The sequence below is a fragment of the Lissotriton helveticus genome, chromosome 6, assembly GCF_964261635.1.
Source record: "Lissotriton helveticus chromosome 6, aLisHel1.1, whole genome shotgun sequence".
NCBI classification, from domain to species: domain Eukaryota; kingdom Metazoa; phylum Chordata; class Amphibia; order Caudata; family Salamandridae; genus Lissotriton; species Lissotriton helveticus.
In genome coordinates, this window is record NC_136067.1 from 2,015,600,906 (window position 1) to 2,015,745,084 (window position 144,179).

The following is a 144,179-nucleotide window of genomic DNA, read 5'->3' on the forward strand; positions in this document are numbered from 1 at the left end:
GTGATTGTATGACATTGTTCTACATTTTGTCCATCAACTGTGTTTTTTGCAATTTTCACCACAAGTGGGCTGGGTATGCTCAGACGTGAGTCCCAGGCTCTCCACATCACTAGAGTCAAGCTATCCAGGCTGAATGAAGGCTGATAGCCAGAAACCGGTCCTTGGATGCTTGATTCCGGTCTGGGAAAGACATGGCTTGGTAGTTCGTACTGGACTATTCCCATGAGGCACAGGGTCAGAGCTGATTTGCATATAGCCAGTGTCTAACCCAGGGTGGTGTGGAGTGCAAAAAAACGATGGATTTAGGCCAGATCCTTGTACTGGGGTGAATGTATGACATTGTTCTACATTCTGTCCATCAACTGTGTTTTTTGCAATTTTCACCCTGAGTGGGCTGGGTATGCTCAGACGTGAGTCCCAGGCACTCCACACCACTGGAGTCAAGCTATCCCGGCTGAATGAAGGCTGATAGCCAGAAACCGGTCCTTGGATGCTTGATTCCGGTCTGGGAAAGACATGGCTTGGAAGTTCGGACTGGACTGTTCCCATGAGGCACAGGGTCAGAGCTGATTTGCATATAGCCAGTGTCTAACCCAGGGTGGTGTGGAGTGCAAAAAAAACGATGGATTTAGGCCCAGATCCTTGTACCGGGGTGAATATATGACATTGTTCTACATTCTGTCCATCAACTGTGTTTTTTGCAATTTTCACCCCGAGTGGGCTGGGTATGCTCAGACGTGAGTCCCAGGCTCTCCACACCATTGGATTCAAGCTATCCAGGCTGAATGAAGGCTGATAGCCAGAAACCGGTCCTTGGATGCTTGATTCCGGTATGGGAAAGACATGGCTTGGTAGTTCGGACTGGACTGTTCCCATGAGGCATAGGGTCAGAGCTGATTTGCATATAGCCAGTGTCTAACCCAGGGTGGTGTTGAGTGCAAAAAAACGATGGATTTAGGCCCAGATTCTTGTACTGGGGTGAATGTATGACATTGTTCTACAGTCTGTCCATCAACTGTGTTTTTTGCAATTTTCACCCCGAGTGGGCTGGGTATGCTCAGACGTGAGTCCCAGGCTCTCCACACCACTGGAGTCAAGCTATCCAGGCTGAATGAAGGCTGATAGCCAGAAACCGGTCCTTGGATGCTTGATTCCGGTCTGGGAAAGACATGGCTTGGTAGTTCGGACTGGACTGTTCCCATGAGGCACAGGGTCAGAGCTGATTTGCATATAGCCAGTGTCTAACCCAGGGTGGTGTGGAGTGCAAAAAAACGATGGATTTAGGCCCAGATCCTTGTACTGGGGTGAATGTATGACATTGTTCTACATTCTGTCCATCAACTGTGTTTTTTGCAATTTTTACCCCAAGAGGGCTGGGTATGCTCAGACGTGAGTCCCAGGCTCTCCACACCACTGGAGTCAAGCTATCCAGGCTGAATGAAGGCTGATAGCCAGAAACTGGTTCTTGGATGCTTGATTCCGGTCTGGGAAAGACATGGCTTGGTAGTTCGGACTGGACTGTTCCCATGAGGCACAGGGTCAGAGCTGATTTGCATATAGCCAGTGTCTAACCCAGGGTGGTGTGGAGTGCAAAAAAACGACGGATTTAGGCCCAGATCCTTGTACTGGGGTGAATGTATGACATTGTTCTACATTCTGTCCACCAATTGTGTTTTTTGCAATTTTCACCCCGAGTGGGCTGGGTATGCTCAGACGTGAGTCCCAGGCTCTCCACACCACTGGATTCAAGCTATCCAGGCTGAATGAAGGCTGATAGCCAGAAACCGGTCCTTGGATGCTTGATTCCGGTCTGGGAAAGACATGGCTTGGTAGTTCGGACTGGACTGTTCCCATGAGGCACAGGGTCAGAGCTGAATTGCATATAGCCAGTGTCTAACCCAGGGTGAATGAAGGCTGATAGCCAGAAACCGGTCCTTGGATGCTTGATTCCGGTCTGGGAAAGACATGGCTTGGTAGTTCGTACTGGACTATTCCCATGAGGCACAGGGTCAGAGCTGATTTGCATATAGCCAGTGTCTAACCCAGGGTGGTGTGGAGTGCAAAAAAACTATGGATTTAGGCCAGATCCTTGTACTGGGGTGAATGTATGACATTGTTCTACATTCTGTCCATCAACTGTGTTTTTTGCAATTTTCACCCCGAGTGGGCTGGGTATGCTCAGACGTGAGTCCCAGGCACTCCACACCACTGGAGTCAAGCTATCCCGGCTGAATGAAGGCTGATAGCCAGAAACCGGTCCTTGGATGCTTGATTCCGGTCTGGGAAAGACATGGCTTGGTAGTTCGGACTGGACTGTTCCCATGAGGCACATGGTCAGAGCTGATTTGCATATAGCCAGTGTCTAACCCAGGGTGGTGTGGAGTGCAAAAAAAACGATGGATTTAGGCCCAGATCCTTGTACTGGGGTGAATGTATGACATTGTTCTACATTCTGTCCATCAACTGTGTTTTTTGCAATTTTCACCCCGAGTGGGCTGGGTATGCTCAAACGTGAGTCCCAGGCTCTCCACACCTTTGGATTCAAGCTATCCAGGCTGAATGAAGGCTGATAGCCAGAAACCGGTCCTTGGATGCTTGATTCCGGTATGGGAAAGACATGGCTTGGTAGTTCGGACTGGACTGTTCCCATGAGGCACAGGGTCAGAGCTGATTTGCATATAGCCAGTGTCTAACCCAGGGTGGTGTTGAGTGCAAAAAAACGATGGATTTAGGCCCAGATTCTTGTACTGGGGTGAATGTATGACATTGTTCTACATTCTGTCCATCAACTGTGTTTTTTGCAATTTTCACCCCGAGTGGGCTGGGTATGCTCAGACGTGAGTCCCAGGCTCTCCACACCACTGGAGTCAAGCTATCCAGGCTGAATGAAGGCTGATAGCCAGAAACCGGTCCTTGGATGCTTGATTCCGGTCTGGGAAAGACATGGCTTGGTAGTTCGGACTGGACTGTTCCCATGAGGCACAGGGTCAGAGCTGATTTGCATATAGCCAGTGTCTAACCCAGGGTGGTGTGGAGTGCAAAAAAACGATGGATTTAGGCCCAGATCCTTGTACTGGGGTGAATGTATGACATTGTTCTACATTCTGTCCATCAACTGTGTTTTTTGCCATTTTCACCCCAAGTGGGCTGGGTATGCTCATACGTGAGTCCCAGGCTCTCCACACCACTGGAGTCAAGCTATCCAGGCTGAATGAAGGCTGATAGCCAGAAACTGGTTCTTGGATGCTTGATTCTGGTCTGGGAAAGACATGGCTTGGTAGTTCGGACTGGACTGTTCCCATGAGGCACAGGGTCAGAGCTGATTTGCATATAGCCAGTGTCTAACCCAGGGTGGTGTGGAGTGCAAAAAAACGACGGATTTAGGCCCAGATCCTTGTACTGGGGTGAATGTATGACATTGTTCTACATTCTGTCCACCAATTGTGTTTTTTGCAATTTTCACCCCGAGTGGGCTGGGTATGCTCAGACGTGAGTCCCAGGCTCTCCACACCACTGGATTCAAGCTATCCAGGCTGAATGAAGGCTGATAGCCAGAAACCGGTCCTTGGATGCTTGATTCCGGTCTGGGAAAGACATGGCTTGGTAGTTCGGACTGGACTGTTCCCATGAGGCACAGGGTCAGAGCTGAATTGCATATAGCCAGTGTCTAACCCAGGGTGGTGTGGAGTGCAAAAAAACGATGGATTTAGGCCCAGATCCTTGCACTGGTGTGAATGTATGACATTGTTCTACATTCTTTCCATCAACTGTGTTTTTTGCAATTTTCACCCCGAGTGGGCGGTATGCTCAGACGTGAGTCCCAGGCTCCCCACACCACTGGAGTCAAGCTATCCAGGCTGAATGAAGGCTGATAGCCAGAAACCGGTCCTTGGATGCTTGTTTCCGGTCTGGGAAAGACATGGCTTGGTAGTTCGGACTGGACTGTTCCCATGAGGCACAGGGTCAGAGCTGATTTGCATATAGCCAGTGTCTAACCCTGGGTGGTGTGGAGTGCAAAAAAACGATGGATTTGGGCCCAGATCCTTGTACTGGGGTGAATGTATGACATTGTTCTACATTCTGTCCATCAACTATGTTTTTTGCAATTTTCACCCCGAGTGGGCTGGGTATGCTCAGACGTGAGTCCCAGGCTCTCCACACCACTGGAGTCAAGCTATCCAGGCTGAATGAAGGCTGATAGCCAGAAACTGGTCCTTGGATGCTTGATTCCGGTCTGGGAAAGACATGGCTTGGTAATTCGGACTGGACTGTTCCCATGAGGCACAGGGTCAGAGCTGATTTGCATATAGCCAGTGTCTAAACCAGGGTGGTGTGCAGTGCAAAAAAACGATGGATTTAGGCCCAGATCCTTGTACTGGGTAAAATGTATGACATTGTTTACATTCTGTCTATCAACTGTGTTTTTTGCAATTTTCACCCCGAGTGGGCTGGGTATGCTCAGACGTGAGTCCCAGGCTCTCCACACCACTGGAGTAAAGCTTTCCAGGCTGAATGAAGGCTGATAGCCAGAAACCGGTCCTTGGATGCTTGATTCCGGTCTGGGAAAGACATGGCTTGGTAGTTCGGACTGGACTGTTCCCATGAAGCACAGGGTCAGAGCTGATTTGCATATAGCCAGTGTCTAACCCAGGGTGGTGTGGAGTGCAAAAAAACGATGGATTTAGGCCCAGATCCTTGTACTGGGGTGAATGTATGACATTGTTCTACATTCTGTCCATCAACTGTGTTTTTTGCAATTTTCACCCCGAGTGGGCTTGGTATGCTCAGACGTGAGTCCCAGGCTCTCCACACCACTGGAGTCAAGCTACCAGGCTGATGAAGGCTGATAGCCAGAAACCGGTCCTTGGATGCTTGATTCCGGTCTGGGAAAGACATGGCTTGGTAGTTCTGACTGGACTGTTCCCATGAGGCACAGGGTCAGAGCTGATTTGCATATAGCCAGTGTATAACCCAGGGTGGTGTGGAGTGCAAAAAAACGATGGATTTAGACCCAGATCCTTGTACTGGGGTGAATGTATGACATTGTTCTACATTCTTTCCATCAACTGTGTTTTTTGCAATTTTCACCCCGAGTGGGCTGGGTATGCTCTGACGTGAGTCCCAGTCTCTCCACACCACTGGAGTCAAGCTATATAGGCTGAATGAAGGCTGATAGCCAGAAACCGGTCCTTGGATGCTTGATTCCGGTCTGGGAAAGACATGGCTTGGTAGTTCGGACTGGACTGTTCCCATGAGGCACAGGGTCAGACCTGATTTGCATATAGCCAGTGTCTAACCCAGGGTGGTGTGGAGTGCAAAAAACGATGGATTTAGGCCCAGATCCTTGTACTGGGGTGAATGTATGACATTGTTCAACATTCTGTCCATCAACTGTGTTTTTTGCAATTTTCACCCCGAGTGGGCTGGGTATGCTCAGACGTGAGTCCCAGGCTCTCCACACCACTGGATTCAAGCTATCCAGGCTGAATGAAGGCTGATAGCCAGAAACCGGTCCTTGGATGCTTGATTCCGGTATGGGAAAGACATGGCTTGGTAGTTCGGACTGGACTGTTCCCATGAGGCACAGGGTCAGAGCTGATTTGCATATAGCCAGTGTCTAACCCAGGGTGGTGTTGAGTGCAAAAAAACGATGGATTTAGGCCCAGATTCTTGTACTGGGGTGAATGTATGACATTGTTCTACAGTCTGTCCATCAACTGTGTTTTTTGCAATTTTCACCCCGACTGGGCTGGGTATGCTCAGACGTGAGTCCCAGGCTCTCCACACCACTGGAGTCAAGCTATCCAGGCTGAATGAAGGCTGATAGCCAGACACTGGTCCTTGGATGCTTGATTCCGGTCTGGGAAAGACATGGCTTGGTAGTTCGGACTGGACTGTTCCCATGAGGCACAGGGTCAGAGCTGATTTGCATATAGCCAGTGTCTAACCCAGGGTGGTGTGGAGTGCATAAAAACGATGGATTTAGGCCCAGATCCTTGTACTGGGGTGAATGTATGACATTGTTCTACATTCTGTCCATCAACTGTGTTTTTTGCAATTTTCCCCCCGAGTCGGCTGGGTATGCTAAGACGTCAGTCCCAGGCTCTCCACACCACTGGAGTCAAGCTATCCAGGCTGAATGAAGGCTGATAGCCAGAAACCGGTCCTTGGATGCTTGATTCCGGTCTGGGAAAGACATGGCTTCGTAGTTCGAACTGGACTGTTCCCATGAGGCACAGGGTCAGAGCTGATTTGCATATAGCCAGTGTCCAACCCAGGGTGGTATGGAGTGCAAAAAAACAATGGATTTAGGCCCAGATCCTTGTACTGGGGTGAATGTATGACATTGTTCTACATTCTGTCCATCAACTGTGTTTTTTGCAATTTTCACCCCGAGTGGGCTGGGTATGCTCAGACGTGAGTCTCAGGCTCTCCACACCACTGGATTCAAGCTATCCAGGCTGAATGAAGGCTGATAGCCAGAAACTGGTCCTTGGATGCTTGATTCCGGTCTGGGAAAGACATGGCTTGGTAGTTCGGACTGGACTGTTCCCATGAGGCACAGGGTCAGAGCTGATTTGCATATAGCCAGTGTCTAACCCAGGGTGGTGTGGAGTGCAAAAAAACGATGGATTTAGGCCCAAATCCTTGTACTGGGGTGAATGTATGACATTGTTCTACATTCTGTCCACCAATTGTGTTTTTTGCAATTTTCACCCTGAGTGGGGTGGGTATGCTCAGACGTGAGTCCCAGGCTCTCCACACCACTGGAGTCAAGCTATCCAGGCTGAATGAAGGCTGATAGCCAGAAACCGATCCTTGGATGCTTGATTCCGGTCTGGGAAAGACATGGCTTGGTAGTTCGTACTGGACTGTTCCCATGAGGCACAGGGTCAGAGCTGATTTGCATATAGCCAGTGTCTAACCCAGGGTGGTGTGGAGTGCAAAAAAACGATGGATTTAGGCCCAGATCCTTGTACTGGGGTGAATGTATGACATTGTTCTACATTCTGTCCATCAACTGTGTTTTTTGCAATTTTCACCCCGAGTGGGCTGGGTATGCTCAGACCTGAGTCCCAGGCTCTCCACACCACTGGAGTCAAGCTATCCAGGCTGAATGAAGGCTGATAGCCAGAAACCGGTCCTTGGATAATTGATTCAAGTCTGGGAAAGACATGGCTTGGCAGTTCGGACTGGACTGTTCCCATGAGGCACAGGGTCAGATCTGATTTGCATATAGCCAGTGTCTAACCCAGGGTGGTGCGGAGTGCAAAAAAAATGATGGATTTAGGCCCAGATCCCTGCACTGGTGTGAATGTATGACATTGTTCTACATTCTTTCCATCAACTGTGTTTTTTGCAATTTTCACCCCGAGTGGGCGGTATGCTCAGACGTGAGTCCCAGGCTCCCCACACCACTGGAGTCAAGCTATCCAGGCTGAATGAAGGCTGATAGCCAGAAACCGGTCCTTGGATGCTTGATTCCGGTCTGGGAAAGACATGGCTTGGTAGTTCGGACTGGACTGTTCCCATGAGGCACAGGGTCAGAGCTGAATTGCATATAGCCAGTGTCTAACCCAGGGTGAATGAAGGCTGATAGCCAGAAACCGGTCCTTGGATGCTTGATTAATGTCTGGGAAAGACATGGCTTGGTAGTTCGGACTGGACTGTTCCCATGAGGCACAGGGTCAGAGCTGATTTGCATATAGCCAGTGTCTAACCCAGGGTGGTGTGGAGTGCAAAAAAACGATGCATTTAGGCCCAGATCCTTGTACTGGGGTGAATGTATGACATTGTTCTACATTCTGTCCATCAACTGTGTTTTTTGCAATTTTCACCCCGAGTGGGCTGGGTATGCTCAGACGTGAGTCCCAGGCTCTCCACACCACTGGAGTCAAGCTATCCAGGCTGAATGAAGGCTGATAGCCAGAAACCGGTCCTTGGATGCTTGATTCCGGTCTGGGAAAGACATGGCTTGGTAGTTCGGACTGGACTGTTCCCATGAGGCACAGGGTCAGAACTGATTTGCATATAGCCAGTGTCTAACCCAGGGTGGTGTGGAGTGCAAAAAATGATGGATTTAGGCCCAGATCCTTGTACTGGGGTGAATGTATGACATTGTTCTACATTCTGTCCATCAACTGTGTTTTTTGCAATTGTCACCCCGAGTGGAATGGGTATGCTCAGACGTGAGTCCCAGGCTCTCCACACCACTGGAGTCAAGCTATCCAGGCTGAATGAAGGCTGATAGCCAGACACCGGTCCTTGGATGCTTGATTCCGGTCTGGGAAAGACTTGGCTTGGTAGTTCGGACTGGACTGTTCCCATGAGGCACAAGGTCAGAGCTGATTTGCATATAGCCAGTGTCTAACCCAGGGTGGTGTGGAGTGCAAAAAAACGATGGATTTGGGCCCAGATCCTTGTACTGGGGTGAATGTATGACATTGTTCTACATTCTGTCCATCAACTGTGTTTTTTGCAATTTTCACCCCGAGTGGGCTGGGTATGCTCAGACGTGAGTCCCAGGCTCTCCACACCACTGGAGTCAAGCTATCCAGGCTGAATGAAGGCTGATAGCCAGAAACCGGTCCTTGGATGCTTGATTCCGGTCTGGGAAAGACATGGCTTGGTAGTTCGGACTGGACTGTTCCCATGAGGCACAGGGTCAGAGCTGATTTGCATATAGCCAGTGTCTAACCCAGGGTGGTGTGGAGTGCAAAAAAACGATGGATTTAGGCCCAGATCCTTGTACTGGGGTGATTGTATGACATTGTTCTACATTTTGTCCATCAACTGTGTTTTTTGCAATTTTCACCACAAGTGGGCTGGGTATGCTCAGACGTGAGTCCCAGGCTCTCCACATCACTAGAGTCAAGCTATCCAGGCTGAATGAAGGCTGATAGCCAGAAACCGGTCCTTGGATGCTTGATTCCGGTCTGGGAAAGACATGGCTTGGTAGTTCGTACTGGACTATTCCCATGAGGCACAGGGTCAGAGCTGATTTGCATATAGCCAGTGTCTAACCCAGGGTGGTGTGGAGTGCAAAAAAACGATGGATTTAGGCCAGATCCTTGTACTGGGGTGAATGTATGACATTGTTCTACATTCTGTCCATCAACTGTGTTTTTTGCAATTTTCACCTTGAGTGGGCTGGGTATGCTCAGACGTGAGTCCCAGGCACTCCACACCACTGGAGTCAAGCTATCCCGGCTGAATGAAGGCTGATAGCCAGAAACCGGTCCTTGGATGCTTGATTCCGGTCTGGGAAAGACATGGCTTGGAAGTTCGGACTGGACTGTTCCCATGAGGCACAGGGTCAGAGCTGATTTGCATATAGCCAGTGTCTAACCCAGGGTGGTGTGGAGTGTAAAAAAAACGATGGATTTAGGCCCAGATCCTTGTACCGGGGTGAATATATGACATTGTTCTACATTCTGTCCATCAACTGTGTTTTTTGCAATTTTCACCCCGAGTGGGCTGGGTATGCTCAGACGTGAGTCCCAGGCTCTCCACACCATTGGATTCAAGCTATCCAGGCTGAATGAAGGCTGATAGCCAGAAACCGGTCCTTGGATGCTTGATTCCGGTATGGGAAAGACATGGCTTGGTAGTTCGGACTGGACTGTTCCCATGAGGCATAGGGTCAGAGCTGATTTGCATATAGCCAGTGTCTAACCCAGGGTGGTGTTGAGTGCAAAAAAACGATGGATTTAGGCCCAGATTCTTGTACTGGGGTGAATGTATGACATTGTTCTACAGTCTGTCCATCAACTGTGTTTTTTGCAATTTTCACCCCGAGTGGGCTGGGTATGCTCAGACGTGAGTCCCAGGCTCTCCACACCACTGGAGTCAAGCTATCCAGGCTGAATGAAGGCTGATAGCCAGAAACCGGTCCTTGGATGCTTGATTCCGGTCTGGGAAAGACATGGCTTGGTAGTTCGGACTGGACTGTTCCCATGAGGCACAGGGTCAGAGCTGATTTGCATATAGCCAGTGTCTAACCCAGGGTGGTGTGGAGTGCAAAAAAACGATGGATTTAGGCCCAGATCCTTGTACTGGGGTGAATGTATGACATTGTTCTACATTCTGTCCATCAACTGTGTTTTTTGCAATTTTTACCCCAAGAGGGCTGGGTATGCTCAGACGTGAGTCCCAGGCTCTCCACACCACTGGAGTCAAGCTATCCAGGCTGAATGAAGGCTGATAGCCAGAAACTGGTTCTTGGATGCTTGATTCCGGTCTGGGAAAGACATGGCTTGGTAGTTCGGACTGGACTGTTCCCATGAGGCACAGGGTCAGAGCTGATTTGCATATAGCCAGTGTCTAACCCAGGGTGGTGTGGAGTGCAAAAAAACGACGGATTTAGGCCCAGATCCTTGTACTGGGGTGAATGTATGACATTGTTCTACATTCTGTCCACCAATTGTGTTTTTTGCAATTTTCACCCCGAGTGGGCTGGGTATGCTCAGACGTGAGTCCCAGGCTCTCCACACCACTGGATTCAAGCTATCCAGGCTGAATGAAGGCTGATAGCCAGAAACCGGTCCTTGGATGCTTGATTCCGGTCTGGGAAAGACATGGCTTGGTAGTTCGGACTGGACTGTTCCCATGAGGCACAGGGTCAGAGCTGAATTGCATATAGCCAGTGTCTAACCCAGGGTGAATGAAGGCTGATAGCCAGAAACCGGTCCTTGGATGCTTGATTCCGGTCTGGGAAAGACATGGCTTGGTAGTTCGTACTGGACTATTCCCATGAGGCACAGGGTCAGAGCTGATTTGCATATAGCCAGTGTCTAACCCAGGGTGGTGTGGAGTGCAAAAAAACTATGGATTTAGGCCAGATCCTTGTACTGGGGTGAATGTATGACATTGTTCTACATTCTGTCCATCAACTGTGTTTTTTGCAATTTTCACCCCGAGTGGGCTGGGTATGCTCAGACGTGAGTCCCAGGCACTCCACACCACTGGAGTCAAGCTATCCCGGCTGAATGAAGGCTGATAGCCAGAAACCGGTCCTTGGATGCTTGATTCCGGTCTGGGAAAGACATGGCTTGGTAGTTCGGACTGGACTGTTCCCATGAGGCACATGGTCAGAGCTGATTTGCATATAGCCAGTGTCTAACCCAGGGTGGTGTGGAGTGCAAAAAAAACGATGGATTTAGGCCCAGATCCTTGTACTGGGGTGAATGTATGACATTGTTCTACATTCTGTCCATCAACTGTGTTTTTTGCAATTTTCACCCCGAGTGGGCTGGGTATGCTCAAACGTGAGTCCCAGGCTCTCCACACCTTTGGATTCAAGCTATCCAGGCTGAATGAAGGCTGATAGCCAGAAACCGGTCCTTGGATGCTTGATTCCGGTATGGGAAAGACATGGCTTGGTAGTTCGGACTGGACTGTTCCCATGAGGCACAGGGTCAGAGCTGATTTGCATATAGCCAGTGTCTAACCCAGGGTGGTGTTGAGTGCAAAAAAACGATGGATTTAGGCCCAGATTCTTGTACTGGGGTGAATGTATGACATTGTTCTACATTCTGTCCATCAACTGTGTTTTTTGCAATTTTCACCCCGAGTGGGCTGGGTATGCTCAGACGTGAGTCCCAGGCTCTCCACACCACTGGAGTCAAGCTATCCAGGCTGAATGAAGGCTGATAGCCAGAAACCGGTCCTTGGATGCTTGATTCCGGTCTGGGAAAGACATGGCTTGGTAGTTCGGACTGGACTGTTCCCATGAGGCACAGGGTCAGAGCTGATTTGCATATAGCCAGTGTCTAACCCAGGGTGGTGTGGAGTGCAAAAAAACGATGGATTTAGGCCCAGATCCTTGTACTGGGGTGAATGTATGACATTGTTCTACATTCTGTCCATCAACTGTGTTTTTTGCCATTTTCACCCCAAGTGGGCTGGGTATGCTCATACGTGAGTCCCAGGCTCTCCACACCACTGGAGTCAAGCTATCCAGGCTGAATGAAGGCTGATAGCCAGAAACTGGTTCTTGGATGCTTGATTCTGGTCTGGGAAAGACATGGCTTGGTAGTTCGGACTGGACTGTTCCCATGAGGCACAGGGTCAGAGCTGATTTGCATATAGCCAGTGTCTAACCCAGGGTGGTGTGGAGTGCAAAAAAACGACGGATTTAGGCCCAGATCCTTGTACTGGGGTGAATGTATGACATTGTTCTACATTCTGTCCACCAATTGTGTTTTTTGCAATTTTCACCCCGAGTGGGCTGGGTATGCTCAGACGTGAGTCCCAGGCTCTCCACACCACTGGATTCAAGCTATCCAGGCTGAATGAAGGCTGATAGCCAGAAACCGGTCCTTGGATGCTTGATTCCGGTCTGGGAAAGACATGGCTTGGTAGTTCGGACTGGACTGTTCCCATGAGGCACAGGGTCAGAGCTGAATTGCATATAGCCAGTGTCTAACCCAGGGTGGTGTGGAGTGCAAAAAAACGATGGATTTAGGCCCAGATCCTTGTACTGGGGTGAATGTATGACATTGTTCTACATTCTGTCCATCAACTGTGTTTTTTGCAATTTTCACCCCGAGTGGGCTGAGTATCCTCAGACGTGAGTCCCAGGCTCTCCACACCACTGGAGTCAAGCTATCCAGGCTGAATGAAGGCTGATAGCCAGAAACCGGTCCTTGGATAATTGATTCAAGTCTGGGAAAGACATGGCTTGGCAGTTCGGACTGGACTGTTCCCATGAGGCACAGGGTCAGATCTGATTTGCATATAGCCAGTGTCTAACCCAGGGTGGTGCGGAGTGCAAAAAAAATGATGGATTTAGGCCCAGATCCTTGCACTGGTGTGAATGTATGACATTGTTCTACATTCTTTCCATCAACTGTGTTTTTTGCAATTTTCACCCCGAGTGGGCGGTATGCTCAGACGTGAGTCCCAGGCTCCCCACACCACTGGAGTCAAGCTATCCAGGCTGAATGAAGGCTGATAGCCAGAAACCGGTCCTTGGATGCTTGTTTCCGGTCTGGGAAAGACATGGCTTGGTAGTTCGGACTGGACTGTTCCCATGAGGCACAGGGTCAGAGCTGATTTGCATATAGCCAGTGTCTAACCCTGGGTGGTGTGGAGTGCAAAAAAACGATGGATTTGGGCCCAGATCCTTGTACTGGGGTGAATGTATGACATTGTTCTACATTCTGTCCATCAACTATGTTTTTTGCAATTTTCACCCCGAGTGGGCTGGGTATGCTCAGACGTGAGTCCCAGGCTCTCCACACCACTGGAGTCAAGCGATCCAGGCTGAATGAAGGCTGATAGCCAGAAACTGGTCCTTGGATGCTTGATTCCGGTCTGGGAAAGACATGGCTTGGTAATTCGGACTGGACTGTTCCCATGAGGCACAGGGTCAGAGCTGATTTGCATATAGCCAGTGTCTAAACCAGGGTGGTGTGCAGTGCAAAAAAACGATGGATTTAGGCCCAGATCCTTGTACTGGGTAAAATGTATGACATTGTTTACATTCTGTCTATCAACTGTGTTTTTTGCAATTTTCACCCCGAGTGGGCTGGGTATGCTCAGACGTGAGTCCCAGGCTCTCCACACCACTGGAGTAAAGCTTTCCAGGCTGAATGAAGGCTGATAGCCAGAAACCGGTCCTTGGATGCTTGATTCCGGTCTGGGAAAGACATGGCTTGGTAGTTCGGACTGGACTGTTCCCATGAAGCACAGGGTCAGAGCTGATTTGCATATAGCCAGTGTCTAACCCAGGGTGGTGTGGAGTGCAAAAAAACGATGGATTTAGGCCCAGATCCTTGTACTGGGGTGAATGTATGACATTGTTCTACATTCTGTCCATCAACTGTGTTTTTTGCAATTTTCACCCCGAGTGGGCTTGGTATGCTCAGACGTGAGTCCCAGGCTCTCCACACCACTGGAGTCAAGCTACCAGGCTGATGAAGGCTGATAGCCAGAAACCGGTCCTTGGATGCTTGATTCCGGTCTGGGAAAGACATGGCTTGGTAGTTCTGACTGGACTGTTCCCATGAGGCACAGGGTCAGAGCTGATTTGCATATAGCCAGTGTATAACCCAGGGTGGTGTGGAGTGCAAAAAAACGATGGATTTAGACCCAGATCCTTGTACTGGGGTGAATGTATGACATTGTTCTACATTCTTTCCATCAACTGTGTTTTTTGCAATTTTCACCCCGAGTGGGCTGGGTATGCTCTGACGTGAGTCCCAGTCTCTCCACACCACTGGAGTCAAGCTATATAGGCTGAATGAAGGCTGATAGCCAGAAACCGGTCCTTGGATGCTTGATTCCGGTCTGGGAAAGACATGGCTTGGTAGTTCGGACTGGACTGTTCCCATGAGGCACAGGGTCAGACCTGATTTGCATATAGCCAGTGTCTAACCCAGGGTGGTGTGGAGTGCAAAAAACGATGGATTTAGGCCCAGATCCTTGTACTGGGGTGAATGTATGACATTGTTCAACATTCTGTCCATCAACTGTGTTTTTTGCAATTTTCACCCCGAGTGGGCTGGGTATGCTCAGACGTGAGTCCCAGGCTCTCCACACCACTGGATTCAAGCTATCCAGGCTGAATGAAGGCTGATAGCCAGAAACCGGTCCTTGGATGCTTGATTCCGGTATGGGAAAGACATGGCTTGGTAGTTCGGACTGGACTGTTCCCATGAGGCACAGGGTCAGAGCTGATTTGCATATAGCCAGTGTCTAACCCAGGGTGGTGTTGAGTGCAAAAAAACGATGGATTTAGGCCCAGATTCTTGTACTGGGGTGAATGTATGACATTGTTCTACAGTCTGTCCATCAACTGTGTTTTTTGCAATTTTCACCCCGACTGGGCTGGGTATGCTCAGACGTGAGTCCCAGGCTCTCCACACCACTGGAGTCAAGCTATCCAGGCTGAATGAAGGCTGATAGCCAGACACTGGTCCTTGGATGCTTGATTCCGGTCTGGGAAAGACATGGCTTGGTAGTTCGGACTGGACTGTTCCCATGAGGCACAGGGTCAGAGCTGATTTGCATATAGCCAGTGTCTAACCCAGGGTGGTGTGGAGTGCATAAAAACGATGGATTTAGGCCCAGATCCTTGTACTGGGGTGAATGTATGACATTGTTCTACATTCTGTCCATCAACTGTGTTTTTTGCAATTTTCCCCCCGAGTCGGCTGGGTATGCTAAGACGTCAGTCCCAGGCTCTCCACACCACTGGAGTCAAGCTATCCAGGCTGAATGAAGGCTGATAGCCAGAAACCGGTCCTTGGATGCTTGATTCCGGTCTGGGAAAGACATGGCTTCGTAGTTCGAACTGGACTGTTCCCATGAGGCACAGGGTCAGAGCTGATTTGCATATAGCCAGTGTCCAACCCAGGGTGGTATGGAGTGCAAAAAAACAATGGATTTAGGCCCAGATCCTTGTACTGGGGTGAATGTATGACATTGTTCTACATTCTGTCCATCAACTGTGTTTTTTGCAATTTTCACCCCGAGTGGGCTGGGTATGCTCAGACGTGAGTCTCAGGCTCTCCACACCACTGGATTCAAGCTATCCAGGCTGAATGAAGGCTGATAGCCAGAAACTGGTCCTTGGATGCTTGATTCCGGTCTGGGAAAGACATGGCTTGGTAGTTCGGACTGGACTGTTCCCATGAGGCACAGGGTCAGAGCTGATTTGCATATAGCCAGTGTCTAACCCAGGGTGGTGTGGAGTGCAAAAAAACGATGGATTTAGGCCCAAATCCTTGTACTGGGGTGAATGTATGACATTGTTCTACATTCTGTCCACCAATTGTGTTTTTTGCAATTTTCACCCTGAGTGGGGTGGGTATGCTCAGACGTGAGTCCCAGGCTCTCCACACCACTGGAGTCAAGCTATCCAGGCTGAATGAAGGCTGATAGCCAGAAACCGATCCTTGGATGCTTGATTCCGGTCTGGGAAAGACATGGCTTGGTAGTTCGTACTGGACTGTTCCCATGAGGCACAGGGTCAGAGCTGATTTGCATATAGCCAGTGTCTAACCCAGGGTGGTGTGGAGTGCAAAAAAACGATGGATTTAGGCCCAGATCCTTGTACTGGGGTGAATGTATGACATTGTTCTACATTCTGTCCATCAACTGTGTTTTTTGCAATTTTCACCCCGAGTGGGCTGGGTATGCTCAGACCTGAGTCCCAGGCTCTCCACACCACTGGAGTCAAGCTATCCAGGCTGAATGAAGGCTGATAGCCAGAAACCGGTCCTTGGATAATTGATTCAAGTCTGGGAAAGACATGGCTTGGCAGTTCGGACTGGACTGTTCCCATGAGGCACAGGGTCAGATCTGATTTGCATATAGCCAGTGTCTAACCCAGGGTGGTGCGGAGTGCAAAAAAAATGATGGATTTAGGCCCAGATCCCTGCACTGGTGTGAATGTATGACATTGTTCTACATTCTTTCCATCAACTGTGTTTTTTGCAATTTTCACCCCGAGTGGGCGGTATGCTCAGACGTGAGTCCCAGGCTCCCCACACCACTGGAGTCAAGCTATCCAGGCTGAATGAAGGCTGATAGCCAGAAACCGGTCCTTGGATGCTTGTTTCCGGTCTGGGAAAGACATGGCTTGGTAGTTCGGACTGGACTGTTCCCATGAGGCACAGGGTCAGAGCTGATTTGCATATAGCCAGTGTCTAACCCTGGGTGGTGTGGAGTGCAAAAAAACGATGGATTTGGGCCCAGATCCTTGTACTGGGGTGAATGTATGACATTGTTCTACATTCTGTCCATCAACTATGTTTTTTGCAATTTTCACCCTGAGTGGGCTGGGTATGCTCAGACGTGAGTCCCAGGCTCTCCACACCACTGGAGTCAAGCTATCCAGGCTGAATGAAGGCTGATAGCCAGAAACTGGTCCTTGGATGCTTGATTCCGGTCTGGGAAAGACATGGCTTGGTAATTCGGACTGGACTGTTCCCATGAGGCACAGGGTCAGAGCTGATTTGCATATAGCCAGTGTCTAAACCAGGGTGGTGTGCAGTGCAAAAAAACGATGGATTTAGGCCCAGATCCTTGTACTGGGTAAAATGTATGACATTGTTCTACATTCTGTCTATCAACTGTGTTTTTTGCAATTTTCACCCCGAGTGGGCTGGGTATGCTCAGACGTGAGTCCCAGGCTCTCCACACCACTGGAGTAAAGCTTTCCAGGCTGAATGAAGGCTGATAGCCAGAAACCGGTCCTTGGATGCTTGATTCCGGTCTGGGAAAGACATGGCTTGGTAGTTCGGACTGGACTGTTCCCATGAAGCACAGGGTCAGAGCTGATTTGCATATAGCCAGTGTCTAACCCAGGGTGGTGTGGAGTGCAAAAAAACGATGGATTTAGGCCCAGATCCTTGTACTGGGGTGAATGTATGACATTGTTCTACATTCTGTCCATCAACTGTGTTTTTTGCAATTTTCACCCCGAGTGGGCTGGGTATGCTCTGACGTGAGTCCCAGTCTCTCCACACCACTGGAGTCAAGCTATATAGGCTGAATGAAGGCTGATAGCCAGAAACCGGTCCTTGGATGCTTGATTCCGGTCTGGGAAAGACATGGCTTGGTAGTTCGGACTGGACTGTTCCCATGAGGCACAGGGTCAGACCTGATTTGCATATAGCCAGTGTCTAACCCAGGGTGGTGTGGAGTGCAAAAAACGATGGATTTAGGCCCAGATCCTTGTACTGGGGTGAATGTATGACATTGTTCAACATTCTGTCCATCAACTGTGTTTTTTGCAATTTTCACCCCGAGTGGGCTGGGTATGCTCAGACGTGAGTCCCAGGCTCTCCACACCACTGGATTCAAGCTATCCAGGCTGAATGAAGGCTGATAGCCAGAAACCGGTCCTTGGATGCTTGATTCCGGTATGGGAAAGACATGGCTTGGTAGTTCGGACTGGACTGTTCCCATGAGGCACAGGGTCAGAGCTGATTTGCATATAGCCAGTGTCTAACCCAGGGTGGTGTTGAGTGCAAAAAAACGATGGATTTAGGCCCAGATTCTTGTACTGGGGTGAATGTATGACATTGTTCTACAGTCTGTCCATCAACTGTGTTTTTTGCAATTTTCACCCCGACTGGGCTGGGTATGCTCAGACGTGAGTCCCAGGCTCTCCACACCACTGGAGTCAAGCTATCCAGGCTGAATGAAGGCTGATAGCCAGACACTGGTCCTTGGATGCTTGATTCCGGTCTGGGAAAGACATGGCTTGGTAGTTCGGACTGGACTGTTCCCATGAGGCACAGGGTCAGAGCTGATTTGCATATAGCCAGTGTCTAACCCAGGGTGGTGTGGAGTGCATAAAAACGATGGATTTAGGCCCAGATCCTTGTACTGGGGTGAATGTATGACATTGTTCTACATTCTGTCCATCAACTGTGTTTTTTGCAATTTTCCCCCCGAGTCGGCTGGGTATGCTAAGACGTCAGTCCCAGGCTCTCCACACCACTGGAGTCAAGCTATCCAGGCTGAATGAAGGCTGATAGCCAGAAACCGGTCCTTGGATGCTTGATTCCGGTCTGGGAAAGACATGGCTTCGTAGTTCGAACTGGACTGTTCCCATGAGGCACAGGGTCAGAGCTGATTTGCATATAGCCAGTGTCCAACCCAGGGTGGTATGGAGTGCAAAAAAACAATGGATTTAGGCCCAGATCCTTGTACTGGGGTGAATGTATGACATTGTTCTACATTCTGTCCATCAACTGTGTTTTTTGCAATTTTCACCCCGAGTGGGCTGGGTATGCTCAGACGTGAGTCTCAGGCTCTCCACACCACTGGATTCAAGCTATCCAGGCTGAATGAAGGCTGATAGCCAGAAACTGGTCCTTGGATGCTTGATTCCGGTCTGGGAAAGACATGGCTTGGTAGTTCGGACTGGACTGTTCCCATGAGGCACAGGGTCAGAGCTGATTTGCATATAGCCAGTGTCTAACCCAGGGTGGTGTGGAGTGCAAAAAAACGATGGATTTAGGCCCAAATCCTTGTACTGGGGTGAATGTATGACATTGTTCTACATTCTGTCCACCAATTGTGTTTTTTGCAATTTTCACCCTGAGTGGGGTGGGTATGCTCAGACGTGAGTCCCAGGCTCTCCACACCACTGGAGTCAAGCTATCCAGGCTGAATGAAGGCTGATAGCCAGAAACCGATCCTTGGATGCTTGATTCCGGTCTGGGAAAGACATGGCTTGGTAGTTCGTACTGGACTGTTCCCATGAGGCACAGGGTCAGAGCTGATTTGCATATAGCCAGTGTCTAACCCAGGGTGGTGTGGAGTGCAAAAAAACGATGGATTTAGGCCCAGATCCTTGTACTGGGGTGAATGTATGACATTGTTCTACATTCTGTCCATCAACTGTGTTTTTTGCAATTTTCACCCCGAGTGGGCTGGGTATGCTCAGACCTGAGTCCCAGGCTCTCCACACCACTGGAGTCAAGCTATCCAGGCTGAATGAAGGCTGATAGCCAGAAACCGGTCCTTGGATAATTGATTCAAGTCTGGGAAAGACATGGCTTGGCAGTTCGGACTGGACTGTTCCCATGAGGCACAGGGTCAGATCTGATTTGCATATAGCCAGTGTCTAACCCAGGGTGGTGCGGAGTGCAAAAAAAATGATGGATTTAGGCCCAGATCCCTGCACTGGTGTGAATGTATGACATTGTTCTACATTCTTTCCATCAACTGTGTTTTTTGCAATTTTCACCCCGAGTGGGCGGTATGCTCAGACGTGAGTCCCAGGCTCCCCACACCACTGGAGTCAAGCTATCCAGGCTGAATGAAGGCTGATAGCCAGAAACCGGTCCTTGGATGCTTGTTTCCGGTCTGGGAAAGACATGGCTTGGTAGTTCGGACTGGACTGTTCCCATGAGGCACAGGGTCAGAGCTGATTTGCATATAGCCAGTGTCTAACCCTGGGTGGTGTGGAGTGCAAAAAAACGATGGATTTGGGCCCAGATCCTTGTACTGGGGTGAATGTATGACATTGTTCTACATTCTGTCCATCAACTATGTTTTTTGCAATTTTCACCCTGAGTGGGCTGGGTATGCTCAGACGTGAGTCCCAGGCTCTCCACACCACTGGAGTCAAGCTATCCAGGCTGAATGAAGGCTGATAGCCAGAAACTGGTCCTTGGATGCTTGATTCCGGTCTGGGAAAGACATGGCTTGGTAATTCGGACTGGACTGTTCCCATGAGGCACAGGGTCAGAGCTGATTTGCATATAGCCAGTGTCTAAACCAGGGTGGTGTGCAGTGCAAAAAAACGATGGATTTAGGCCCAGATCCTTGTACTGGGTAAAATGTATGACATTGTTCTACATTCTGTCTATCAACTGTGTTTTTTGCAATTTTCACCCCGAGTGGGCTGGGTATGCTCAGACGTGAGTCCCAGGCTCTCCACACCACTGGAGTAAAGCTTTCCAGGCTGAATGAAGGCTGATAGCCAGAAACCGGTCCTTGGATGCTTGATTCCGGTCTGGGAAAGACATGGCTTGGTAGTTCGGACTGGACTGTTCCCATGAAGCACAGGGTCAGAGCTGATTTGCATATAGCCAGTGTCTAACCCAGGGTGGTGTGGAGTGCAAAAAAACGATGGATTTAGGCCCAGATCCTTGTACTGGGGTGAATGTATGACATTGTTCTACATTCTGTCCATCAACTGTGTTTTTTGCAATTTTCACCCCGAGTGGGCTTGGTATGCTCAGACGTGAGTCCCAGGCTCTCCACACCACTGGAGTCAAGCTACCAGGCTGATGAAGGCTGATAGCCAGAAACCGGTCCTTGGATGCTTGATTCCGGTCTGGGAAAGACATGGCTTGGTAGTTCTGACTGGACTGTTCCCATGAGGCACAGGGTCAGAGCTGATTTGCATATAGCCAGTGTATAACCCAGGGTGGTGTGGAGTGCAAAAAAACGATGGATTTAGACCCAGATCCTTGTACTGGGGTGAATGTATGACATTGTTCTACATTCTTTCCATCAACTGTGTTTTTTGCAATTTTCACCCCGAGTGGGCTGGGTATGCTCTGACGTGAGTCCCAGTCTCTCCACACCACTGGAGTCAAGCTATATAGGCTGAATGAAGGCTGATAGCCAGAAACCGGTCCTTGGATGCTTGATTCCGGTCTGGGGAAGACATGGCTTGGTAGTTCGGACTGGACTGTTCCCATGAGGCACAGGGTCAGAGCTGATTTGCATATAGCCAGTGTCTAACCCAGGGTGGTGTGGAGTGCAAAAAAACGATGGATTTAGGCCCAGATCCTTGTACTGGGGTGATTGTATGACATTGTTCTACATTCTGTCCATCAACTGTGTTTTTTGCAATTTTCACCACAAGTGGGCTGGGTATGCTCAGACGTGAGTCCCAGGCTCTCCACACCACTAGAGTCAAGCTATCCAGGCTGAATGAAGGCTGATAGCCAGAAACCGGTCCTTGGATGCTTGATTCCGGTCTGGGAAAGACATGGCTTGGTAGTTCGTACTGGACTATTCCCATGAGGCACAGGGTCAGAGCTGATTTGCATATAGCCAGTGTCTAACCCAGGGTGGTGTGGAGTGCAAAAAAACGATGGATTTAGGCCAGATCCTTGTACTGGGATGAATGTATGACATTGTTCTACATTCTGTCCATCAACTGTGTTTTTTGCAATTTTCACCCCGAGTGGGCTGGGTATGCTCAGACGTGAGTCCCAGGCACTCCACACCACTGGAGTCAAGCTATCCAGGCTGAATGAAGGCTGATAGCCAGAAACCGGTCCTTGGATGCTTGATTCCGGTCTGGGAAAGACATGGCTTGGTAGTTCGGACTGGACTGTTCCCATGAGGCACAGGGTCAGACCTGATTTGCATATAGCCAGTGTCTAACCCAGGGTGGTGTGGAGTGCAAAAAACGATGGATTTAGGCCCAGATCCTTGTACTGGGGTGAATGTATGACATTGTTCTACATTCTGTCCATCAACTGTGTTTTTTGCAATTTTCACCCCGAGTGGGCTGGGTATGCTCAGACGTGAGTCCCAGGCTCTCCACACCACTGGATTCAAGCTATCCAGGCTGAATGAAGGCTGATAGCCAGAAACCGGTCCTTGGATGCTTGATTCCGGTATGGGAAAGACATGGCTTGGTAGTTCGGACTGGACTGTTCCCATGAGGCACAGGGTCAGAGCTGATTTGCATATAGCCAGTGTCTAACCCAGGGTGGTGTTGAGTGCAAAAAAACGATGGATTTAGGCCCAGATTCTTGTACTGGGGTGAATGTATGACATTGTTCTACAGTCTGTCCATCAACTGTGTTTTTTGCAATTTTCACCCCGACTGGGCTGAGTATGCTCAGACGTGAGTCCCAGGCTCTCCACACCACTGGAGTCAAGCTATCCAGGCTGAATGAAGGCTGATAGCCAGACACTGGTCCTTGGATGCTTGATTCCGGTCTGGGAAAGACATGGCTTGGTAGTTCGGACTGGACTGTTCCCATGAGGCACAGGGTCAGAGCTGATTTGCATATAGCCAGTGTCTAACCCAGGGTGGTGTGGAGTGCATAAAAACGATGGATTTAGGCCCAGATCCTTGTACTGGGGTGAATGTATGACATTGTTCTACATTCTGTCCATCAACTGTGTTTTTTGCAATTTTCCCCCCGAGTCGGCTGGGTATGCTAAGACGTCAGTCCCAGGCTCTCCACACCACTGGAGTCAAGCTATCCAGGCTGAATGAAGGCTGATAGCCAGAAACCGGTCCTTGGATGCTTGATTCCGGTCTGGGAAAGACATGGCTTCGTAGTTCGAACTGGACTGTTCCCATGAGGCACAGGGTCAGAGCTGATTTGCATATAGCCAGTGTCCAACCCAGGGTGGTATGGAGTGCAAAAAAACAATGGATTTAGGCCCAGATCCTTGTACTGGGGTGAATGTATGACATTGTTCTACATTCTGTCCATCAACTGTGTTTTTTGCAATTTTCACCCCGAGTGGGCTGGGTATGCTCAGACGTGAGTCCCAGGCTCTCCACACCACTGGATTCAAGCTATCCAGGCTGAATGAAGGCTGATAGCCAGAAACTGGTCCTTGGATGCTTGATTCCGGTCTGGGAAAGACATGGCTTGGTAGTTCGGACTGGACTGTTCCCATGAGGCACAGGGTCAGAGCTGATTTGCATATAGCCAGTGTCTAACCCAGGGTGGTGTGGAGTGCAAAAAAACGATGGATTTAGGCCCAAATCCTTGTACTGGGGTGAATGTATGACATTGTTCTACATTCTGTCCATCAACTGTGTTTTTTGCAATTTTCCCCCCGAGTCGGCTGGGTATGCTAAGACGTCAGTCCCAGGCTCTCCACACCACTGGAGTCAAGCTATCCAGGCTGAATGAAGGCTGATAGCCAGAAACCGGTCCTTGGATGCTTGATTCCGGTCTGGGAAAGACATGGCTTCGTAGTTCGAACTGGACTGTTCCCATGAGGCACAGGGTCAGAGCTGATTTGCATATAGCCAGTGTCCAACCCAGGGTGGTATGGAGTGCAAAAAAACAATGGATTTAGGCCCAGATCCTTGTACTGGGGTGAATGTATGACATTGTTCTACATTCTGTCCATCAACTGTGTTTTTTGCAATTTTCACCCCGAGTGGGCTGGGTATGCTCAGACGTGAGTCCCAGGCTCTCCACACCACTGGATTCAAGCTATCCAGGCTGAATGAAGGCTGATAGCCAGAAACTGGTCCTTGGATGCTTGATTCCGGTCTGGGAAAGACATGGCTTGGTAGTTCGGACTGGACTGTTCCCATGAGGCACAGGGTCAGAGCTGATTTGCATATAGCCAGTGTCTAACCCAGGGTGGTGTGGAGTGCAAAAAAACGATGGATTTAGGCCCAAATCCTTGTACTGGGGTGAATGTATGACATTGTTCTACATTCTGTCCACCAATTGTGTTTTTTGCAATTTTCACCCTGAGTGGGGTGGGTATGCTCAGACGTGAGTCCCAGGCTCTCCACACCACTGGAGTCAAGCTATCCAGGCTGAATGAAGGCTGATAGCCAGAAACCGATCCTTGGATGCTTGATTCCGGTCTGGGAAAGACATGGCTTGGTAGTTCGTACTGGACTGTTCCCATGAGGCACAGGGTCAGAGCTGATTTGCATATAGCCAGTGTCTAACCCAGGGTGGTGTGGAGTGCAAAAAAACGATGGATTTAGGCCCAGATCCTTGTACTGGGGTGAATGTATGACATTGTTCTACATTCTGTCCATCAACTGTGTTTTTTGCAATTTTCACCCCGAGTGGGCTGGGTATGCTCAGACGTGAGTCCCAGGCTCTCCACACCACTGGAGTCAAGCTATTCAGGCGGAATGAAGGCTGATAGCCAGAAACCGGTCCTTGGATGCTTGATTAATGTCTGGGAAAGACATGGCTTGGTAGTTCGGACTGGACTGTTCCCATGAGGCACAGGGTCAGAGCTGATTTGCATATAGCCAGTGTCTAACCCAGGGTGGTGTGGAGTGCAAAAAAACTATGGATTTAGGCCCAGATCCTTGTACTGGGGTGAATGTATGACATTGTTCTACATTCTGTCCATCAACTGTGTTTTTTGCAATTTTCACCCCGAGTGGGCTGGGTATGCTCAGACGTGAGTCCCAGGCTCTCCACACCACTGGAGTCAAGCTATCCAGGCTGAATGAAGGCTGATAGTCAGAAACCGGTCCTTGGATGCTTGATTCCGGTCTGGGAAAGACATGGCTTGGTAGTTCGGACTGGACTGTTCCCATGAGGCACAGGGTCAGAGCTGATTTGCATATAGCCAGTGTCTAACCCAGGGTGGTGTGGAGTGCAAAAAATGATGGATTTAGGCCCAGATCCTTGTACTGGGGTGAATGTATGACATTGTTCTACATTCTGTCCATCAACTGTGTTTTTTGCAATTGTCACCCCGAGTGGAATGGGTATGCTCAGACGTGAGTCCCAGGCTCTCCACACCACTGGAGTCAAGCTATCCAGGCTGAATGAAGGCTGATAGCCAGACACCGGTCCTTGGATGCTTGATTCCGGTCTGGGAAAGACTTGGCTTGGTAGTTCGGACTGGACTGTTCCCATGAGGCACAGGGTCAGAGCTGATTTGCATATAGCCAGTGTCTAACCCAGGGTGGTGTGGAGTGCAAAAAAACGATGGATTTGGGCCCAGATCCTTGTACTGGGGTGAATGTATGACATTGTTCTACATTCTGTCCATCAACTGTGTTTTTTGCAATTTTCACCCCAAGTGGGCTGGGTATGCTCAGACGTGAGTCCCAGGCTCTCCACACCACTGGAGTCAAGCTATCCAGGCTGAATGAAGGCTGATAGCCAGAAACCGGTCCTTGGATGCTTGATTCCGGTCTGGGAAAGACATGGCTTGGTAGTTCGGACTGGACTGTTCCCATGAGGCACAGGGTCAGAGCTGATTTGCATATAGCCAGTGTCTAACCCAGGGTGGTGTGGAGTGCAAAAAAACGATGGATTTAGGCCCAGATCCTTGTACTGGGGTGATTGTATGACATTGTTCTACATTCTGTCCATCAACTGTGTTTTTTGCAATTTTCACCACAAGTGGGCTGGGTATGCTCAGACGTGAGTCCCAGGCTCTCCACACCACTAGAGTCAAGCTATCCAGGCTGAATGAAGGCTGATAGCCAGAAACCGGTCCTTGGATGCTTGATTCCGGTCTGGGAAAGACATGGCTTGGTAGTTCGTACTGGACTATTCCCATGAGGCACAGGGTCAGAGCTGATTTGCATATAGCCAGTGTCTAACCCAGGGTGGTGTGGAGTGCAAAAAAACGATGGATTTAGGCCAGATCCTTGTACTGGGGTGAATGTATGACATTGTTCTACATTCTGTCCATCAACTGTGTTTTTTGCAATTTTCACCCTGAGTGGGCTGGGTATGCTCAGACGTGAGTCCCAGGCACTCCACACCACTGGAGTCAAGCTATCCCGGCTGAATGAAGGCTGATAGCCAGAAACCGGTCCTTGGATGCTTGATTCCGGTCTGGGAAAGACATGGCTTGGTAGTTCGGACTGGACTGTTCCCATGAGGCACAGGGTCAGAGCTGAATTGCATATAGCCAGTGTCTAACCCAGGGTGGTGTGGAGTGCAAAAAAACGATGGATTTAGGCCCAGATCCTTGTACTGGGGTGAATGTATGACATTGTTCTACATTCTGTCCATCAACTGTGTTTTTTGCAATTTTCACCCCAAGAGGGCTGGGTATGCTCAGACGTGAGTCCCAGGCTCTCCACACCACTGGAGTCAAGCTATCCAGGCTGAATGAAGGCTGATAGCCAGAAACTGGTTCTTGGATGCTTGATTCCGGTCTGGGAAAGACATGGCTTGGTAGTTCGGACTGGACTGTTCCCATGAGGCACAGGGTCAGAGCTGATTTGCATATAGCCAGTGTCTAACCCAGGGTGGTGTGGAGTGCAAAAAAACGACGGATTTAGGCCCAGATCCTTGTACTGGGGTGAATGTATGACATTGTTCTACATTCTGTCCACCAATTGTGTTTTTTGCAATTTTCACCCCGAGTGGGCTGGGTATGCTCAGACGTGAGTCCCAGGCTCTCCACACCACTGGATTCAAGCTATCCAGACTGAATGAAGGCTGATAGCCAGAAACCGGTCCTTGGATGCTTGATTCCGGTCTGGGAAAGACATGGCTTGGTAGTTCGGACTGGACTGTTCCCATGAGGCACAGGGTCAGAGCTGAATTGCATATAGCCAGTGTCTAACCCAGGGTGAATGAAGGCTGATAGCCAGAAACCGGTCCTTGGATGCTTGATTCCGGTCTGGGAAAGACATGGCTTGGTAGTTCGTACTGGACTATTCCCATGAGGCACAGGGTCAGAGCTGATTTGCATATAGCCAGTGTCTAACCCAGGGTGGTGTGGAGTGCAAAAAAACGATGGATTTAGGCCAGATCCTTGTACTGGGGTGAATGTATGACATTGTTCTACATTCTGTCCATCAACTGTGTTTTTTGCAATTTTCACCCCGAGTGGGCTGGGTATGCTCAGACGTGAGTCCCAGGCTCTCCACACCACTGGAGTCAAGCTATTCAGGCGGAATGAAGGCTGATAGCCAGAAACCGGTCCTTGGATGCTTGATTAATGTCTGGGAAAGACATGGCTTGGTAGTTCGGACTGGACTGTTCCCATGAGGCACAGGGTCAGAGCTGATTTGCATATAGCCAGTGTCTAACCCAGGGTGGTGTGGAGTGCAAAAAAACGATGCATTTAGGCCCAGATCCTTGTACTGGGGTGAATGTATGACATTGTTCTACATTCTGTCCATCAACTGTGTTTTTTGCAATTTTCACCCCGAGTGGGCTGGGTATGCTCAGACGTGAGTCCCAGGCTCTCCACACCACTGGAGTCAAGCTATCCAGGCTGAATGAAGGCTGATAGCCAGAAACCGGTCCTTGGATGCTTGATTCCGGTCTGGGAAAGACATGGCTTGGTAGTTCGGACTGGACTGTTCCCATGAGGCACAGGGTCAGAGCTGATTTGCATATAGCCAGTGTCTAACCCAGGGTGGTGTGGAGTGCAAAAAATGATGGATTTAGGCCCAGATCCTTGTACTGGGGTGAATGTATGACATTGTTCTACATTCTGTCCATCAACTGTGTTTTTTGCAATTGTCACCCCGAGTGGAATGGGTATGCTCAGACGTGAGTCCCAGGCTCTCCACACCACTGGAGTCAAGCTATCCAGGCTGAATGAAGGCTGATAGCCAGACACCGGTCCTTGGATGCTTGATTCCGGTCTGGGAAAGACTTGGCTTGGTAGTTCGGACTGGACTGTTCCCATGAGGCACAGGGTCAGAGCTGATTTGCATATAGCCAGTGTCTAACCCAGGGTGGTGTGGAGTGCAAAAAAACGATGGATTTGGGCCCAGATCCTTGTACTGGGGTGAATGTATGACATTGTTCTACATTCTGTCCATCAACTGTGTTTTTTGCAATTTTCACCCCGAGTGGGCTGGGTATGCTCAGACGTGAGTCCCAGGCTCTCCACACCACTGGAGTCAAGCTATCCAGGCTGAATGAAGGCTGATAGCCAGAAACCGGTCCTTGGATGCTTGATTCCGGTCTGGGAAAGACATGGCTTGGTAGTTCGGACTGGACTGTTCCCATGAGGCACAGGGTCAGAGCTGATTTGCATATAGCTAGTGTCTAACCCAGGGTGGTGTGGAGTGCAAAAAAACGATGGATTTAGGCCCAGATCCTTGTACTGGGGTGATTGTATGACATTGTTCTACATTCTGTCCATCAACTGTGTTTTTTGCAATTTTCACCACAAGTGGGCTGGGTATGCTCAGACGTGAGTCCCAGGCTCTCCACATCACTAGAGTCAAGCTATCCAGGCTGAATGAAGGCTGATAGCCAGAAACCGGTCCTTGGATGCTTGATTCCGGTCTGGGAAAGACATGGCTTGGTAGTTCGTACTGGACTATTCCCATGAGGCACAGGGTCAGAGCTGATTTGCATATAGCCAGTGTCTAACCCAGGGTGGTGTGGAGTGCAAAAAAACGATGGATTTAGGCCAGATCCTTGTACTGGGGTGAATGTATGACATTGTTCTACATTCTGTCCATCAACTGTGTTTTTTGCAATTTTCACCCTGAGTGGGCTGGGTATGCTCAGACGTGAGTCCCAGGCACTCCACACCACTGGAGTCAAGCTATCCCGGCTGAATGAAGGCTGATAGCCAGAAACCGGTCCTTGGATGCTTGATTCCGGTCTGGGAAAGACATGGCTTGGTAGTTCGGACTGGACTGTTCCCATGAGGCACAGGGTCAGAGCTGATTTGCATATAGCCAGTGTCTAACCCAGGGTGGTGTGGAGTGCAAAAAATGATGGATTTAGGCCCAGATCCTTGTACTGGGGTGAATGTATGACATTGTTCTACATTCTGTCCATCAACTGTGTTTTTTGCAATTGTCACCCCGAGTGGAATGGGTATGCTCAGACGTGAGTCCCAGGCTCTCCACACCACTGGAGTCAAGCTATCCAGGCTGAATGAAGGCTGATAGCCAGACACCGGTCCTTGGATGCTTGATTCCGGTCTGGGAAAGACTTGGCTTGGTAGTTCGGACTGGACTGTTCCCATGAGGCACAGGGTCAGAGCTGATTTGCATATAGCCAGTGTCTAACCCAGGGTGGTGTGGAGTGCAAAAAAACGATGGATTTGGGCCCAGATCCTTGTACTGGGGTGAATGTATGACATTGTTCTACATTCTGTCCATCAACTGTGTTTTTTGCAATTTTCACCCCAAGTGGGCTGGGTATGCTCAGACGTGAGTCCCAGGCTCTCCACACCACTGGAGTCAAGCTATCCAGGCTGAATGAAGGCTGATAGCCAGAAACCGGTCCTTGGATGCTTGATTCCGGTCTGGGAAAGACATGGCTTGGTAGTTCGGACTGGACTGTTCCCATGAGGCACAGGGTCAGAGCTGATTTGCATATAGCCAGTGTCTAACCCAGGGTGGTGTGGAGTGCAAAAAAACGATGGATTTAGGCCCAGATCCTTGTACTGGGGTGATTGTATGACATTGTTCTACATTCTGTCCATCAACTGTGTTTTTTGCAATTTTCACCACAAGTGGGCTGGGTATGCTCAGACGTGAGTCCCAGGCTCTCCACACCACTAGAGTCAAGCTATCCAGGCTGAATGAAGGCTGATAGCCAGAAACCGGTCCTTGGATGCTTGATTCCGGTCTGGGAAAGACATGGCTTGGTAGTTCGTACTGGACTATTCCCATGAGGCACAGGGTCAGAGCTGATTTGCATATAGCCAGTGTCTAACCCAGGGTGGTGTGGAGTGCAAAAAAACGATGGATTTAGGCCAGATCCTTGTACTGGGGTGAATGTATGACATTGTTCTACATTCTGTCCATCAACTGTGTTTTTTGCAATTTTCACCCTGAGTGGGCTGGGTATGCTCAGACGTGAGTCCCAGGCACTCCACACCACTGGAGTCAAGCTATCCCGGCTGAATGAAGGCTGATAGCCAGCAACCGGTCCTTGGATGCTTGATTCCGGTCTGGGAAAGACATGGCTTGGTAGTTCGGACTGGACTGTTCCCATGAGGCACAGGGTCAGAGCTGAATTGCATATAGCCAGTGTCTAACCCAGGGTGGTGTGGAGTGCAAAAAAACGATGGATTTAGGCCCAGATCCTTGTACTGGGGTGAATGTATGACATTGTTCTACATTCTGTCCATCAACTGTGTTTTTTGCAATTTTCACCCCAAGAGGGCTGGGTATGCTCAGACGTGAGTCCCAGGCTCTCCACACCACTGGAGTCAAGCTATCCAGGCTGAATGAAGGCTGATAGCCAGAAACTGGTTCTTGGATGCTTGATTCCGGTCTGGGAAAGACATGGCTTGGTAGTTCGGACTGGACTGTTCCCATGAGGCACAGGGTCAGAGCTGATTTGCATATAGCCAGTGTCTAACCCAGGGTGGTGTGGAGTGCAAAAAAACGACGGATTTAGGCCCAGATCCTTGTACTGGGGTGAATGTATGACATTGTTCTACATTCTGTCCACCAATTGTGTTTTTTGCAATTTTCACCCCGAGTGGGCTGGGTATGCTCAGACGTGAGTCCCAGGCTCTCCACACCACTGGATTCAAGCTATCCAGACTGAATGAAGGCTGATAGCCAGAAACCGGTCCTTGGATGCTTGATTCCGGTCTGGGAAAGACATGGCTTGGTAGTTCGGACTGGACTGTTCCCATGAGGCACAGGGTCAGAGCTGAATTGCATATAGCCAGTGTCTAACCCAGGGTGAATGAAGGCTGATAGCCAGAAACCGGTCCTTGGATGCTTGATTCCGGTCTGGGAAAGACATGGCTTGGTAGTTCGTACTGGACTATTCCCATGAGGCACAGGGTCAGAGCTGATTTGCATATAGCCAGTGTCTAACCCAGGGTGGTGTGGAGTGCAAAAAAACGATGGATTTAGGCCAGATCCTTGTACTGGGGTGAATGTATGACATTGTTCTACATTCTGTCCATCAACTGTGTTTTTTGCAATTTTCACCCCGAGTGGGCTGGGTATGCTCAGACGTGAGTCCCAGGCTCTCCACACCACTGGAGTCAAGCTATTCAGGCGGAATGAAGGCTGATAGCCAGAAACCGGTCCTTGGATGCTTGATTAATGTCTGGGAAAGACATGGCTTGGTAGTTCGGACTGGACTGTTCCCATGAGGCACAGGGTCAGAGCTGATTTGCATATAGCCAGTGTCTAACCCAGGGTGGTGTGGAGTGCAAAAAAACGATGCATTTAGGCCCAGATCCTTGTACTGGGGTGAATGTATGACATTGTTCTACATTCTGTCCATCAACTGTGTTTTTTGCAATTTTCACCCCGAGTGGGCTGGGTATGCTCAGACGTGAGTCCCAGGCTCTCCACACCACTGGAGTCAAGCTATCCAGGCTGAATGAAGGCTGATAGCCAGAAACCGGTCCTTGGATGCTTGATTCCGGTCTGGGAAAGACATGGCTTGGTAGTTCGGACTGGACTGTTCCCATGAGGCACAGGGTCAGAGCTGATTTGCATATAGCCAGTGTCTAACCCAGGGTGGTGTGGAGTGCAAAAAATGATGGATTTAGGCCCAGATCCTTGTACTGGGGTGAATGTATGACATTGTTCTACATTCTGTCCATCAACTGTGTTTTTTGCAATTGTCACCCCGAGTGGAATGGGTATGCTCAGACGTGAGTCCCAGGCTCTCCACACCACTGGAGTCAAGCTATCCAGGCTGAATGAAGGCTGATAGCCAGACACCGGTCCTTGGATGCTTGATTCCGGTCTGGGAAAGACTTGGCTTGGTAGTTCGGACTGGACTGTTCCCATGAGGCACAGGGTCAGAGCTGATTTGCATATAGCCAGTGTCTAACCCAGGGTGGTGTGGAGTGCAAAAAAACGATGGATTTGGGCCCAGATCCTTGTACTGGGGTGAATGTATGACATTGTTCTACATTCTGTCCATCAACTGTGTTTTTTGCAATTTTCACCCCGAGTGGGCTGGGTATGCTCAGACGTGAGTCCCAGGCTCTCCACACCACTGGAGTCAAGCTATCCAGGCTGAATGAAGGCTGATAGCCAGAAACCGGTCCTTGGATGCTTGATTCCGGTCTGGGAAAGACATGGCTTGGTAGTTCGGACTGGACTGTTCCCATGAGGCACAGGGTCAGAGCTGATTTGCATATAGCTAGTGTCTAACCCAGGGTGGTGTGGAGTGCAAAAAAACGATGGATTTAGGCCCAGATCCTTGTACTGGGGTGATTGTATGACATTGTTCTACATTCTGTCCATCAACTGTGTTTTTTGCAATTTTCACCACAAGTGGGCTGGGTATGCTCAGACGTGAGTCCCAGGCTCTCCACATCACTAGAGTCAAGCTATCCAGGCTGAATGAAGGCTGATAGCCAGAAACCGGTCCTTGGATGCTTGATTCCGGTCTGGGAAAGACATGGCTTGGTAGTTCGTACTGGACTATTCCCATGAGGCACAGGGTCAGAGCTGATTTGCATATAGCCAGTGTCTAACCCAGGGTGGTGTGGAGTGCAAAAAAACGATGGATTTAGGCCAGATCCTTGTACTGGGGTGAATGTATGACATTGTTCTACATTCTGTCCATCAACTGTGTTTTTTGCAATTTTCACCCTGAGTGGGCTGGGTATGCTCAGACGTGAGTCCCAGGCACTCCACACCACTGGAGTCAAGCTATCCCGGCTGAATGAAGGCTGATAGCCAGAAACCGGTCCTTGGATGCTTGATTCCGGTCTGGGAAAGACATGGCTTGGAAGTTCGGACTGGACTGTTCCCATGAGGCACAGGGTCAGAGCTGATTTGCATATAGCCAGTGTCTAACCCAGGGTGGTGTGGAGTGCAAAAAAAACGATGGATTTAGGCCCAGATCCTTGTACTGGGGTGAATGTATGACATTGTTCTACATTCTGTCCATCAACTGTGTTTTTTGCAATTTTCACCCCGAGTGGGCTGGGTATGCTCAGACGTGAGTCCCAGGCTCTCCACACCATTGGATTCAAGCTATCCAGGCTGAATGAAGGCTGATAGCCAGAAACCGGTCCTTGGATGCTTGATTCCGGTATGGGAAAGACATGGCTTGGTAGTTCGGACTGGACTGTTCCCATGAGGCACAGGGTCAGAGCTGATTTGCATATAGCCAGTGTCTAACCCAGGGTGGTGTTGAGTGCAAAAAAACGATGGATTTAGGCCCAGATTCTTGTACTGGGGTGAATGTATGACATTGTTCTACAGTCTGTCCATCAACTGTGTTTTTTGCAATTTTCACCCCGAGTGGGCTGGGTATGCTCAGACGTGAGTCCCAGGCTCTCCACACCACTGGAGTCAAGCTATCCAGGCTGAATGAAGGCTGATAGCCAGAAACCGGTCCTTGGATGCTTGATTCCGGTCTGGGAAAGACATGGCTTGGTAGTTCGGACTGGACTGTTCCCATGAGGCACAGGGTCAGAGCTGATTTGCATATAGCCAGTGTCTAACCCAGGGTGGTGTGGAGTGCAAAAAAACGATGGATTTAGGCCCAGATCCTTGTACTGGGGTGAATGTATGACATTGTTCTACATTCTGTCCATCAACTGTGTTTTTTGCAATTTTTACCCCAAGAGGGCTGGGTATGCTCAGACGTGAGTCCCAGGCTCTCCACACCACTGGAGTCAAGCTATCCAGGCTGAATGAAGGCTGATAGCCAGAAACTGGTTCTTGGATGCTTGATTCCGGTCTGGGAAAGACATGGCTTGGTAGTTCGGACTGGACTGTTCCCATGAGGCACAGGGTCAGAGCTGATTTGCATATAGCCAGTGTCTAACCCAGGGTGGTGTGGAGTGCAAAAAAACGACGGATTTAGGCCCAGATCCTTGTACTGGGGTGAATGTATGACATTGTTCTACATTCTGTCCACCAATTGTGTTTTTTGCAATTTTCACCCCGAGTGGGCTGGGTATGCTCAGACGTGAGTCCCAGGCTCTCCACACCACTGGATTCAAGCTATCCAGGCTGAATGAAGGCTGATAGCCAGAAACCGGTCCTTGGATGCTTGATTCCGGTCTGGGAAAGACATGGCTTGGTAGTTCGGACTGGACTGTTCCCATGAGGCACAGGGTCAGAGCTGATTTGCATATAGCCAGTGTCTAACCCAGGGTGGTGTGGAGTGCAAAAAAACGATGGATTTAGGCCAGATCCTTGTACTGGGGTGAATGTATGACATTGTTCTACATTCTGTCCATCAACTGTGTTTTTTGCAATTTTCACCCCGAGTGGGCTGGGTATGCTCAGACGTGAGTCCCAGGCACTCCACACCACTGGCATCAAGCTATCCCGGCTGAATGAAGGCTGATAGCCAGAAACCGGTCCTTGGATGCTTGATTCCGGTCTGGGAAAGACATGGCTTGGTAGTTCGGACTGGACTGTTCCCATGAGGCACAGGGTCAGAGCTGATTTGCATATAGCCAGTGTCTAACCCAGGGTGGTGTGGAGTGCAAAAAAAACGATGGATTTAGGCCCAGATCCTTGTACTGGGGTGAATGTATGACATTGTTCTACATTCTGTCCATCAACTGTGTTTTTTGCAATTTTCACCCCGAGTGGGCTGGGTATGCTCAGACGTGAGTCCCAGGCTCTCCACACCATTGGATTCAAGCTATCCAGGCTGAATGAAGGCTGATAGCCAGAAACCGGTCCTTGGATGCTTGATTCCGGTATGGGAAAGACATGGCTTGGTAGTTCGGACTGGACTGTTCCCATGAGGCACAGGGTCAGAGCTGATTTGCATATAGCCAGTGTCTAACCCAGGGTGGTGTTGAGTGCAAAAAAACGATGGATTTAGGCCCAGATTCTTGTACTGGGGTGAATGTATGACATTGTTCTACATTCTGTCCATCAACTGTGTTTTTTGCAATTTTCACCCCGAGTGGGCTGGGTATGCTCAGACGTGAGTCCCAGGCTCTCCACACCACTGGAGTCAAGCTATCCAGGCTGAATGAAGGCTGATAGCCAGAAACCGGTCCTTGGATGCTTGATTCCGGTCTGGGAAAGACATGGCTTGGTAGTTCGGACTGGACTGTTCCCATGAGGCACAGGGTCAGAGCTGATTTGCATATAGCCAGTGTCTAACCCAGGGTGGTGTGGAGTGCAAAAAAACGATGGATTTAGGCCCAGATCCTTGTACTGGGGTGAATGTATGACATTGTTCTACATTCTGTCCATCAACTGTGTTTTTTGCAATTTTCACCCCAAGTGGGCTGGGTATGCTCAGACGTGAGTCCCAGGCTCTCCACACCACTGGAGTCAAGCTATCCAGGCTGAATGAAGGCTGATAGCCAGAAACTGGTTCTTGGATGCTTGATTCCGGTCTGGGAAAGACATGGCTTGGTAGTTCGGACTGGACTGTTCCCATGAGGCACAGGGTCAGAGCTGATTTGCATATAGCCAGTGTCTAACCCAGGGTGGTGTGGAGTGCAAAAAAACGACGGATTTAGGCCCAGATCCTTGTACTGGGGTGAATGTATGACATTGTTCTACATTCTGTCCACCAATTGTGTTTTTTGCAATTTTCACCCCGAGTGGGCTGGGTATGCTCAGACGTGAGTCCCAGGCTCTCCACACCACTGGATTCAAGCTATCCAGGCTGAATGAAGGCTGATAGCCAGAAACCGGTCCTTGGATGCTTGATTCCGGTCTGGGAAAGACATGGCTTGGTAGTTCGGACTGGACTGTTCCCATGAGGCACAGGGTCAGAGCTGAATTGCATATAGCCAGTGTCTAACCCAGGGTGGTGTGGAGTGCAAAAAAACGATGGATTTAGGCCCAGATCCTTGTACTGGGGTGAATGTATGACATTGTTCTACATTCTGTCCATCAACTGTGTTTTTTGCAATTTTCACCCCGAGTGGGCTGAGTATCCTCAGACGTGAGTCCCAGGCTCTCCACACCACTGGAGTCAAGCTATCCAGGCTGAATGAAGGCTGAAAGCCAGAAACCGGTCCTTGGATAATTGATTCAAGTCTGGGAAAGACATGGCTTGGCAGTTCGGACTGGACTGTTCCCATGAGGCACAGGGTCAGAGCTGATTTGCATATAGCCAGTGTCTAACCCTGGGTGGTGTGGAGTGCAAAAAAACGATGGATTTGGGCCCAGATCCTTGTACTGGGGTGAATGTATGACATTGTTCTACATTCTGTCCATCAACTATGTTTTTTGCAATTTTCACCCCGAGTGGGCTGGGTATGCTCAGACGTGAGTCCCAGGCTCTCCACATCACTGGAGTCAAGCTATCCAGGCTGAATGAAGGCTGATAGCCAGAAACTGGTCCTTGGATGCTTGATTCCGGTCTGGGAAAGACATGGCTTGGTAATTCGGACTGGACTGTTCCCATGAGGCACAGGGTCAGAGCTGATTTGCATATAGCCAGTGTCTAAACCAGGGTGGTGTGCTGTGCAAAAAAACGATGGATTTAGGCCCAGATCCTTGTACTGGGTAAAATGTATGACATTGTTCTACATTCTGTCTATCAACTGTGTTTTTTGCAATTTTCACCCCGAGTGGGCTGGGTATGCTCAGACGTGAGTCCCAGGCTCTCCACACCACTGGAGTAAAGCTTTCCAGGCTGAATGAAGGCTGATAGCCAGAAACCGGTCCTTGGATGCTTGATTCCGGTCTGGGAAAGACATGGCTTGGTAGTTCGGACTGGACTGTTCCCATGAAGCACAGGGTCAGAGCTGATTTGCATATAGCCAGTGTCTAACCCAGGGTGGTGTGGAGTGCAAAAAAATGATGGATTTAGGCCCAGATCCTTGTACTGGGGTGAATGTATGACATTGTTCTACATTCTGTCCATCAACTGTGTTTTTTGCAATTTTCACCCCGAGTGGGCTTGGTATGCTCAGACGTGAGTCCCAGGCTCTCCACACCACTGGAGTCAAGCTATCAAGGCTGAATGAAGGCCGATAGCCAGAAACCGATCCTTGGATGCTTGATTCCGGTCTGGGAAAGACATGGCTTGGTAGTTCGTACTGGACTGCTCCCATGAGGCACAGGGTCAGAGCTGATTTGCATATAGCCAGTGTCTAACCCAGGGTGGTGTGGAGTGCAAAAAAACGATGGATTTAGACCCAGATCCTTGTACTGGGGTGAATGTATGACATTGTTCTACATTCTTTCCATCAACTGTGTTTTTTGCAATTTTCACCCCGAGTGGGCTGGGTATGCTCTGACGTGAGTCCCAGGCTCTCCACACCACTGGATTCAAGCTATCCAGGCTGAATGAAGGCTGATAGCCAGAAACCGGTCCTTGGATGCTTAATTCCGGTCTGGGAAAGACATGGCTTGGTAGTTCGGACTGGACTGTTCCCATGAGGCACAGGGTCAGAGCTGAATTGCATATAGCCAGTGTCTAACCCAGGGTGGTGTGGAGTGCAAAAAAAATGATGGATTTAGGCCCAGATCCTTGTACTGGGGTGAATGTATGACATTGTTCTACATTCTTTCCATCAACTGTGTTTTTTGCAATTTTCACCCCGAGTGGGCGGTATGCTCAGACATGAGTCCCAGGCTCTCCACACCACTGGAGTCAAGCTATCCAGGCTGAATGAAGGCTGATAGCCAGAAACCGGTCCTTGGATGCTTGATTCCGGTCTGGGAAAGACATGGCTTGGTAGTTCGGTCTGGACTGTTCCCATGAGGCACAGGGTCAGAGCTGATTTGCATATAGCCAGTGTATAACCCTGGGTGGTGTGGAGTGCAAAAAAACGATGGATTTGGGCCCAGATCCTTGTACTGGGGTGAATGTATGACATTGTTCTACATTCTGTCCATCAACTATGTTTTTTGCAATTTTCACCCCGAGTGGGCTGGGTATGCTCAGACGTGAGTCCCAGGCTCTCCACACCACTGGAGTCAAGCTATCCAGGCTGAATGAAGGCTGATAGCCAGAAACTGGTCCTTGGATGCTTGATTCCGGTCTGGGAAAGACATGGCTTGGTAATTCGGACTGGACTGTTCCCATGAGGCACAGGGTCAGAGCTGATTTGCATATAGCCAGTGTCTAAACCAGGGTGGTGTGGAGTGCAAAAAAACAATGGATTTATGCCCAGATCCTTGTACTGGGTAAAATGTATGACATTGTTCTACATTCTGTCTATCAACTGTGTTTTTTGCAATTTTCACCCCGAGTGGGCTGGGTATGCTCAGACGTGAGTCCCAGGCTCTCCACACCACTGGAGTAAAGCTTTCCAGGCTGAATGAAGGCTGATAGCCAGAAAACGGTCCTTGGATGCTTGATTCCGGTCTGGGAAAGACATGGCTTGGTAGTTCGGACTGGACTGTTCCCATGAAGCACAGGGTCAGAGCTGATTTGCATATAGCCAGTGTCTAACCCAGGGTGGTGTGGAGTGCAAAAAAACGATGGATTTAGGCCCAGATCCTTGTACTGGGGTGAATGTATGACATTGTTCTACATTCTGTCCATCAACTGTGTTTTTTGCAATTTTCACCCCGAGTGGGCTGGGTATGCTCAGACATGAGTCCCAGGCTCTCCACACCACTGGAGTCAAGCCACCAGGCTGATGAAGGCTGATAGCCAGAAACCGGTCCTTGGATGCTTGATTCCGGTCTGGGAAAGACATGGCTTGGTAGTTCTGACTGGACTGTTCCCATGAGGCACAGGGTCAGAGCTGATTTGCATATAGCCAGTGTATAACCCAGGGTGGTGTGGAGTGCAAAAAAACGATGGATTTAGGCCCAGATCCTTGTACTGGGGTGAATGTATGACATTGTTCTACATTCTTTCCATCAACTGTGTTTTTTGCAATTTTCACCCCGAGTGGGCTGGGTATGCTCTGACGTGAGTCCCAGTCTCTCCACACCACTGGAGTCAAGCTATATAGGCTGAATGAAGGCTGATAGCCAGAAACCGGTCCTTGGATGCTTGATTCCGGTCTGGGGAAGACATGGCATGGTAGTTCGGACTGGACTGTTCCCATGAGGCACAGGGTCAGAGCTGATGTGCATATAGCCAGTGTCTAACCCAGGGTGGTGTGGAGTGCAAAAAAATGATGGATTTAGGCCCAGATCCTTGTACTGGGGTGAATGTATGACATTGTTCTACATTCTGTCCATCAACTGTGTTTTTTGCAATTTTCACCCCGAGTGGGCTGGGTATGCTCAGACGTGAGTCCCAGGCTCTCCTGTAGTACTTAAAATTTTGGACCCGTGTTATAAACATTGTCGTACCATGACGATTCTGATATCAGAATACAGAGAATGGCTAGTACACTATGCACAAGCATTTTCGTCATATTCGAGTGATGATTTCACCATGAAATCGCCGTTTTCGTCCTGAACCCTCGGGTTCCATTTTGTGTACGGCAGCCATTTTGTGAGTTGCCCTGACATAGGCCAATGATTAAAGCCAAACACGACCCTGAAGGACACGTACACCTTTCCTGACTTCTCTGCGACCTGGGCAAGCTGACTCCACTGCCCAAGGCCAAACCTGTTCGGTCAGTTCCTCTCCCAGTGGCCGAACGAGATAGTATCAAGGCACACCATGCCATAAACCTTTCATCGCACACAAACCTCACCTAATCTTGCACACACCTGTCCCTGTTTCCTACTTTATGACTTGCTTTACGAGGGGGAGTTGCCCGTTTTTGTTGGGGGTCCGTCGATATCTGATGAAAATACTGGGCCTTGCCGGGTAATTGATTGTGGGCTGAACAAACTGAAATGTGGGATTTTCATCATGACTCTGCTTTTCCTTTGTAGTGAAAATATGTGAATGGTCAACTGTAAACTAAAGAATGTTTGCCTAAATCATAATATTTTGTATAAAAAGAGAAGGCTGGCTTTGTAAGTTTGAGCAGTCTCCTGAGAATATACACCGTGTTGTACTTCTAGGACGCCTGTTACTTGGTTGCAGCCAATAAATTCGATCTTTGACTTCACCTAGAAGACTCTGTGTTTCTGTAGTTCTGAAACAGGAAGGACCCGAAGTCTTAGGGTGTTATCCCTGGCACCGCTGGGTTACCGGTCCAGTACCGGTTCTGTTCGAGTTTGCAAAGGGAACAATTGTGGGTTCCGATGTTGAGAAAGCAGTTGCGACATTATTGTCGTTTAGGAGTGAGGGTGTTTCTCGGTCGTTGTTTGAGTCTGATTCCTCTGTTAAGAAGAAGGTGAGACAATACCCCATGAGAGAAGTTCCTCCAGTATGGAAGGACGCCGTTGCGGCTGACCTAGCTAATCACATTGATGACGTACCAGCTCATTTTCAGCGTGTCTGGGTACATGTTCCTTGGAAGCGAGCTGAAGTCTTGGCCCTTAAACAGACATTGCCTGATCCCCGTAAAAATCCTGCAGGGTATTACAAGGAATTGTCACAAACTGCAGGCTCTTGCATTATGAATTTAGCCGACATAGACATGTTGTTTGGGAATGTTGTTCCACAGCCTTTATGGGGAAAGATTCGTCATACGGATCATGATCAAGAGTTAGGTGACACATGGGCTAATATTAGTGCTGCAGATGGCCGACTAGTTGGTGGTGCTAAACCAGAGCCTTTAGTAGCAGACCTCCCTGGTAGGATCATCAATTACATGAAAACTTTAATGCCTGCAATGCGTGTGAATTGGGATAAATTGTCTGCGTGTAAGCAGAAGAAAGATGAAACGGTGTCTGATTTCTTCACCAGGTTTGAAGAGACGTTTATCGACCACAGCGGTCAAGATATGAGTACAGAAGGTGGTCAGCGGTTGTTCGTTGACAAGTTTGTGCACAATTTGCTTCCCGAGTTGTGTAAGAAATTGAAAGATTCAGAGAGTTCTTGGGCCGTTTCCTCTCCAGCACAGATATTGGCTACTTCACTGTATTATGAAAATCGAGATAAAGATGAGAAAGATAGAGCAGACAAGAAAACTAAGGAGTTAAAAACGAAGGTTCTGTTACAGCAAGCGTATCCGCCACGTGATGGCCAGAATAACTATCAGCAACATCAACAGTATCAGAGAAACTCGCAGAGGGTCGAGTTTTCTCAACCACGTTTTCCTGTAGGCCCTAATCAGTGTGCATATTGCAAAGAAGAGGGTCATTTTAAAAGTAGCTGCCCTGCTTTGTTGCAGCGTATGAATGGTGTTTCTAGCGCAAAAGGTCGAGGTATTCCACAAGCACCTAGAGGTAGAGGACGTGGTAATTTCCCCCAGAACGCGCGTTCCTTTCCGCCTCAAAATTCAATTAATAGGTTTGATCAGCAGAATTGCGCGTCTGGTAGGACGACTCAGTACTATGCTAACGACTACTATGCAGAAGATGAACATATGGAAGGTAATGATTGCTAGAACAGCCGTAGACAAAGAGAGGGAGTTGTTTCAGTTCCAGTAGATCAGAGTGGACCTTATGTTGAGGTGATTACATCAGGTGTGTCAGAGCCTTTTCTGTTGGATACTGGTGCTACAAAGAGTTCTATTATGCACTCAAAACTCCCTGGCGCACCTTTGTCTGGCGAAATGAATGTTTCTGTAGGTTTTTCAGGCGCCCCGGTTAGGAACCCAGTTTCTAGTCCTATGTCTCTTTCTGTTGGACCTTGTGAATTCGAAGCACCCCTTATTCTGACGACAGGTTGTGGAGAAAACTTGTTAGGATTGGATCTGCTGAAAAGATTGTTTGCGACTCTATACTGTTCTCCTTTCGGAAGTACAACTTACACTGGGTAGGAAAGTGATTTCTCCAATGTATTTGTCGAAGGATAAACTTCCGACAGAATTAACTTCTCTTCCCGATATTCTTTGGGCTACTGGTCCTAATGATGTGGGTCTTCTGGAAATACCGCCATATGTCGTTACATTGAAAGCCAATGTTAAAATGCCACGCATTCCCCAATACAAAATTTCTAGCGAAGGTGAAAAAGCGTTGCTAGCGATCATTTACGACCTGATTGAAAAGGACGTAATTGAAGAGACAAGAGGTAACGTTTGCAATAGTCCTGTTCTGCCTGTTTTGAAGCGTACTGATCCTTCTCAGCCACCTGTGTACAGATTTGTGATTGATCTTGGAGAGGTGAATAAGATTGTTGTGCCACAATTTCCAGTTGTTCCTGATATCACTGCTTTATTGACTATGATTCGGGCTTCCGCCACTTGGTTCTCGGTGATTGACTTGAAGAATGCTTTCTTCAGCATACCAATAGCCGAAGAGAGTAGGGATATTTTTGGCTTCAGTTTAGGAGGATGAAGCTTCCGCTTCAAACGCGCTCCCCAGGTCTACTGTGAAAGTCCATCGATATATAGTCAGGCTTTAAAAACACAACTTGATACAATTGTTTTACCTGATGGCGCTACCCTTATTCAGTACATTGATGATTTACTTGTTGCTGCAGATACTGAGAAAATATGTAAAGAAGCCACGTTGTCATTGTTGCGTCAATAGTCTGATTTGCACCACAAAGAGCCTCTTTCAAAATTGCAATATTGTCGACAAGAAGTGACCTACTTGGGTCATCTCTTATCGAAGGAGGGAAGGAAACTGACCCCAGAAAGAATTCAGGCAATAGCGAAATTGAGTGTACCAAGGACACAGAGAGAAGTGCGTGCTTTCTTAGGTATTACATCATATTGCAGACAATGGATACCAAATTTTTCTCTGTTGGCCAAACCTTTGGTGGCATTAACCTGTAAAGATACACCGGATCCCCTTCCATGGTCTGAAGAGTGTCAGAAAAGCTTTTCCGAATTGCGCAATGCATTATGTTCGGCTCCTGTGTTGGGTACCCCCGACTACAGTAAGCCCTTTACATTGCATGTCCATGAGAAAGAAGGTTGTGCATTATCGGTGTTGACACAGTTGTTTGGAGACAAGCAGCGTCCATGCGCGTATTTTTCGTCGACTTTGGACCCAGTAGCTAAAGCATTGCCGAGTTGCTTAAGAGCCACAGCGGCAGCAGCTGTTTCTATTCGACAGTCCGCTGGTTTAGTGATGAATAATACATTGATTGTGATGGTTCCACATGCAGTGGACACGTTGTTAAACCGGACCAAGACACAGCACTTAACTAGTGCTCGGTTGTCGGGTTACGAGTTGACATTATTAGCGAGTCATGTGCACATAAAAAGATGCAACACGCTTAATCCAGCTACGTTGTTGCCTATTGTAGCAGAGTTAGATGCTTCTAAACAACATGATTGTTTTCTCAGGACAGAAGAAGAAACGAAAGGGAGAATAGATCTTAGTGACACTCCTCTTGCAAAGTGGGATGGTACCTTATGGGTGGATGGTTCGTGCTTCAAGCTTCCGAATGGAGATTGGAGTTCTGGACTTTTTGGTTCCGTCCAGAGGTGTCAGGGATAACACCCGAAGACCCCGGAGTTCAACCTGCCTCGGTGCACAAATAAACAGAAACACGGGCTTCTCGATGGTGGCGTCAAAGACCAAAGGTTTATTACTGCAGGGACACAGAAGTCACAGAAACTACACATGGGCAGTATCTAGGAGCCTGTTCAATTTGTACAAAGAGGGTTGTTCCTTATATACTGAATATTGGGCTTCAGGCAAATTCTTTACATGTTAGAACATTCCAAAACCTTTGTATCCTAAACAATAAATATTTGGCGTTGCACAGGAATCGTCAACAATATCTGATGTCAAAACATTACGAACGAGGGGTTCCCACTATTCCATCATAATCCCATGTCAACTTTTCATTCAAGACCCGGACCGCCTCATCGTAAATTTCGTTACCTCCCCCTAATAAAGGCCCAGAAGGAAAGGAGCAGAGCCAGGTGCAGAAGATAGAAAAGTAGGATAAGAGATGTTTGTGGGTCGTAAATGGGCAAGGCTACCAGCTTCGGCCGCCTAATCATGATCAGGCAACGGACACGAGAACCAGTATAGCAGGACTGGCCTCAGGCTGGGGCGGCAGCTCTTGCCGAGTCATGTTGCCACAGCGTTGCTGGCCTAAGGTGCACGTGTCACTAGCAAGGTGAATTGCCGGCTAAGGCCTACGTGTCCCTAATAGAAAGAGGTTATTGCGTGTTCATTGACTATGTGAGGGCAAGGAATACAAAATGGCTTCCGTGTTCTAAGATGGATGCCATGGGTAGAACAGAAATGTGTTTGTAACAGGAGTGCTCTTGCTCGTAGCATAGCGAAAACACCAGGATATACTAAATGGATCATTTGCGGTTCACTGATACGCAAATTATGTATTTGCGGCAATGTTACAAACACGGGTTAAAATCGTCACGGAACCTCAGACCCTCCTTTTGCCCTTACATAGGCAACTACTCAGTCTATGTCAGAATCTAACTCTATGCTCATTAGGTCAGTGACATGTTGTTGCATCATCATCCTGTCTCGTGCCTTTTCTCCTAATGCAGGTGGTTTTCTGAAACAGGTTGCAGCACAGAGACTACACAAAGCGGGACCACATTGGATTATAAGGCAGCATGAGAACAGAAATACTAGGATGATACCAATGACCATCAGAACCTTCCATCCCCACGCTGATACCAGAGTCCAAAACCACTCCATGAAGGACCAGTTTCCCTTGTCTACGTGTATAGAGTCGGAAATCTTGTGTAGCTTAGAGATCGCTTCATAGACGGTTGGAGCATTATTGGTAATAAAAACACAGCAGCTCGATTGGATCATTCTGCATACCCCACCTCGATCTGCAAGTATTACGTCTAGAACCATACGGTTCTGCAACGTCATGAGACGATCCGCCTGAAGCTCAGCTGTTAAGTTACTAAGGGCACCAGCAGTTTCTGTAATAGTAGATTCAACTACCCGTGTTAGTTGACGTAGATTTCTACTATTGGCCATAGGCCCCCAAAACGGAAGGAAACCTTTGAAGAAGTCTCCAGCTTCCTGACCAGCGGTATCTTCCTTGCTGAAGACACCTCTTGCTACTCTGGTCTTGTGATAATCTGAAGAAGCAGTGTATGTCGGAGGTAACAATCGAGCAATATAACATGAACCTGAGAAGTCAGCAGGCAGCCATGTATACGCTCTGTCTTGACAGATGAAGTAAGTACCCCTAGCAGTAAGGAAGGCAGGGGAGGAGTTAGACGGAAATACATAAGTCTCAACGCACTCACTCTTCCCTAGCTGAGCTCTCAGATTTCTCCCATTTCCTTGCAAACAGACCTGACCTCGGTGAGGCACGACCCAAACTGAAGTGGAGCTTTTACGCTTGCTTTCTCCCAAATTAAGGCGATACTCGGTAGAGTTCCAACTCAAATACACCCGTAATTCATCTCTAGGGTAAGATGGAGTATTATTGACGTCTTTAATCATGTCAATAATTCCCTGGACTAAAGCTTTGTTGGCTGAGTTGTATTTAGTGGACCGTGGTGGACGCGGAGGATAGGTCTCAAGGGCATAGGAAAAAATGGTCTGAAAGGCCTGAAATGATCCATTATAGCTAAAAGGCAAAACTAGATAGGGAATGCCTTTATCCATAGTGTGAGGTATCAAGCCACACACCCAGCAGTCTGTAGTATTAACTACCAGTTGGTGTTGATGCAAGAGCTGTACAAATGTATTGTTAATAAATTCAGAGCGTCAAGCTTGTTCGTGTTCAGGAAACGAGTGAAAAGAATGCATAGAAGAAACCGTAGAAGTAGTAGGATCAAGGGGAGGTACTGTTGTTACCGGCATAAAAATCAAATGCACACCAAAGATGATTCCACCCACCAATGTTATCAAAACAATTAAAAATGTAACTGCACATTGCATTACAAAGCATTTGCTGTGAAGTATTCTGTACAGTCTATTTCTGCGAACATAAATTACATTCTTTCGTTGCATCTCAGGAAGCTCCATCTTCTACAATCCGCTCGTGACCACTGATGATGTGTACGTAGATGAAAATGCCTCTATCAGCCCTGGGAGTTCCCAGAACTAACAGAAAGATCGACCTTATGTCTGACCCCCGCAGATTCAACTAGGCACACAGCCACGACCCTACGGCTACCCAGACGGCAAGGCAAAATTTAAAACAACAAAATAATAGCAAACTTTCTGGCTGGAGGCAATGTATCAAAAATTCAAATGTGAAAATAGGCAGTTTCCTGCTTTATTTGTCCATATTGCGAGGTCGCAAGTTGTATCTCAGTTTTGCAGGAACTGTCTGATCTGGAAACAATATATTTTCAGCCGACGTTGCAATGTTCGCGTTTGCAGATGACAAATGTTCTTTTGGTGCAGATGGCAAATGTTCAGGGTTCAAAAGAGCAGTTTCAGGAGGAGGGTCAGAGTTTGATGTATTAGTGATCAGTTCTGCATCACTGAAAGGGATGAACCTGGGTATTTGTTCTGCTTCAGAGGCACTGATTCCTTTCTTTACCCAGTTGTCGTAAGGAAGCGGCAGAGGCACACGTTTGGCGTGCGTTGCATGCATCCAATTTTTCCGTCCAGCCACACGAATAGCGGTCCTCGTTGCCAACAAGACCTGGAATGGTCCGACAAATCTGGGTTGGAGATTCCTTGTCCGACCAAAATTCCTAATGACCACCTGGTCACCTGGTTTCAGCTGATGACCTGGACTCTCCGGTGGTTTTGGCAATGCATCGAAAACCTGTTGGTGAATAAGGCTCAATTTAGCAGTCAAGTCGAAAAGGTAATCAATTAACATTGGGTATTCCAGCTGCTTAAATTCTTTCGGTCTAGGTACCCCCCAAACATTTGCAGGACGACCAAAAATTATTTCATATGGACTAAGCCCTACTCTAGAATGTACAGTTGCTCTTGTTGATAACAAAGCCAAAGGCAATGCATCTGGCCAGGACAAACCCGTGGACGCTTGTATCTTAGCAAGTTTCAGTTTAAGGGTGCCATTGTAACCCTCAACTAAACCCGCGGACTGGGGATGATTCGCACTGTGAAACTTTTGTCTAATCCCTAGGCCGGCACACACACTTTGCATAACTTTCCCTACGAACTCACTTCCGTTATCTGACCATACAATCCGTGGCATTCCGAATCTGGGGAAGTACTCTTTAAGAAGGATTTTGGCGGTGGACAAAGCAGTATTGTCCTTCAGTGGGTATGCTTCGATCCATCTGGAGAACGCACAAACTACCACTAGGACGTACTTTAAATTGTTACAACGGTCCATATGAATGAAGTCTAACTGAATCACTTCAAAAGGGCAGGAAGGGGGGGCGAAGTGACCTGCAGGTGTGGGGATTCCCTTGCCAGGATTATGCATCAAGCATACCATACAATTTCTCACCACTCTCTCTGCACACTTACTAATCCCATCATTCTTCCAAACTGGAGCCAGCATCTTACAAATCCCTTTAGAATTGATGTGCGTTGCTCCATGTGCCATCGTTACTACTGCAAGCACATACGCATCAGGTAACATCCAACGCTGTTGTTCCGACAAATCAATCCAACACCCACTCGAGTCCAATTTACCCGTGCTCTCTTTCCATGCACGCTTTTCCTCCTCAGTCGCCTCTTTCTGAATTTCTTTCACGCTTTCCACTGTGTCCTCACACATTCCAGACTCAGAAATCCATCTTGCAGACGTTGCAACATACATTCTACTCATCATATTTCTAGCTGTCTGTTTTGAAATCTCATCGGCAAAAGCATTCCCACGACCAACATCATCCGTGATTGCTTTATGAGCACTGCATTTCACAATCGCAACTTCAGTCGGCAAGGTTAGAGATTCCAACAAGTCATTAACTAGCTGGCCATGTTGGATCTTAGTCCCATGGGACGTAATGAAACCTCTCTCTTTCCACAAACGGCCAAAACTATGGGCCACGCCGAACGCGTACTGGCTATCTGTGAACACATTCACTCTCTTCCCCTTAGCTAAAACGCACGCTCTTGTTAGCGCGATCAATTCTGCAGCCTGGGCAGAATTCTGACTCACTCTTGCAGTCTCCACAATCGTACTCAAGGTCGTTACTGCATAGGCAGCAGTCACGTCACCATTCTCCAATTTGAAGCAAGACCCATCAACATACAACGTGCCATCTGGATCTGATAACGGAGTGTCTTTTAAATCAATTTGTCCTTTTGTTTCTTCCTCAGTTCTGAAACAACAGTCGTGTGGTTCGGAATCACTCGACTCTTGGCTAGTCGGCAACAATGTTGCTGGATTCAATACATTGCATCTTTTGATCTGAATATGACTCGCTAGCAATGTCAGTTCGTAACCTGATAATCTAGCACTGGTAAGGTGCTGCGTCTTGGTTCGGTTCATGAGTGTATCCACAGCATGAGGAACCATAACCACTAGCATGTTGTTCATTACTAAACCAGCAGATTGTCGAATGGAGGCTGCAGCTGCGGCTGTAGCTCTCAAGCAACTAGGCAACGCTCTAGCTACCGGATCTAACGTTGATGAAAAATACGCACAAGGGCGTTGTTTATCACCAAATTTCTGTGTCAAGACACTCAACGCACAACCTTCTCTCTCATGGACGTAGAGCGTGAATGGCTTACTGTAATCGGGTGTACCCAGTACAGGAGCTGAACACCGTGCATTTCGTAACTCAGAAAAACTCTCCTGACATTCGGCAGACCATGGCACTGGACTCGAAACATTTTTCCCAGTCAAAGCTACCAACGGTTTCGCCAAAAGAGAAAAATTTGGGATCCATTGCCTACAATATGAGGTAATACCTAAAAAGGCACGTACTTCTCTCTGCGTGCTAGGAACATTCATCTGTGTAATTGCTTTTATTCTCTCTGGGGTCAACTTCCTTCCCTCCTTTGACAAGAGATGACCTAGGTAGGTCACTTCTTGGCAACAGTATTGCATTTTTGAAGGTGACACTTTGTGATTCAAATTTGACAAATGACGCAATAATGAAATTGTAGCTGTTTTGCAAGTTTCCTTGTCATCGGCAGCCACTAGAAGATCATCGACATATTGTATTAAAGCAGAACCAGGAGGAAGTACAAAGGAATCTAACTGGCTTTTTAATGCTTGACTGTAAATGGATGGGCTTTCACAATAACCTTGTGGAGCGCGTTTAAATCTGAAGCTTCGTCCTCCTAGAGAGAAACCGAAGATATCTCTGCTTTCCTCGGCTATCGGAATGCTGAAAAAGGCATTTTTCAAGTCGATAACCGAAAACCATGCTGCTGTAGCAGGAATCAACGTTAACAATGCAGTAATGTCTGGAACCACAGGAAACTGTGGAATCACAATTTTATTAACCTCTCTAAGATCAATTACAAATCTATATACTGGAGGTTTTGTTGGGTCAGTTCGTTTCAGAATGGGCAGTACAGGACTATTACAGACATTACCTCTAGTTTCTTCTATAACGTCTTTCTTGATCAGATCTTGTACTATCAGTAGGAGCGCACGCTCACCTTCACTAGAGATTCTGTATTGTGGAATTCGTGGAAATTTTACATTCGCTTTCAAAGTTACTACATATGGTGGAATTTCTAAAAGACCTACATCATTAGGACCAGTCGCCCAAACAGTATCAGGGAGTGAACGCAGCTCTGGTGGGAGCGCATCCATCGACAAGTACATCGGAGAAATTATTCTTTTACCCAACGTAAGCTGTACTCCTGCCGGAGAACAGTACAATGTCGCATATAGGCGTTTTAACAAGTCTAAACCAAGCAGATTTTCATTACAACCTGTCGTCAAAATCAGGGGTGCTTTCAATTGTCGGGGTCCAACAGAAATAGACAAAGGACCAGAAACAGGGTTGTGAACAGGGGCGCCTGAAAAACCTACTGAAACGTTTGTTGAGCCAGACAAAGGTGCGCCAGGGAGTTTCGCATGTATGATAGAACTTTTTGCTGCACCAGTATCCAACAGAAACGGTTCGACTATACCTGATGTTGCTACTGCGACATAAGGCCCACTCTGATCTACTGGAACTGATACTACTCCCTCTCTTTGTCCATGGCTGTCCTAGTACTCCCTTGGCTGAACTTCCTCACTAGCTTCATAGTAATCTTCAACATGATACTGTTGAGACCTATTTTGTTGGGCAGATTGTCCATTTCGTTGGTCGAAATAATTAGAAGGGCGATCACTTGTCTGTGGAGGCATAGCACCTCTTCCTCGACCTCTAGAATTCTGGATAAAACCACCACGACCTCTCTGAGCTGCCGCAGTATTATTTTGTGCCCGTACCGGACACTCAGTCTTATAATGGCCTTCCATTTTGCAATAAGCACACTGATTCCATTGGTATTGTGGCCTCTGAGAATTATACTCCGTTCTTTGATATGACCCTTGCTGTGTATGAGAATTATTCATGCGAGGCGGATATGCTTGCTGTAAAAGAACTTTAGTTTTTAAATCTTTTGTCTTTTTATCAGATTTTTCTTTCTCCTCTTTATCCCTATTTTCATAGTACTGGGCAGTAGCAAGTATTTGCGCAGTCGTAGAGACAGCCCACGCACTTTCAGAATTCTTTAATTTACCACTAAGTTCTGGCAACAGATTGTGCACAAATTTATCAACAAATAATCTCTGACCTCCTTCTGTGCTCATATCCTGACCACTATGATCTACGAAAGTCTCCTCGAATCTTGTGAAAAAGTCGGAGACGCTTTCGTCTTTCTTCTGTTTGCACGCGGACAATTTGTCCCAGTTAACGCGTAATGCAGGCATCAGGGTTTTCATTAAATCGATTATTCTACCAGGCAAATTAGCAATTAAGGGTTCAGGTTTAGAACCACCTATTTGTTGACCATCCGCTGCAATTATAGCTGCCCAATCACCACCTAGGGCAACTGGATGATTCTCTTTACGAATTTTAGCCCAAATTGGTTGCGGTACTACATTACCAAATAGCAGATCTATGTCAGCTAGATTTAATACACAAGCGTCAACTGTCTGAGCCAACTCTTTGTAGTACCCTGCAGGATTTTTACGCGGATCTGGCAAGGCCTGTTTCACTGCTAATACTTCAGCTCGCTTCCATGGAATATGTATCCATACTCTCTGGAATTGGGCTGGAGCGGCTGCAATACCAAGGTTTACATTAGCTTGCACAGCTTCACGCCAAATTGGTGGAACCTCCCTCATTGGGTATTGACGATTCTGTTTCGTACTACGTTTCTCTAACTCCCTCGGTGAACGAAGGGATGGGTCATTCCTATAACTTAAAATCAGTTCCATCGCTTCTTTTATATTTTGACCAACTATCATACCTGCAGCAAACTCTTTCTGAACATTAATTAATTCTTCTAGATTTGATTCAGAGTCATCCTCTTCCAATTCCTCACGTAGAAGGAAGCACATTTCATCGAACACATATCGCTGTGTCGGTTCGTTCCATTGCATAAATGTATCTAATACATCTTGTACATTATATCTTCCAACTTTCGAAACCCATCTAAGAGCAGTGGAATCTAATATTCCTCGTTCTTCAGTACTGGGAAGCTGACTACGTCTCTGCACAGAGTCAGAGGTAGGAGTCTTAATCAGAGTTTTATAGAAGGGAGATAGAATATTAGAGACAGAATCAGTGATTCTTCGACGAACAGAAAGCGGAGTCATAATATTAGCAGAAGCAGTAAATAGAGTAGCAGTTGGAACAGATAGATCAGGAACAGTAGGAGTAGCGGGCAAAATAGCCTGTGAACTAGCAGGTGTGAGCGATACAAGTATAGGTAAAGAAGCCGGCAACCCTGAAAGAGGGGGTGCCGAAGGAACATTAATATTGACCACAGGAGGTACAGGAACTTGATTCAGAGGAGCGGGAACACCAGGTTGTCCAGCAACCGGTAATTGAACATTCGGTATAGGTGGAGCCGTAGCACCCTGTGCATACAGTGGGGGTGATCGTAACAAGTAAGACAACAGGGGATCCTTTTCAGGGTCCTCTACTATCTTAGCTGTACTCGATGGCAAAGCAGGATAGCACTTGTCTATCGCTAAATTACGCTCTCTATTGGCCACCTCCATCGCCTTCTCAAACTCGTTGAGTTGTAGCTGCTTAGCAGACTGTTCTAAAGTCAACTCTTGCTCTTTCTGTTCTTTCTTCAACTTTTTAATTTCTCTCTGTTTAGATTCTTTTCGCCAATAACGGAAAGAATCAAACATTGCCGGCCGGGCTTTCTTCTTGAACAATTTCGTTTCTAAGTTATCAAGAACTTGAGGTTCGAAACTACCATGCAGTGGCCAACTAAGGACACCATCTTTCTCTGTATAGTGGATCCATACCTCGTTATAAGAGATAGGGCCCACACCAAATTTGCAATATAGATCATAAAGGGAAGTTCCAATCGGAGGAACCGAACACGAGTCCTCCAACTGGGAATCACTGTTGCAACTAAAACAAGACAACATACAATTTTTCCGACTTACCATTTTATAACCCGGAACACAAAACAGACAAAACACAAACCAAAAGAAAGGTGCGCACTCGAACCAAGAACTTAGGCCTACCAGAACAGACAAACGTATCGATACCCGAACTGAACTGAATGATTATCGTAACCAGAATAACCAGCGATAATCTTATGAAACCGAACCGAAACCAAGAACTAAAAGGATTATCGAAACAGAAACAACCCTCACAAAGTAATCAACTATCAACCACTTAATACTTAACTGAGGCACTGAAGACGTCACCAAGGAGAAACCCGTCACGTCTCGCCGTACTAAGGACTGCACCTCGGGTCCAAGACAGGGCGACGGTCAAGGCAACGAACCACTGCAGCCGTCTGAACGGGAACCCTCGTGGAAGAGAACGTCGGGCCACTTTTGCGATATGCCGGGATCGATGAAGTGGGGCGCCTCCCTCTGAAATCTTCACACGAAGCTTCTCGAACTCTTCAGGCTTTTGGACCGGTACCGAATGACGTCGCCCCACGTTGGGCGCCAATTGGAGTTCTGGACTTTTTGGTTCCGTCCAGAGGTGTCAGGGATAACACCCGAAGACCCCGGAGTTCAGCCTGCCTCGGTGCACAAATAAACAGAAACACGGGCTTCTCGATGGTGGCTTCAAAGACCAAAGGTTTATTACTGCAGGGACACAGAAGTCACAGAAACTACACATGGGCAGTATCTAGGAGCCTGTTCAATTTGTACAAAGAGGGTTGTTCCTTATATACTGAATATTGGGCTTCAGGCAAATTCTTTACATGTTAGAACATTCCAAAACCTTTGTATCCTAAACAATAAATATTTGGCGTTGCACAGGAATCGTCAACAATATCTGATGTCAAAACATTACGAACGAGGGGTTCCCACTATTCCATCATAATCCCATGTCAACTTTTCATTCAAGACCCGGACCGCCTCATCGTAAATTTCGTTACCTCCCCCTAATAAAGGCCCAGAAGGAAAGGAGCAGAGCCAGGTGCAGAAGATAGAAAAGTAGGATAAGAGATGTTTGTGGGTCGTAAATGGGCAAGGCTACCAGCTTCGGCCGCCTAATCATGATCAGGCAACGGACACGAGAACCAGTATAGCAGGACTGGCCTCAGGCTGGGGAGGCAGCTCTTGCCGAGTCATGTTGCCACAGCGTTGCTGGCCTAAGGTGCACGTGTCACTAGCAAGGTGAATTGCCGGCTAAGGCCTACGTGTCCTTAATAGAAAGAGGTTATTGCGTGTTCATTGACTATGTGAGGGCAAGGAATACAAAATGGCTTCCGTGTTCTAAGATGGATGCCATGGGTAGAACAGAAATGTGTTTGTAACAGGAGTGCTCTTGCTCGTAGCATGGCGAAAACACCAGGATATACTAAATGGATCATTTGCGGTTCACTGATACGCAAATTATGTATTTGCGGCAATGTTACAAACACGGGTTAATATCGTCACGGAACCTCAAGATACGACTGCGGCATATGCTGTTACGACTTTGCATACGATTGTTGAAGCTGCACGTATCCCACACAATTCAGCTCAAGCAGCGGAGTTAATTTCACTTACAAGAGCGTGTGTGTTGTCGAAAGGAATGAAAGTGAACATATATACAGACAGCCAGTATGCGTTTGGTGTGGCTCACAGTTTTGGACGATTGTGGAAGGAACGTGGGTTTCTGACTTCGCATGGAGCTAAGATACAACATGGTCAGTTGGTGAATGAGCTTCTGGAGTCACTTACTTTGCCGCTGCAAGTTGCGATTGTGAAATGTAGTGCGCACAAGAAGGTTACTGACGATGTTGGTCGTGGAAATGCATTTGCCGACGAAGTCGCAAAAGAAACAGAGAGGGATGTGACGAGTCGAATGTATGTTGCAGGCCCTGCAAGATGGATTGGTGACGTTGGAATGTGTGAAGACACGATAGAGAGTGTGAAGTCTATTCAAGCTGAAGCTACAGAGAAAGAGTTGAATGTGTGGAGAGAGAGTACGGGTAAATTGGATGCGAATGGTTGTTGGGTTGAATTATCAGAGCATCAAAGATGGTTGTTATCCGATGCGTATGTGCTTGCAGTGGTTACAATGGCCCATGGAATGGCTCACATCAGTGTGAAAGGGATTTGTAAGTTGTTGGCTCCAGTACGGCAAAATGCTGGAATTCCTAAGTGTGCAGAGAATGTGGTCAAGAATTGCATGGTGTGTCTGAAATACAATCCTGGTAGGGGAACCCCAACTCCAGCTGGTCATTTTGCGCCTCCTACGTATCCGTTCCAGGTTTTGCAGCTAGATTTCATCCACATGGAAAGGTGCAACAATTTGAAATACGTACTCGTTGTTGTTTGTGCCTTTTAGAGATGGGGGGAAGCATATCCCCTAAAAGACAACACTGCCTTATCCACAGCTAAAGCCCTTGTCAAAGAATTCTTCCCTAGATTTGGAATGCCGAGAATGGTCTGGAGTGACAATGGGAGTGAATTTGTGGGTCAAGTGATGAAGAAAGTATGCGAAGGGCTAGGCATCCAACAGAAATTCCACGCTGCAAATCATCCCCAATCAGCTGGACTAGTAGAATGTTACAATGGCACGTTAAAACTAAAGTTGGCCAAAATTCAAGCGAGCTCTGGTCTTAAATGGCCTGACGCTCTGCCTTTAGCACTCCTCTCAACCAGAATGACTGTGCATTCGCGAGTGGGACTTAGTCCATATGAGATTGTGTTCGGCCGTCAGGCCAACATATGGGGAGTGCCAAGGCCGACAATATTCAGTGAGAACGAACACCCTGTCCTGCTTGACTATTTGTATGAATTGACGGCTAAATTGCGTGTTTTACACCAACAGGTTCACGATACTCTGCCTCAGGTCTCTGAAGCTCCAGGTCATCACATCGATCCTGGGTGCTGGTCAAGAACTTCCAGCGAATAAAGAATGACCAGCCCCGGTGGACCGGCCCTCATCTAGTTCTTCTCTCAACAAGATCAGCCGTTCGAGTGGAGGGTATAAGTAAAGTTTATTGTGTTGATTATTTAAAATCTTACAATATTGCACGTTCGATAGGAAAAGGTCATATAAAAGCTATATACATGCAGCAAACAATTAAAAAACAATACAGATTTAAAAAGTTAAAATAGTTGCATCTCCTAGTTTCCCTTTGACAATCTTAAGAAATTTTACAAAAGCAGCATTTAAAATAATGTCATTTGAATCCAAACACCTTATTAGGGCCTGCCTGCATGTCCTTATGCCCCGTGCATTAAGAGGAATCTTAAGCAATGTTTTTCTCTCTTGGGAGAGTTCCGGACAAGTACAAAGAAGATGGAGGATATCCTCCTCACAGGCATTGCACAATCTACATTTGGTTTGCGTTACTGATCTTGCCCAGGGAGGGCGATGGCATAGGCCTGGAGTATTGCCAAATCTTGCGTTGAGGAGCACGTGTTTATTTATTTCCGTCCATGGAGTCACCAAATATTGTTGGATTTCTTTCTTTTTGTAACCATTTATTATTGTCCAAGCATGTTTTCTTTTGGTAAGGATAGCTTTATCCTTTAGAATAGATAGAAAGCTTGCAGTTTTGTTAATTATCCTCTTAAATGATGTCTTGGTAATATTTGTATCCCATATTGACGTCACCTCAAACTCATTTATCGCTTTCATTAGGTAAAGCCCTGCCAATGAGTTTGTGTCATTACTTAATTCCTTCCATAAAAGTTGCGATATTTCATTTTGGTGGTCGGTTTTTATCTGATTCCAAACTTTTATGAAATGTGCTTGCCTTGTATATTGTTGATTAATTAGTCCAAACTCCAACCTTACTTGTGCCGGAGAAGCGTTTACTGGAAGCCGGAATAACGCCCGATATACTCTGGTTATGTTTTTATTCAGGGATTCAGTATCCCTACCCATCGCTGCTTCGCTACCGTATGTGATAGTCGGTTCAAGTCTTGCAGAAATAATACTGAGGAGAGGGCCATAAGTTAGATTGGGAAGTGATTTCTGCACAATTCTGAAAGCAGCAGTGAGTGCATTTGTTTTCCTTTGGATGTCCCTTTTTTGTAGTTGAAAATTGCCTTTTGAATCAAATAGGACCCCCAGATATTTATAGGACTCCACTTGCTCCAGCTCGATGTTATCCATATACATCTTAATAGTGTGTTTTTTTGTCTTATTTTTAGTAACTACCATAATCTTGGTTTTTGTATCATTTATGACCATACCATTTGCCTTAGAGTACGTAAGAGTCCTCCTAATTAATCGCTGTAAACCCACTTTGGTATGGCTCAATAATATCACGTCATCTGCGTATAATAGGTTTGTGAGCCGCTTATCTGCTAACTTTGGGGGGTGCGCATTTTCATTGTCCAATATTGGCGTCAGGTCAGCAAGAAACAAATTAAAAAGGAGGGGAGCCAAAACACATCCTTGTTTCAGACCTTCATTTGCTGGAATTTCATTGGACAATGTTCTGCCGTCCCCCATCCTCACGCTTACCCATGTGTCTGTGTACAAGAGACGGATCAGTTTTAGTAGTGAGGATGGTATTTTCATTGTCTCGAGTTTTTCCCAAAGTAGATTCCTGCCAACACAATCAAATGCGGATTTAAAGTCTATGAAACATAAATATAAGGGTAGCTTCCGTCTAATTGACTTGTCCATAAGATGGGTGAGAATAAGAATATTTGTGGTTGTACCCAAACCTTGAATGAAGCCTGTTTGATTTAAAGGCAATTTCTTATTGTCCGACACCCATTCTGTTAGTTTAGTCAACAAGATTCTGGCAAACAGCTTGGCGTCAGCGTCTTGTAGGGTGATTAGCCTATAGTTTTCTGCCAATGCCCAGTCCCCTTTTTTGAAAATTGGGGTTATTAGGGATCCTCGCCATGACCTGGGGACAGTTCCTGTTAGTATGACCTCTGAGAATAATTTCTCTAGGATAGGCGCCCAAAGTTCGGGGTTTTCCTTAAAAAGTGCAAATGGTAACCCGTTTGGTCCGGGTGCACCGTTTTTCTGTTTTTTTATTAATTTAATTATCTCTTCTTTCTCGACTAGTATTTGCATATCCAGATCTTTACAATGAGTGGAAGATTCCCTGTTGTTATCGTTTTTATCTTCATAGGACTTATCCGACGCGATAGTTTGAGTTATATCCTGATTTAGATGGTTCCTCAGGTAGGTATCCCATTCCTGCTCAGTTAGCGGTGATGACACTATTTGCTTATTGGGCCTAGCCAGTTGATTGATAATTTTCCAGAATTCTCTTTGGTTCTTCTGATTACTGGCGAAAAGCAGTTTTGCCCAGCTTTCTTGTTTTGCTTTATTTTTCTCACACCAAATTAATTTTTTTAGATTTTGATTTAGTTGCTTTAAAATTCCCATATTTTCTGCATTGACTTCTGGTTTCTTCATTGACCTAATAATCTTGTTGCGCTCTTTCTTTAATTTTGTAATTGTATACGGTAGGTTTAACTGCTGACCTTTGTTCCTAGGTAAGTCATTCCTACTTCGGTTCTTGTTTGTTTGCCATTCATTTTGAGTCTTGATTAGTAATCCAGTGAAATATTCCCATTGCTCAATTCCTGATTCAAGTGGAGTATCTTTAAAACTTGTTTCGATGAGCCTTTCTATCTGCTCGTTCATTACTTCTTTGTTTTCCACATTCCAAAATATTTTTTTATAGTTAGTTGTGCCAATTTGCCCTTGAACAGTCCGGTAAAGCTTATTTGTATTTGGTCCGATGTTCATTGTAATTATTTGCTGGGCATGGTCACTTTCCTTTACTTTCTTTAGTTGGTACAAAGTAATGCTACGAAACATATATAATGTGGTCATAGTGTAATCAAGCCTGGAGTGGGCATTATACCCAAAGTAACTATATGCAGGAGGCACGTCCGATTTAATTCTGCCATTTAGAATTCGAAGTCCCATTGCTTCAATATCCCTTACAAATTTTTTTCCCATTCTGTTCCTATCGACAGACTTATCATTGCCCAAATCCTGTTCCGGAATTAGCCATTGGTGATTTTGTGATTGGATTATATCATCTCTTATGTGGGTTGACATCAGGTTAAGGTTGAAATCCCCAGTAATCAAATAGTCTGCTAGCGGTTCCTCTAGCATCATGGTGATTAAAACATTATTTAGTGTTCCGCAAATTGTTTCTCTACTTTGGTTATTTGGCAATATGTAGACAGTGATCAGGTATAAGGTTTTAGTTTTTTGATTATTTGTTTTGTAGTTTAATTTAACTATCAAAATGTTAGTGCTATTTACTTCCACTTGCTCGTGATGTGCCTGTAAGTTGTTTGAAATAAATATCGCCTGACCCCCGCTAGCTCGCCCGAACCGTTGATCTTTCCTGGCATGTTCGTAATAGCCAGCATATCCATGTAAAAGAAATGGGTTGGTTTCCCATGTTTCTTGTAATGCTACAATGTGGAATGTATCTACTAGGGCATCAATTTGTGCGTTCTGGATCTTACCTCTTAACCCGTTAATATTCCAAGAACACATTTTAATCAATTCTTTATTATTGCTCCTTCCTCCTAGTTGCGGGGTAGTACCGTTTCATTGTTTGTACTTGGTGTGAAGGGCCTCATTGATCCATTTTTCATTTATTTCTAAACTTTTTTCTTGTAAGGGTTCAGTTAGGGTACATACGTTTTTCGTTGGTGATCTACCCAATGCGTTTTTCAGGACAGTAACTATCTGTGTTTCCGCTTTATTCTGTTTTAGTACTGGTTCGTCCCCTATAAAGGGAATAGGATAAACCTCAGGGCTATGTTTTGTTATTACTATACCCCAGGTTTTGAATGTCAGACTCTCATTCAGAATCTGTTCCGATAGTGTGGGAGATGTTAGTGTCATCAACGTTGGGGTATGTCTACTGTTTATCCCCTCTAGGAACTCAATCGAGATAATATCCTTACTTACAATTTTATTCAGTGCTGGTATAGAGTTGAAAAGTCTAAGCAAGTTCCCGCGGTTTAATATGTCGTGCCTACCCCTTGACTGGAATTCTGGAGTAAACAACAGTTTTACCGCAGATTTGGGATTCTCTTGAAGGGGGAGCTGGTTTATCTCAATTTGTTTTGGGTTATAGATAATTATTTTTTTTCCCTCTGTACTTTTAATCTGCAGTTGATCCCATTCTTGTATACTTGGTAGGGGTTTCACCTCATTCTTCCCTGTCTGGACCCCGTCTTTTATTGTTCTTTTACTCAAACCTTGATTTATTAATGAAAAAATAAAAAATGCATCCAACTCTTCTAGAGAGACCTATAAAATCTTTAAAGAGTTACTCAAAACCCCGAACCCACCTCCCTCTGAACAACCCACAATCTCCAGATGCAATCAAATTGCATCCTTCTTTCAGAATAAAATTATCAACATCTTACAATCCCTCCCACCCATAACAAACCATGATCCCCCGGAGGATAAGGTGCCCCCCATAACTGGTCCAACCTTAGATAGTTTTCATCCACTGTCTAATGAAGACTTCTTGAAAACTCTGTCTAGCATGAAAAGTGGCTCACCCATTGATCCTGCCCCCATCCGTATCCTTAAACAAATTGGCCCTGTTATTTCACACCTAGCAACAAATCTTATCAATGCCTCCCTCACCCAAGGAATTGTCCCCCCAAACTGGAAACATGCGATCGTCAAAGCCCTTCAAAAAAAGCCAGGCCAGGACCCTTCAGATTTCTCGAACCTGCGCCCAATCTCTCTCTTACCAGGTGTGAGTAAGATTACAGAGAAACTAGTCAACCAGCAACTATCTAACTATCTTGAAAGCAACAATCTCCTACGCGCTTCACAAACAGGTTTTCGTCCCGGCCAGGGGACAGAGACCGCCCTGTTAAAGGTAGTCGAGGAAGCCAGATGCATCTTGGATTCAGGGGGATCGGTTTTACTGATCCTCCTGGATCTAAGCGCTGCATTTGACACGGTGGACCATAAGATCTTGATCCAGCGACTACTCAACCTGGGAGTGGGAGACAAAGCACTCAGCTGGTTTTCTTCGTTCCTGAAGGACAGAACTTTCCAGGTCTGTGAAGGCAATATAAAATCTGACCCTTTTTTCCTCCAGTGTGGGGTTCCACAGGGCTCTTCATTGAGCCCTACATTGTTTAACACCTACATGGCCCCCCTGGAGGATGTGGTAACCCCCTTTGGGATAAAAGCGGTAACATATGCCGACGACACCCAAATGGTGGTGTCTTTTTCCCTTGAAGGCGAGAAAATAAAAAACCTTCATGACTGTCTTGAGGGAATCTACAAGTGGATGTCCAAATCAAGGTTAAAACTCAATGGCTCCAAGACCGAGCTTATGCTGCTGGGTCACCAATCGTCACCTCTTCCGTCCGCCATGTGGCCCTCCTGCCTAGGTCCCCTTCCTCAGCCCAAGACGGAACTAAAGAGTTTAGGCTTCTGGATAGAACAGGACCTATCTATGAAGACACAGGCCAGAAAAACTGCTGGCACCGGTGTCGGCATACTCCGCTCAGCCAGGAAAATCCTCCCTCTACTCCCTGTACAATCTCAAAAACTACTTATACAGGGACTAATACTATCGAGGTTAGATTATAGCAACACCCTTTTCCTGGCAGCCCCACAGGCCACTTTTAATGTCCTCCAAAGAGCACAAAATGCCGCTGCTCGGATGCTGACAGGAACATCTCGGAGACTCTCGGCCAAACCAGCACTAAAAGTACTCCATTGGCTGCCGATTCGAGAAAGAGTTACATTTAAGGCCCTATGTACCACCCATAAGGCCCTGCAAAACCTAGGTCCACCAATGCTGAAGACCATGATATACCCTTACAAACCAAACAGGTCCCTCCGCTCCTCTCAAAGAAACCTGGCTACGGTCCACAGAGTAAAGAAAGCCCGCACTGGAGGACGCCGATTCTCGGTTACAGCCGCTACCCTTTGGAATGCGCTTCCAACTCAGCTCCGGGCCGAACCCAACCACATGAAGTTCCGAAAATTGCTTAAGACGCACCTCTTCCCACAATAATATTTCCTTTCTTTCTTTCTTTGTACTCCTCTTTTTCCTCACCTCAGGTATAGTTGCAATCTCAGCGCTGGGACGCTTACGGGCAGCCATGCGCTATATAAATCCTGCTTTCATTTCATTTCATTTCATTCATTTCATTTCATTTCATTTCATTTCATTTCAAGTGCGGAATCGTTATTAGGGTTGATTTAATAGGGCTAGTTTCCTGGACTTTGTCAGAGTGACCTTTATTTGACTCTTTTTTTTCTTCTTTTAGATTTGTATCCACTTCGGTTACCTGAGGCGGTGTATTATGGAACCTGGAAACCTCTTTCCCTTCAAGTAGTTGATGATTTTTCCTAAATAGGTTTTCAATTGCGTTGGGTTTCGGTATTTCTGTTAGTTCAGTCTTTTGAGGTTTATCAAATATGGAATAGAAGTTGATTGTACCATTCCTTATATCTTCTGGAGTTGTTATTGTCTGGTCCGCCTCTGGCAGGCTTTCAACAGACCTTTTCAATTTTTCATTTTTTCTGGCTTTACGAAGTTTTTTTCTTTGTCGTTTCGACATTGTCGTGAAACCAGCCGTTTCGATGTTTATGTTAGTTTGGTCCTCATGATTAAATTTACTCTTAGTTTCATTTCGTAGTTGTTCTCTAGCTTGGTAGACTGGTGATTTAACTATTGCATCATGTAGTTTTGGTGTTTGTTTTAGTTCAATGCCTTTCATGTCGTCATTGTCATTTCCAATTTCGTTTTTATTCCATTCCTTTGAATTAGTTTTATCTTTTATAACTTTATCCTTGCTGACTTGGATGTTTCTTTTTGTGTCTTCAAATATGCTTGTTAAAACGGCCGGTAATGCTGCCAGTTTGTCCATAATGGGAATATAGATACTGTCAGTAGATGTTTTTTCGTTTTCTGACTGAACTCTGGTTATCAAGTTGTTTAGTTGAGCAAGTTTGTTGTCAATTCCCGCCACATTATTTGCCATCATTTTTAATAAATCAATTTGTATGTCCATTTTATTTGATTGATAGTTTAAAGCTTCTAACGTGAGGGTCGAGGTTTGATAAAAGATATCCCATGGTATACCTGCTTCTTGTTGTTTTGTATCTCCCTTACTTGGTTTAGTGAAATTAGTTGGATTTTCCATCTTGTATTTCATTTCCACATTTCTTTTTTCAGTACTATTCTTGGCTGTAACGTTGTTTTCTAGAGGAGATTCAAGGTCCTCCCTAAGCACAGTTGTTTCAAGGGGTTGCTCGTTCTTATTTACCCAACCCAGCTCTACACTCTCCTGATTTTGATGTATTTTAGATTCCTCCGTAGTTACCGGCAGCCGTTTTTTTATTTCAACATTGACTTCAATTGGGAGGCATGCTGGTGCATGTCCCATTCTTATTTCATGGTATTGGTGGGTGGTTCCCTCGTTTTTTAAATACAATTTGTTTGAAGGAGAGTTAGGATCAATTTCCTTTGTTGTCGCCGTTTCATCTAGCTCCGTATTTGTATTTGTATTGCAGTTTATCAGCACTTTCACGGGGTTTTGATATGTTATTCCTTGAGTTTCATCTGTAGACAGTATTTCTTGGTCCTCTATTTCGTTTTCGTCACCAATTTGTTCACTTTGTTCCATTTGCTGAGTGTTGTATATCCTATTATGTGTCTCACTGCTAATTGGTTTCATTGGGGTCTGTAGTTTGACATTTTTCGAGTCTGTTTTCATTAGGATCATAGCTCCAGTTGGATCCTTCATGAATTGGAATTTGTCCGGTATTTTACTGGATTTCTCAAACATCCTTGCAATCGGGGAGATAAGTGATTGAGACAATCCTGATGCATTGGTTTTTAGCTTTTTTGATACCGTAGATTGCTGCATCTTTTTTGCTCGTTTTGCAGATGTCCCTAAAGTCCGTTCCCTTCCCGATCTCATATTAATGGCTTTATTACGCGGGCTGATTTCTTTGTAATCAAAAATGTTTTTAAGTTGTAATGTTCCCCACTCTGCTGCCTCTATCTAGCTAGTAAGTCCGAGTGATCCACAGAGGTCTGCACTTCCACCCAAGCCTGTCTACACCTTATATAGCGTGGAGCCGTGTTACCACTTCCAAGATTGACACAGTTTGTAGTTAGAGATACTTAGGTATACACAGTAAGCCGTAGGAGTAGCTGCCATCAGGGAGGGGCAATAGCTGTGGATATGTATTAGTACGTTTTAATACAGTATTTGAAAACTGATAAAGGTTTAGTGCAGGTTATTATGTTTACATACTGCGCATCAGTCTAGTGGGGATAGGGCGCTTGTGGTTTATGTTGGGTGCGTGGTACTTGAGTTAGTACTTTAATTTGAGGGACTTACCCTCCCTAGTTATTAACCTCCTCTTTGTCAAAGGAAACCCAATCTGATTGGACAGTGAAATGGCAGCCTGGATAGTTCCAGACCACAAAAGGACACCCCCAGTCCAATGCCCTGGTGAACTATGGGTTTTTGGTGGACTTAAAGGGCTCAGTATGGAGGGCTCAGGACAAACAAACCCCCCATTCACCAATGTTTTTTGGGGGCTCGCTGATTGAACGGTGATTATATGCTGAAGAAAAAAGAGGTGATCTAATTTGCCTGATTGTGTGAACAGGCTTACCTTGCCCACATTTCTGCCACCTCTGCTGTAATATGACCCACGTCGTCCTCGTCCTTGCCAAGTCTCAGGGAGTCACCACTTCCACCCTGCCGCTACCGCCTCTATCTCAGGTGCAAATTTCACACATCAAGCAACAAGCGGTTGCCAGCGGTAATCAGTTCAAGCGGCGAGCGGTAATTGGGTAAAACAGGTCGAACAGGCCCCCGGTGTTAGCTCTGGTGATGCGGGAAGCTCACACCTGTGCTTGCTGCCGCTAAAGCTGACCCAATCCACTCAGCGCGGCCCGTGTTCCGTGCAATGGAGATCTGGCGCCCCACACGCGGCTCTCTGCTGCGCTCTAGTGGACCCGACTGGGCATGGCACAGGTAATGGACTACCCGCGGCTCTTACGGTTCCACCGGCTGCCCTCGACCATGCGTCTCAAAACGGTTGCCCAGGATCTGGCACCTCCGCAAAACCTCCGCAGTAGCCGCCGCCGCCGCTTCCCGGACTCTCGGCGCTTTATCTTTTGGCACTTCAGTGCAGTTTTCCGACGGGAGGTCGTGGCAGCTGCCTTAGTGATCCTTTTCTTGCCTTATCTTGCCTGATCACTTGCTGCCTGCTGCCTGGTCGCCGCCTCCTGCAGAGTGCCGCTACTCTACAAACAGCTCCTTGGCAGCTCCTTCGCAGCTCCTCATTCCTTGGCTGCTCGGCTGCTCTACTCTGCCACAGTCCGTAGTTCGTAGTTGCTCTCTAGCGCCTCCCGAGTCGAGTGGAGGGGAAGAAGCCCTGGATCCACGGTGTACACTGCAAGAGGGTGCCTTTGCCTCTACCGTACGACCGGTGGGTCCAGGAGGGTATCGCTGACTCAGAGACTGAAACTGTGCCTCGATTTCTGCCTTTCAGTGATGCACGTGTAAAAGGAACAATTTCTGAAAAAGAAAGTGACAATCTCTTGCAAGAAGCTGTGCCGCCGCCAATTCGATTGGACACTACAGAGCCTGAACTCCTGTTTCAAGACCAGACAGTACCTGGGAAGAAACGTTATAATCTGAGGCCGATAACTATGGACAAATAAATAAATGTTTTCCTTTTCTTTGCTAAAATTTGAAAGTGCAGCTCTCTCATTTGAGAAACTTTTTTATTTTTGTTTTTCGAACCACCATCCGGGTTCAGCTGTAGGGTCGCGGTTGCCCAAGTCTTCGGGGTGCAGCTGAAGACGTTAGGTTGACAGTTCTGGTTGGTCTAAGGGAGTTGCCCTGGACTGACAGAAGCATTCCTTAGCATAGAACACCCTACCATCGCGAGCAGCATTTTAGAGAGGATGGAGTTTTTCGAGATGGAGAGACCTGCCAAAACAATGAACTTTAAAGCCAGAATATGTAAAATGATGACCACGAAACGCTTTTTGATACTATGCATTTTTATGTTATTCAGTATAATGATGTTTTTTATAGGATATGTTTTATTCTCTTTTCAAGTGACATTTACACCCACTACATCGCCCATACCTCCTCCTTCTACTGTTTCCTCACATTCTTTTCAACCTCTTCCTGAACATGAGTCCGCTAGGAGATTAGAGTTTATTAATAACTCCTTCGTTCAGCTTTTGCACCAAACATCAACTAGTAATGAACACGACTAACTGTTGGGTGTGCGGTCTTATGCCTCACACAACGGATAAAGGTATCCCGTATTTGGTCCTACCATTCAGCCATAATGGTTCTGTGTGGGCATATAGAACAATGTTTATCTACGCACATGAGACCTACCCCCTACGTTCTGTGACAGACAATCCTAAGATTAGTGCTCTAGTTAAGGGTATAGTAGATATGATTAAGGAAGATATTTCCTATGAGACTATCCCGAGAGATGAGACACTAGTATATATAGGATGGAACGTGACCGGATATGGAGTTACTCTGAGTGAGAAACAGCAAGCTAAGAGATCTTCCCCGATTTGGATTGTACCCCATCAGGGTCACTTATGTCTGCAAGGTATTGGCAAGAATCCCAGAGCTCAGTTAGGGAAAAGTACCTGCACTGAAACATATGTTTTTGCGTCCGAGACTTCCCCTTCGTTCCTAGCAGCTAGGGGTACCTATTTCATCTGCCATGATAGAGCCTATACATGGTTGCCCCCTGACTTTTCGGGCACATGCTTTGTTTCGTTCCTGTTGCCTCCACCTACACAGCTGCAGCAGATTACCATAAGACAAGGATAGTTAGAGGTGTCTTCAGTAAAGAGGATACTGCAGAACAAGAATTTGGAGACTTCGTAAAGGGTTTTCTGCCGTTCTGGGGACCCATGGTTAACAGCAGGAACATAAGGCAATTAACAAGGGTGGTTGAATCCACCGTAGTTGAAACAGCCGGTCCCCCTAGTAACTTGACTGCTGAGCTCCAGTCGGACCGTCTTATGACCCTTCAGAACAGGGTCGCGTTAGACGTCATCCTTGCAGACCGAGGTGGGGTATGTAGAGTGATCCAATCGAGTTGCTGTGTTTTCATTCCAGATAACGCTCCAACAGTATACCAGGCCATCTCCAAACTGCATAAGATTTCTGAATCTATTCATGTGGACAAATGAGATTGGTCGTTGATGGGATGGTTCTGGGAACTGGTATCCGGATGGGGATGGAAAATTCTGATGGTCATTGAAATGGTCTTAGCCATCCTTTTCCTGTTTTGTCTATGCGTACAGTGTGCTCCTGCTATATGTGGCCTCTGTGCTACATCGTGTGTAGGGAAGCCTGTATCGAGGGTCGAGCTAAGTAATAGGATGATGCTACAGCAACATCTCAATGACTTTACGAATATAGACCTGGACTCAGATTAGCATGAGTATAGGTTATTGCCTATGTAAGGGCAAAAGGAGGGTCTGTAGTACTTAACATTTTGGACCCGTTGTAGGAGAGTAGGGTCTGCTATCCTATGGTCACCCCAATTTTGGTTTTTGCTTCACTGGTTTTTGACTTACTGAGGCTGTGGGCCTGCTAATCAGACCCCCAGCCTGCTGTTCTCTCTCTAAATTCATAATACATGTGCTATAGGTACATACCACAATTGGAAATGGACTCCTTGTCAGCCCCTGTACCATGCACTATAGGTGCCCAGGGCATAGGTGCCACCAAGGCCTACCAGGGGCTGCAGCATAGCTTTTGCCACCCCTGGCTGGTTCTTAAATTGACACAACTGGCTAATCACTCAGCTGGGGCAAGATGGTGTAATCACCTCTTGCTTATATATAGTATACCTATATATAAACCTATATCTGGACACATATAAACCTGTGAGCCACTCCTATGGAAGGCATTTTCCAATCCTGGAGGCAGAGTGCGTGGTTTAATGTGAGATGGAGCTCTAGCATGGGCTGAGCCTGTCTGCAGCTGTCGGGAACAACTCCCTAAGCTGTTCCGGGATAATGCCATACCATATACTATTAAGTGCATTATAATCCTCACGGTTATATGGCAACTTTGGTTTGGCTTTATCAAAACATGTTGTGTAAGGTGTCATACGATTTGGAATACTATCCCCTCGCCAGTCCTGGCGACGGGGATAGCATTCCACCCCTCTAGAGGGAGAAGACATGTTAATTTGCTGTAATGCGGTTGATTTTTAAAAGAGCCTCAGATCCACAAAATGGATGCTTCTGCCACAGACACGAGTCTGACCTCCTGCAGCTGACCGAAACTCGGCCAAGGAGGCCTGGACAAAGAATTTCCTGTCACAGGGAGGTGTCACACCACCCCAGACAGGAGATAGTGGATTGTAGCAGGGAGGTTTGAAAGAAACCAGACACTGCCCGGGGAGCACAAGGCTGCCCCTTGCATAATCCGGCCAAACCGGTTCTGGGGCACACCAGCCCCAGTCCCAGCGCGGCCTGGATCAAAGGAAAGGGGTGTATCCACCTCCTTCCTGGGTCCCACCCATAGGAGGGGACCTAGCAGGTAATCCAGCCCCCCAGATTCGAATAAGAGTGGGAGCAGTGCCAATGCACTTCAGATTATCCTGATGAAACTTAAGAAACGAAACTCTGGACCCTTCAACATCCTACTCGACGTAGAAGACTGAAGAATCTCCCTTGTGGTCAAGGAGTGACCATCCTGTGCAAACAGGCACCATCCAGCACCTCGACGTCTGCTTTGTTGCAGTTCCTGCCAGAACTTGAGCAACAGAGATCAACGAGATCAAGCTTCCCTGCCTTCTTACAGCCCGATCCACAGTCCCTGCAAAGCTGAGACCCGCGGAGGCGACCGGAAGCGTGGGGCACGCCATCTTGAAAAGACCACGAGACGCTGACCGTGCAGCCCACGAGTGACCCTCGAAGCTGTACACCGGGGTTTGAGAAGCTCTAACCCTGAGCCACTCTTGCACCGAAGCTCACCCCTCTACACTTGACAAGTACTGCGTGGGGCCCTTCTGCTTTCTTTGGCTCAATGCGTTGGCCCGGTCACTTGCCAGCTGGCTTGTGGCCCCTGTGCCGGCGAAAACCTAAATACGACTTGTGATTCTGGTCGCTCCACATTTGCACCCACTCCTCTGAAAAGGAGCCCCCGCTCTGACCCTCCTGCACCGAGTGAGAATCAATCTTCTAGTTCTGCATGGATTGCTTTTGCCAAGTGTTGTTTGCTCCGATCTTGAAGCCGAAAATGCCGACGATGAGAGCCTACGTAGTACAGCTCGTGACCTGCTCCTGGACATCACAGATGCCCCAGAGCCCACGTGGTAGCGGAGAGAAGCTCTTCAACAACCACCTGATTGCACCCGACATTGCCTGGTTCCGTCCTGGTTCCACCCTGGTCACTGCTGAGTGACCCAGACTCTGTCCCCTCTGCTTTCAGGTACTTTTCTACACTGATCCACCCTTGGATCACACCGGACACTTCTCCTTCACATCGCCTGCAGCATCTTCAGCTTACAGCACCCAGAGCCTGCGTGACGAAACCCGACGCCACTTCGACCCTATGCACCGCTACCTGTGGGTGAGGTAAGATTGCAACGCCAGTGTTCACACACTGGTACACACCTCTAGGGTCTGTGTCTAAAGTTTTGTCCCTCTAGGTTCATCGGAAGTATCCTAAAACTCTGTTTTTGTAACTTTTACGCACCATTGACTTAACATTGGTGCATGCGTGTGCTTTAAGCACCGCACCCGAATCCCGCGGGCTTTTCCCGACTTCAGCATTGCTTGTCCCGACTGCTCCCAGCGATTCCCTAGGCCCTAGGCCTAACCACTGTTCGATTGGTATCTCTTATACCACTTTCTTAATATATGGTCTGAGTGGCCACCCGCCCTCACCCATAATTGTGCAACTTTGTATGTTATACTGTGCTTTTGATTTAACGCTTGTGCCCCTTTGTTCATAAAGGGTACTGGGGATTATTTTTAGAAATAAACACATATATTTTTATAATATATACTTGTTTGGTGTCCTTTCATTTGGTATTACAGGACTGTGATTGGTAAAACAGCTCGCTTAACACGACCTCTTGAGTTTAGCCTTTAAGGCTGCTTAGTCTATGCTACCATTAAGATAGCTTGTCTACAAGGTTGACTTACAACCAGACACCATGAGGGATTGTTTGGACTGATACAAGGTGGTTCCAGAATTGGAAACATCATATATCAGGCCAACTTCTCACATTGGTGCGCAGCGGTGCGGATTTGAACTTGCTGTTGTTTTACCATTGCAATCTTTTTATCAAATTGAAAGATCACATCAAGTACCTTAGGTACATATACATCAAAAGCTTAGCATATTTAAGTTCTACTGAACTTAGTAGTTGCAGATTAAAGGGAGTAGCACACCCTGACTACAACTCACTAGCAAGGTACAGTAGGAAAACACTAAGTGTAGGTAAGTGCACCACTTACACCTCACTAGCAGTCATGTCTGGCACAGGCGAAGCTCCTGGCTCTCAGCCTGTGATGGTTGACCTCACCAGGGCAACCTCCAGCTATGACAAACTTAGCCATAAAGACTTGTGTGCCTTGTGCATATCAAGAGGGCTAAAAGGGGTCGCGGCCCAACCATTCCTACCCTGATAGCCATTCTGGAAAAGGATGACTTAGATAAGGCGAGTGCAGCTCCCTTAGACTCAGTAGATGGAGTGAACCCCCCTGTAAATGAGAACACTCCAGAGGAGGAAAAAGAAGAGGAGGAAGAGGAGGAGGAGGACTCAGAAGTAGAGGATCCTGAGGATCAGAGGGGTAGCCAGGCTTAACCAGGCCAACTTAAACCAACTTGGGAATGGAGAGGGCCAGCACCTCCCCAGATCCCATAACATCATTCTCCCAGGCAACAGAAGGGTGAGATCTCCATCAGGGGACTCTCATATTTCTAGTGCCTCAAGAGAATCTCAGAGAGGAATGACTCCCTCTCAGAGGAAAGAGCATAGGGCCAGGATGAGGGCTGTCAAACTCCAGATAGAGAGAGAGGAGGTAGCCCTGGCTCAAGCTAGACTTGCTTTAGCAAGAGAACAGAAGTTGTGTGGCTTAGATGCCACTGGTGGCAGCATAATTCCTAGAGAGAAAGGCAGGAGCTATGATAATAGAAACCTGACAAAAATTGTGCCCCCTACAAGGAAGGGGATGACATCCACAAATGGATGACTGCTCTTGAGAGAGCCTGCATGGTACAGCAGGTTCCTCAGGATCAGTGGGCTGCAATTTTATGGTACTCCTTTTCTGAGAAAGGGAGGGATAGGCTCCTCACAGTTAGACCTGAGGATGCCAAAAACTACTCTGTCCTGAAGAGTGCTCTTATTGAAGGGTTTGGCCTAACCACTGAGCAATACAGGTTGTTGTTCAGAGACACCCAAAAAGCACAGACTCAGGACTGGACTGATTTTGTTGATTGTGCCACTAAGGCTCTGGAGGGTGGGCTGCAGGGAAGTAAAGTCTCAGACTATACAGGATTGTACAATCGTATAATGAGAGAGCAGATCCTTAATAACTGTCAGAACCGCCTGTTGCATCAATACCTTATAGACTCTGATCTGACCTCTCCCCAAGAATTGGGAAAGAAGGCAGACAAATGGGTCAGAACAAGGATTAAGCAGAAACCCCAGAACCAAGGTGGTGACCAGAAGAAAACAGACCAGAAGGGTGGGAATCAGAAAGATAAAGAAAAGGACCAGAAGTCTTCAGGCCCCCAAACTAGTAATAAGGAGGGTGGTTCCCAAAATGGAAACAAGAAAAAGAAGAACGATGGCCCAAAGAAACCTTGGTGTAATACCTGCAAATCAGTTTCACACTGGGGCAGTGAATGCACCAAGAAAAATCCAGTCCCCACCACTGCAGCTCCTAAAGCACCTGCACCCCCTAGTACAGTTAGCAGTAGTGGTACACAACCAAAGGGTATAGTAGGGTTAACCTTGGGTACTGAGATGGAATCTGGCCTAGTCAGAGTCCCTACTCAGGCAGTTCTCCTATATGATGTGGACTTATCTTTGTCCACTACAGTGAGTCCCAGTAACCTGGGCAAACATAGGCAGACGCCTTTGATAAATGAGAGACTGGCTCAGGCCTACAGGGACACATGTGCCAGTGTCACTATGGTGACACCTGACTTTGTAGACCCTGGACAGATTGTACTAGGTGAGAGTTACCTAGTGACCAATGCAAGCAACTCCACTACTACACATAGTGTGGCTGTTGTGAACTTCTCCTGGGGAGGGGTAGATGGCCTAAAGGAAGTTGTTGTGAGTGCAGACCTCCCAGTAGACTGTCTGTTAGGCAATGATCTTGAAAGCTCAGTTTGGTCAGAAGTGGAGTACAGGACTCATGCAGAAATGCTAGGGATTTCAGCACATGTCCTTGCAGTGACAAGGACTCAGGCTAAGAAGTGCCTTCCTGAACCAGTGGTGGATCTTGGAACAATAGACCAACCACAACCCAAGAGAAGGAGCAAGAAGGTTAAGGCTGTGCCTTCTCACTTGCCCCAGGTTGAGGATCAGATTTCACAGGAAACTGATTCTGCAGTCCAAGAGGAGACTGTCTCTGAAGAACTTGAGCCTGACCAGGTTGAGTTTCTGGGGACAGGGGGACCCTCAAGGGCAGACCTGGGGCAGGCCCAATTAGAATGCCCTTCACTTGAACCCCTCAGACAGCAAGCTGCTGCTGAGGCTGCAGGGAATGCTCAAGGTGCCCATAAAGTACATTGGGATGATGGACTCCTTTACTCAGAAGCTAGAGACCCCAAGCCTGGTACCACCAGGAGGTTGGTTATACCTTTGAAGTTTAGGGGTTTCCTTCTCACCTTGGCCCATGATATTCCCCTTGCAGGACACTTAGGCCAGAACAAGACTTGGGACAGGCTTGTCCCTCACTTTCACTGGCCTCACCTGTCAGAAAATGTCAAGGAGTTTTGTCGCTCCTGTGTCACTTGCCAAGCCAGTGGTAAGTCAGGTGGCACAACAAAGGCCCCCCTGATACCACTACCTGTGGTGGGGGTACACTTTGAAAGAGTTGGAATAGACATTGTGGGTCCCATGGATCCTCAAACAGCATCTGGGCACAGATTTATGCTGGTGGTAGTGGATCATGCCACCAGGTACCCAGAGGCAATTCCCCTGAGGGCCACCACAGCACCTGTGGCGGCAAAAGCCCTCATTGCAGTTTTCTCAAGAGTGGGCTTTCCAAAGGAGGTTCTTTCAGACAGAGGTACCAACTTCATGTATGGATACTTAAAAGCAATGTGGAAGGAGTGTGGAGTAAACTACAAGTTTACCACACCTTATCACCCACAGTGCAATTGGCTTGTAGAAAGATTCAACAAGACCCTCAAGGGAATGATAAAAGGTTTACCAGAGAAGCTTAGGCGGAAATGGGACATCCTTTTACCCTGCTTGCTCTTTGCTTACAGAGAGGTCCCACAGAAGGGGGTTGGCTACAGCCCTTTTGAACTTTTGTTTGGCCACCCTGTGAGGGGTCCACTATGTTTGGTGAAGGAAGGATGGGAGTTACCTCTCAAAAAGCCTAAGCTAGATGTTGTGGACTATGTACTTGGTCTCCGCTCCAGGATGGCTGAGTATATGGAGAGAGCATCCAAAAACCTGGAGGCCAGTCAAGAATTACGGAAAGCTTGGCACGACCAAAAGGCTGTTCTGGCTGAGTTCCAGCCAGGGCAGAAGGTGTGGGTGTTGGAGACAGTGGCCCCAGCAGCACTCAAGGACAAGTGGACTGGACCCTACCCTGTTATTGAGAAAAAGGGAGAAGTCACCTATCTGGTTGACTTTGGAACCCCTAGGAGCCCCCACAGGGTGCTCCATGTAAATCGTTTGAAAGCATTTGTGGACAGGGAGGACATGAGCTTGCTCATGGCCACAGATGGGGAACAGGAGGAAGAGAGTGACCCTCTCCCAGACCTGCTTTCCCAGAACCCTGATGATGGTTCAGTTGATGGAGTAGCCTTGGCAGGCAGCCTCACTGAGCAGCAACAGATGGACTGCAGACAGGTTTTGCAAGCCCACAGACACTTGTTTTTACTCACACCCAGTCAAACTAACTGGTGCACCCATGAAGTGGACACTGGTGACAGTCTGCCTGTGAAGAATAAGATATACAGGCAACCTGACCATGTCAGGGATTGTATAAAGGCTGAGGTGCAAAAGATGTTGGAGCTTGGAGTGATTGAGCCGTCAGAGAGCCCATGGGCGAGCCCAGTGGTCCTTGTGCCAAAACCTCATACCCAAGATGGAAAGAGAGAAATGAGATTGTGTGTGGACTACAGAGGTCTCAATGCTGTACTAGGACAGATGCTCATCCCATTCCAAGAGCAGATGAGCTCATTGATAAATTGGCTTCTGCCAAATTTCTGAGCACATTTAATTTGACAGCTGGCTACTGGCAGATCAGACTAGCTGAAGAGTCAAAAGCCAAGACAGCATTCTCTACCCCTAGTGGACATTATCAGTTTGTGGTAATGCCCTTTGGTTTGAAGAATGCACCTGCCACTTTCCAAAGGTTGGTGAACCAAGTCCTTGCTGGGTTGGATGACTTTTGTGCAGCATATCTAGATGATATTGCTGTCTTTAGCTCCACCTGGGAGGATCACTTGATCCACCTGAAGAAAGTTCTGGAGGCCCTGCAAAAGGCAGGCCTGACTATCAAGGCTACCAAGTGCCAGATAGGGCAGAGCAAGGTTGTGTACCTGGGCCACCTAGTAGGTGGGGGTCAGGTTCAACCACTGGAGAGCAAGATCCAGACCATACAGGACAGGGCTCCTCTAACTACCCAGACACAAGTCAGAGCCTTCTTGGGCCTGACTGGGTATTACAGAAAGTTTGTGAAAAACTATGGGTCCATTGTGACACCATTAAATGACTTGACATCCAAGAAGATGCCAAAAAAGGTTCAGTGGACAGTTAGCTGTCAAAAGGCATTTGAAGACCTGAATAAGGCCATGTGCTCTGCACCTATCCTGAAGAGTCCTGACTACTCCAAACAGTTCATTGTACAGACAGATGCTTCTGAGTTGGGGGTGGGAGCTGTGCTTTCACAACTTAATCAAGATGGTCAAGATCAGCCCATTTCTTTTATTAGCAGAAGGCTGACCCCCAGGGAGAAACGTTGGTCAGCTATTGAGAGGGAGGCCTTTGCTGTGGTTTGGGCCCTGATATAGTTGAGGCCATACTTGTTTGGAACTCACTTCCTAATTCAGACAGACCATAAGCCCCTCTTGTGGCTAAATCAGATGAAGGGTGAAAATCCCATACTGCTCAGGTGGTCCATTTCCCTACAGGGGATGGACTTTACAGTGGAGCCCAGGGACTGACCATGGTAATGCAGATGGTCTCTCCAGGTACTTCCACTTAGAACATGAAGACTTATCTGGTCAAGGTTAAGTTTAATGTCCCTGCGTTTGGGGGGGGGGGGGGTTGTGTAGGAGAGTAGGGACTGCTATCCTATGGTCACCCCAATTTTTGCTTTTTGCTTCACTGGTTTTCGACTTACTGAGGCTGTGGGCCTGCTAATCAGACCCCCAGCCTGCTGTTCTCTCTCTAAATTCATAATACATGTGCTATAGGTAAATACCACAATTGGAAATGGACTCCTTGTCAGCCCCTGTACCATGCACTATAGGTGCCCAGGGCATAGGTGCCACCAAGGCCTACCAGGGGCTGCAGCATAGCTTTTGCCACCCCTGGCTGGTTCTTAAATTGACACAACTGGCTGATCACTCAGCTGGGGCAAGATGGTGTAATCACCTCTTGCTTAGATATAGTATACCTATATCTAAACCTATATCTGGACACATATAAACCTGTGAGCCACGCCTATGGAAGGCCTTGTCAATCCTGGAGGCAGAGTGCGTGGTTTAATGTGAGATGGAGCTCTAGCATGAGCTGAGCCTGTCTTCAGCTGTCGGGAACAACTTCCTAAGCTGTTCCAGGATAATGCCATACCATATACTATTAAGTGCATTATAATCCTCGCGGTTATATGGCAACTTTTGTTTTGGATTTATCAAAACATGTCATGTAAGGTGTCATACGATTTGGAATACTATCCCCTCGCCAGTCCTGGCGACGGGGATAGCATTCCACCCCTCTAGAGGGAGAAGACATGTTAATTTGCTGTAATGCGGTTGATTTTTAAAAGAGCCTCAGATCCACAAAATGGATGCTTCTGCCACAGACACGAGTCTGACCTCCTGCAGCTGACCGAAACTCGGCCAAGGAGGCCTGGACAAAGAATTTCCTGTCACAGGGAGGTGTCACACCACCCCAGACAGGAGATAGTGGATTGTAGCAGGGAGGTTTGAAAGAAACCAGACACTGCCCGGGGAGCACAAGGCTGCCCCTTGCATAATCCGGCCAAACCGGTTCTGGGGCACACCAGCCCCAGTCCCAGCGCGGCCTGGATCAAAGGAAAGGGGTGTATCCACCTCCTTCCTGGGTCCCACCCATAGGAGGGGACCTAGCAGGTAAGCCAGCCCCCCAGATTCGAATAAGAGTGGGAGCAGTGCCAATGCACTTCAGATTATCCTGATGAAACATAAGAAACAAAACTCTGGACCCTTCAACATCCTACTCGACGTAGAAGACTGAAGAATCTCCCTTGTGGTCAAGGAGTGACCACCCTGTGCAAACAGGCACCATCCAGCACCTCGACATCTGCTTTGTTGCAGTTCCCGCTGGAACTCGAGCCACAGAGATCGACGAGATCAAGCTTGCCTGCCTTCTTACAGCCCGATCCACACTCTCTGCAAAGCTGAGACCCGTGGAGGCGACCGGAAGCGTGGGGCACGCCATCTTGAAAAGACCACGAGACGCTGACCGTGCAGCCCACGAGTGACCCTTGAAGCTGTACTCCGGGGTTTGAGAAGCCCCTACCCTTGCACCGAAGCTCACCCCTCTACACTCGACGAGTGCTGCGTGGGGCCCGTCTGCTTTCTTTGGCTCAACGCATTGGCCTGGTCACTTGCCAGCTGGCTTGTGGCCCCTGTGCCGGCGAAAACCTAAATACGACTTGTGATTCTGGTTGCTCCAGATTTGCACCCGCTCCTCTGAAAAGGAGCAACCGCTCTGACCCTCCTGGTCCGAGTGAGAAGCAATCTTTCAGTTCCGCGTGGATTGCTTTTGCCAAGTATTGTTTGCTCCGATCTTGAAGCCGACAGCGCAGACGGTGAGAGCCTACGTGGGACAGCTTGTGACCCGCTCCTGGACATCACAGATGCCCCAGAGCCCACATGGCAGCGGAGAGAAGCTCCTCGACAACCACCTGATTGCGCCCGACATTGCCTCGTTCCGTCCTGGTTCCACCCTGGTCACTGCTAAGTGACCCAGACTCCGTCCCCTCTGCTTTCAGGTACTTTTCTACACTGATCCACCCTTGGATCACACCGGACACTTCTCATTCAGATCACCTGCAGCTTCAAGCATCCAGAACCTGCGTGATGAAACCCGACGCCACTTCGACCTTATGCACCCGCTTCCTGTGGGTGAGGTAACATTGCAACGCCGGTGTTCCCACACTGGTACACACCTCTAGGGTCTGTGTCTAAAGTTTTGTCCCTCTAGGTTCATCGGAAGTATCCTAAAACTCTGTTTATATAACTTTTACGCACCATTGACTTAACATTGGTGCATGTGTGTGCTTTAAGCACTGTACCCGAATCCCGCGGACTTTTCCCGACTTCAGCATTGCTTGTCCCGACTGCTCCCAGCGATTCCCTAGGCCCTAGGCCTAACCACTGTTCGATTGGTATCTCTTATACCACTTTCTTAATATATGGTCTGAGTGGCCACCCGCCCTCATCCATAATTGTGCAACTTTGTATGTTATACTGTGCTTTTGATTTAACGATTGTGCCCCTTTGTTCATAAAGAGTACAGGGGATTATTTTTAGAAATAAACACATATATTTTTATAATATATACTTGTGTGGTGTCCTTTCATTCGGTATTACAGGACTGTGATTGGTAAAACAGCTCGCTTAACACGACCTCTTGAGTTTAGCCTTTAAGGCTGCTTAGTCTATGCTACCATTAAGATAGCTTGTCTACAAGGTTGACTTACAACCAGACACCATAAGGGATTGTTTGGACTGATACAAGGTGGTTCCAGAATTGGAAACATCATATATCAGGCTAACTTCTCACACCCGTGTTATAAACATTGTCGTACCATGACGATTTTGATATCAGAATACCGAGAATGGCTAGTACACTATACACAAGCATTTTCGTCATATTCGAGTGATGATTTCACCATGAAAACGCCGTTTTCGTCCTGAACCCTCGGGTTCCATTTTTTGTACGGCAGCCATTTTGTGAGTTGCCCTCACATAGGCCAATGATTAAAGCCAAACACGACCCTGAAGGACACGTACACCTTTCCTGACTTCTCTGCGACCTGGGTAAGCTGACTCCACTGCCCAAGGCCAAACCTGTTCAGTCAGTTCCTCTCCCAGTGGCCGAACGAGATAGTATCAAGGCACAACATGCCATAAACCTTTCATCGCACACAAACCACACCTAATCTTGCACACACCTGTCCCTGTTTCCTACTTTATGACTTGCTTTACGAGGGGGAGGTGCCCGTTTTTATTGGGGGTCCGTCGATATCTGATGAAAATACTGGGCCTTGCCGGGTAATTCATTTTGGGCTGAACAAACTGAAATGTGGGATTGTCATCATGACTCTGCTTTTCCTTTGTAGTGAAAATATGTGAATGGTCAACTGTAAACTAAGGAATGTTTGCCTAAAAGCATAATATTTTGTATAAAAAGAGAAGGCTGGCTTTGGAAGTTTGAGCAGTCTCCTGAGAATATACACCGTGTTGTACTTCTAGGACGCCTGTTGCTTGGTTGCAGACAATAAATTTGATCGTTGACTTCACCTAGAAGACTCTGTGTTTCTGTAGTTCTGAAACAGGAAGGACCCGAAGTCTTAGGGTGTTGTCCCTGGCACCGCTGGGTTACCGGTTCAGTACCGGTTCTGAAAAACCCAGTACTTCCCTCCACACCACTGGAGTCAAGCTATCCAGGCCGAATGAGGGGAGAGGAGTTAGCCTAACGGCTAAGGCGCTCGACCTCGGACCTGGGGATCTGGGTTCGAGTCTCGGTAACGACGCCAAAAACCTCCTGTGATTCTGGGCAAATCACTTAATCTCCCTGTGCATAAAAAAAAAAAAATGGAAGTGTGTGTCCTCATGTAAAAACGTAACTTGTGCTATGTAAAGCGCTCTGATACCTGATTCGGTTCGGGTCTACTTCGCGCTATATAAAACTCTACGAAAAAAAAAAAAATGGAAGCTGATAGCCAGAAACCGGTCCTTGGATGCTTGATTCGGTCTGGGAAAGACATGGCTTGGTAGTTCGGACTGGTCTGTTCCCATGAGGCACAGGGTCAGAGCTGATTTGCATATAGCCAGTGTCTAACCCAGGGTGGTGTGGAGTGCAAAAAAACGATGGATTTAGGCCCAGATCCTTGTACTGGGGTGAATGTATGACATTGTTCTACATTCTGTCCATCAACTGTGTTTTTTGCAATTTTCACCCCGAGTGGGCTGGGTATGCTCACACGTGAGTCCCAGGCTCTCCACACCACTGGAGTCAAGCTATCCATGCTGAATGAAGGCTGATAGCCAGAAACCGGTCCTTGGATGCTTGATTCCGGTCTGGGAAGGACATGGCTTGGTAGTTCGGACTGGACTGTTCCCATGAGGCACAGGGTCAGAGCTGATTTGCATATAGCCAGTGTCTAACCCAGGGTGGTGTGGAGTGCAAAAAAACGATGGATTTAGGCCTAGATCCTTGTACTGGGGTGAATGTATTACATTGTTCTACATTCTGTCCATCAACTGTGTTTTTTGCAATTTTCACCCCGAGTGGGCTGGGTATGCTCAGACGTGAGTCCCAGGCTCTCCACACCACTGGAGTCAAGCTATCCATGCTGAATGAAGGCTGATAGCCAGAAACCGGTCCTTGGATGCTTGATTCCGGTCTGGGAAGGACATGGCTTGGTAGTTCGGACTGGACTGTTCCCATGAGGCACAGGGTCAGAGCTGATTTGCATATAGCCAGTGTCTAACCCAGGGTGGTGTGGAGTGCAAAAAAACGATGGATTTAGGCCTAGATCCTTGTACTGGGGTGAATGTATTACATTGTTCTACATTCTGTCCATCAACTGTGTTTTTTGCAATTTTCACCCCGAGTGGGCTGGGTATGCTCAGACGTGAGTCCCAGGCTCTCCACACCACTGGAGTCAAGCTATCCAGGCTGAATGAAGGCTGATAGCCAGAAACCGGTCCTTGGATGCTTGATTCCGGTCTGGGAAAGACATGGCTTGGTAGTTCTGACTGGACTGTTCCCATGAGGCACAGGGTCAGAGCTGATTTGCATATAGCCAGTGTCTAACCCAGGGTGGTGTGGAGTGCAAAAAAAGATGGATTTAGGCCCAGATCCTTGTACTGGGGTGAATGTATGACATTGTTCTACATTCTGTCCATCAACTGTGTTTTTTGCAATTTTCACCCCGAGTGGGCTGGGTATGCTCAGACGTCAGTCCCAGGCTCTCCACACCACTGGAGTCAAGCTATCCAGGCTGAATGAAGGCTGATAGCCAGAAACCGGTCCTTGGATGCTTGATTCCGGTCTGGGAAAGACATGGCTTGGTAGTTAGGACTGGACTGTTCCCATGAGGCACAGGGTCAGAGCTGATTTGTATATAGCCAGTGTCTAACCCAGGGTGGTGTGGAGTGCAAAAAAAACGATGGATTTAGGCCCAGATCCTTGTACTGGGGTGAATGTATGACATTGTTCTACATTCTGTCCATCAACTGTGTTTTTTGCAATTTTCACCCCGAGTGGGCTGGGTATGCTCAGACATGAGTCCCAGGCTCTCCACACCACTGGAGTCAAGCTATCCAGGCTGAATGAAGGCTGATATCCAGAAACTGGTCCTTGGATGCTTGATTCCGGTCTGGGAAAGACATGGCTTGGTAGCTCGGACTGGACTGTTCCCATGAGGCACAGGGTCAGAGCTGATTTGCATATGGCCAGTGTCTAACCCAGGGTGGTGTCAAGTGCAAAAAAACGATGGATTTAGGCCCAGATCCTTGTACTGGGGTGAATGTATGACATTGTTCTACATTCTGTCCATCAACTGTGTTTTTTGCAATTTTCACCCCGAGTGGGCCGGGTATGCTCAGACGTGAGTCCCAGGCTCTCCACACCACTGGAGTCAAGCTATCCAGGCTGAATGAAGGCTGATAGCCAGAAACCGGTCCTTGGATGCTTGATTCCAGTCTGGGAAAGACATGGCTTGGTAGTTCGAACTGGACTGTTCCCATGAGGCACAGGGTCAGAGCTGATTTGCATATAGCCAGTGTCTAACCCAGGGTGGTGTGGAGTGCAAAAACACGATGGATTTAGGCCCAGATCCTTGTACTGGGGTGAATGTATGACATTGTTCTACATTGTGTCCATCAACTGTGTTTTTTGCAATTTTCACCCCGAGTGGGCTGGGTATGCTCAGACGTCAGTCCCAGGCTCTCCACACCACTGGAGTCAAGCTATGCAGGCTGAATGAAGGCTGATAGCCAGAAACCGGTCCTTGGATGCTTGATTCCGGTCTGGGAAAGACATGGCTTGGTAGTTCGGACTGGACTGTTCCCATGAGGCACAGGGTCAGAGCTGATTTGCATATGGCCAGTGTCTAACCCAGGGTGGTGTCAAGTGCAAAAAAACGATGGATTTAGGCCCAGATCCTTGTACTGGGGTGAATGTATGTCATTGTTCTACATTCTGTCCATCAACTGTGTTTTTTGCAATTTTCACCCCGAGTGGGCTGGGTATGCTCAGACGTGAGTCCCAGGCTCTCCACACCACTGGAGTCAAGCTATCCAGGCTGAATGAAGGCTGATAGCCAGAAACCGGTCCTTGGATGCTTGATTCCGGTCTGGGAAAGACATGGCTTGGTAGTTCGAACTGGACTGTTCCCATGAGGCACAGGGTCAGAGCTGATTTGCATTTGCCAGTGTCTAACCCAGGGTGGTGTTGAGTGCAAAAAAACGATGGATTAAGGCCCAGATCCTTGTACTTGGGTGAATGTATGACATTGTTCTACATTCTGTCCATCAACTGTGTTTTTTGCAATTTTCACCCCGAGTGGGCTGAGTATGCTCAGACATGAGTCCCAGGCTCTCCACACCACTGGAGTCAAGCTATCCAGGCTGAATGAAGGCTGATAGCCAGAAACCGGTCCTTGGATGCTTGATTCCGGTCTGGGAAAGACATGGCTTGATAGCCCGGACTGGACTGTTCCCATGAGGCACAGGGTCAGAGCTGATTTGCATATAGCCAGTGTCTAACCCACGGTGGTGTCGAGTGCAAAAAAACGATGGATTTAGGCCCAGATCCTTGTACTGGGGTGAATGTATGACATTGTTCTACATTCTGTCCATCAACTGTGTTTTTTGCAATTTTCACCCCGAGTGGGCTGGTATGCTCATACGTGAGTCCCAGGCTCTCCACACCACTGGAGTCAAGCTATCCAGGCTGAATGAAGGCTGATAGCCAAAAACCGGTCCTTGGATGCTTGATTCCGGTCTGGGAAAGACATGGCTTGGTAGTTCGGACTGGACTGTTCCCATGAGGCACAGGGTCAGAGCTGATTTGCATATAGCCAGTGTCTAACCCAGGGTGGTGTGGAGTGCAAGAAAATGATGGATTTAGGCCCAGATCCTTGTACTGGGGTGATTGTATGACATTGTTCTACATTGTGTCCATCAACTGTGTTTTTTGCAATTTTCACCCCGAGTAGGCTGGGTATGCTCAGACGTCAGTCCCAGGCTCTCCACACCACTGGAGTCAAGCTATCCAGGCTGAATGAAGGCTGATAGCCAGAAACCGGTCCTTGGATGCTTAATTCCGGTCTGGGAAAGACATGGCTTGGTAGTTAGGACTGGACTGTTCCCATGAGGCACAGGGTCAGAGCTGATTTGCATATAGCCAGTGTCTAACCCAGGGTGGTGTGGAGTGCAAAAAAACAATGGATTTAGGCCCGGATCCTTGTACTGGGGTGAATGTATGACATTGTGCTACATTCTGTCCATCAACTGTGTTTTTTGCAATTTTCACCCCGAGTGGGCTGGGTATGCTCAGACATGAGTCCCAGGCTCTCCACACCACTGGAGTCAAGCTATCCAGGCTGAATGAAGGCTGATAGCCAGAAACCGGTCCTTGGATGCTTGATTCCGGTCTGGGAAAGACATGGCTTGGTAGCTCGGACTGCACTGTTCCCATGAGGCACAGGGTCAGAGCTGATTTGCATATAGCCAGTGTCTAACCCAGGGTGGTGTGGAGTGCAAAAATCCGATGGATTTAGGCCCAGATCCTTGTACTGGGGTGAATGTATGACATTGTTCTACATTCTGTCCATCAACTGTGTTTTTTGCAATTTTCACCCCGAGTGGGCTGGGTGTGCTCAGACGTGAGTCCCAGGCTCTCCACACCACTGGAGTCAAGCTATCCAGGCTGAATGAAGGCTGATAGCCAGAAACCGGTCCTTGGATGCTTGATTCAGGTCTGGGAAAGACATGGCTTGGTAGTTCAGACTGGACTGTTCCCATGAGGCACAGGGTCAGAGCTGATTTGCATATAGCCAGTGTCTAACCCAGGGTGGTGTGGAGTGCAAAAAAACGATGGATTTAGGCCCAGATCCTTGTACTGGGGTGAATGTATGACATTGTTCTACATTCTGTCCATCAACTGTGTTTTTTGCAATTTTCACCCCGAGGGGGCTGGGTATGCTCAGACGTGAGTCCCAGGCTCTCCACACCACTGGAGTCAAGCTATCCAGGCTGAATGAAGGCTGATAGCCAGAAACCGGTCCTTGGATGCTTGATTTCGGTCTGGGAAAGACATGGCTTGGTAGTTCGGACTGGACTGTTCCCATGAGGCACAGGGTCAGATCTGATTTGCATATAGCCAGTGTCTAACCCAGGGTGGTGTGGAGTGCAAAAAAACTATGGATTTAGGCCCAGATCCTTGTACTGGGGTGAATGTATGACATTGTTCTACATTCTGTCCATCAACTGTGTTTTTTGCAATTTTCACCCCGAGTGGGCTGGGTATGCTCATACGTGAGTCCCAGGCTCTCCACACCACTGGAGTCAAGCTATCCTGGCTGAATGAAGGCTGATAGCCAGAAACCGGTCCTTGGATGCTTGATTCCGGTCTGGGAAAGACATGGCTTGGTAGTCCGGACTGGACTGTGCCCATGAGGCACAGGGTCAGAGCTGATTTGCATATAGCCAGTGTCTAACCCAGGGTGGTGTGGAGTGCAAAAAAACGATGGATTTAGGCCCAGATCCTTGTACTGGGGTGAATGTATGACATTGTTCTACATTCTGTCCATCAACTGTGTTTTTTGCAATTTTCACCCCGAGTGGGCTGGGTATGCTCAGACGTGAGTCCCAGGCTCTCCACACCACTGGAGTCAAGCTATCCAGGCTGAATGAAGGCTTATAGCCAGAAACCGGTCCTTGGATGCTTGATTCCGGTCTGGGAAAGACATGGCTTGGTAGTTCGGACTGGACTGTTCCCATGAGGCACAGGGTCAGAGCTGATTTGCATATAGCCAGTGTCTAACCCAGGGTGGTGTGGAGTGCAAAAAACCGTTGGATTTAGGCCCAGATCCTTGTACTGGGGTGAATGTATGACATTGTTCTACATTCTGTCCATCAACTGTGTTTTTTGCAATTTTCACCCCGAGTGGGCTGGGTGTGCTCAGACGTGAGTCCCAGGCTCTCCACACCACTGGAGTCAAGCTATCCAGGCTGAATGAAGGCTGATAGCCAGAAACCGGTCCTTGGATGCCTGATTCCGGTCTGGGAAAGACATGGCTTGGTAGTTCGGACTGGACTGTTCCCATGAGGCACAGGGTCAGAGCTGATTTGCATATAGCCAGTGTCTAACCCAGGGTGGTGTGGAGTGCAAAAAAAACGATGGATTTAGTCCCAGATCCTTGTACTGGGATGAATGTATGACATTGTTCTACATTCTGTCCATCAACTGTGTTTTTTGCAATTTTCACCCCGAGTGGGCTGGGTATGCTCAGACGTGAGTCCCAGGCTCTCCACACCACTGAAGTCAAGCTATCCAGGCTGAATGAAGGCTGATAGCCAGAAACCGGTCCTTGGATGCTTGATTCCGGTCTGGGAAAGACATGGCTTGGTAGTCCGGACTGGACTGTGCCCATGAGGCACAGGGTCAGAGCTGATTTGCATATAGCCAGTGTCTAACCCAGGGTGGTGTGGAGTGCAAAAAAACGATGGATTTAGGCCCAGATCCTTGTACTGGGGTGAATGTATGACATTGTTCTACATTCTGTCCATCAACTGTGTTTTTTGCAATTTTCACCCCGAGTGGGCTGGGTATGCTCAGACGTGAGTCCCAGGCTCTCCACACCACTGGAGTCAAGCTATCCAGGCTGAATGAAGGCTTATAGCCAGAAACCGGTCCTTGGATGCTTGATTCCGGTCTGGGAAAGACATGGCTTGGTAGTTCGGACTGGACTGTTCCCATGAGGCACAGGGTCAGAGCTGATTTGCATATAGCCAGTGTCTAACCCAGGGTGGTGTGGAGTGCAAAAAACCGTTGGATTTAGGCCCAGATCCTTGTACTGGGGTGAATGTATGACATTGTTCTACATTCTGTCCATCAACTGTGTTTTTTGCAATTTTCACCCCGAGTGGGCTGGGTGTGCTCAGACGTGAGTCCCAGGCTCTCCACACCACTGGAGTCAAGCTATCCAGGCTGAATGAAGGCTGATAGCCAGAAACCGGTCCTTGGATGCCTGATTCCGGTCTGGGAAAGACATGGCTTGGTAGTTCGGACTGGACTGTTCCCATGAGGCACAGGGTCAGAGCTGATTTGCATATAGCCAGTGTCTAACCCAGGGTGGTGTGGAGTGCAAAAAAAACGATGGATTTAGTCCCAGATCCTTGTACTGGGATGAATGTATGACATTGTTCTACATTCTGTCCATCAACTGTGTTTTTTGCAATTTTCACCCCGAGTGGGCTGGGTATGCTCAGACGTGAGTCCCAGGCTCTCCACACCACTGAAGTCAAGCTATCCAGGCTGAATGAAGGCTGATAGCCAGAAACCGGTCCTTGGATGCTTGATTCCGGTCTGGGAAAGACATGGCTTAGTAGTTCGGACTGGACTGTTCCCATGAGGCACAGGGTCAGAGCTGATTTGCATATAGCCAGTGTCTAACCCAGGGTGGTGTGGAGTGCAAAAAAACTATGGATTTAGGCCCAGATCCTTGTACTGGGGTGAATGAATGACATTGTTCTACATTCTGTCCATCAACTGTGTTTTTTGCAATTTTCACCCCGATTGGGCTGGGTATGCTCAGACGTGAGTCCCAGGCTCTCCACACCACTGGAGTCAAGCTATCCAGGCTGAATGAAGGCTGATAGCCAGAAACCGGTCCTTGGATGCTTGATTCCGGTCTGGGAAAGACATGGCTTCGTAGTTCGGACTGGACTGTTCCCATGAGGCACAGGGTCAGAGCTAGTTTGCATATAGCCAGTGTCTAACCCAGGGTGGTGTGGAGAGCAAACAAACGATGGATTTAGGCCCAGATCCTTGTACTGGGGTGAATGTATGAAATTGTTCTACATTCTGTCCATCAACTGTGTTTTTTGTAATTTTCACCCCGAGTGGGCTGGGTATGCTCAGACGTGAGTCCCAGGCTCTCCACACCACTGGAGTCAAGCTATCCAGGCTGAATGAAGGCTGATAGCCAGAAACCGGTCCTTGGATGCTTGATTGCGGTCTGGGAAAGACATGGCTTGGTAGTTCGGACTGGACTGTTCCCATGAGGCACAGGGTCAGAGCTAGTTTGCATATAGCCAGTGTCTAACCCAGGGTGGTGTGGAGTGCAAACAATCAATGGATTTAGGCCCAGATCCTTGTACTGGGGTGAATGTATGAAATTGTTCTACATTCTGTCCATCAACTGTGTTTTTTGCAATTTTCACCCCGAGTGGGCTGGGTATGCTCAGACATGAGTCCCAGGCTCCCCACAACACTGGAGTCAAGCTATCCAGGCTGAATGAAGGCTGATAGTCATAAACCGGTCCTTGGATGCTTGATTCCGGTCAGGGAAAGACATGGCTTGGTAGTTCGGACTGGACTGTTCCCATGAGGCACAGAGTCAGAGCTGAATTGCATATAGCCAGTGTCTAACCCAGGGTGGTGTGGAGTGCAAAAAAACGATGGATTTAGGCCCAGATCCTTGTACTGCGGTGAATGTATGACATTGTTCTACATTCTGTCCATCAACTGTGTTTTTTGCAATTTTCACCCCGAGTGGGCTGGGTATGCTCAGACGTGAGTCCCAGGCTCTCCACACCACTGGAGTCAAGCTATCCAGGCTGAATGAAGGCTGATAGCCAGAAACCGGTCCATGGATGCTTGATTCCGGTCTGGGAAAGACATGGCTTGGTAGTTCGGACTGGACTGTTCCCATGAGGCACAGGGTCAGAGCTGATTTGCATATAGCCAGTGTCTAACCCAGGGTGGTGTGGAGTGCAAAAAAACGATGGATTTTGGCCCAGATCCTTGTACTGGGGTGAATGTATGACATTGTTCTACATTCTGTCCAACAACTGTGATTTTTGCAATTTTCACCCCGAGTGGGCTGGGTATGCTCAGACGTGAGTCCCAGGCTCTCCATACCACTGGAGTCAAGCTATCCAGGCTGAATGAAGGCTGATAGTCATAAACCGGTCCTTGGATGCTTGATTCCGGTCAGGGAAAGACATGGCTTGGTAGTTCGGACTGGACTGTTCCCATGAGGCACAGGGTCAGAGCTGATTTGCATATAGCCAGTGTCTAACCCAGGGTGGTGTGGAGTGCAAAAAAACGATGGATTTAGGCCCAGATCCTTGTACTGCGGTGAATGTATGACATTGTTCTACATTCTGTCCATCAACTGTGTTTTTTGCAATTTTCACCCCGAGTGGGCTGGGTATGCTCAGACGTGAGTCCCAGGCTCTCCACACCACTGGAGTCAAGCTATCCAGGCTGAATGAAGGCTGATAGCCAGAAACCGGTCCATGGATGCTTGATTCCGGTCTGGGAAAGACATGGCTTGGTAGTTCGGACTGGACTGTTCCCATGAGGCACAGGGTCAGAGCTGATTTGCATATAGCCAGTGTCTAACCCAGGGTGGTGTGGAGTGCAAAAAAACGATGGATTTAGGCCCAGATCCTTGTACTGGGGTGAATGTATGACATTGTTCTACATTCTGTCCAACAACTGTGATTTTTGCAATTTTCACCCCGAGTGGGCTGGGTATGCTCAGACGTGAGTCCCAGGCTCTCCATACCACTGGAGTCAAGCTATCCAGGCTGAATGAAGGCTGATAGCCAGAAGCCGGTCCTTGGATGCTTGATTCCGGTCTGGGAAAGACATGGCTTGGTAGTTCGGACTGGACTGTTCCCATGAGGCACAGGGTCAGAGCTGATTTGCATATAGCCAGTGTCTAACCCAGGGTGGTGTGGAGTGCAAAAAAACTATGGATTTAGGCCCAGATCCTTGTACTGGGGTGAATGTATGAAATTGTTCTACATTCTGTCCATCAACTGTGTTTTTTGCAATTTTCACCCCGAGTGGGCTGGGTATGCTCAGACGTGAGTCCCAGGCTCCCCACAACACTGGAGTCAAGCTATCCAGGCTGAATGAAGGCTGATAGTCATAAACCGGTCCTTGGATGCTTGATTCCGGTCAGGGAAAGACATGGCTTGGTAGTTCGGACTGGACTGTTCCCATGAGGCACAGGGTCAGAGCTGATTTGCATATAGCCAGCGTCTAACCCAGGGTGGTGTGGAGTGCAAAAAAACGATGGATTTAGGCCCAGATCCTTGTACTGCGGTGAATGTATGACATTGTTCTACATTCTGTCCATCAACTGTGTTTTTTGCAATTTTCACCCCGAGTGGGCTGGGTATGCTCAGACGTGAGTCCCAGGCTCTCCACACCACTGGAGTCAAGCTATCCAGGCTGAATGAAGGCTGATAGCCAGAAACCGGTCCATGGATGCTTGATTCCGGTCTGGGAAAGACATGGCTTGGTAGTTCGGACTGGACTGTTCCCATGAGGCACAGGGTCAGAGCTGATTTGCATATAGCCAGTGTCTAACCCAGGGTGGTGTGGAGTGCAAAAAAACGATGGATTTTGGCCCAGATCCTTGTACTGGGGTGAATGTATGACATTGTTCTACATTCTGTCCATCAACTGTGTTTTTTGCAATTTTCACCCTGAGTGGGCTGGGTATGCTCATACGTGGGTCCCAGGCTCTCCACACCACTGGAGTCAAGCTATCCAGGCTGAATGAAGGCTGATAGCCAGAAACCGGTCCTTGGATGCTTGATTCCGGTCTGGGAAAGACATGGCTTGGTAGTTCGGACTGGACTTTTCCCATGAGGCACAGGGTCAGAGCTGATTTGCATATAGCCAGTGTTTAACCCAGGGTGGTGTGGAGTGCAAAAAAAACGATGGATTTAGGCCCAGATCCTTGTACTGGGGTGAATGTATGACATTGTTCTACATTCTGTCCAACAACTGTGATTTTTGCAATTTTCACCCCGAGTGGGCTGGGTATGCTCAGACGTGAGTCCCAGGCTCTCCATACCACTGGAGTCAAGCTATCCAGGCTGAATGAAGGCTGATAGCCAGAAGCCGGTCCTTGGATGCTTGATTCCGGTCTGGGAAAGACATGGCTTGGTAGTTCGGACTGGACTGTTCCCATGAGGCACAGGGTCAGAGCTGATTTGCATATAGCCAGTGTCTAACCCAGGGTGGTGTGGAGTGCAAAAAAAACGATGGATTTAGGCCCAGATCCTTGCACTGGGATGAATGTATGACATTGTTCTACATTCTGTCCAACAACTGTGATTTTTGCAATTTTCACCCCGAGTGGGCTGGGTATGCTCAGACGTGAGTCCCAGGCTCTCCATACCACTGGAGTCAAGCTATCCAGGCTGAATGAAGACTGATAGCCAGAAACCGGTCCTTGGATGCTTGATTCCGGTCTGGGAAAGACATGGCATGGTAGTTCAGACTGGACTGTTCCCATGAGGCACAGGGTCAGAGCTGATTTGCATATAGCCAGTGTCTAACCCAGGGTGGTGTGGAGTGCAAAAAAAAGATGGATTTAGGCCCAGATCCTTGTACTGGAGTGAATGTATGACATTTTTCTACATTCTGTCCATCAACTGTGTTTTTTGCAATTTTCACCCCGAGTGGGCTGGGTATGCTCAGATGTCAGTCCCAGGCTCTCCACACCACTGGAGTCAAGCTATCCAGGCTGAATGAAGGCCGATAGCCAGAAACCGGTCCTTGGATGCTTGATTCCGGTCTGGGAAAGACATGACTTGGTAGTTCGGACTGGACTGTTCCCATGAGGCACATGGTCAGAGCTGATTTGCATATAGCCAGTGTCTTACCCAGGGTGGTGTGGAGTGCAAAAAAACGATGGATTTAGGCCCAGATCCTTGTACTGGGGTGAATATGACATTGTTCTACGTTCTGTCCATCAACTGTGTTTTTTGCAATTTTCACCCCGAGTGGGCTGGGTATGCTCAGACGTGAGTCCCAGGCTCTCCACACCACTGGAGTCAAGCTATCCAGGCTGAATGAAGGCTGATAGCCAGAAATCGGTCCTTGGATGCTTGATTCGGGTCTGGGAAAGACATGGCTTGGTAGTTCGGACTGGACTGTTCCCATGAGGCACAGGGTCAGAGCTGATTTGCATATAGCCAGTGTCTAACCCAGGGTGGTGTGGAGTGCAAAAAAATGATGGATTTTGGCCCAGATCCTTGTACTGGGGTGAATGTATGACATTGTTCTACATTCTGTCCATCAACTGTGTTTTTGTTGCAAATTTCACCCTGAGTGGGCTGGGTATGCTCATACGTGAGTCCCAGGCTCTCCACACCACTGGAGTCAAGCTAACCAGGCTGAATGAAGGCTGATAGCCAGAAACCGGTCCTTGGATGCTTGATTCCGGTCTGGGAAAGACATTGCTTGGTAGTTCGGACTGGACTGTTCCCATGAGGCACAGGGTCAGACCTGATTTGCATATAGCCAGTGTTTAACCCAGGGTGGTGTGGAGTGCAAAAAACGATGAATTTAGGCCCAGATCCTTGTACTGAAGTGAATGTGTGACATTGTTCTACATTCTGTCCATCAACTGTGTTTTTTGCAATTTTCACCCCAAGTGGGCTTGTTATGCTCAGGCGTGAGTCCCAGGCTCTGCACACCACTGGAGTCAAGCTATCCAGGCTGAATGAAGGCTAATAGCCAGAAACCGGTCCTTGGATGCTTGATTCCGGTCTGGGAAAGAAATGGCTTGGTAGTTCGGACTGGACTGTTCCCATGAGGCACAGGGTCAGAGCTGATTTGCATATAGCCAGTGTGTAACCCAGGGTGGTGTGGAGTGCAAAAAAACGATGGATTTAGGCCCAGATCATTGTACTGGGGTGAATGTATGACATTGTTCTACATTCTGTCCATCAACTGTGTTTTTTGCAATTTTCACCCCGAGTGGGCTGTGTATGCTCAGACGTGAGTCCCAGGCTCTCCACACCACTGGAGTCAAGCTATCCAGGCTGAATGAAGGCTGATAGCCAGAAACCGGTCCTTTGATGCTTGATTCCGGTCTGGGAAAGACATGGCTTGGTAGTTCGGACTGGACTGTTCCCATGAGGCACAGGGTCAGAGCTGATTTGCATATAGCCAGTTTCTAACCCAGGGTGGTGTGGAGTGCAAAAAAACGATGGATTTAGGCCCAGATCCTTGTACTGGGGTGAATGTATGACATTGTTCTACATTCTGTCCATCAACTGTGTTTTTTGCAATTTTCACCCCGAGTGGGCTGGGTATGCTCAGACGTGAGTCCCAGGCTCTCCACACCACTGGAGTCAAGCTATCCAGGCTGAATGAAGGCTGATAGCCAGAAACCGGTCCTTGGATGCTTAATTCCGGTCTGGGAAAGACATGGCTTGGTAGTTCGGACTGGACTGTTCCCATGAGGCACATGGTCAGAGCTGATTTGCATATAGCCAGTGTCTAACCCAGGGTGGTGTGGAGTGCAAAAAAATGATGGATTTTGGCCCAGATCTTTGTAATGGGGTGAATGTATGACATTGTTCTACATTCTGTCCATCAACTGTGTTTTTTGCAAATTTCACCCTGAGTGGGCTGGGTATGCTCATACGTGAGTCCCAGGCTCTCCACACCACTGGAGTCAAGTTAACCAGGCTGAATGAAGGCTGATAGCCAGAAACCGGTCCTTGGATGCTTGATTCCGGTCTGGGAAAGACATGGCTTGGTAGTTCGGACTGGACTGTTCCCATGAGGCACAGGGTCAGAGCTGATTTGCATATAGCCAGTGTCTTACCCAGGGTGGTGTGGAGTGCAAAAAAACGATGGATTTAGGCCCAGATCATTGTACTGGGGTGAATGTATGACATTGTTCTACATTCTGTCCATCAACTGTGTTTTTTGCAATTTTCACCCAGAGTGGGCTGGGTATGCTCAGACGTGAGTCCCAGGATCTCCACACCACTGGAGTCAAGCTATCCAGGCTGAATGAAGGCTGATAGCCAGAAACCGGTCCTTGGATGCTTGATTCCGGTCTGGGATAGACATGGCTTGGTAGTTTGGACTGGACTGTTCCCATGAGGCACAGGTTCAGAGCTGATTTGCATATAGCCATTGTCTAACCCAGGGTGGTGTGGAGTGCAAAAAAAATATGGATTTAGGCCCAGATCCTTGTACTGGGGTGAATGTATGACATTGTTCTACATTCTGTCCATCAACTGTGTTTTTTGCAAATTTTACCCCGAGTGGGCTGGATATGCTCAGACGTGAGTCCCAGGCTCTCCACACCCCTGGAGTCAAGCTATCCAGGCTGAATGAAGGCTGTTAGCCAGAAACCGGTCCTTGGATGCTTGATTCCGGTCTGGGAAAGACATAGATTGGTAGTTCGGACTGGACTGTTCCCATGAGGCACAGGGTCAGAGCTGATTTGCATATAGCCAGTGTCTAACCCAGGGTGGTGTGGAGTGCAAAAGAACGATGGATTTTGGCCCAGATCCTTGTACTTGGGGTGAATGTATGACATTGCTCTACATTCTGTCCATCAACTGTGTTTTTTGCAATTTTTACCCCGAGTGGGCTGGGTATGCTCATACGTGAGTCCCAGGCTCTCCACACCACTGGAGTCAATCTATCCAGGCTGAATGAAGGCTGATAGCCAGAAACCGGTCCTTGGATGCTTGATTCCGGTCTGGGAAAGACATGGCTTGGTAGTTCGGACTGGACTGTTCCCATGAGGCACAGGGTCAGAGCTGATTTGCATATAGCCAGTGTCTATCCCAGGGTGGTGTGGAGTGCAAAAAAACGATGGATTTAGGCCCAGATCCTTGTACTGGGGTGAATGTATGACATTGTTCTACATTCTGTCCATCAACTGTGTTTTTTGCAATTTTCACCCCGAGTGGGCTGGGTATGCTCAGACGTGAGTCCCAGGATCTCCACACCACTGGAGTCAAGCCATCCAGGCTGAATGAAGGCTGATAGCCAGAAACCGGTCCTTGGATGCTTGATTCCGGTCTGGGAAAGACATAGATTGGTAGTTCGGACTGGACTGTTCCCATGAGGCACAGGGTCAGAGCTGATTTGCATATAGCCAGTGTCTAACCCAGGGTGGTGTGGAGTGCAAAAAAACGATGGATTTTGGCCCATATCCTTGTACTGGGGTGAATGTATGACATTGTTCTACATTCTGTCCATCAACTGTGTTTTTTGCAATTTTCACCCCGAGTGGGCTGGGTATGTTCATACGTGATTCCCATTCTCTTCACACCACTTGAGTCAAGCTATCCAGGCTGAATGAAGGCTGATAGCCAGAAACCGGTCCTTGGATGCTTGATTCCGGTCTGGGATAGACATGGCTTGGTAGTTCGGACTGGACTGTTCCCATGAGGCACAGGGTCAGAACTGATTTGCATATAGCCAGTGTCTAACCCAGGGTGGTGTGGAGTGCAAAAAAACGATGGATTTAGGCCCAGATCCTTATACTGGGGTGAATGTATGACATTGTTCTACATTCTGTCCATCAACTGTGTTTTTTGCAATTTTCACCCCGAGTAGGCTGGGTATACTCAGACGTGAGTCCCAGGCTCTCCACACCACTGGAGTCAAGCTATCCAGGCTAAATGAAGGCTGATAGCCAGAAACCGGTCCTTGGATGCTTGATTCCGGTTTGGGAAAGACATGGCTTGGTAGTTCGGACTGGACTGTTCCCATGAGGCACAGGGTCAGAGCTGATTTGCATATAGCCAGTGTCTAACCGAGGGTGGTGTGGAGTGCAAAAAAACGATGGATTTAGGCCCAGATCCTTGTACTGGGGTGAATGTATGACATTGTTCTACATTCTGTCCATCAACTGTGTTTTTTGCAATTTTCACCCCGAGTGGGCTGGGTATGCTCAGACGTGAGTCCCAGGCTTTTCACAAGACTGGAGTCAAGCTATCCAGGCTGAATGAAGGCTGTTAGCCAGAAACCGGTCCTTGGATGCTTGATTCCGGTCTGGGAAAGACATGGCTTGGTAGTTCGGACTGTACTGTTCCCATGAGGCACAGGGTCAGAGCTGATTTGCATATAGCGAGTGTCTAACCCAGGGTGGTGTGGAGTGCAAAAAAACGATGGATTTAGGCCCAGATCCTTGTACTGGGGTGAATGTATGACATTGTTCTACATTCTGTCTATCAACTGTGTTTTTTGCAATTTTCACCTCGAATGGGCTGGGTATGCTCAGACGTGAGTCCCAGGCTCTCCACACCACTGGAGTCAAGCTATCCAGGCTGAATGAAGGCTGATAGCCAGAAACCGGTCCTTGGATGCTTGATTCCGGTCTGGGAAAGACATGGCTTGGTAGTTCGGACTGGACTGTTCCCATGAGGCACAGGGTCAGAGCTGATTTGCATATAGCCAGTGTCTAACCCAGGGTGGTGTGGAGTGCAAAAAAACGATGTATTTAGGCCCATATCCTTGTACTGGGGTGAATGTATGACATTGTTCTACATTCTGTCCATCAACTTTTTTTTTTGCAATTTTCACCCCGAGTGGGCTGGGTATGCTCAGACGTGAGTCCCAGGCTTTCCACACCACTGGAGTCAAGCTATCCAGGCTGAATGAAGGCTGTTAGCCAGAAACCGGTCCTTGGATGCTTGATTCCAGTCTGGGGAAGACATGGCTTGGTAGTTCGGACTGTACTGTTCCCATGAGGCACAGGGTCAGAGCTGATTTGCATATAGCCAGTGTCTAACCCAGGGTGGTGTGGAGTGCAACAAAACGATGGATTTAGGCCCAGATCCTTGTACTGGGGTGAATGTATGACATTGTTCTACATTCTGTCCATCAACTGTGTTTTTTGCAATTTTTACCCCGAGTGGGCTGGGTATGCTCAGACGTGAGTCCCAGGCTCTCCACACCACTGGAGTCATGCTATCCAGGCTGAATGAAGGCTGATAGCCAGAAACCGGTCCTTGGATGATTGATTCCGGTCTGGGAAAGACATGGCTTGGTAGTTCGGACTGGACTGTTCCCATGAGGCACAGGGTCAGATCTGATTTGCATATAGCCAGTGTCTAACCCAGGGTGGTGTGGAGTGCAAAAAAACAATGGATTTAGGCCCAGATCCTTGTACTGGAGTGAATGTATGACATTGTTCTACATTCTGTCCGTCAACTGTGTTTTTTGCATTTTTCACCCCGAGTGGGCTGGGTATGCTCAGATGTCAGTCCCAGGCTATCCACACCACTGGAGTCAAGCTATCCAGGCTGAATGAAGGCTGATAGCCAGAAACCGGACCTTGGATGCTTGATTCCGGTCTTGGAAAGACATGACTTGGTAGTTCGGACTGGACTGTTCCCATGAGGCACATTGTCAGAGCTGATTTGCATATAGCCAGTGTCTAACCCAGGGTGGTGTGGAGTGCAAAAAAACGATGGATTTAGGCCCAGATCCTTGTACTGTGGTGAATGTATGACATTGTTCTACGTTCTGTCCATCAACTGTGTTTTTTGCAATTTTCACCCCGAGTGGGCTGGGTATGCTTAGACGTGAGTCCCAGGCTCTCCACACCACTGGAGTCAAGCTATCCAGGCTGAATGAAGGCTAATAGCCAGAAACCGGTCCTTGGATGCTTGATTCCGGTTTAGGAAAGACATGGCTTGGTAGTTCGGACTGGACTGTTCACATGAGGCACAGGGTCAGAGCTGATTTGCATATAGCCAGTGTCTAACCCAGAGTGGTGTGGAGTGCAAAAAAACGATGGATTTAGGCCCAGATCCTTGTACTGGTGTGAATGTATGACATTGTTCTACATTCTGTCCATCAACTGTGTTTTTTGTAATTTTCACCCGAGTGGGCTGGGTATGCTCAGACGTGAGTCCAAGGCTCTCCACACCACTGGAGTCAAGCTATCCAGGCTGAATGAAGGCTGATAGCCAGAAACCGGTCCTTGGATGCTTGATTCCGGTCTGGGAAAGACATGGCTTGGTAGTTCGGACTGGACTGTTCCCATGAGGCACAGGGTCAGAGCTGATTTGCATATAGCCAGTGTCTAACCCAGGGTTGTGTGGAGTGCAAAAAAACGATGGATTTAGGCCCAGATCCTTGTACTGGAGTGAATGTATGACATTGTTCTACATTCTGTCCGTCAACTGTGTTTTTTGCAATTTTCACCCCGAGTGGGCTGGGTATGCTCAGATGTCAGTCCCAGGCTCTCCACACCACTGGAGTCAAGCTATCCAGGCTGAATGAAGGCTGATAGCCAGAAACCGGTCCTTAGATGCTTGATTCCGGTCTGGGAAAGACATGACTTGGTAGTTCGGACTGGACTGTTCCCATGATGCACAGGGTCAGAGCTGATTTGCATATAGCCAGTGTCTAACCCAGGGTGGTGTGGAGTGCAAAAAAACGATGGATTTTGGCCCATATCCTTGTACTGGGGTGAATGTATGACATTGTTCTACATTCTGTCCATCAACTGTGTTTTTTGCAATTTTCACCCCGAGTGGGCTGGGTATGCTCATACGTGAGTCCCAGGCTCTCCACACCACTGGATTCAAGCTATCCAGGCTGAATGAAGGCTGGTAGCCAGAAACCGGTCCTTGGATGCTTGATTCCAGTCTAGGAAAGACATGGCTTGGTAGTTCGGACTGGACTGTTCCCATGAGGCACAGGGTCAGAGCTGATTTGCATATAGCCAGTGTCTAACCCAGGGTGGTGTGGAGTGCAAAAAACGATGGATTTAGGCCCAGATCCTTGTACTGGGGTGAATGTATGACATTGTTCTACATTCTGTCCATCAACTGTGTTTTTTGCAATTTTCACCCCGAGTGGGCTGGGTATGCTCATACGTGAGTCCCAGGCTCTCCACACCACTGGAGTCAAGCTATTCAGGCTGAATGAAGGCTGGTAGCCAGAAACCGGTCCTTGGATGCTTGATTCCAGTCTGGGAAAGACATGGCTTGGTAGTTCGGACTGGACTGTTCCCATGAGGCACAGGGTCAGAGCTGATTTGCATATAGCCAGTGTCTAACCCAGGGTGGTGTGGAGTGCAAAAAACGATGGATTTAGGCCCAGATCCTTGTACTGGGGTGAATGTATGACATTGTTCTACATTCTGTCCATCAACTGTGTGTTTTGCAATTTTCACCCCGAGTGGGCTGGGTATGCTCAGACGTGAGAACCAGGCTCTCCACACCACTGGAGTCAAGCTATCCAGGCTGAATGAAGGATGATAGCCAGAAACCGGTCCTTGGATAATTGATTCCGGCACGGGAAAGACATGGCTTGGTAGTTCGGACTGGACTGTTCCCATGAGGCACAGGGTCAGAGCTGATTTGCATATAGCCAGTGTCTAACCCAGGGTGGTGTGGAGTGCAAAAAAACGATGGATTTACGCCCAGATCCTTGTACTGGGGTGAATGTATGACATTGTTCTACATTCTGTCCATCAACTGTGTTTTTTGCAATTTTCACCCTGAGTGGGCTGGGTATGCTCAGACGTGAGTCCCAGGCTCTCCACACCACTTGATTCAAGCTATCCAGGCTGAATGAAGGCTGATAGCCAGAAACCGTTCCTTGGATGCTTGATTCCGGTCTGGGAAAGACATGGCTTGGTAGTTCGGACTGGACTGTTCCCATGAGGCACAGGGTCAGAGCTGATTTGCATATAGCCAGTGTCTAACCCAGGGTGGTGTGGAGTGCAAAAAAACCGATGGATTTAGGCCCAGATCCTTGTACTGGGGTGAATGTATGACATTGTTCTACGTTCTGTCCATCAACTGTGTTTTTTGCAATTTTCACCAAGAGTGGGCTGGGTATGCTCAGACGTGAGTCCCAGGCTCTCCACACCACTGGAGTCAAGCTATCCAGGCTGAATGAAGGCTAATAGCCAGAAACCGGTCCTAGGATGCTTGATTCCGGTCTGGGAAAGACATGGCTTGGTAGTTCGGACTGGACTGTTCCCATGAGGCACATGGTCAGAGCTGATTTGCATATAGCCAGTGTCTAACCCAGGGTGGTGTGGAGTGCAAAAAAACGATGGATTTAGTCCCAGATCCTTGTACTGGGGTGAATGTATGACATTGTTCTACATTCTGTCCATCAACTGTGTTTTTTGCAATTTTCACCCCGAGTGGGCTGGGTATGCTCAGACGTGAGTCACAGGCTCTCCACACCACTGGAGTCAAGCTATCCAGGCTGAATGAAGGCTGATAGCCAGAAACCGGTCCTTGGATGCTTGATTCCGGTCTGGGAAAGACATGACTTGGTAGTTCGGACTGGACTGTTCCCATGAGGCACATGGTCAGAGCTGATTTGCATATAGCCAGTGTCTAACCCAGGGTGGTGTGGAGTGCAAAAAAACGATGGATTTAGGCCCAGATCCTTGTACTGGGGTGAATGTATGACATTGTTCTACGTTCTGTCCATCAACTGTGTTTTTTGCAATTTTCACCCCGAGTGGGCTGGGTATGCTCAGACGTGAGTCCCAGGCTCTCCACACCACTGGAGTCAAGCTATCCAGGCTGATGAAGGCTAATAGCCAGAAACCGGTCCTTGGATGCTTGATTCCGGTCTGGGAAAGACATGGCTTGGTAGTTCGGACTGGACTGTTCCCATGAGGCACAGGGTCAGAGCTGATTTGCATATAGCCAGTGTCTAGTGGTGGGAGTGCAAAAAAAACGATGGATTTAGTCCCAGATCTTTGTACTGGGGTGAATGTATGAGATTGTTCTACATTCTGTCCATCAACTGTGTTTTTTGTAATTGGATGTGACGGCTGCCTGGTGAAACAAAGAAAAGGCCATTTGATTAATCATCGAAAATTGAGTTGTGAATCTCCAGACAAAAGGGAATTTTATAACTTAGCTCTTTTGCAACTCTTTAAGCCATGGCGTACAGAAGAGGAACTACTTGGAGATTTTCAAGGATACCATAGAATGTCCTGTTTTTTCAAATTATCTGCAAATGTTGAACGAGGAAATACAGCAAGAAGCTACAATTGCAGCAGAGATTGCTAGAGAGTTCTCAAGACATTCAGAGTTCTACTTCTTCGAGTCAGGATCCACTAGGAGGACCAATTATACAGAATGAAGCTGCCACTGCCATGGATGAAGTGGAAAGAGCCATGGAAAAAGCTCAGGAGGATGTAGTTAACTTAGAAGATTTGGAAAAAGAACTAAACGTTGAGCAGAGACAAATATATGACGAAGTCACAGAACAGATTGAGCATGGTTTATGTCATGAGAAAAAAGAGTGCACATGTACATCAAATATACCTGTCCGACTGTACGTGAGTGGAGAAGCAGGAACTGGAAAACGTTTTCTGATTAAAGCAATTGCAACTTATCTACAGAAAAGAACGGAGCCATCGTTGTCTTGTGTTGTTACCGCTCCAACTGGGTTGGCAGCACATAACATTAAAGGGATAACTTTACATCGTTTATTGATGCTGCCAGTAGAGCATGATAATAAATTACAATGCCACAAGCTATCTGGAGAAGCTTGTTGTGAAGTTTCAAGAGTCCTAAAGAAAATGAAACTGTTGTGTTTCTAGCTAGGATCTAATTCGATATTCCCAATTTATGCCCATATATGGCTATAATAAATAATATCCTTATAAAGGCATACGAATCATATCCATATTTAGTCATAGCCCATGCAGTCCAAATTAGGCAAGGCTACTTCCCTAGACTCCTACAAAGTACAACGCATTCTTTAAACAAACCAACCTCCAGCAACCTGGGAATTCCCCATGCTTTTGTTTTGATTTGTCCAAGAACTCCTGCGAGCACTGAAAGAACGGCCAGTTCTTAGTGACATCTTTTATTGACGTCTTATGTCCAACCTTACGTCAAACCCGGCACCTTTCAGGTATAAATATACCAACGTTGCCTTAAGCAAACACACGGTGGTTTGGAGCAGAGCGGCTATCTACTTGCCCGGAAGCCCAGCTGATGCGAGGAGCCGAAGGACGCCGCCCCTCCCTTTTGACGCACTGAGAAAGACGCTGTCTTTTTCTCCTGCCGACAAAATCCAGCTCCGGTGTTTCCAGTCACCCTTGCGGGTTGCTGAGAGTTCGAGTCCTGAGAGAGAGATACAAGCCCTCCTACATTCTATTACCAAGGTACGGAGCTGACTAAATCCTTAAGAGAATTCTTGATTCAGATTCCTTGGGAAAAACCAACTTAACTTAAAACTGCTACTTACTTACTCCTTCCCACGTATTAGGCTTAGGTCAGGTACACCACGGTAGGCGTAGATTAGAAGCACCAATTGAGTACGTTAGCTAATGTTTTTATGTATGTATATATTTTATCCATTTTAAAGTATCATATTAGCCATATGATATACCATATCAATGCTTTACAGTATTATTTCATAATACTCCTTTTACTGTACGCACTTTACTTTATGATAAGTATTGCAATTGTGGCAATTTATTTCTCTTGCATGAGAAAGAAGACTGCTCAATAAATAACACCTTTTATTGAAAACGCCCGTCTCTCTATTTCTCTGCACTCTGGTGAAACTAAGTATGCACGATTGACTGAGTGAAATAACCATCTATTGTTTTCACACGACTCTAGAGATACACTCTTTATTCTGAGGGAGCAAAGTTGTCATGAATCAGTGAAGTTAACCCCTCCCTATTTCATTCGAGAAAGTTTCTAGTGACCTCTGAGCTATCTGGCAAAACTAATTAGGCCTAATATAGTCAGTAGAGACCTAGTCCACCTCAGTCCTACGTCTACACTGCTGTTTACATTATTCCAATGCCCAGAGCCTATTGGGAATATAGGAACTACACTACATGGCGCCCAACGTTTGGTAAGGCGATAATCTAACGCAAGACATTAGAGGAACTCCGCCATGCTTTTTCACACAGACCCCTTTTCCCGTAAAAACTCCAATAGACTTCTGGAGTGGGTAAAAAGGTTAAAATCCGCCGGAACTTAGTAGGAAGAGATTCCTATGTATAGTTTTTGGTTTAGTCAACATTGAAGGATACAGTGTTCCAAAATATTGTGCACCTAATCTTTGTTTCCTCGAAACTTAATCTGCAACAAAACTTTCTGTCAGTAAAATGGTGGAAAGTGATGATGAAACAGAGAGAGCTCGATTAGCAGCTCAGCTCTTAGCGGACGACACAAGTCTCCAAGAAAATGACCCGAATGCTATTATCATTCCGGTAAATGTAAGAAGAATTATAACTAAAAAACTTATAGAAAATGGAGTATCACCACGAGGTGGTACAGTCTTATTCGTGGTAGAGGCCCATGAATATCGGCAGACAGAGGTATTCTATTCATGGATACATTTTCCAACAGCACACGCTGTGACACACGAAATCCACTGTGTCAAAATAAGGGAACCTCTGGATGAATACACTCCTTTCGAGGACGTTGAAATCCCACTAACTTACCAAGAGCACCTGCTCTGATTTAAAGGCGCCCTAAAACATCAAAATCACATCAGCAGGCTCGGTCCACTAGGTAGACCAGGAGCCACATGGCCGGTTCTAGCCAGCTACACACCACATCCAGGCATTGAAGCAATGTCAGACCAGGAAGATTTAGCTCAGCTAAAATTACTGATTAAAATACATAGACAATTGGTTCAATATGTAATGCGGACTTCAACATTCCAACCAGCAATAAAAATTCCACAGACCACCCCTCACCAGGGGAACACAAATAAAATCACACCACAGAATATACAATCAGCCATTGGCAAACTACCCTCAAAATGGTAACAAATTCCATTCTGGTTAGCACAAAAAATCACTCAGATAGAGGCAGTATTTCCAGATACTACGCCTACTGAAAAACACAGAATTCTGACTATCTGTCTTCCAATTGGGATTGCACCACATGTGGAGGACTGTGACACTTGGGGCACAGTCTTTGCTTCAATTTACACAAAAACACATGGTGTTCCGTCCATGGCAGTTATACCAGACGTACTAAGACAGATTCAAAATGAATACGGTCCAGAACCTGCTTTAACTCTGGGTATGAAATTACTGAAAGACTTTAAGCAGGACTCGGCTATATTATTAGCCAACATAAAAGGAGAAGCAGCATCTGTGGCGATCCACCAGAAATTGAAAGAAACAGACATACCAGAACAACCTTTTGAACTTGCCAGAATCATAGAAAAATCCAATGAAGAACTAGGAAGAGCTAGTTTGGGTTGGAAACCATTAAAACCCCACCTAACTGAAAATCCTGAAAAAACATTTATTACAAATAATCTAAATACTCCAAAAAAGAGTTGGGAATGTAATAAACAATCCACTCCCAGAGAAAAACGATTCCAGTCCAGAGGAAGGTCTCCTCAATGGAGAGAAAGATCTCCGGACCGAGGACACAAATCTCCCCAGGGGGAGCCCTCTGAGAAAAGATACAACCTTAGAGATAGGGATAAATTGAGAAAACCTGATAGATATCAAGATATTGATACACGTCCCTCTCGATCTTTTCAGACTTCCTCACAGAAATCGGAAAGAACAGGACGGTCAGAACACAAGGAAGAGCACATCAAGTCCAAAGACAAGGAACATGCTCATCAAAATAAAAAATTACAATTTCCAAGAAAGAAGGTAGCCAGTATTAAAATAATAAAACATGCCGAGGATACTGAGGACACAACTGAAAAACGGAGAGTGGGCCCAGACAATGCTAGACAGCGCAGCAGAAGTGACAATAGCTCGCAAGATCCTGATGAATCTTCTAGAGACAGTGGACACGAATGAATACATTCAGGTGGAAACTGCAGATACCAGAGTTAGCAAATCCCATAAATTATACAAAATAACATTGCGTATAGAGGGGGACAAGACTAGGAAAGTAAGGGGTCTCTTTGGGATAACCTTTCGAAAGGCTATGACATCCTGTTAGCTGAGAAAGACTGGCCACCAGAGTTTGTCAGGGAGTGCCCTCATGGCGAAGAAATGATTATGCCTGCCTTCTCAAATCATATTCCAATTCATAAAAAATATACACTTACAAGAAAATGGGCAGTGGCCCAAGCTCCTGCATCATACAAAAAGCATGTAGGATGGGATGAGGACTCTCCTCCTCACAAAATCCAGTTAAAAAATCAGCCCACTGCACAAAGGCAGTACCCAGTTAAACAAGAAGCTAAAAAACAAGTCAGGGAGATTTTAGATCAACTTGAATACCAGGGGGTGATTGAAACATGCACCTCACAAATGAACAATCCTTTGTTTCCTCTCTCCAAGCCAGATGATTCATATCATCTAGTTTTGGACTACAGACACCTAAACTCCTCTTGCAAAACGTTTGAAGTACAAAACTCACACAGTGCAGCACTAATGAATAACATCATGCGCAAAAAATATAAAACGACATTAGACATCTCTAATGGATTCTTTTGTCAAAACATTGTACCTGAAAGCAGGTATTTGACCGCTTTCTCAATATTGGGGTCACAGAAACACTTCTGTCGACTCCCACAGGGATTCAAGAATAGCCCAGGATTATTCTCAGCAAGAGTAACAGAGTTACTACAAATATATAATGATGAGGCATTATCTTATGTCGATGACATCTATCTCACAGATGATGACCTGGAGACACACTTGAAAAGAGTGAACACCATAATACTTGGGTTTGCAGCTGAGGGTTACAAATTCAACTTTAAAAAGTCACGAATTGCCCATCTAACTGTCCTATTTTTAGGATATGAATTATCAAGTGAAGGCAAAAGCCTAGCAGACAACTTTTTAGCGAAGTGTGCTGTACTCCAAGCACCTAAAACGCTGAAGAACTTACAATCAATACTAGGTTTCCTGAATTTCGGAACAACATACATTCTAAATTATGCAGAGAGGGTTAAACCTCTCTATGCATTAATAAAACTTGATTTCAAACCAATAAATTGGACTCAGAAACACACAGAAATTTTAAGATCATTGCAAACAGACATGTTAACTAAAACAAAATTGCAAACACGCGAAAACGTACGCAACCTTGTAATCCGAGTCATCCCAGGAAGATGCAGATTCACATACCTAACCTCTAATGAGGGAGAAACGGTACCAATAGCTTACAAATCACACTTGTACACACAAGCTGAAATGAAATTCAGTTCTACTGAAAAAATTCTAATAGCGGTTCAAACTGCTGTAGCAAAAGAAAGAATCCAAGCTCAAGGCAGAAGGATATCTGTTTTAACAACAGAATCTGCCCTTGAGGCATTAACAAGCCCACGCAATCTGAATGCTGTGGTACTAGATCCAAAATGGATACAATGGGAAAATTCTCTTGCTGCAGAAGACGTGAAGCACTATTTTGACCCGAAAATGAAAAAACTAGAAAGTCTAGAATATGAAGAAGAATATTCTCTGCCAATCGAAATTCTGCCTCTAGAACAATACACATGTGTAATCTACATAGACAGATTTGCAAAACACTACGATGTAAAAGAAAAATCCAACAATGCAGCGTGCACGATTGTTAAAGGTCGCTGGCGCTTTGGTAAATTCAGACCAATAATCACAAAAACTGAATCACTCAGAAATTTCTCAGCTCAGCGAGCTGAAATAAGATCTTTAAAGATGGCGCTTGAAAATGCCGATCGCGAATTCCCCACACTAATAGTGTGCGATTCGCATTACTGCGTCAAATCTTACAATAATGACATGTAGACATGGATCAAAAATGGTTACAAAGATGACACAGGAGCCACAATAAAGCATAAAAATCTTTGGGAACAAGTAGTTCTTTTGCAAAAAAGAACTACAAAGGACTCACGTGATACACACACTGAGTCATCAACGTGATGGCGTTCACGTTGCAGGGAATTTATTGGCTAACAGAGCCACAGCGGAAGCGGTTCAACCGGCTTCCGTAGCCACAAAAAATAAATTTAAAAAACGTACTAAAAACCAAATAGACGGAGAAACCATGCTGGCGGTAAAAGCGTCTTTAAAAGGCGACTATGCAGCATTACCTCTCGGCTATCCACTCAATTATACATACATAATAGATGCAAACTCCGTTCCTTTTGCTCAAATCCCTGGAGTGGGGGATAGGGTAATTCCAAACACGAACAGGAGAATCTTCTTGATTGAAGACGCACACATGGGATTGGGTCTAAGACACTTAGAGATCGTGAAATCTCTAAACGAATTACAATTAGAATACTGGTGGCCGGGGATGAGCTTGCAACATTACAAATTTGCAAAGGATTGTCCAGACTGCAACTGAGATCGCAGTCGTGAACCGGACCAGACTAGTGCCAGGACACCTTTATTAGAAAGCATCAGGCTATCTATACGCAGAAATCCAGCCGGAGAACTGTGTTCCCATAAAAATTAAGTCTAGATTCACTTAAAATGCAGACACTAGCGCTCGGCTGACGCCACAACTGTTATAAAAGATTTGCGAGTCTTTATCGGCATATACGCAATTGGCATGCTACATTCTGACCAGGGTCCTGCGTTTAGCTCTAGGGCTTACAAGGAGGCCATGGCCAGCATGGGCATTGCATTGCGGTACTCTTCTCCATTCCATCCTGAGGGAAATGCGGTAGTGGAAAGAAAAAAACGTGACATAAAGCAATCTATAACGGCGAGGGTATTAGGTTCGGGTGATGGGTGGGTCAAACATTAACAAGTGTCCAATGTAGTCTTAATAATCTGCCAAGAAATTCTCTAAAAGGTTTCACTCCATATGATCTATTGTTTGGTACTAGAATGCATATTCAGGATCTTGATTGTCACACTTCAGTGGTAGAAGAAAAAGCCTTTGATATCAAGGACCGTTTGACTGTTTTACAGGACTTAAATGAAACAAGAAGAAATCTGAGTAATATAAAGTTAAAGCCAACAGCCACTGAAGAGAAACCACCTGTCCCAGCAAGACCTGTCTGGATTCCAAATATTGGGGATCTGGTCAGAGAAAAGATCGCGGTAATGAAGGAAATTGGGCCTTCTTACAGAAAAGCAGTACCTATCTTAGCTGTCAGCGGAACAAGATCAGTTGTACTACCGCCCCTTCCTGGTAAAAAGGAGAACCGAGTTGTATCCATCGACCTGGTAAAACCACAATTATGTGTCCAATAATAAGTAGTAGGCCCAGTGGACTCCCAAGAAATAGCAGAAGACCAAATCTTGCTACAATCCAAGAGGTTCAAACTGAGAGACTAATCACCTTTGATAAACCTGCAGTGAATCAAAAAGGACTATGCAACAAAGCCATGGAACTTGTGCCTCTTGAAACCCAAATTGAAACAGTTTGTCAAGAAACGCCTGTCTACAACGATGTAGCTTCAGACTATGCTAATGAAACAAAGAAAAATCCAAAAGCAAATGAAAATCCGGAAGCAATTCCAACAATTGACAGAACTTCATCTGGCTACTTCATCAATTTTGATGACTTTTCTGATGATCCAAATGAACATGAAGAAACGCCAGCAGCAAAAACTTTCAAAGACAAAGTAACAGAACTCTTTCACCAACTAAAAGAAACATATCTGATTTCACCATGGATTGAATTTTGGATTGTGTTAGGTGTACTTTTACTCCTACTTTGGCTCATCATGGTTTTATGTTTGGGAAAATTCATTGAAGGAAAATACAGTAAAATGGACACAGCAAGTCAGAACATCAACTTGGTTCTAAAGCCTCACAAGTCATCTCACATCGAGAAAAGAGAACTGTCATCAGTAAACATCACAGCCAATCCAATACCCAGTGGGGTAGCATGGGACAAAACGGATTATGCAATTTATGGCCCGATCGAGCTCTTGAAATATCCACACCAGTTCAAGGTTTCATTAAGTGACTTTGTAAAACCAAGTACTTTCTCTGATGATTGGGACTTTGAAAACATTATTAATATGATGTCAGATTTAGTAATGTCAGCTAAATTCACAGAACATGATTATTTACAGGGTTCGTCAAATTATGAAGAGTTATATTGTTATAATCATTTTGGTCATCACTATTTGCATGAATCTGCTCAGCCTGGAAATGTTTTTAATTATAACCAATGGGAACATTGTGCAACACCGCCGAAAGGCAGCTCGAAAACATTTTATGAGAAATTCCAATACTTCTCAGGGTTTAACACAAATGACGCAGAAACGGTTTATTTTAAAATGTTAAATAAGACAGGAATGAAAACAATGTTGACAAATACTAAATTGACTTATTCTGAAACATTTTATGAAAAAATGACTACATTTGATTTTGAATTCTGGAAAGACAACATTGAAACGAAAACCATCTGGGGTACAAAAGACTGGCAGGTACAAGGTCTAGAAGCTTTATTTAGAGCCTGCATGATCCCAGAACAATTAATATTCCTGAATGACACAATTCAGCAAACAACCTGTTTTGGTTTAGCCAAGATAAAAGACTTAAATAGACCGTCTATCCCGAAGCCCATACCTGATAGTAATAGCACTACAGATGTGGAGATAGACATATCCCATATTTTTCACCAAAACAGAACAATTCCTGATTGGAAAAAATGGTTGATCTGGCCCACAGACACAAATAACTGTCAAGATAGATTTCTGAACAAAATACAGGGGTTCAAACAGAACAGGCCAGACCCAAGATATTCCCAGAGACAACATCCAGGGATAGTTACAACATACAGTGTAGGGAAACTATGCCTTGAGTGGCTACAAAAATCCACACTGGCTGAAATTAAGCAACACTTGACTTTACTTAAAGACGGTGCTGACTTGCTTGATTTCATACTGGGACCACGCAAACAGCGTCAAAAACGTTTCATATACGCCGGTATATACGCTGCTTACAACGAGGCTTGGAAAGTAACACAAATTGAAACAGCTGAAAAAATGCGAGAAATTTATTGTATTAATTTGGAAAAATCACTTTCTGTAGTGGACAATGGGTTTACGACTCTGTCCTCCAGAATATATTCTCTGGACAGCATTGTAGCATCTGGTATTTATATAATAGAGCAGGACTTGCTAATGTTACAACATTGCCAGTCCCAATTGCGTTCTATTGTAGTGGACGTTGCAAAATCTGCATTCAGGCAACGTGCCATGGCGTTTAATCAACACAACGTCATTATTCTCTATCTTTAACCTTACTGATAAACAAATCAGTTTGGCACAAAAAGGAGCAGACTATACGATTCTGAGCATTGAAAAACTTGAGAGATTACCATTGACAATGTCAGAAAGACCTGTCATTGAATGGATAATACACGGAACGATTACAATCCCAATAACAACTTTCCAGTTTAAGTATTGCCAAAAATATATACCAGCAGGCCTGTATGAAAGGTTGGGTAAAGGATACATCAAGTCAACATGGAAATTACCTTATACACACAAATGTTATAGTGAAGGGAAAAAGGAGGTATTTCTTAGTGGTAATAATTGTAAAAAATCACTAAGCGGTACACTTCTGTGTCAAGGTATTAACTTGCATGGGGCCTGCAAGGGGTCTTCAAATAACCTTTCATGTCACCTGCAAGGCACTCCTGCAACACAGATAGAGCCATTCTTTAGACAGCTTTCCAACGGCAGCTACGTTCTAATAAGGGACCACAGCTGTTGTGGCATGGTGCCAGGAAAAGCCTATCTCGTGAGCATTAGTTCCATGGTCACTTGCTGTATGCAAGTATTGTATCCAAACAACAATCCAGACATGGAGGCGGCAATATGGCCTTATTTGAATATCTCTTCTTTTCGAATTGATACTTTAAGCAGAATAAAGTCTATTATTTTACAGACAACTGTGCCTTTGACCTTGTCCAAAGAAACGTATAATCTGCAAGTTGCAAGGACAGCGGCAGAGATACACTCCCTATTATCAACAAATTGCCCCGTGCATTTCGTAGAAATGTTAGGTCAAATTTTAAACATGTCTGATATCAGTGGCATCGCACATGTATTTAAGACAATTTTTTCGGGACTGTTAGCACCCTATGAAACAGTTCTGGGCATTTTCCCGAATTTTGTGCATTCCATTTTTGGCGGTCTGCCTCTTCTATTGGGACTCGTAGCAGGAATTTTATTTTTGATCCTTCTGCTCCGATATGGCAAGCCAAGCCACATACAAGACTCCAGCAGCGGTGGGAGAAACAATCCTAGCTATACGCTAACGGGACCACATCACTAAAGTCCTCGGATTTGACAGGCTAAGAGATCTAAGTACAACTTGGTTTCTTTCATTCAGACCAATCTGGCAGAATTGCATCTTACCTGTGCTTCGATGTCTGCTATGCGTAGAGGAATGCGTGTTGGACATCTGTCTTACACTACCATCAGCAGTACCAATGGATATCGATACTTTGCTAGGTCCTGTAAAGACTCATGCATCGTGTTGTCCCCAGCGGCTACCTATTTTGATGACGGCATTCATTGAGAATTCTCCATTACGAGTAGGTGGCAGTGAAGTACGAGAGGAAAGCAGCACCAAACAGGTACAACCTTCTGTGATCATTGCTGATCCAGACATCGATGATAGCAATCATTCTCACATGGGCACAATTTCAACTTTTTCAAACTTGGTCGAACTTTCACCTGATGCCGTAGACCAATTTTTTGCAAGTCTGTCTGAAATGATGTTCTCCCCTGAACAACGAGAACAACTTTTAAAAACAACGAGCACACAGCGTTCCCTGAACTCTGAATTCGGCCTTCAGTTTTTGATAAACACAGCTACTGAAAATAATTGGAACTATTTTTTTCCCCTGAAAGCGAAACTATTTTTTTCACTTACAAAATATTTACCCTTTTTCTGGCACATGGTAATCTGCTTAAAGTAGAACTATTCTTAGAGAACAGAGCTTCTAATTTAGGAACTCTAGAGATAATATTTTACCTCAGCCTCTAGCACATATACAGCATTTGTATAAATATGTGATGAAATGGTCTCGACCTTCTTTTCTGTATTCAGAGCCATTTCATGTGTAATTTTCGCAATTCATTCAGCTGATATATATATATGCATTTAACTGAATGATAACACTGCTTGAAAAGCGTACAGTACCAATACTCATTTTCGTGTATTTCTCATATACCATTTCAAATGCGAATTATGTATTTTGGGGTGGGTTGGTTAACACACATGCATCGTAATATTGCTTAGTTTTTAGTAATGATGGACATTAATACGTGGAGTGGGTGTTGTGTTTCTATCTAGGACCCTAATTCAATATTCCCAATTTATGCCCATATATGGCTATAATACATAATATCCTTATAAAGGCATAAGAATCATATCCGTATTTAGTCATAGCCCATGCAGTTCAAATTAGCAAGGCTACTTCCCTAGACTCCTAGAAAGTACAACGCGTTCTTTAAACAAACCAAACCTCCAGCAACCTGGGAATTCCCCATGCTTTTGTTTTGATTTGTCCTAGAACTCCTGCAAGCACTGAAAGAACAGCCAGTTCTTAGTGACATCTTTTATTGACGTCTTATGTCCAACCTTACGTCAAACCCGGCACCTTTCAGGTATAAATATACCAACGTTGCCTTAAGCAAACACACGGTGGTTTGGAGCAGAGCGGCTATCTACTTGCCCGTAAGCCCAGCTGATGCGAGGAGCCGAAGGACGCCGCCCCTCCCTTTTGACTCACTGAGAAAGACGCTGTCTTTTTCTCCTGATGAGAAAATCCAGCTCCGGTGTTTCCAGTCACCCTTGCGGGTTGCTGGGAGATCGAGTCCTGAGAGAGAGATACAAGCCCTCCTACATTCTATTACCAAGGTACAGAGCTGACTAAATCCTTAAGAGAATTCTTGATTCAGATTCCTTGGCAAAAACCAACTTAACTTAAAACTGCTACTTACTTACTCCTTCCCACGTATTAGGCTTAGGTCAGGTACACCTGGGTAGGCGTAGATTAGAAGCACCAGTTGAGTACGTTAGCTAATGTTTTTATGTATGTATATATTTTATCCTTTTTAAAGTATCATATGGCTAAAAAACCATATCAATGCTTTTACAGTATTATTTCATAATACTCCTTTTACTGTACGCAATTTACTTTATGACAAGTATTGCAATTGTGGCAATTCTTTTCTCTTGCATGAGAAAGAAGACTGCTCAATAAATAACACCTTTTATTGAAAACGCCCGTCTCTCTATTACTCTGCACTCTGGTGAAACTAAGTATGCACGATTGACTGAGTGAAATAACCGTCTATTGTTTTCACACGACTCTAGAGATACACTCTTTATTCTGAGGGAGCAGAGTTCTCACGTTATATGGTTGTCAGAAGCTAATCCCTTCTTGTCTGAATCAGGGAAGTTAACCCCTTCCTATTTCGTTCGAGAAAGTTTCAAGTGACCTCTGAGCTAGCTGGCGAAACTAATTAAGTCTAATATAGTCAGTAGAGACCTAGTCGACCTCAGTCCTACGTCTACACTGCTGTTTATATTATTCCAATGTGCAGAGCCTTTTGGGAATATAGGAACTACACTACAAAACTTCTTATCATTGATGAGGTAAGCATGGTATCAAATGTAATGCTTGCTTTTGTGCATTTAAGAATGCAAGAAATTCTTAAAACAGAGTATGGTCTGTTATTTTGGGCTGTGTTGTTTGGGAAGCCTGGCCGGAGTTAGCGGTCCAGCGCTTTCGGGGAGGCAGGCTACAAAACGCAATGTGCTTCCGGGAGCGCAGCGGACGGGCGCAGCGGGCGCGACGAAGGCGCGCCGGAGTCGCGCCAGAGTTAAGCCCGTCTGCGCCCGTCCGCGCCCGTCCGCGGCCAGCCGGGGCTAGGGGCACGGGACGCTGTCGGTTATACCACCTATACCCCGTCTCAGCTTTGCCTCTTATGGTCCCCCGGCTGTTTAAATTTTACCACGACCACTACCCTACAACATCTTGGCTTATATTGTTCCCCCCCATCCCACCCCCCTAGTTTTGCATCCTTTTTTGTTTCATCTGCCTCCATACCCGTTCCTGTTCCCTCGTCACTCCCTGCCCCTCCTACCCAACAACCTTTCACCTCGGCTACCCTTCTTAACACCAGGTCCGCTGTAAATCATCAATATGAGCTATTTGATTATCTTGATACCAACAAACCAGACCTCCTGTTTTTAACGGAGACCTGGTTCAAGACCGACTCCCTCCCCAATGTGCTTGCCGCCTTGCCATCTACCTATTCCGCCATTCGTGCGGATCGCTCTGACGGCAAACGGGGAGGTGGAGTGGCGCTAATAGCCCGCACGGACATCACTTTTCATATCCTCCCCTCCCCCCCCATCGCTGACGTTGACCTTCTTGTAGCTCGTTCAACCTCCCAGCAAGCCCCTTTTACTTTTGTCCTTATATACCGCCCCCCCCAGCTCACTCCCTCGTTCCTTCCTGAGATTCAGACTCTGCTGGCCACTCTGGTAGTAAATTACTCCTCTGTTCTTGTCCTAGGGGATCTTAATTTCTGGCCCTCCGACCCGGCCGAAAGCCCCCAGTCCAAGGAATTCACTAGCCTCATGGAAAATTTGAATTTTGTACAGCTTATCCACAGTCCCACCCACCAACATGGCCACACGTTAGACCAAATTTGGACACTAAACATTCCATCCACTCTGCCCACCATTTTACCCTGCCCTTGGTCAGATCATTTCACTATCACCTTCTCCCTTGGTTTATCACTCCCGATCAAGCCCCCCCTTCCTAAAAATACCTGGGTTCGGAAATGGGGCAAGGTCAGTATGCCCTCCCTCTGCTCGGCCCTGGCCACGACTTGCCCGGTCCTTACTGGCCTGACAGCTGGCCTTCAACTTGCCGCGATTAACAACTGGCTTACGAGGGCTGGAGATGAACTCGCCCCCTTCAGGCGCCTTTCAGTAAAAAGGGCCCACGCAGCCAACCGCTGGTTCACCCCCGATCTGAAAGAGAAAAAACTTGCTGCTAGAAGGGCTGAAAGAGTCTGGCGTAGAACTTACGATCCTGCCTTAAAAACCATCTATTTGGCCACTCTGCATACCTATAAAAAGACCATTCTGGAAGCTAAGGCTGAATATTACACCCACCGGATACTGGTTGCGGAGTCTCAATCGAAAGAAATCTTCTCCACTGTTCACGAGCTTGCCTCCTCCACCAGAGTCACGTCCACCACTCCCCCGTCCCAACTCCTCTGTGACTCGCTCAATGAGTTTTTTATAGATAAAGTTAAAAAGATTAAACATAACATTCCCCTCCCCTCCCCCACTTTTATGGATCCTTCTCCCCCCCCCCCCCTCTGCTAAACTGTCCAGCTTCCCACTCCTTACCACTGACACCCTTGTTCCCCTGCTTCAACGGGTCAAATCAGGCTCGCCTCAGGATTTTGCCCCCGCTAACATACTCAGGGAAATCTATTCAGTCTGCCCTTCCCCTCCCTTGACCCTCCTTAATGACTCCCTTATCCATGGTCACGTTCCTATTTCACATAAATCGGCGGTTGTCATCCCCATTTTGAAAAAGTTGGACGCCGATCCCCTCTCTGCTTCTAATTACCGTCCTATTTCACTTCTCCCCTACCTTGCTAAGGTACTCGAAACTCACATCACCTCCACGCTGAGTACTCACATTGAGACAAATCACTGCCTTTCCCCCTGTCAAGCTGGTTTCCGCCCCCTGCACTCTACCGAAAAGGTGGTCATTTCAGTCATGGACAAGCTGCGTGACGGAATCGACATCAACCGTCCGCAAGCTCTGATTCTCCTTGACCTATCCGCCGCTTTTGACACGGTGAACCACACCATTCTTCTTAACCGTGTCAGGGCGGCGGGGGTTGAGGGCCTAGCCTTCCGTTGGCTGCAGTCCTTCCTGGCTGAGAGAACACAGAGTGTCCATTTGGCTGATTTTGCAGCAGCCACCCGCAAGGTAGAGTGCGGGGTCCCCCAAGGCTCATCACTTTCCCCTCTTTTGTTTAACCTTTATATTTTCCCTCTCATTTTTATGTTACAGCAACTGGAGGTCACCGTATTTAATTATGCGGATGATCTCCAGTTAATCTTCAATCTATCCCATTCATCTGCATCCGCTTTGAATGTTCAAACCACCATGACCCTTATCCAAGATTGGATGAACTGCAGCCACCTCAAACTCAATCCGGACAAGACTGAACTGGTCTTGACCGGAGGTGGCTGCAGTCCCTGGTCTCCCTCCTTTTGGCCCCCTTCCCTTGGTGTCCCTCCACTCCCGGTTCCTAAAGTGAAGACCCTGGGTATCTTTCTTAACCCCCAGCTCTCAGTTCTCCCTCAAGTTAACTCTGTGGTCTCCTCATCCTTCTTCTCCCTTAGAGTGATTAGGAAGGTCTCCCGCTTCTTTTCCCCCCCTGCCTTAAAAATCATCATGATGGCCATGGTGTTATCTCGGATAGACTATGGCAACATAGTCTATAACGGAGCCCCTGCATATATGATCCACCGTCTGCAACTGGTGCAGAACCAGGCGGCCCGTCTGATCCATGGCCTTCCCAGATATCATCGGGTCACCCCACTACTCAAGACCCTGCATTGGCTCCCGATAAGAGAGCGCGCCCTGTTTAAGCTCGGCTGTCTTACTTATCAAGCCAGAGCGGGCACTGCTCCTAAATTCATCTGCTCTCTTATCAAACCTTATTGCCCAGGCAGAGAACTCCGCTCGGCTCACTTGGCCCTTCTTACCATCCCTCGCTTTAAAAAGCAGAGGTCGGGCGGAGTGAGATTCGCTGTCCTGGCCCCAACGTTTTGGAACTCCCTCCCAATCGCTCTACGCACCTCCCTTTCGTATTCCCTGTTCCGCAAAAATCTTAAAACTTTCCTGTTCACTCAAGCCTTCCCCTAAATCCGTTGCCGTTGCCATCCACTGATCTTTCACTAGCGCCATGAAACCGTTGGGTAAGCGTGCGCTGTACAAATGTTTTTAAATTCAAATTCAAATTCAAAATTTGGAGGCAAACACATCATTGTTTTTGGAGATCTACTGCAGCTAACTCCAGTGAAAGGACAACCAGTGTTTAAAATGCTTACACATGAAGATACAAGGAAGTGCCTAGGAAGCATTGGAAATGTTAACATATGGTTAAATTTCAAATATGCAGAACTGCTACAAAATATGGGACAGGCAAAGGATGAAGATTATACAAATATTCTACAAGATGTAAGAATTGGAAAAGTAAGTGAGCATGGGAAAGCAGCTTTACATGCACAATTAATTTCAAATTTGTTTCCAAACGAAAACATTCTCCCAGAGAATATTTTTAAGAAAATTCCTGAAAACAAATCTGTCATATGCTTGATGCCAACTCTGCAGGAATGTTCAATCTTCAACAACAATATGTTAAAGTTAGAAAATCAAGAGATTGTGAAACTGGAAGCTATTGATAAAATAGAGCATGAATGAGCAACTATTATTTTGTCAGAAAAGTTGAAATCAAAATTGTATTCTTTAGAGAAGACAATATTTAAAACTGCTGGTTTGAAAAAAATACTCAGTATGCATCTTTAAATTGTCGTATCATTTTACGACGTAATTTACATGTGGAAAGAGGTTTAGTAAATGAAGCAATGGGTCATGTTGTTGATTTTGTGAATTACCGAAATAGAGATGGAATTGAATTTATAAAAATTCAATGTGATGATACAACAAATCAGTCGTTGTTCTGCCCGATTTTTGCTTGTGAAAGATTTATATGTCCGCCGAAAACAGTTTCCTGTTTCTTTGGCATATGCAGTGACTATTCATAAATCTCAAGGTTTAAGTGCAGGTAGTGCTTTGGTGAATATTGGAAGTTCTGTGTTCAAGGAGGGTATGGCATTATTATTATTATTATTAACTGAGCCTATAAAGCGCCTGGTTACACTAGTCAGTGTGTCCCCGCGCTAAAAGTGGCACGAAAGAACCCTAATACAGCCACGAAAAAGCAGTTCAACATTTGGGGAACAGATGTATTTTAAGTTCCTTGCGGAAAACTTTGCTTATGTTGCTTCATCTCGAGTCAGAACTTTATCTGGATTGTACTTGATTGATTTTGATGAGACGAAGATTAGTGCAGATGTAAATTGTGTAAAAGAATATAATAGGTTAAGAAGAGAGTATGCTCCAAATTTACCTCAATATCCTCTATTTGAAAAGCGTGTAGTAGGCTGAAAAAGAAGAAATGAGAAAAATTGTAGTGAAGTTGTAGCAAAAAGAAAAAAAGTAGATGAACCAGTAATTATAAGCAGAAAAGAAAAGGATTCAGTTAGAGATGTTGTTGGATTTCAGTTTGAAAACAGTTCTGGTGTCAACTGTTATGCTAATGTAGTAGTTAATGTTGTTTTTTTTTCTCCAAACTGTACAAGAACAGATTGTTGAAAATCGGGATCAAAGATTTAGTTCTTTGTTGAATTCTGTGTTTGAGAAATGTAGCAGTGATAGAACAAAAATACAACGTGTTTCTGAAATTCGAAATGTTTTAGACATATGTTCTGGTCTAAATCAATTTTCACAGAATATTCAGCAATATTGTCAGGAATTTCTAATGTATATGCTTGTTGTATTGCAAGATGAAGGTGTAGATGTAGAAAATCTTTTTGGCCTTTCTTATAAATGGCAGCATGACTGCGACAATTGTTCCTTTTCAAGTAGTACTACAATAGACACTGAAAGATTTATATATTTGTCTTTACCAGACTGCAAATCAGTGTCTTTTAATAATCTAGTTAGAGAAGCAAATCAAAACATGGTCTGTACTCAATGTAAATCTGCAATGCTATCAACATTATTTATACAAAGATATGGACAGTATGTAATTTTAATGTTCCAACGATGTAGACCTGATGGAACTAAATTGACAACTTTAAATAAAAAATTTGTGGCTTCTCAATTATCAATTTCAGGAAGAACCTTTGCAACTGCAGCAATTATTTACCATGATGGTCCTTCAACAACATCAGGACATTACACAGCTTATTTAAAATGTCAAAAAGGCTGGAATAATTGTAATGATACTCAATTGACTTTCAAACAACGTTTGCCTTCTGACTTACAAAATTCTTACCTAGTATTCTTACAACCAACATTTTAGGAAAGGTAATTGGCCTATGATGATTGGAGCAGTTAATAAAACTTAGTCTGCTGTTCAAAATTACTTTGTGAGTGACATTGATTAAGATATTAAAAAACTTGTAGTTCTCATAGAGGTAGTGTAAGTGTATGACATAGTGAGTGGGAACTCCTTTTTGCCCTTGCTGTTGCCAGAAGCTACACTTTTCCTACTGACCCTCTGTGCTTATCGCGGACCCGCCCGCCTGTCTCCCGCTGCCCTGCCGCTCTCTGTCCATCTGGAGCGGGGCCGCCGAGCAGAGACCGGCGAGGGGCAGACTACAATACCCAGAAGCCCTAGCGGTGAGCCGCATCACCTGTAAGCGCCAGGAGGCACTTAAAAGCGTCACCAGCACTATTGAGCGGGGGAACTCCTTTTTGCCCTTGCTGTTGCAAGAAGCTACACTTTTCCTACTGACCCTCTGTGATTATCGCAGACCCACCCGCCTGTCTCCCGCTGCCCTGCCGCTCTCTGTCCATCTGGAGCGGGGCCACCGAGCGGAGACCGGCGAGGGGCGGACTACAATACCCAGAAGCCCTAGGGGTGAGCCGCGTCACCTGTAAGCGCCAAGAGGTGCTTAAAAGTGTCACCAGCACTGTCTCGCGGGACGCCGGGCGAAGCCCGGGCCAAGGGCGGGCCCGTTTAAGCCCGTTCAAGACCGGGTAAGACTGGACTGGGCCCCCTTATTGACATTTAGCATCTTAGATATTACTTGTATTCTTGTAACATCCTCCAACACCTGCTCCCACTCTGTACCTGTTTACTGTTACTCTGACTTGTAACCCTAAACCTAACCATGTCACCTAGAGGTACCAGAAGTACTAAAGCACTACGTGCTGCTCAGGTAACTGGCCCCATCGACCAATTCATTTCTAGGGCAAACGAGGCAATTAACCAGGGTGTGTTGGAACGGAGGGTTTCACAGGATCTGGCCTCGGCTAAACGCTCCTCGCTGGGTCTACTCGCTGCATGCCCTTCAGATCCCGGTGCATTATTGGAAGAACATACTGATTCCCACACCGTCCCATGCACCGTGGATCTGTCAGTATCCCTAGAGTTATCAGCCTCACAGTTATCACAGAAATCTTTGTCACTGGAGAGAACCCCTGCTCTTTATGTAAGTCCGAGCAGGGATGATTTCACCTTAGCATCAATTAGGGGTTTAAGGGAGGGAGCGATACCTAAGAAAAAAAGAACTTAAAAGAAAAAATCCCGCAAGCAGTCCCACTCCACGATACAACTTAATCATCAAGCCTTACCTACTACCCAGTCTCCTAGTCTTGCTGTTTCGCCACAGCAAGAGCAAAATCCCATACCTGCAGAAATAATTAATCTTTCCACTAACACGGCCAATCTTAGTATGAATAGTAACGAGGGAAGAGGGTGCGAAATTTGTGGTATAAATAACCAATTATTGACCAGATTAGGGGTACTAATTAAATCCTATGTGCAGACTATCGAACAGACTTTGTTAAAAATTGAAAAACAGCTTGCAGCACTGACTATAACTCCCAAAACTCACAAGGGAACTCTTCCCGGTCCAACAGAGGTTCCAAAACCCAACCCCAAATCCAACCCCAAAACCACCAAGGAAGGGGTGGTAGTACCCAAATCGGTTCCAAAATCGGCTCCTTCCTTAACAGCCGTACTACAAAAACCTCTATCTACAGTGGTGAAGAAGGCTCCTGCTGTAACAAAAGTCCCCGCCCCTCTATCCTCCCAGGCTCCCCCCCAAACAAAGTCACTAGGGATCCAAAACACCACCCATAAGACTAGGAGGAGGGGCGGTTATCCGATCCACCTTCCACCAGAAGCTAGCCGTATTTGATGATTATGACCGGGGTTCCCGAGCTGAACACAAACTGGGATGAACCAGGTTGGTCCCTACGAAATAAAGTACTTCACTGGCTATCTTCCAATAGGCCTCTCCCACCATATTCGGACAACAGAGTCACAATGGTCCGCAGAGTCCCAAGGATAGGTAAAGAGCCAAAAAGTATCCAGGGAGACTGCGTTATCGTCAATTTTGAGGATCCCCACACAGTCGAGCATATTTGCTCCTGGGGTTTACAACCTTCACCAGACGGGATTGAAACCAAAAGACTTTTGTACTTTTACCCCCCAATACCTCGTTACAACAAAGGCCCAGAATGGAACTGGACCCAAGTTGGAAATTGGGATAGAAGACGCGATTGGGCTGACTGGCCAGGTCACGGGGGAAGAGATGTCGCTCCACCCATTGGATGGAGAGGCGTTCCACTATCAAAAAGATTCGACTGTCTGGAAATGGTGGATTGACCATCACTCCCTGGCAATCAGAAACCTAACCCCAGAGTCTAATACATCGCAACCACCTCTCCGCTCCCCAACCCCATTCCCTATGGACTGTATTGTAGATATAGTGGACGTACCTACTTCATCATCCAGAACAGCTCACGTTTCCCCTACCAAACGTGACGATCACTATGTACCACATTCAATCGCCCCAATAATACATACCACCTGAGACTCAGGAATTTTACTTCCTGATGTCTTACAGGATACCAGTAACCCAACCTCCTCGAATCAGATGCTTTCTGTACTATTTTGGAACGTAGCGGTGCTCCGCTCTAAAATAAACCTTAAACCATGGTTGGATATAGTGTACGCACACCAAATAGTTTGTTTACAAGAAACTTGGGCCACAGAACCCATCCATATCCAGGGCTTTAAAACATACCATGTCCCAGCTTGTTCCACCGCTCATGGTAGATCTAAGGGAGGCCTAGTAGCATATTTTTCAAACAATTTACCATCAAAGAAAGTAACTGTCCTCCACACCACTACGAGTTTTCAAATCATAAAGGTTACATTCAATGAATCTATGTTACACTTCTTTATCAACCTGTATAACAACCTCCTCCCTGCTGATTGTGCCAAGTCTGTAATTGAAATCTCCTCTCTTATAAACGATCAACGTAACAAGCATTCTTCACTTACCTGCTACGTGATTTGGGGGGGGGGATTTCAATGTTCCTTTGTGTACCAACCACAAGAAAGGTGTTTGTGGTCTCCAAGATGAAAATGACTGTCCTTTGACCCACTTTACTCATTCGCATCTAGGTAACACTCTGAATGACTGTCTTTTCTCCTTGGAACTGGAATATGCAAATGAACTTGTGGATCCATCTGTGGAATTAAAGCCTACATTCCACGGTAGGGGTTTGTCAAATATTATCGACTACATTCTATGCTCCCAAATATTAAAGGGCAAACTCCAACTATTTAGCACAGGCTCTGATATTTCAAGTGACCACTTTCCAAATAGTATCACTTTGTCAATTAGCCATGATGTACTTCACCCTATCAGGACCAGCTTACTAGACCAGCAATCTTTGGCCATGGATAAAGTAAACGGCTTTTCCGTTAAATGGTCCAAAGTTGATCCCGCATTAATCACTGGCAAAGTTTTATCCAAAGCCCTCCCCTGGCTGAATAACTGCCTGGCAGAGGATTCCCCACCCCAATTGATCTTATCCAGCTTTTCAGAGATCTTAAAAGTTGTGCAGGCTGAGTTATTCCGTCACCATAAACCCGGAGATCAGGAATCTACACGATGGTTTAACTCAACCTGTCGTAAAGCGCTAACCGCCTTAAAAAAGGCGTTACACAGTCAAAATAGAGACCCAGTCGAGATAGCTAATCTCAGAAAGGCGTAGAAAATCGCACAACATAACTGCAAAGAGGAAACAAAGAAAACGCTATGGGCCCAACTACATGAGAGCTGTCTAAGTACAGACAGCTCCCAGTTTTGGCGCACTGTCAAATCACCCTTTCTGGTTGACACCACAACTCCCCAACACTTAGATGTTGCAGTGACGGCTGACGAGTGGGTGGCACACTTTTCAAAGATTTTCGGCGGTTTCCCCGTCGATACTACATCTGTCCAGTTGGACAAGGATCGTACCGAGGCCCAAATATACCCTATTGACCTCCATTTCAACCTTAATGAGGTCACTCACGCCCTTACATTGTCTAAAACTGGTAAGGCTCCCGGTCCTGACGGAGTTCCACTCGATATCTTTGTAAGTAATAGAGAACTCTGGTCCCCCCTCGTCACCCAGGTGATGGCTGCAGTCTCTAAGATTGGTTTAATAGACTCCTGATCCTCTTCTATTCTCCTCCCCATTTTTAAAAAGGGGGAATGTAACAACCAAGCCTGTTACAGGCCCATCTCTCTCCTGGACTCCCTGGGGAAAGTTGCAGGTCGACTGATCCTGGAACGCCTCCAGGACTGGGCGGCGGGGAATAACATTCTAACTGACCTCCAGTACGGATTCCAGGAGGGACTTGGCACTGTCGAACAGGCCCTGAATTTAACCCTTATAATAGGCAAGTATGTTGGGGCAAAAGGAGGTAACTTGTACCTAGTTTATGTTGACCTCAGCGCAGCATTCGATTGCGTCATACATTCTAGGCTGTGGTCAATTCTTAGCGAATTAGGGGTAGATCCCCCTCTTATTAAATTTCTCCGCGAGCTTTACTCTGACACTACTGCGTGCGTGAGATATGGGATCGGCGGTGAACTTTCCCCCTCTTTCCCAGTAAACAAAGGAGTTAGACAGGGCTGTGTCCTGGCCCCTTTCTTGTTTAACCTTTATACCAACGGGCTGGAATCGGCCATGGCAGAAAGGAGCCAGGACCTTCCATCTATCAACCATCGCCCTATTCCCGCTTTACTTTATGCGGATGACTCTGTCATTCTCGCAAGAACACTAATCCAGCTGCAAAGACAATTGGACAAATACTGCCAGTTTATGTTCTCCTTGGGGTTAAAAGTAAATAAAAGCAAAACCTTTGTCATGCACATCGGTTCCAAGGCAAAAAACCCTAAACCTGTTTTCATAGAACAAGTTAAATTGGAACGTGCCAGGGAATATCCCTACTTAGGTATTCTAATGCCCGATCAGCTATCTTGGAAACAAGCAGTGGCAAGCAAAAAGCTGCTCTATCAGAGAGCAACTTCAGCTCTTGTTTCCTTTTCAAGAAAATTGGGCAAACCATCACCAACTGAGTTGCTTAAAATCTATCACGCGAAATGCCACAGCGTAGCAACCTATGGCGCTGGTGTTTGGGGCTACGCCCCCATAAACGACTTACAAAAGGTCCAAAACGGGTTTTTAAAATATATCTTGGTGCTCTCAAAATGCTCCAACTTACGGTTGCCACATTGAGCTGGGCATCGATTATTTAATCGATAACATCAGATGTCAGCCAATTCTCTTATGGCACCGTATTTGGAACAGACCGCAATGCCACCTAACCCGTACACTAATAACTGATTGTTTATCCTTGGCAAGATAGAATAAAATTCCTTGGTTATTGTACGTCTCCAATTTCCTAAAAGATTTGAACTGCACATCTTACTTCACTGAGCCTTCTTCAACATCTGATATTACTAGAAGCGCCTTGAAAAATCTCTGTCGAAACCATCTCAGAGATTTGCGTCTCTCACACGAAGTATCAAAGCCAACAAATGTGCAGATCCTAATGCTTCAGTCCTCCCATGGTATCCAGCCTTATTTAACTTTTTATTTATCTAACCACAAAAAATACGTTCTAACCAGGTTTCGTTTTAATTCTTTTTTTCGCCTTGTTATTTTTCCCACTGAGTTAAACTTGTCCCACGATCTGGCCAACTGTCCGTGTGATGGACTTTCACCCCAGTCGACAATACATGTAACCCTGTTTTGTCGCTATTACGAGCATCCCCGTAAGTGCTGGATTATTCCACTTCTCTGAGAAATGGGGTTGAGAACTTGTCAGCCAGCCTATTTGGCCCTTCAGTCATTAGATTCACAGCATGTTGCTAAATGTGTAGCTTGCTTTTTAAAATCATGTTTGAAAATACGCTGTGAAGTTGAGCTATCGCCTGCAGTTGGTTTTTGAATTAAACTCAACCAATGCTGCAGAGAATTTTCAGGCAACCATGACCTTTATTCAGAGTTGGATGTCCTCAAACCATCTTAAATTAAATCGGGGGAAAACTGAACTGATCTTGCCTGGGAGGAGCGAGATTAGTTGGAGTCCACACTTTTGGCCTTCTGACATGGGTCTTCCCCCAAAAAAATCCCAAACAGTAAAGAGTTTGGGAGTGACCATCAATGAGGACCTTGCCCTAAAATCTCAGATTGGAACCGTAGTTTCTTCTGGTTTTTTTCAATTAAGGAAAATAAGAAAAATTGCACATCTCCTTACTGATCCGGCTTTAATTCAGGTAGTCAATGCCCTAGTTCTTTCCCATATCGATTTTTCAAACAGTCTTTATCTGGGTTTACCGATTGGTCAACTTAGAAGACTGCAATACCTGCAGAATCAAGCTGCCAGACTGATCTGCAAGGTACCTAAATGGGAATCAATTAAATCAGGACTAGAGAATTTACACTGGCTGCCTGTGGCGCAGAGAGCCACATTTAAAGCTGGTTGTATTATTTTTAAGGCCTTGCAGGGCAAGGGCCCAATGTTTATCAGACAACTGATCGGGAGATATAGTCCCTCACGTAGTTTGAGATGAGCTCATAAAGATCTACTTGAGGTTCCCCGATTCAAGAAAAAACGACAGGGAGGTAGCTGTTTTCACTTTCTAGCTGCCTCTTTGTGGAACTCCCTCCCTTTGACTTTGAGACAGAGTAGGGACCTCCTTGCCTTCAGAAAGGCATTCAAGACTTTTCTTTTTACACAGGCCTATTTGAAATAGCGACTCTTTTTGGTGTCCCTCTGTTATGTTTTTTTATCTCCTCTTCAGCGCCAAGAAGCTTTTGGGCGTATGTGCGCTTTATAAATTTTAAATAACATAACATAACATAACATATCATAACATAACATAACATACATGATTCCAAGCTTAACTGTATTAATTCCCATTATTGGTTTTATCAAAAGTTTTTAAACATTGCTCAGTTTTTATCTGTTTTTTAATACTGTGTTTTTACTACACACTGTAACTTCATGATGTACTTTTTATGATTTACCAAATGCTAATCGAATAAAATTTTTCTTGACTTGACATAGTGAGTGATATCAGTATAATATGAAATGTTAATCATGAGTGAGTCGGAGGTGGAAATATAACTATTGTTTCATGATGTAAAAGATGTTGAAGCTTTTCTTTCAGAAACTCGGGTAATTGGAAGTTTAAGAATACTATTGAGTAATTTCCAAAGAAAAGGACTTTCCATATACTATTTGGCCTCGTGGAAGAGTGCGTGGATCAAAAGTGAGTTAAGATATGTTTTTTCTAAATTTTACATTATTTATTGAAGTGTTGTATGGGTTTTTTAAACACAATCATTTTGATTGTGTTTTTTTTTGCCCACTGTCATATGATGAGTAGTATTGAAGTCACTGTTTTAAGTGAAATTCAATATATTCTGAGAACAGCAAAAATAAACCATATAACATGTTGTAGAAGTTATTTTGTATTTTGTATTATCAAATATATATTATTCTCCCCTTGTCTTACGCTCACTCACCTTTTTCCACCCTCTATCACTCCTCTTAACTCACCCTCACTGGCCTTCTCTCACTCTCCCTCACCTCCCTTCCCTTATTCCACTTCCCTCACTTATCATTATTCCCAATTCCTTCACTGCCCTTTCCCTCTCTCCCATCCACCACTTTCCAGCTGTCAGTCACTCTACTTCACTCCCCTTCCCCTTCTTTCCTTTCTTTGCTCCCTCACTAATTCCCCTTCCCTTACTGACCTTACTCCACTTCACTCACTCCTGCTTTCACTCCTTCTGTCCTTTCACATCCTCACTCCTCTTCCCTCACGCTCTCATTCTTAGCCTCACTCTTTCGGTCCTCTCACTCTCTCACTCCTCTTCTATCACGCTCACTCCCTATAACTCACCCAAACTCCCTCACTTCTTTCTTTGCTCTCTTACTCAGTCCTTTTCTCTTACTCTTTCCTTCACTACCTCTATGTCCTCACTCCCTCAGTCCCCTTGTCTTACAATCACTCGCCTTTATCCACCCTCTATCACTCCTCTTTCCTCAACCTCACTGCCCTTCTCTCAGTCTCCTTCACCCCTATTCCATTACTCCACTTCCCTCAGTTATTTTCATTCCAAATGTTTACTGCCCTTTCCCTAACTCCCCTCCCACACTCAACTTCTTTCAGTCTCCCTTCTTCACTTCCCTTCCCCTCTCTTTCCTTCCTTCGCTCCCTCACTCATTCTTCTTCCTTTAATCACCTTACTCAAATTCTCTCACTCCTTAAGTCAATCCCTCTGTCCTCTCACTTCCTCACTCCCCTTCCCTCAGTCCCTCTCTCTTAGCCTTACTTTCTCCGTCCCTTCAGTCTCTCACTCCTATTCTGTCTCGCTCACTCCCTATAACTCACCCACACTCCCTCACTTAGCTTTCTTTGCTCTCTCACTCAGTCCCTTTCTGTCACTCTTTCCTTCACTACCTATATGTCCTCACACCTTCACTTCCCTTGTCTCATGCTCACTTGCCTTTATCCTCCCTCTATCTTCCCTCTTTCCTCAACCTCACTGCAATTCACTCACCCTCCCTCACCCTTGTTCCCTTACTCCGGTTCCCTCAGTTATCCTCATTCATCATCCTAAACTCCCCTTCCTCTTTCTCTCCTCACGCACTCACCTTTTCCCAGTCTCTTTGCTTCACTCCTCTCCCCCTTCTTTCCTTCCTTTGCTCCCTCAGTCATTCCCCTTCCCTCACTCACCTTACTCCCCTTTACTCACTCTTTCTCTCACTCCCTCTGTTCTCTCATATTCTCACTTGTCTTCACTTACTCCCTCTCTGTTACCCTCACTTCCATTGTCCCCTCACTGTCTTACGTCCCTACATTCACCCCCACTCACCTTCCATCCCTCATTGTCATGAATCCACCCTCACTCACTCCTGCTTCCCTGTCACTCGCTACCCTTTCTTTACTCCCCTTTCTTCCTTTAGTTTTCCTAATGCACATTCCTTTAGTATCTTACTCACCTTCACTTCATTTCTCTCTCCTTCTCTTCTTTTCTGTCACTGAATGTATCCATCTCATTATCCTCTTAGTAATTTGCTCTCCCTCTATTTCTTTTTCATTCTCTCTGACCTTCACCATTCCTTTGTTTTCCTTTCTGTGTCCTTCACTCCTACTTTATCTCTTGCTACCCTTTTATGACTTTTAATCTCCTGCTTTGTCTCTTGTATTGTGAAATATGTATTGTAAATATTATAACTTACTTTTTTTTCTCTTTCACAGATATTAAATTTACTGAAAATATGTAATTAAGTTTACATGACTTATAAGGTAAGTTTGACATACAAAATTTACTTTCTCCACACTCTTTTCCTTAACCTCACTACTCTTCTCTCACCCACCCACAACCCCGTTCCCTTACTGCGCTTCCCTCGCTTATTCTCAATCCACATGTTTACTCCCCTTTTCCTCACTCCCCTCCCACACTCACCTTCTTTCAGACCTTCTGCTTTACTTTCCTTCCTCTCTCTTCCCTTCCTTCGCTCCTTCACTCTTTTCCCTTCCCTTACTCTCCTTACTCCACTTCAGTAACTCCTTCTCTTACTCTCTCTGTCCTCTTACTTCTACACTCCCCTTCCCTCATTCTCTCTCTCTTACCCCCATTCTCTCCATCCTCTTAGTCTCTCACTCCTCTTCTGTCACGCTCACTCCCTATAACTCAGCCACACTCCCACACTCACTTTCTTTAAGATCTCCTTTATTACTTCCCTTCCTCTCTCTTCCCTTCCTTCGCTCCTTCACTCTTTTCCCTTCCCTTACTCTCCTTACTCCACTTCACTAACTCCTTCTCTCACTCCCTCTGTCCTCTTACTTCCTCACTCCCCTTCCCTCACTCTCTCTCTCTTACCCCCATTCTCTCCATCCTCTTAGTCTCTCACTCCTCTTCTGTCACGCTCACTCCCTATAACTCAGCCACACTCCCTAACTTATCTTTCTTTGCTCCCTCACTCAGTCCCTTTCTGTCACTCTTTTCCCCTCACTTCCTCACTCCCTTTGTTTTACCCTTACTCACTTTTATCCTCCCTCTTTCATCCCTCTTTACTCATGCTCTCTGCCGTTCTTTCACTCCCGTTCTTTTAGTCTGGTTCCCTCACTACCCCTCATTTCCTATCTTTCTCTCCCTTTCCCTTTACTTTCATCCCCCACTCACCTTCTCTCAGTACCTATGCTTCAGTCCTCTTCCCCTCTATTCCCTTCCTTCGCTCACTCACTCATTCCCCTTTCCTCACTCACCTTACTCCACTTCACTCACTCTTTCTCTCACTACCGCTGTCCTGTCACATCCTCATTCCCCTTCCCTCACTCCCTCTCTCTTAGCTTCACTACCTCCGTCCCCTCACTCTCTCACTCCTCTTCCGTCACGCTTACTCCCTATAACTCACCTGCACTCCCTCACTTATCTTTCTATGCTCCCTCAATCAGTCGTCTTCTCTCACTCTTTCCTTCACTCCCTCTGTCTCCTCACTCCCTCACTCCCCTTGTCTCACGCTCACTTGTCTTTATGCACCATCTATCACCACTCTTTCCTCAACCTCACTGTTCTTCTCTTACCCTTCCTCACCCCCGTTCCCTTACTCCGCTTTCCTCACTTATCCTCATTCCCCATGTTCACTCCCCTTCCCCTCACTCACCTCCCACACTCACTTTCTTTCAGTCCCCCTACTTCACTTTCCTTCCCCTCTCGTCCCTACCTTTGCTCCCTCACTCATTTTCCTTTCCTCTCTCACTGTACTCCACTTCACTCACTCCATTAGAATATGTAAAGAATATAGCTCTTTTTGGAGAATTGAAGGTAATTCTAAAAAGAAATGTTTTTTTTCTTCTTTTTTTTTCTTCTTTTTTTTTACTTTTTCCGAAAGTTTATAATTTTTTGGGGTATTTTTGTCAGAACAAAAACAAAACTAGGGAATGCCAAACTGCTCAACAGGAGCAAAAAAGGGGAAAAATTAGGGCTGAAGGGGCCTTTTTCGAACAATTAGTAGAATACTCTGCTCCCCATAACAAAGCATTTCATCACACTGCTTACAACGTATTGTTATGTCAGAAAAAACAGGCTGAATATTAGGTATCAAGTCTACTGGTCTTCCTCTCACCGACGATGTCGATGCTCCGGTGGAAGTGGAGGGGCCATCTCTTGAAGGATTGCGTGCCAGGTCCCTGGTGCTCTCCCTTGCGAAATTATTTGGGTGCCTCCTCTGTACATACCAGATCAAGTTGGCATTCCCAAAACTATATTTGCGGGTGAGATCCCCACGTGACAAAGTTGTGTCACATATCTTGCAGGTGACTTTTGCTGCATTAACTTTTTTTTGCCCCTCTGGGACACTAAAGAACTTCCAAATAAAGTGCTCTTTCACTTTTCTCTGGGGAGTGTCCTCAGGTAAGAATTCTAGATCAGAGTCTGAAGAGGGCTCTCTGGAACCAGACATCTTTCCCAAATACCACGTTTTTCCAAGAAGAATGGAGAAGAGGTGTTCTCTGAGCAATTGCAAAGAGGTAGTGAGGGAAATGTGTGGAGACTTTCCATAGTTCTGTAAAAAACTGTTATTAACCAATCAAAGAGTTGATATAAGGTCACATTGCTTGACACGCGCTTACGCTATGCACTCTGGGGCGCTAACGGGGGCGCTTATGCGGCACGTACGTAGGCGCTTACGGAGGTGCTTCCGGGGGAGCTTCCGCGGCGCGAATGAATGACGTGTTGCTCAATTTTCGGAAATGTGTTTAAAAGTCAAAATACGGTGATTAAAAATCAAAAATACAACTTTTGTGAGTGTGCCACTGAATGTCTTACATTATTATTTACTTTAAATACATACATATATTTTTTTTGATCGCGGGAATAGCGCTCACGCTACGTTTAGGGCGGCACTTACCGGTACGCGCTCCCTCAGCGCTCCAAGGCTTACATATAAAAATAAAAAAGGAAAAATACATTCAAAAAGTAATGTTATAAAAATATAGAATATTGGAATAATTAGAAAAAAATATAATAGTTTATAGCTATAAAAATTACCTATTAAAAAAACGTAATAATTCACTTAAAAAAACATAGGTTTGAAACACGTTATAGTTAGGAATTAGCATTTAAAAAACCTTTGAAATTCACTGAAAAAGCATAGGTTTGACACTCGTTATAGTTAGGAATTAGCATTTAAAAAACCTTTGAAATTCACTGAAAAAATATAGGTTTCACACCAGTTATAGTTAGCTGAACATTTTACTCATACAAAACCATTGAAATTCCCACGTTATAGTTAGTTGGACTCACTATAACTTACGCGCCCGCAATCCACTTCTGATGATGTCACATATTACATCATTCATGACATGGTCAGTGACATCACGGATGATATCAATGATGACATCTCAAATGACATCACTGATGACATCACTGATGACATCATCCATGTGATAATACGATGCACCTCCTCACACTCTAATCTAACCTTTGATACACCCAGTGTTAAATACAAACTACCATTCCTGAAATTATTGACACACCAATACCAGTAACTACATACGGACTCACTGATTCCCAGGTCTACACACACATCCACCCATTCACCCATACAATCACTCATACATACAGACACTCATCAATACAACACTATCATATGCACTCATACACCTATACAGACACTCACACACTGCCACTCATCCATGGAGTTACTCACACACCTAGTCAGGCATGCAAAGAATCAATCACACTCCCATTTCCTCATCTATACAGTTATACAGACAACACCTCAAATATACAAACATATAGTAACACCTACTTACTCTCTTTTACAATCACTGATACAAGTTCACATTGATCCATACAGCCACTTACGCAATCACAGGCTCTCATGTATAGTCATTTATATATGCCAACTCTCACATGCACTGTGTTTTACATATGTACTTACTTGGACATGTAGCACTGAGATATCCATTCACACACCAACACACCCATGCACACAGTCAACCGCCCATACAGTTGTTTCCGCATGCACTCTTGAATCCATACACCAAGTGAATCAACTGCTCACACATCTATACACAGAGTCACACAACTCCCAGCCAACACACACACTCAGCCTCACATACAAATACTTGGGCAACCAATCAATAACCCATATAGCCACTCATATAGCTACTGATCAACACATGCAGCAGCTTACACAACAACAGACATAATGATGCACACATTCAGACAATTTACTCACTAACCCATGCATTCAGTAAGACACATTTAATCACTCACTCATACAGTCAGTCACGCACCTACTAAATCCTTCATCCAGACTCTTATACATCCACTCATTCTTCAACATGTAAAACATATTTAAACTTTACAGAAACACACAGTCACTGGATGATGTCATCAGTGATGTCATTTGAGATATCATCAGTGATGTCATCAGTGATGTCATTTGAGATGTCATCAGTGATGTCATCAGTCATGTCATTGAACATGTCATGAATGATGTAATATGTGACATCATCAGCAGTGGATTGCGGGCACGCGAGTTATAGTGAGTCCAACTAACTATAACGTGGGAATCTCAATGGTTTTGTATGAGTAAAATGTTCAGCTAACTAAAACTGGTATGAAACCTATGGCTTTTTCAGTGAAAATATATATATATTCAATATTCACTGAAAAAACCATAGGTTTCACACCAGTTATAGTTAGGAATTAGCATTTAAAAAACCTATTAAATTCACTGAAAAAACCATAGGTTTCACACCAGTTATAGTTAGTTGGAAACTTTACTCCATCTATATACACATGCACTCATTCACCAACAGTTCTATATAGTCACTCATACATATACTCACTCATCATATGCAGTGATACACCTATACATCCTGTTACACACTGACAGTCATCCAAAAGTTACTCACACACATACTCACACATGCAAATAAACTATTGAACATCCATTTATTTGCATATAGAGGTATACACACACTACCACCTTACTTCTAAGGAAACTTACACATATTTATTCTCTTAAACAATCACTTATAGAAACACATACTTATTTAAACAGGAACTCTTACAATCTCTTACTCTCACATATACTCACTTATATACATCAATATTCACATATACTAGAATAAAACATATGTAGTTACTGATAAAGACACTAGTGAGACAGCCATTCACTCACTAACATACACATATACACACTCATCCACCCATACAGTCCTGCACATATGCTGTCTTAAAAACACATACAAACACAGAGTCAATCACTTATGCATCTATGTGCTAAGTAATACCCCCACCAAACCATATAGACACTCATACTGATATTAAAAAAACATCTATTAACCCATATACATACACATGTAGCTACTCACCAACCCATGAAAAAACTTATACACAAAGTGAAACACTAATACATATATTTAAATATTTAAACATGACTCTCTAATATATGTATTCACTAAGATACACTTAATAAACCAGTTAACCAATCAAATTTTTTTTTTTTAAACTTCCATGTAAACACTTATTTAAACATTTATTCTTCCATCAATTTTTACATATACATATATAAAACATATTTGTTTTTCAGAAAGACACACATTCACTGGATGGTGTCATCAGGTATGTCATGAGTGATGTCACTGACCATGTCATAAGTGATGTAATATGTGACGTCATCAGCAGTGCATTGCCCGCGCAAGTTATAGTGAGTCCAACTAACTATAACGTGGGAATTTCAATGGTTTTATGAGAGTAAAGTTTCCAACTAACTATAACTGGTGTGAAACCTATGGTTTTTTCAGTGAATTTAATAGGTTTTTTAAATGCTAATTCCTAACTATAACTGATGTGAAACCTATGGTTTTTTCAGTGAATTTCATACGTTTTTTAATAGCAAATCCCTGTAGGTATGAAATGTAATATTTTTTATAACGAATTTTATATTGTATAATTATGTACTTTTTTTTTTTCCCTGGAGCGCTCCCGGGGCGCGTACCGGTGAACGCACGGGTAAGAGCAATGTTACGGCGCGCCCCGGTGCGCGTAACGGAGAGCGTCTGTTAGCGCATTTCCCGCGATCGAAAATAACATCGTGACGCGTCGCGGAAACGTGACGTATCGTGTAGCCGTGTGATGCGTCACATGATGCACCGCGTAACTGTGACGTACCGCGTTGCCGCGCAATACGTCTTATTTCGCGCTTTGTAAACGCACCCGGAAGCGCTCTACGCCGCGACCTAGAGCGCGTAACGTAAGCGCGCGGGAGAGCGTAACGTAAGTGCAACTGGTCATGTGACTTGGAAATAATACTTTTCATTGGTTCAAAACTTTTTTTTTTTCAAATGATGAAAGCCCCCACCTTTTTCCTCACTCTGACTTTCTACTTTGAGAGAGGAAGACCTGTATCTGATTCTGACAATGGCATCATTAGTAGCTGCAGCTGGTGGACCCCCTCCACCACCACAACCACCTAGAAAGGAAGGACCACCATCCCAGTTCCTTGTCCCTGAACAAGAAGAGGATGAAGAACAGGAGGAGGAGGAACAACCCAGGCAATTTTTGCCTGAAGAGCCAAGACAGAGTCACATAAAAGTGCATTTTATTTGGGACTTCTTCTCCCACCCTCCTGGGCAGAAGAAAGTGAATGCCCCTAAGGTTAAGTGCCTTATTTGAGGAGATATTCTTTCCAGGGGCAATTCCAAGAAGAAATATTCATTCGGCAATTATAGTATGATACGCCACATGCAAAGGTTGCATCCTAATAATCTTGCTCAAGCAGAGGTTTGTGCCATGACGCAAAATCAGAAGAATCCACAGCCCAGCACCTCCTCTGCCGAAGTATCACATGCAGCACCTGAAGGACGGCAAATGGTGCCCAATGTGCAAAAAAATTTTGGCAGTATCAAAATTGTATGTGTTTTCTGTGGCAAAACACTGTGCTATGGGGAACTAAGCGTGATCTTAATAAGCAATGCAGTGGAAAACCATCAATGTAACCAAAAGAAGAAGCAATAAATCTTTTTTTTTTGCTCCTGTTGAGCCATTTGTAATTCCTTTTTGTGTTGTTCCCCCACAAAAACACCAAATAAATTATAAAAGTGTTCAAAAAATCAAAAAAAAATGTTCAGAAAAAAAATATAAAACAACAAAAACATAAAAAAAAAGTTCTTTTCAGAACTACCTCCCATTTTTGAAAAAATTACTAACATTTTTAGCACTCTCGACTTCATTTTTCTCATGGGTGCGCTTCCCGGTGCGCGCACCGGTGAGCGCCCCGTTAGCGCAATCAAAAAAAAAAGATAAAAAAAACAAGAGAAGGAGAGCATAAGAGAAAGAGAAAGAGAGAGTAATGTTAAGAGACAGACAGCAAGAGGGAGCAACACAGAGGTACTGTGTAATACATAGTAAAACAGTGTAAAATAGATAAGAAAGTGTAAGAGAGAAAATGAAAAAAATATAAGGCTGTGAAACAAAGAAAGAGAGAAGAAGAATACTAAAGCAGAGGCACATGAAGAATGTGAGTGGCTGTAAAGAGTAAAAGGAAAGAGAAAAAATGATGTACAAATAAAAGGTAATAACGGTACCAGATTTAAATAACACTGGTGAGGGAGAGAGAGAAAAAAGTAGTGTGCATAACTAAAGAGGGATGAAATAAGATGGATAAAATCGACTAAAGTTAAAACATGTGGATTGACAGAGAGAAAAAACTGAAAGAAGAAAAGAAGAAGTAACAGAAAAAGAATAATTGAAGCAGCAAAGAAATGTAAATGACGTAGTGTGCTTGAACTTCAGGGAGAAAGCATAATGAACAAGTAGAGACAGAGACAATTAAAGTAAGAGAGACGGACTGAGTGAACGGGAGTGAGGAACTGTGAGAACAGAGGGACTGAGAAAAGGAGTGCAGTAAGTAAATCTCCCACTCAACGCAACAGCTACCCTACCTCAAAGCACTCTAAAATATTATTTTACTGTTTCTCTTGGTTTTCCCCTCGTTACGCTCCCCGGTGCGCTACCCATAGTATAAGTAAAGAGGGGTGAAAGAGGGAGAAATATTGAATTAGGATAACACATGGGGAGTGACAAAGAGAGAGGACAAAGAGAGTAAAGGAAACAGTACCTGAATGGGCTTGAGTAAAACAGCAAAAAAAGATAAGTAATGCAGTGTGTGTGACTTACAGGGAGTCAGTGGGTGTAGGTCTGAGTGTGGGTGTGTAAGGTGTGTCTGTGGGTGTGGTTGTGTGGAGTGTTTTGGTGTGGGTAGAGATGAAGGTGTGTGAAATATGTGTGAGAAGTGTATGAGTGTGGGGTGTATATGTGTTCGATGTATGTGTGTGTATGGAATGTGTGTGTGTTTTTGAGGAGTGTGTGTGGGAGGTTTTTTTGTGTGTATGAGGTGTGTGTGTGGTGTGTGTGGGGTGTATGTTACAGGTGTGTGTATGTGTTGGGAGGGGGATGAGGTATATGTATAGGAGTAAGGTAAATAATTAAGAAAAGAGAATGAGTGAAGAAGCAAAGGAAGGGAACAGAGGGTAAGTGAAGTAAAGAATAGGGATCAAAAGAAGTTGAATATGAGAGGGTAAATAGGGAAAGGGGAGTAAACATGGAGAATAAGAATAAGTGAGGGAAGCAGAGTAAAGAAACAGGAGTGAAGTTGGTTGAGAAAATATTAGTGAGGTTAAAGCAAAGGGTGATGACAAACTACATTTTTTTAGTCACACTTACCATATAATAAATGTAACTTTAATTACATTTTTTACTACACTTTGTATCTGTGAAAGAGAGAAGAAAAAATAAGTTATAATTAGTAAAAATGTATTTCTTTAAACATGCACACATTCTTTATTCCTTTTAAAAAATGTAAAAGCCATTCATTTTTCACAAAATCGTTTTTGACATCACATTTTAAAAAACACAGCACAGGTCCCAAATAAAAGCATTCCATATCACTACTAAAACTTCACAATTTTACAAAATACAATTCCTCTATGCAGTAAAAACTTTTTACCAAGCATTATCAAAAAGCATGACACAAAGCAACAATAAAAAACCACAATTTGCTTCCAAATCTTCTCCATAGAGTATACAAGTCTCTATGTATATTAAATGAATCATAACTCACCTTAACAAATGCTTTAGGAGATTCAGAACAGTGTCAGATAACCACACCAGTATTTCTTTAGCAGAGCAAAAGGTATGTTCTCCAGGCACTGCAAACCATAAAGGCACAGAAAACCTCTAATTCTACACACATATTGCTCATGGTAACCAATCAAAACTCTTCCCTCTGTATTTTCAAACCAACACACTTCCCCCCTCAGCCCTTTCTACCTTTTACCATAGCAACTCCCTCCTCACTGAGCTGCCAGGGTTAAAAGTTTATTCTACAATGTTGCAAATCACCTCTGCAAGGATGTTTGACCTGCAAATACACCAGCTTATCTGATGTAAGGTTTCTTTAAATGACTTTTTTTAACCATTCAAATTACTTCTTACACAGAACACAACCATGCACCCTAACTTTCAGTTTTCACATATCTCATTCTACCAATCATTGCTTGACTGGTACTCCACAGGTTTTTTTTTGCAAACTCCTATTGTTCCAACTGCCATTTCTTTTCCACACTTCATCTGAATGCATCAGAATCTCCTCTCACCATGTATTCTGTCTGGATTATTGGACATAGCTATATCCACTGGGCTCAAAGGTATGCTAGTACCAGAAATTTTCACAACCTTGACTTATCAAACGTGAACATCAAATGGATTGGCCAGAGAGGATTAAAATGTCACCAATTGATTCCATTGGTGAAAACCGTTTTGCATTTGCCACACCCTGACCTGTTAATTGTGCACTGTGGAGGAAATGACTTGGGCACTTTGACTGGGGTAGGTCTGGAAATGCTTTTAAAGGACACCTTTGATCATTTGATGGCACTTTTTCCACAAACTGCCTTGGTATATTCCAATATATGCCAAAGACAGAAATGGAAGTGGTCCAATCAATTATGACCACAATTTGAGAAAGCACGGAAATATGTGAATAAATCTGTTTCTGCTTAAATGAGAGACTATGGAATAGGTTCAGTATACAATAATAACTTACAACATGGCAGATATCTACAGGGGAGATGGTGTGCACTATTCAGAAGAGGGGAATAGAATCCTCCTCCTGAATTTAAGACTGTGCATTGGTACCTACTTGTAGGTACCTAAATCAACCACCGAACCCAAAAGCCCTTTTCAGGGCTACCCTATCTCTGATCACTCCAAATGATTATCTTTTTCTAACTTTTTTCGCTATTTTTCACCATAGTACGCTCCCCGGTAGGCTCCCCGGTGCGCGTACCGGGCGCTCCCCCGCGAAAAAAATAACATTTATTTTTGTTTTTTTTGCCTATTTGGGCCTCCTAAGACCCCCTCACAAAACATAGAGGGTCAAGGAGTGCCTACGATGCCCCCTTATACCCATTCCCAACGTTGTTTGTCCTCCATTTTCTGTCTTAAATCTACCGAAAACAAAATGGAGGACTGCCGTAGCGCAGCCGGTACGCGTACCAGGGCGCGCACCGGGAAGCGCTCTAAAAAAATGTTAAAAGTTAATTTACATAAAAACCACTGGAGACACTTTCACCAAATATAGAATAGCTCATACTACATACCAACCCCTACCATTTTCCCAAATTCGATGGAATTCCATTGAGCCATTTAGCCTGTAGACCTCTCTAAATACCCTGAGGTAAATTACTTCACAAAAACACATCTGAAGTGTTGGAATTTACAACCAATTAAAATGTTACTTTCATTTTCTACTTTTTTTCCTGACATTTCATTGGTTATGTACATGAATATAAATGAAAAATAAGAGGGAAACACGGCCATTTTGACTACAACTACCTGAGGTACATCTTGAAAGGATTTTCGCATTTTAGCTTCTTCACCTCTCTGTAAAGTAAGTTGATAATTTGTATGGGGCACTTTAAGTTAATTTGTAAAAACGTTTTCTGATCATTATTTACTGTCCCTCTACTATAGTTATAGATAAAGATAGGCTCCTCTGTTATATTTATTGATTGACTTAGTCTTTTCTGCTATAATTATAAATTTACTTACGCTTCTTCACAGGCACTTTTTTATATTTCTACTTCCTGCCTGTTACCATACACTACCCAAAGTTAACTTAACTGTTAAAAAAACAGAACTACCTGTCTCAACTTAAACACAACAGTGCCCTAAATCTACAGATATAGTTATTTTTTATACAATTTACAGCAAAAAAATGGAAGGGGAGCAAGAAAATATCAATATTTCCTTCGAGATTACATCTGAGGACATTCTAAATGAAGATTTTTTGGATGAAGATTTTATGGATCAGTCTTTGGATGAACAATTTATTGAATGTTTACAAAACATAGAAACATGCATGTTTGAGGAGATTCCAGATGATGTAATGCTGTGCAAGTTTTATAACTATGAAAATTCTGACCAATAAATTTGTATTTAATAATTGAAAATTGTTTGAGACATTATTCATTTTTATATCTAATTCCTGAAGTACTACCAAAATAATTATGTTTATATTATAGTATAAAGTGAAACTTACAATATACTGTGCAATTTTAAAACATCATAAGTGAGCAGGGTAGGCTACCCATGATCCCGTAGGTCTTCTCAGAGAGTACTTAAAGGATCTGTTTCTGCTTTCCTGACAGACTATGGTATGGATTCCATATACCACAATAACTTCTGTAACAACATGCAAATTATCTACAGAGGAGACGGTGTACATTGAATTTAAGACTCAGCATTGGTACCTACATGTTGGTACTTAAAACACCCAAACAACACAACAACTCTATTCAGAGATACCCTACCTCTAAGCACTTTACATTATTATTTTAGTGTTTCACTGAGTTTTCCCCATGTGTGGGCGTGGGGGAGGTGTGTGTGGGGGATGTGCGGGGGTGTCTGTGAGGTGTGTATGTGTGTGTGTGTGTGTCTGGGGGGATGAGGTGTATAGGTGTGTGGGGTATGTGGGTGTGGGTGGGGATGTGGGTGTGTAAGGTGTGTGTGTGGGTGTGGGTGTATGGGGTGTTTGGGTGTAGGTGGGAGTGTGGGTGTGTGAGGTGTGTGTGGGGTGTGTGTGTGTGTGTTGGAGGGGGGTGAGATGTGTGTTTGAGTGTGGGTGTGTGGGATGTGGGTGTGGGTGTGGATGTGTAAGGTGTCGATGTAGGGGTGTGGGGTTTTTGAGTGTGGGTGGAGGTGTGCGTGTGTGAGGTGTGTGTGGGGAGTGTGTGGGTGTGGGGTTGTGTGCGTGTGTGTGGGACATACTTGTAGGTACCTAAAACAGCCATAGAACCCAAAAGCTCTTTTCAGAGCTACCCTACCTGTAATCACTCAAAATGATTATTTTACACTATTATTTTCACTATTTTTCACCAAAGTACACTCCCTGGTACGCTCCCCGGTGCGCGTACCGGGCGCTCCCCCCGCGAAAATCGGGAAAAAAAATGCGCCCGTAACGTAACGGGCGCATGGAGGGGCATACTAGATATACCGTTTGACTAGACCACACGAAAACTAATATGTTTTCCAACAGTGGCCTCCCTTCCCTCTAACCCTGTGCAGCCTAATGACCCCTAATTAGGAGTCTTTTTATTCCTAGCGTAACCACCCCCGGGTTACACTTGGTTTTGCCCTGTAACCCTGTTTTGTTACTGGGGAACAAAGGAATGTTGGTATGGCAGGGCGTTAGTGTACCCTGACCACCCATTTCCTTTCTTGGTCCTGAAGAAAAACCGGCAATTTCCATTACGGTTTGAAACATTTAGACCTTCCACTTACATTACAGATACACTTGGTCATAATTAAACCTATTATTGTATCTACACACACGTTTTTAATATTGTCCAGTAGTCTTAAGAATAAAAAAAAATTCACCTATAAGCCATACCAGGACAAATTTTAACACACTTACTTTTTGTCTTGCACTCATCACTCATATACCAGCTCCACTGTATTCCAGGTGTCGCAGCACACCTTGATGGCACTCGGCTGTCAAGGTGGCCCCGATGATGAAGCCTGTCACCTACCAGGTTCTTGAGTGAGGGGTTTATTAAAACCAAAGAAGGACTTTCTTCCTTGTGTTGCATTAGAAAACCATCCCACCAAAATCGCTTTTTGAGCCTTTTTCAGGTGGTACTCCTCCTTTCTGTTATATAGACATCTCAAATGACATCACTGATGACATCATCCAGTGAATGTGGTGTGCTTCGTTATTTAAATATGCATTATATATATAGCAATTTGCATTGAAGAATGAGTGGATATATAAAAATAAATATTTGGATGGAGGATTTAGTAGCAGTGTAATTTACTGTTTACTTGACCAATTTATGGTGTCTCACTAAATATAGTGGATAGTGACTAAACTGTTTGAATATCTGTATCACTTTGTCAGTTGTTGTGTAAACTGGTTCTCTAGTTGGTTACTAGCTATGTGAAAGTCTATATTAGTTATTGATTAGTTAACTGAGTATTTGTATGGGAGAGTGAATGTGTGTGTGGTTCTGTGGGGGGTGTGTGACTGCCCAAAGATGTGTGAATAGTTGATTCAGTAGATATATGAAGTTAAAACTACATGTTATAATAGTTGTTTGGGTGAGTGAATATCTTTATGGGTGAGCTGATGAGCAAATATATTTCTCTTTCGAGCATGTCCAACAAAGTAGAAAAATAAAAGGCAGTGTATATGTCAGTTGTCGTATATAAATAAGTATTCATAAGACTCAATGATTCTGTAAGTGACTATATGGATGACTGTATACTTGTAATAATGATTTTATAATACACTAAGTATGACTTACTATGTAAATGAATAGATGAAGTGGTGTTTGTATAAGTGTATATCTAAGTAAGTATATAAGTATGATCCATTGTTTGCATAAGTGAGTAGGATAACTTCATATTTTAATAGGTTGTGTGCTGGTGTGTAATGACGATATAGGTGTATAAGTATTTTTGATAGTGTTCTATTGTTCATTGACAGCATGTATGATTGAATCTACAGGTAAGTGATTAGATGTGTGTATACATCTAGGAATCATTGAGTGGGTTTTTAGATACTTGTATTGATGTGTCAATGGATTCAAATGTGATACTCTGTATTTTACAAAGAGTGATTCAAGATTTTACTAGTGTATGAAAAGGTGTATGTGATTGTCACATGGATGATGTCATCAGTGATGTCATCAGTGATGTCATTTGAGATGTCATCAGTGATGTCACTGACCATGTCATGAATGATGTAATATGTGACATCATCAGCAGTGGATTGCGGGTGCGCGAAATATAGTTAGTCCAACTAACTATATAGGAGCAATTTCAAAGGTTTTGTATGAGTGAAATGTCCAGCTAACTATAACAACCCTAAAACTTATAGTTTATTGAGTGAATTTCAAAGTTTTTTTTAAATGCTAATTCATAACTATATAAGGCCTGAAACCTATGGTTTTTTCAGTGAATTTGCAAGGTTTTTTAAATGCTAATTCCTAACTATATAAGGCCTGAAATCTATGTTTTTTTCATTGCATTCGCAAGGTTTTTTAAATACTAATTTGATTAGCAGATAACGGTTATATATTCAAAGGTTTTTTAAATGCTAATTCCTAACTATATAAGGCCTGAAACCTACGGTTTTTTAATTGAATTTCAAAGGTTTTTTATATCCTAATTTCAAACTATATAAGGCCTGAAACCTATGGTTTTTTCAGTGAATTCGCAAGATTTTTTAAATGCTAATTCTATTAGCGGATAACGTTTAAATATGTTAATATCCTAGTGGGACCACCGGAGCAGCCCTAGGGGTCAGGTTGTTTCTACCCTGCCCCCTTTTTACATTGTACACATTTGTTTTTCTGCTTCTTTTATGCCTTGGTCTACCTACCATAAGATGAATGTCAACACTTCCTGGTTAGAAGTGTTGACAGCCAATGAGCATGCTGCTTTCCTGTGAAAGGCATGCTGATTGGCTGCCACTGTCTGTCAACACTCCAAACCAGGAAGTGTTGGCAACCAGCTTGTGCCTCGGTAGAACCAAGGCACAAGAAAGCAGTGAAACAAAGGTGCAAAACATGCAAATCGGGCAGAGTAGGAGCACCCTGACCCCCCAGGGGGTCCAAAAAGGACCCCCTAGGCCCATAAACATATATATTTTTTTTGGTTTCCCCCCTGGTGCGCTCAGGGTGCACGTACCGGTAAGCGGACATGGGAACGCACCCAGCGCCTACCCCGCGTAAATTTTAAAAAAAATTAATATTTTTTTTTGCCCTTCAGGGTCCTTCTAGGGCCCCCTCAGAAAACCTAGGGGGTCGGGGGGTGTCTACCCTGCCCTCTTGTAATCATTTCCCCCTTTTTATTTTCACCTCTTGTGTCTCGATTCTACCGAGACACAAGATGGCGGACTCTCCGGACTGTTTAGAATGTTGACAGACATCCGACAGCCAATCCACTTTCTGCTCCCGCACTCCCGTAGCGCGCCGGGTGCGCTCCCTGGTACGCGTACCAGTGAGCACTCGGAGCGCGCTTATAGATATATATGTGTTTTTGAAGTTAATTTTCAAAAAAACGACTGGAGCACTTTTCACCAAATATAGCAAAGGCACATCTGCGTACCAGTCCCTACAATTTTGCAAAGTTTGGCGTAATTCCGTTCAGCGGTTCGGGCTGTAGCCTTGTCAATTCGTCCTATGGAAATTAACATGGGGAAAACACGTTTTGGGACCCCCCTTTTTTCTCGGCCCCCACTTCACGAATCCCCCCGAAACTTTAAGGGAAGGAGCGGAGCGGAGCTGGCCTAAATTTTGGAAAATTACACGCAAATTCCTTAACCGGCACCAAAATTATTCCCAATAGAATGTTGCGGATTTCCTATGGTAGATAGGCCCTATCGCTATCGCTATCGCCAGTAGGTAATATATATATACATATATTTACTTAAAAAAACAGAGGTTTCACACACATTATAGTTAGGAATTAGCATTTAAAAAACCTTTGAAATTCACTGAAAAAACCATAGGTTTCACACCAGTTATAGTTAGCTGGACATTTTACTCATACAAAACCATTGAAATTCCCCTGTTATAGTTAGCTGTACTCACTATAACTCGCGCGCCCGCAATCCACTGATGATGATGTCACATATTACATCATTCATGACATGGTCAGTGACATCACTGATGACATCACTGATGACATCTCAAATGACATGAGAGTGAGGGACTGAGAGGGAGTAAGGCAGTTAGAGTGAGACAGAGGGAGACAGGGAGAGAGAGAGGAAAGGGGACTAAGGGATAAAGGAGGAGTGATAGAAACAGAAAGGAAAAGACAGGAATGGTGAGGGAGAGAGAGTTGAAGACTGAGAGAGAAAAAGAGAGGGAGAGTGAGGAACTGAGAGGGAATGAGGCGGTTAGACTGAGTGACACAGAGGGAGAGAGGTAGAGAGAAATGGAGTGAAGGGGAGTGAGGGAGTAAAGGAAGGGGAGTAAGCAAAAGGGAGTGAGGAAAGGGGAGTGAGGGAAGGGGACTGATGGATGGAGTGAGGGAAAGAGAGTGAGGGGGAGTAAGGGAATAGGAGCAGGAGAAAGGGAATGGAAATGAGGCACAGAGAGGATAACATGAAGTGGGGGAAGAGGAGGGAGATTGAGTGAAGGGCAGTAACAGTGAGGGAAGGGATATGAGGGTGGGGGAAGGGGAGTGAGGGAAAAAGAAGCATATTAAGAGAGAGGAAAAATGAGTGAGTAAGGGAGAAGGATTTATGGAAAGAGAGAGGAAAGAAAAGGAAGAGTGGTGGAGAGAGAGGGAGATGGTGAGAGAGAGAAAGAGAGGGAGAGTGAGGGACTGTGAGGGAGTGAGACAGTTATACTGACTGAGACAGAGGAAGAGACTTAGAGACGGATGGAGGAAAGGGGAGTGAGGGATGGAATAAAGGAAGGGGAGTGAGCGAAAGGGAGTGAGAGAGTAAGAGAAGGGGAGTGAGTGAAGGTGAGTGAGGGATGGTGTGAAGGAAAGAGAGTGAGGGGGGAGTGAGAAGAGAGTGAGGGATAGAGCAAGACAAGGGTAGTGATGGAGGAAGCAAGGAAAGAGATGTGAGGGACAGAGAGGGGAAAGAGGGAGCAGGAGAAGATGAGTGAGGGTGAGGGAAGGGTACTGATAGTGAGAGAAGGGGTGTAAAGGTGAATGAAGGGGAGTAAGGAGAGTGAGGGAAGGGGAGTAAGATGAGTAAAGGAAGGGGAGTAAGGGAGAGAGTAAAGGAAGGGAAAGAGGGAAAGAGAAGTAAGAAAGTGATGAAAAAGTATTTTTTGTTTGTCATACTTACCTTATAAGTAATGACAAGTTAATAATACATTTTTTATAAATATAGTATCTGTGGAAGAGAAGAAAAAATTGAGTTATAATATATATTTCACAATACAAAATAATTTGTACACTATGTTATGTATCTTATTTTGCTGTTCTCAGAATATATTGAATTTCACTGAAAACAGTGAGTTCAATAGTACTCATCATATAACAGCGGGCAAATAAAGACAATCAATAAGATTGTCTTTAAAAATCCCATTCAACATTTTCATTAATAATGTAAAAATTAGAAAAAAACATATCTTAAATGTTTTTTTCGAACAGCAATTTCTTACGTAAATATGGGGCATCTCCAACAATCACAAAGTAACAAAACATTATTACTTCTTTTTTATACACTCTAAATAAAGTTATGTACAAACATATGCTAACAACATTAACCCGAAATAGTAATTTTTTGTTTCAGATACTTTTCCTCATGACCAAATAGTATGTGTGAAATCCTTAGTTTGGAAGTTACTTAATAGTACTCTTAAGCGTCCGTTTCCCAACCTTCTGAATCAAAAGCACCAACATCTTTTGTACCATCTAACAATGGTTATACCTCCACCGATGCTATTTATCATGTACATAGAACCTTAAACAACTAGCATGCTGTCAGAATCTCAA